Raw genomic sequence first — 110,617 nt, forward strand, 5'->3', positions numbered from 1 at the left:
CTGGGATCAAGAGGTTTCTTATCTGATTTTATGATGAAAAAGCTTGTGAGCTGAAAAGACAAAAAATATACATATCAGAAAAGGAAGGCAAGGCCGCAGGTGGAGGGTCGGGCCTCTTCTGGGTGTGGAGAGGGAGACAGGGAGGAGGAGAGGCAGGTGCGTGTGCATGGCTGGGGCAGGAGACCTGCTGAGTGAGGGGGTGCCAGGCCGCAAGGGCCCTGCGGAGGGAGAAGGCTCAGCACTTGGCTGAGGGATACAGGAAGCTTGCAGGGAGTGGGGGCTCCCAGCCCTCTCTCTGTCCCCAGACCTCCCTCCCTATCCCCAATGCACCCCAGCAGCTTCTGTCCTTCCGTTTCCTTCCCATCTCTCCCAGCGTCCCTCCTTCGGCCCATGGGTCTGTCCCTCCCCACAGCTGTCCTGCTGATCAATGCATGCTGTGTTCTCTCTGGCTCCCCTCCACGTGTCCCCGCCTCACAGGGCCATGGCCTCACCCCGGGGGTGCACAGGCCTGTGGTCAAAGCAATCTCCATCTGGCCGCAGGGAAGTTCCGCCTCCACATCTATGACAATATTTGAAATTCTTCAGAAGTTGCATTTTATGTTATCACACCCATTGGGTCCTGTCCACCTTTTGAAAACCCTCCAGGCACCCCCGACTGCTCAAAGAACAAAACCCAAACACTTTAAAGTGACCTCCAAGGCTCTGCATGCTTCAGCTTCTGAATTGCTATGTAGCAACTTTTGATCTTGAAATCATTTTAGATTTACAGAAGAGTTGCAAAGACAGTAGGAAAAATTCCAGGTTCCCCTGGTTCCCGTCATGTTAACATCTCACATCGCCATAGGACATTTATCAAAACTAGGAAATTAACTTCGGTACAATGATGTGCTACTTTTGTAGGAAATGAAAGTAATTATGGATTTCTTTTCATTTTTATTGTGGAACGTGGCATAGAGACAAAGAAATGGAATACTATTACCCCTGACACTCTCCGAACGCTCCTTCCCGAGCAAACCCCCATTTCTCAGTGATTGAAGCAGGGATGTTAATTTATGGGGGTAAATGATGACATACACAGAAAGAAGAATTCGTTACTCACAATTCCAGGACAAGGCAGCACACGATGCCACACGGCCACGGGGGCAGCACCGGGAAGCTGAGCAAATGCCAGCATCATGCTTCCTACACAGCCTGTGGAACGGACACCCTTGGGTGAGCAGGTGGAAGCAGGAGCAAAGAGAGCACCAGGCCGGAGGCTTTATCGGGGTTTCCATGGGCAAGGCAAGGCAGACTAAACGTCGTGCTCTCAGAACGGCGCACAATTTAAAACGGACGACTTGTTTATTTCTGGAACATTTCAGTTATTTTCGGACCGAGGTTGACCACGGGTAACTGAAACCACAGAAAGTGGAACCGCAGATAAGTGGGGCTGCTGTAGAGCATATGACCGTCTTCACGTTACAGTGTTTCTGTTTTCTGTTTCTTTTTCTTTTTCTTTTTTGAGACAGAGTCTCACTCTGTCACCCAGGCTGGAGTGCAGTGGTGCCATCTCAGCTCACTGCAGCCTCCGCCTCCCAGGTTCATGCAATTCTGCTGCCTCAGCCTCCCTAGTAGCTGGGATTACAGGCACCTGCCACCACACCTGGCTGATTTTTTTGTATTTTTAGTAGAGACAGAGTTTTACCATGTTGGCCAGGCTGGTCTCAAACTCCTGACCTCAGGTTATCTACCCACCTAATCTCATTTTGTTTAAACTTTCATTAAGGAATCTTGTCATAAAGTTGCTCTCCTATATTTTATTATTAGATTGTAAAGTTTGACCACTTATATTTAAATCCTTAATCCATCTGGAATGGATTAAGGATCCACTGGGATGAGATAAGGAATCATTTTTATTTTCTTCTGTATAAATAGTGAGTTATTCTGGAACCATTTCCTGGGAAGACCACCCTTTTCTCCTGGATTTACAGTGCAGGCTGTGTTGCTTGTCACCTTTTCATATACGCATGAGAAAAAAATGTTAAGAAAAAATCCAAGCGAAATAGAATGGCAGGCAACACTTTGTCCCAGCAAGTCCGCGTCTACCTGTTTATCCTAAAGAAATAACCGTAAATGCAAAAAACATTAATCTCAAAGGTGTGGTTTATAAAAGCCAAAATCAGAAAGCAATCTAACTGCATAGGCAACAAAAGGAATTGTTTAAATTTTTGTACATCTATACAATGGAACATTATGCAGTAATCTAAAAAGATATGGTAGATTTTAAGGTGGTGACATGGAAAGAGAAATTGAAAAGCACAGACTATGGGCCCACATAGAGATACAGTATAACCCTCACTATGTAATCTAGAGGTATGTTCTTATATGAATCACAAACAGGGAGGATATATACCAATGATTTGTCTGTATTGTCTGACTTTAAAAAAAATGTATCTTCTTCGCATCCCAGTATATTATATGAATTTTTATAGTGCTATCAGGCAATCATAAACAAAACATAGTTCACTTTCTCATGTTAAAAAAAAAGATGTTGTATACGCTTAGTATCATACCATAGGACCCAGCAACCCATTCCTAGGCATTTTCTTAAGAACCTAAGAAAATTCATGTTCACACGAAAGCCGGTATGTGAATGTTCATCATAGCTCCATTCACCCAAAACTGGAGGCAACCCAGATATCCTTCAGCCAGTGCATGGATAAACCAGCTGGGGTCCATCCACACAACGAAATATTACTCAGCAACAAAAAGAAACAGTATTGATGCAGGCGACGCCATAGATAAACCCCAGAGCACTGTGCTAAGTGAAAGAAGCCAGACCCAAAAGACGACGTGCACTATAATTCCATTTATACGACATTCTGGAAAAGGCACATTTATAGGAAAACAAAACATCAGGGGTTGCCAGGGGTGGGGATGGTGGGAGAGATTTACTATAAACGGGCACGGGGACGTCTCAGGGGTGAAGGAACTGCTCTGTATCTTGACTATGGTGATGATTACACGACTATGGGTTTATCAAAACTCATAAACTTATACACTAGAAGGGGTAAATTTTACAATATGTAAATCACACCTCAATAAAGAATCTCAAGCTATAAAAGCTGTCGCAGGTAATACCTTTGTAAATTAAAATAAACCAACAATGTGAAAGCTAAAGAAAAATATGTGTTATATAAGAACATTTAATGATATGGGAAAACATTCACAGTATTGTCCAATGAATATCCATGTTGCACAACGCTGTAATACACAAGTCTATGTACACAAAGCCACACATACATGCACACACCGGTAGGAAAAAAGAAACGCTGGAGAAACGCCACAAATGGTGTCCACAAGTGTCTCTGAATGGAGTAGTCACTGCTGGTCTTTATTTTCTTCTGCTCCCTGGGTTTACTGTTTTCCCACGACGTTTCCCACGATGTTTTCCCGCTGGAGTCCACGGCTGGCTCAGGGAAGCTGGGAGGAGGTGGCCACTCCACAGCTGGGAAAACCGCAGCCTCCAGATGAACCCTGGGCCCCGTCCTGTCTATGTTTAGTTTTCCTCCCTAGGCAGACAAGGCAGGAGACTGGAAGAAGGGAGCAGAAATTCAGACTCAGAAGCCTGCTCCAGAGGCCACAAGGCAGCCTGGCCCTCTCTGAACCAGTGGCTCGCACTTACCGGCCCCACCTTTCCACCTGGGCTCCTGTGGATGAGTGGAAGGCCAAGAGAGCGCCCTCTGGTGCCCATCAGATCGACTCCCAATTAATCACTCAACTGTGTGACCCTGGGCCAATTACTCATCCTCTCTGTGCCTTGGGTCCTCCTCTGAAGACGGGGATAAAGGCAGTGCTTGCCTCGTGGGGATGCTGGGTGTGTATACACGCATATACACATGTGCAAAGAGCTTAGAGCCACGCCTGGCACCATTTCCACGCTCAGTCAGTGTTTAGGAGGATTGTTGTAAAAACCCAGCAGACTGACATGTAAGCCTACGGTCCCATCTCAGGGCATGTGTGTGCCACAGGACTGTAGTCCTGACAGCCCAATAATAATGTTAAAATCACTCAAGGACTTCACCTGCGTTTCTGAGCGTCCTGAAGGAAACAGGCGCAGTCTACAGAACTGCTTCTTAGCGCTCCCCTCTGTTCAACTGTCCACTTCCTCAGCACAGTCGCTGTCATGTCTTTGTAGGTCCTCCTTCTCCAGACTTCCTTCATTCAGCCAACAAGCACTTAGTGAGCACCTGCTAAGTGCCAGCTGCTGTTCTAGGCTCTTAGAATAAATCAGAAAACAAAACAGATGAAAAATGCCCATTGTCCACATGTAGATTCCAGAGGTCTCCCCAGAGCAAAGCCAGGGGACCCTTGATCTTCCTCTGCCCTGCCCCTTTCTGCATTCTGCACCCAGAACCCAAGAAAACCCTGCAGCCCTTCCTGGGAGGGCGGGGGAGAGGAAAGGTCTGAGTTGGCCAAGCCAGGCTCTCCAGCAGGCAGGGCTCCAGCAGAGGCTGGGCACCTTGGGCCATCAGCGACTGTGTCCCATTACCCGTGGAAAGCACCAGCAAATGGTAGGAGTTCAGCAAGGGTGGCTTCGTTGTACAGTGCTTGTCTTGTGCCCAGTTGGATTGGCAGCAGCTTCTGGGCACAGAGCCCGGTGATTGTCCACTCCTCAGGGAGCTTGCAGCACAGGGCAAGACGCACAATAGGCTCTTGGTGGCCAGCAGGGCCCTCTGGGGTACCCTATGGGTGAATCTCTAGCTAAGTCCATGGAAGGCCCACGTCAGAATCCAGTAATGTGCTGGGGAGGCCAGCTGCGGTGGACTTGGAAGTGGTGTTCACCAGCCCAGCCAGGGTTCCTCTTAAAAGTCACAGTGCTCAAAGCCAGGTCAGTGCCTCACCCCTTCTTATGCCCTCGCCTGGCTCGTCTCCCATCCATTAGTACTCAAGGTACGTCTGTGAGTCCCATGGGACAGGTAGTGGGTGCAATGGGAGGAGATGAGGGTGTGGACTTGTCCTCATATCTACCTCTTACTACCTGTGAAGCATCAGCAACCATCCTGACCCTCTGTGTCTTCATCTGTAAAATGCAAATATCAGTCTCTTTCTTGGTGGAAAGGATTAAATGAGATGTTGCATATGGAGGCATTTGAGGGTTTTGTAAATGCTCATTCTCCCTTTTCCCTCAGGAAGAAAGCCTCCACCTTCAGACTATCAGCACCTGGGAACACACCCCAGGACACTGCCTTCTGTGGCTCTTACCACCTGTGGTCACCTCAGTTACTCAAGCCACACATGCATGTTCGTGTATCCCTCACATATACACAGAAACTCATGGGCATTACATCAACCAGGGTTCCTAGCTGCAAGCTACAGAAAGCAACAGTGACCGATTCAAGCAGAAAAAGAATTTCTCAAAAGGGTATTATTTGACTTACGGAATCACAGGGGATTCTCCAGCTCTCTACCTGGAAGGCAGAATGAACCTCATTAAAATTAGCTGAGAAGCACACTTAGCATTGTGCCTTGCACAAAGTAAGTGCTCAGTAAATGTTATCCAATAATAATGAAAGCACGTCTTATGGTGTGACACTTCTGCCCAAAATCTTTTCATAGATCCAATTGTCTACCATGGAAATCCTGGCCTCTGGGCTGTGGATACTCGTGATGGGGGAGGTGGTGCAGGCTCTGAATTCTTTCACGGGTCTGCAAACCCACAGAGCCATGAAGCATTGTCTGTAAGCCAGCACACATCCACCACCCCCTGCCTGCTTCTCTGCTCTCCTGGTTCCTTCTCCCTCCTCTAGGAATTCAGCATTGCTACTCTGATTGGCTGGACTTGGGGACATCGATTGAGCCTTGTTTTCTAGTGGGCAGGAGGCTCTGTGGCTTAAAGGCCACTGGCCCGGCTGCCAATGAATCAGTACTTTGTTTCCCCAGGTAGAGTGGTGGGGGGAGGGGGCAGGGAACTGGCAGGACAAGTTTGGGGCATTCTGTCCCAAGGTCCCTCTAGCCAAACATGATTAAATGTCATTCCACATGCCCCTGGCCCTCCTTGTCAGATGGCTGTAAACTGGGACTAAAAAACGCAAATGTGTTTAGAAGAGTTGCTAAATTTGCAGCGGCTTTTTCTCAATCAATGGTTTGCAAATCTAACTACTAGCGTGGGAGGACCTTTATACTTGAAAAACCTGGAGGGTCACGTGCCACCCAGAGCAAGACCAAAGCGTGCCTCTCAGTGCCTTTGCTTAAACGGTTCCCTCCACACGGCCTGCCCTTCCCCTATGCTCATCCTAGCGCATCACAGATGCCAGCTCAGAGGGGCAGTTCCTGCTGGCTGCACTGGTGTCCCACTTGGACTGTGCCACCAGCCTCCTCACACCCTCTAGCCTTCAGTGCTCCCTGCCTGACCCCACCCATACATGTAGCAGGCAGAGGGACAGGTCCACAAGTGCACATCTGGTCACCTTGCCTGCACTGAGCCCTGCCCTGCAGCCAGTTACCTGGGTTTTCCACCAGGCATCTATTTAGCTTAGTCACCTTCCTCCTGGACAGTGGCCGTTTGACGGTGACAGACCTACGCCCAGGTTTCCGGGAATCAGGAAGCTGAAGCAACAGAGAAAGCAGGTTGGGCCTTGCTTCCTTCCCCTTCCACAGGAGACTCCCGCCTGCCTGACAGAGGAGGTGTGAGACCTGCCGCCTCCTGGCCTGTGAGATGTCCCTCAAGGCTGGCACGATGGCTCACGCCTGTAATCTCAGCACTTTGGGAGGCCAAGGCAGGCGGATCACCTGAGGTCGGGAGTTTGAGACCAGCCTGACCAATATGATAAAACCCCATCTCTACCAAAAAGAAAAATAACACACACAAAAAAATACAAAAATTAGCCATGTGTAGTGGTGGGTGCCTGTGATCCGAGCTACTCAGGAGGCTGAGGTGGGAGAATCACTTGAACCCAAGAGGTGGACACTGCACTCCAGCCTGGGCAACAGAGGAAGATCCTGTCTCAAAAAAAAAAAAAAAAAAAAAATGCCCCTTTTTTCCTGAGTATATTCAGTCACCTGAGCCGCTGAGAGGCTCCCCCATGGCTCCAGTCAGTGGGAGGAACTGGAAGTCTCAGGAGAGAAGGAAAAGGGAACCCCAACCTTTGCAAACGATTACTCAGTGCCAGAACGGCTGCTAAGTACCTTGCACACATTTGATTACACTGACTCCTCCGGCGAGCCCTATATGCTGGCGTTAAAATCCCACTTTACAGATGAAGAAACTGAGATGGCGGAGGTAACCACCCTCTCATCCCACTCCCAGACATTTCTTCTGGGAGTGGGATCCAACTGAGCCACACAATCGGCATTTATCCCCGCGACAAAGAGTAGTAACTGCCCCCTTGGCCCAGGCCTGGCATGCCAAGGGCTGTACATTTTGTGTGGAATAAACATAAGATACCATGGGAGGGAGGGAGGGAGGTCAAGGAAGGCTTCCTGGAGAACGCGGTACTGCATACCAGGTGGAGAGAAATGCATCCTCAAAGGTGTGGAGGTGTGGCAAAGCTTTACGTGTTCAAGGTTATCTGTCTAAGTTAGTATTTCTTGAGAGGCGCTTCCCAACCCTGTCGCTTCCCTCTACTCAAGATCAAGGCACAGGGTTTACTTGTAGAAATCTGCACAGTCACATAGTTCTGGGTGGTTGTACTTCAAAGTGGCGGTGCGAGAACCCATGGGGTGGGATGTGGCGGGCCCAGTGAGCCTGTGAAGGAAGTGGGCGTTGTCCCTTGGCGACGTGAAGCAGAGGGGGATGGTGCTGCTGTGGGCTTCGGAGAGATCTCTTTGGCAGGTGTAGGTGAACAGCTTGGAGCCTGACCATCTGAGATAAGACGGGAGCGGCCCTTGGGAGGCCAGGCAGCAGGAATCAAGGTCTGGATTTCAAAGTGGTCAAGAGAATAAAAAGGAGAGAGAAAGAGAGAAGGAGGGCTTGAGGAGGGCTCCCTGGGTTCCGGCTTTATGGAGGAGGTGACGGGGGGCTGGGTTTGGAGAGCAGGTGGAACCAAGTGAGCAGGGCAGCCCTTGCACCCAGGCAGGTCAGGGCCCCTGCAGGCCCGTACCTCAGGATGCCCACAACATCGAGTCCCTTCCTCAGACCCTTTTAGGTCCCACTGGCACCTAGAACAGCCAGGGATGGCAGTGCCATCGGTGTGGGCACTCCAGACCCAGGGTCAGGCCCCAGTCTGCCATCTCATTCCTCATCTATTCCCTGTGGGGCACTTTCCAGCCCTGCACCCTGAGGATGGGTCTGCCAGGTGCACTGAGAGCTCTGGGACTCATCCTGTGAGGCGTCCTGGGGCCCTGGGGCCAAGTCCCAGTTTCAGGAGGGTGCCTGGAAAGCTGATCATACCTGCTGGCCAGCGCAGTGTGACTTTGGGGGGGTCATGTGGAAATGAGCTGCCAGAATGGCCCGACATGCTGATGTAGGGTGACTCCAAAATATTGCCCAGGGCTCTGGCTTCCCTAAGGACAGCGGTGGCTGCAGCCACACTTCCTGCCTGTTGGTACATAGACACTGCCCTGAGATCCCTGGGTGCCTTCCTGCTACCCTGGCCACTGCAGATGGGGCGACCCAGGTGAGGTCCTTGGGGAGGCCACCCTGGCACTCACTGGCCGGTGACTCCCACCTGCCGGCCCCTCCTCATGTATTACACCTCCACCTTAATCACACGGTCAACGTCAGTATCCGCAGCAACAGGACCATTTGATGTCGCATGATCTGATGCACTGAGAAGAACGCAGCGTTGCTTCTGTGATTTACCTGCTCAAAGGGCACGACCTGAATCCAGTCCCGGGGAAACAACAGACAAACCCAAACTGATAGACATTCTGCAAAGTAGCAAACCAGGCTCCAAAATGTTAAGTCATGAAAACACTGAGAAACTGTTCCAGCTTAAGAGAGACCAAGAGGGCTGGACGCAGTGGCTCACGCCTGTAATCCCAGCACTTTGGGAGGCTGAGGCGGGCGGATCACCTGAGGTCGGGAGTTCGAGACCAGCCTGACCAACATGAAGAAACCCGTCTCTACTAAAAATACAAAATTAGCCATGCGTGGTGGTGCATGCCTGTAATGCCATCTACTCAGGAGGTTGAGGCAGGAGAATCGTTTGAACCTGGGAGGTGGAGGTTGCAGTGAGCCGAGATCACGCCATTGTACCATTGCACTCCAGCCTGGGTGACAAGAGCGAAAGTCCATCTCAAAAAAAAAAAAGAAAGAAAGAAAGAAAAGAGACCAAGAGATGTGAGCAGGAACTGCAACCCGCAACAGGAGGTCCTGGATTGAACCCGAGATCCATTCACATCCTCATGGGTACCATTGGTGAAATGGGAATGGGGTCTGTGGATTAGCTGGTAATACTGTATTAATGTTTGTGCTGTGATTATGCAGGAAAGCGTCCTTGTTTTCAGGAAATACAAACTAAAATATTATGTGTCTACTTACACCCAAATAATTCTGAAAAAATATTTACATACATACATCTATACACATATGTATTCATGTATAGATATGTCTGTAAAGATAAGTTTAGCAAAATATTACTAACTTGGACAATCCGAGTGAAGTTTATGTAGAAATTTTTGTACTATTTTTGAAACTGTTCTGTAAGTTCTGTATTATTTCAAAATAAAAAATTGAAAGCAATTTTAGAGTCTTAACAACCACAATTTATAATAGACATGACTGCCATAAATGAGCATCTAGTATGAACTGTACTGCATTAGCTCATTTAATCTAACATTAGCGACACAAGGCAGATGTTATTTATTCCGTTTTACAGAAAAGGAAAGAGTCTCAGAGTGGTTACTGACTTTCCCGAGGTCACACAGCTTGAAAGCAACAGAGGCAGGAATTGAACCCAGGTCCAACAGGCTTAAGAACCCGTGCGCTCAACCTCTGAGAGATGGAGAAATGGGCAAGTAAACGGATGACAGTTACACAGGGTGGCAATTGTGGAGGCAGACTCTGAAGGGAGCCCAGAGAACCTGGAAGGCTCCATGTAGGAGGTGATATTTGAACTGGGCCTTGAAGCATGTATAGGAGTTTTCCAGTTGTAGAAAGAAAGTCTCCAGGTAGAAGAAATGGCATAGCCAAGGGCACAGAAGCTTGAAAGGACAGTGTAAGGCCGATTGCCTCGCCGGTAGCTCAGACGCACACCCCCCTGCCTTTTTTCCGAAAGCTCGGACATGCTCTAGTTGTTCCCTTTTCCCTTTCTCGCATAGCCTGGCTTTCCCTTAAAGAACCCAGTATGCAAGCAGGGTCTTGTGATTTTAGCCAATAGCAGCCGAGTCTTTCTAGCCAATAGCAGCCAATTCTTTCTAGCCAATAGCAGCCAAATAATTCTAACCAATAGCAGCCAAGTCCTGTATGCAAACAAAGGCTTGTAACCTTACCCAATAGTAGTCCTGCTCTCCCACAACCAATCGAGCTCCTTCACTCCCTATAAAACCCCACGTCTGAGAGGAGTCCGTGCGACTTCTCCGGCCCCTCCTGTTGGGCCGCAGAACCTCGCCCGGGAGGTTGAATAAATTCCTTCATATTGGATCTTCTTGTGTTGGCCTCAGTTTCTTCTCTTTAAGTTCGGCAAGAACGAACCTCACAGATAGGTCCCGGTCCCTATTTTTGGTGTTTTTCTGGGCCTCACCAACCTGTGGGTAGAAACGTGGTCACATTAAGGATCAATGGCTTTTTGTCATTGCCTACAGAATACCCCTCATGCTTCTCCAGGAGTCTGCAATCCACAGTCACCTTCATCACATAACACGACAGGAGGTGCCCGCTCTCCTCATTTTGAGGACTTCGACATCCCTTTGCCACTTTTCTGCTTGTGTGGCCTTAGGCAAGTTACCTAACTTCTCTGAGCCTCAATTTTCTGATCTGTGAAATGGAGCCAATGATATCTACTTGCAGGGTTAGATAAGGATTAAAAGAGAATGTCAGCCAAGGGCGTGGCTTGGTTTCTGACATGGATTAAGTCCTTCAAAGATAGTGGCTGCTCTTACGAATGAGAGAGGAGCAAAGACTAGTCCAGGTTCACACAGCCAAGCAGAGGCAAAACCAGGGCTCCACCCAGACCCTGGTCTCCACTAACCTCTCTCTAACTCCAGCCTGCTGATGTTCCCAGCTCGTGCTCTCCCCAGCACAGGGCAGAGCTGGACCTGGAGCAGCTCTCGACCAGCCCAAGTTCTCTCGGGGCTCAGCCTGCTGGGGCTTGGCTGGGCAAACGCGTATTTCCTAATGTGCCCGAGGGGAAATAGCCCCAAGTGTCAGAGGCCGTTGGACATTTGGCAACAGCCAACTGCCCATGTTGCTTTTCCTCCCATGATCCTCCCTCCAGCTGGAGGAGGCCAGGCCTGTGTGAGCCAACGTTGTGTCACAGGGGAAGCTCTCCAGTTTCCTGAGCAAAAGAAGCCAGAGAGGCACCCCCCACCCACACCCCTAGAGAGCGCTCAGTCTTGTTTTCCTTTCCCTCAGCCTTCAGCTCGTCCCAGACACTGCCCTCTGCGCAGGGCTCAGGCCTTCAGTCTGAGAAGCCACCCTCCTTCCATCAGCCCCCAGGCACCCAGGCAGACGCCTCCCCCTGGAAGCCTTGGGGGTTTGCCAGGCCAGACTGAGCTTGTCCTTCGTCTCCAAGCACTTATGGTCTGGAACTATGCTCTGACTCTTCTTTCAATGCATTCACTATTGAGTATATCTTGTTTCCCACTCTGGAACTGCTGATAATAATAATATTAGTATTGATAATAGTGAGGAAGATCAGCCCCCACCCTGCGTCCCTTGGAGGCTTGTATCCTTCTGACCAGATTACTCAAAGGGGCCCTTTTATGAGACATGAAGCTGGGAAGGAGACAGTGTTTTTTAGCATAACAAAGCGGGAAAGACACCCTCTCAAGAGTTTATGCCATAATACAAAATGTACAACATGTCTGATTGTCTTTTTTTTTTTTTGAGACAGAGTTTCACTCTGTCACCGAGGCTAGAGTGCAGATCACGGCTCACTGAAACCTCCACTATCCAGGCTCAAGTGATCCTCCCACCTTAACCTCCCAAGCAGCTGGGACTACAGGTGTGGGCCACCATGCCAGCTAATTTTTGTATTTTTTGTAGAGACAGGGTTTTGACGTGTTACCCAGGCTGATCTCAAACTCCTGGACTCAAGCGATCTGCCCACTTCAGGTTCCCACTGTGCTGGCCTGATTGTCTTTTCTATATTGTACCTTGAGGCCGGATCTCCAGGAGAGCCTGCTCCTCTCCTCCCCTTCCCCGTCCAGCATCTACCATGAGCCCCTCCTTCACCTGCATCCCCCACTCAGGATCAAAGAATGGCTGGTAGCATAGTCTGGAAGCTGGACACATGGAGGAAGGGGGACCCTGGTGGGTGAGGGAGGGAAAGGACTGGAGAATCAGCACTGCAGGGAGGGAGAGCTTTACGGGGCCTCAGGTGGCAGCGGGGGTGACTTCACGTTAAACCTGAGCATCTGGATCTAATGAAAGAACCGAAGGACCCGTGCCTGAGGAGGGAGTGTGGGGACAAGGAAACAGGTTCAGCAGCAAGCTCACATTCACACAGCAAGGAAGTGGCAGAGCTGGGATCTGGTCCCAGGTTTGTCAGGTTCCAAACCACGCCCTTAACAGCCTTGCTGCGCTGTTGGGCTCTCAGAAGGTCAGGAGTGACTGCTTCTCCTGGCAGCCCCTGGCAGAGTGGAAGGCTCACGGAGGCCAGGTAAGCCACAGATTCCTCTGTGTTTTCACCTATCCAGTCCAAACCCAGAGGCCAGAGGGCCGAGAGCTCAGTTTGAGGTGACCCTGTGTGTTTTCCTGGGGGCTCTAGGGCTCCCTGGCCAGCTAGTGATGAAGGTTGACTTGTGATTATTTACTGAGCATCTTCTCTGTGCGAATCGATTCACCCTCAGGATAACCCGACCACCCGTGATGAGCACTGTTTCCTCATCTTTAAATGAGGAACCCAAATTTTGGAAAGGTGGAGGAACCTGGCCAGGCTCACAGAGCAGGGTAGCATGGCTGGGACGATAAACCCAGGCCTGACTGGCTCTAAATCCGATTCACTTTCTTCTGGAAAAAGTCAACAGCCTAAGGACAGAGAGCAGGAAAATAGACAGACAGAACCAGCCCTTGAACTGACCAGCTCTTGATCCATCCCCATCTGTGAATTTCTACTGAGAATAATACATTTTCCCTATGACTTAAACTGTGTCAAATTGAAATAGCAGGAGAGAGTTCTGGGGGATGACAGGATTCTTCTATATCCTGACTGTGGTCCTGGTTACACACAGCTATACATGTATCAAAATTGCTAGAACTAAAAGAAACTCTAGGAAGCAAATACGGCATGATGCTGAGGTTTTATAAACCTAGGTGGTCTATTCTTGTCTATAGGTTTGAAATATTTTATAATGATTTTAGGAAAAAGAAAAAACAAAAAGCAGGAGGAGGAGGAAGAGGAAAGGATATTTGGGGAAGCATCTGTTTAGATGGGATGGCTGGAGCTGCTGCAGCCACCTTGCAACTATGAAAGAAGCCAGTGTGAGGGCAAATCTGAGACACAGGGATGGGAGAGCAGAGAGAGAGAGAGGTGATCATGTAGATGTCTGTCAGTTGCTGAATCAATCAGAAGCTCAAACCTGTCCTCCCTCTGGACTTCCTCTCTGCAATAATAGATTTGTTTATTGTTGAAGCAATGTGAGTTAGTAGTTTCTGATACTTGGGTTGAAGACACTGTCACTGATACAGGATGGAGGGTCAGATCTGGAGCAGAGGGCAGCTCCATGGTCACCAGCAGTGCCGAATAGGAAGCTGTGGAAAGTCACTGATGGGCTCATCTAGATTTGGCTGGGCATGAGACATCCGGCAGGCCATGAGACATCCGGCAGGCCAGTGGGGTTGCTTGTTTAGAAACCTGCCGGCTGGGTTTGTTTTTTTTTTTTGGGTGGGGGTAGTTGGGGAATAAGGTCTTGCTATATCACCCAGCCTGGAGTGCAGTGGCACGATCTCAACTTACTGCAACCTCTGCCTCCTCGGTTCAAGCGATCCTCGTGCCTTGGCCTTCTGAGTAGCTGGGATTACAGGTGCCCACCACCACACCTGACTAATTTTTGTATTTTTAGTAGAGAAGGGGTTTCACCATGTTGGCCTGGCTGGTCTCTAACTCTGGCCTCAAGTGATCCAGCTGCCTTGGCCTCCCAAAGTGCTGAGTTTACAGGCATGAGCCACCACACCTGGCCATCAGCTTGTTTTAAGATTCTAATTTTACTTTGCTAGGCCGAGGCAGGTGGATCACCTGAGGTCAGGAATTAGAGACCAGCCTGACCAACATGGAGAAACCCTATCTCTACTAAAAATACAAAATTAGCCAGGCGTGGTAGCACATGCCTGTAATCCCAGCTACTTGGGAGGCTGAGGCAGAAGAATTGCTTGAACCCTGGAGGCAGAGGTTGTGGTGAGCCAAGATCACGCCATTGCACTCCAGCCTGGGCAACAAGAGCAAAATTCTGTCTCAAAAAAAAAAAAATTCTAATTTTATAGCAAGGTAGGTCCTTGTCATGTGATTTCATCTTAATGTTCCTTTCCTAACTGACATCCTCACCAATACCACATCTACCTGGGCCTTGGGGAACTCAGAAACTTTGGGTAACTAAGAGCTGGAAGTGTTCAAAATGTGCAACACAATCCTTCAAAAATCTAATTTTGTGACAAGTCATCAATCTGTGTGTTCCGGCTGCTACTTAGAGCAATCTTCCTGGTGCAGAAGCAGACATCTGAGTCTGGGGCTCAGGTCACTTGGAAACAGGGAGAGCTGGGGCGAGGGCCTACAGTAATGAATCCTCCCGGCACCTGCTTCAGGGAAGGGAAAACATTTTCTCCACTAAAGGAGGATGGCCATGTCGGTGATGTGATTGCTGCGTCTCAGTTTTCTTTTCTCCAGAATGGGGAAGAGGCCAGGCGTGGTGTGGCTCAGCCTGTAATCCCAACACTTTGGGAGATGGAGGCAGGAGGATCACTTGAGCCCATGAGTTCAAGGCCAGCCTGGACAACATAGTGAGACCCCATCTCTATAGTAATCATAAAACAGACTGGGGAAGAATCAACCCTCTCTCAGGGTCGTTTTTTGGCTTGGAGATGATGCGTGTGTAGCATCTGGCACACAGTGGATGCTTCACACACGGCCACTGCTTTCATTCTGAATCCAGCCAGAAGAATTCTAGTTGCTGCATATGAAAGGAGGAGGGGAGACTCTTTTAGAACTGAAAGAAGAGAGGAAGAAAAAAACTTTTAAGAAAAAAAAAGAAGAAAACTTCAGAAGGTCTCATGTCCTCTGGGCTCAGCCGACTTCATTAGACTTTCATAAAATCCAAAGTCGGGGAGACAGGGCGCCAGGGGGCTGATGAGGACCCAGCGGGAGAGAAGCCGGCTGCCCCCTCTGCAGCCCCGCCCCTCCTCTCATCACCATGGAGATGGAGCAGGCTGCCCTGTGGGGTTCCTGCCCACCCAAGGCCTGAGGCTGCTGCAGAGGGAGGGGCAGGGGCTGAGCAGACAGGGACCTGTCTGGAAAGCTGGGTTGGCGGTGGGGAGTGTCTACATCCGCCCAACTCCCAAGGCGCTGAGGGATTCGGGCTGGTGTGGGATGCATCTGGAGGGCTGTGTTTTGATCCTCACTCTGCTAGCAGCTTGCTGAGTTACTGTGGGAAGAGCACTTCCCCTGGTGAAGCCTCAGGTTCTACATCTGCCAAAGGAAGAAGTAGAAATGTACAAAAACAGACACTTGGATAAGAAAGCTGTGGGGTGGGGAAGCAATGAAATATTTAATGCTGGAGAGGAACATTCGCTGCATGGTCCCTCCTTTACAGAACTGACCAGGTGATCCCTTGTTTGTTAACAGACAAACATGGACTCCCTACCTGTGCTGACCAAAACGAGAGGGAGAAAAGAAATACTCTAAAGTACACGTTGGCTTATCTCTGGAAGAGGGAATGATATGTAATTTGTATTCTCTTGTTTCTTTCTCAAATTTTAGCCAAGGAAGGGGGATTACTTTTGAAATCAGGGTAACATTAATAGCTAGCATTCGGATGCTTATTTTGCACAAGAACTGTGCTAAATGCTTTATGTGGTTTCAAGCTCATTTTATCTTCACCACAATCCAGAGAGGGAAGGTACTATACATTTCTCTTCTTTTACTATCAAAAATACAAAAAATCAAAAGTAGAAAGAAAAATATGAATCCTTATGTCCGTGCCACCCAGCTTCAAGGGAGTCCTTAGGTGGGGGGATTGGGTGAGGGCACAGAGCGGGGGATGGGGCGCTTAGGGAGGGGAACCAGTCTACACGCACACATACACACATGCATGCCCGTGCACACACATGCACGCCCACCTGCACATGCAAGCCTCCCAGGCTGCACTGCTCCCCGCCCGTGGGGCCCTAACCACGATGGGAAACCACAGCCGCCCTCCCTCTCTCCCACCCTCGCCAGGTTCCTTCCTCCTTTCCACATTCTACTGACTTGCATTTCCCCAGCCGACTCCTTTATAGCTCCCTGGTTCCGCTCCAAGGCCTTGAGGTTTTGGCAGCTCTGGAGGACAGGGGAGGACATGGCCAGGGGCCCTTGCAACGCGCCGAGATGGGCCTCCCTGCTGGTGCTGGTCGCCGTGGGCACAGCTGTGGCAGCAGCCATCAACCCTGGTGTCGTGGTCAGGATCTCCCAGAAGGGCCTGGACTACGGTAATTGGATACCTCCCTTCCCTCCTCTCCACCCCTGAGGAGCACTTATTGAGCATCTACTGTGTGCAGCCCTTTAGATCCAGTACCTGACATGCTCATAGCTGCTCAAGGCAGCTCCCCTTGCCCCCATTTTATATATGAAGAAACTGAGGCAAAGCGAGTTGCCTAAGATCGCAGGGCTGGGATGGCAGAGCTGGGATTGGAACTCTGGTCTAGAGGACTCCAAGTCCAGTGCTCAGACCCCTGAGGGTCCTCATGGTTCCCTTCTTCCCTCTATGCAGCCTCCATCTTGGACTTCTAAGCGTTTCTCTTCTTTCCAAAGCCAGTTCTCAGCCTTACCATTTGCCTCTCGATACTGAGGAGGCTGAGCAGGGTCGGGAGAGAGTGTGCGAGGACCGCCCCAACCTTGTGCTCTCCCCAGTTCAGGGGCTGGCGGCCATACTGTGCACAGAGCTCTGCTGGGTGACACAGAGAGGGTCCCTTCCCAGACCACTCACCCAGGCCCAGGCAGAGGAGAGAAAGGCATGAAACACCCCTGCTGACCTGCTCTAACCTGTGCCAAGCACTGAGCTAGGAACTTTACACACACAATCTCATTTGCCCTCACTTCGGCTTTGTGTAAGACAAACTGCTGCTATCAACATTTACAAGCCAGAAGTGGGCAGCCTGAATTTGAGCTCTGGTCTTGCCTGATGCCCCAGCATGGGGTTGCTCAATGCTGCCTCCTGGTGGCAGAGAGATGACCTGCAGAGCAGTGGGTGATACCCAGCCCCAGAGGAATCAGACCAAGGGGAAGGCAGAGCCTCACCAGCTGGTGGGAAACAGACAGGACTCAGGAGGACCTGGTATCCCATCCTTGAATTCCCACCCCACCCCACGCAGTTCATCTCTGAACCCTAGGGGGCAGACAGAAGACCACAGAAGACAGAAGAGCTAGGAAGAAGGAGTATGGTCCTGAAGGCTTTCTGGGAGCAGAGGCTCAGTCAGGGTCTTTAAGTTCAGAGGTCTTCATGCCCCATCATAGCAGCCTCAGTTTCCCCTTCTACCCAGGCCACATGTGACAATCAGAGTAAGTTTTCTGAAATGCAGCAACTCTGTTCATGTCCTCCCCTTGCTCACACTATCTGTGGCTCCCTACTGCCTTCAGAAGCTATCCTGATCCTTTGGCATGGCATTCGAGAGCCTTCAAGGCCTGGCCCCTGTCAACTTACAGATCCTGACCACCTCACGTTTTCCTTTCCCTCACACGGTGACCAGTTGCATGTCATTTACTTTTGAACTCCCAGAAAGCCTTCTCTAGGGCATGGGCTCAGGGACCAGAAGGGCTGCGTTCAAATTCTGCCCCTTGTCAGCTGTGTGGCCCCTAGCAAGTCGCCTCAGCTTCCTTACCTGTGAAATGGGGGTAGTGACAAGATCTACTTCCTAGGATTGTACAAGTTCATACATGGACAGAGCCTGGAACAGTGCTTGGCACAGAGTAAAGCTCGATACATTTCATTGGTATTATTATTTCCTAACTGGCTCTGAGAAAACACAACATCTGGGCTTCCTCATCTTAATACTTCCTCCTTTTCAGTTAATGTGTCTGCCTTTTAAATGGTTCTTTGATGCTATTAGCCACATCATAACTGATGGTAGAATTCCTGCCATTGGGGCATTATTTATTCATCTAACCTTTTTTTGTTTTGTTTTGAGACAGTCTCACTCTGTCACCCAGACTGCAGTGCAGTGGTACCATCGCAGCTCACTGCAACCTCCGCCTCCAGGGTTCAAGCGATTCTCCTGCCTCAGCCTCCCAAGTAGCTAGGATTACAGGTGCATGCCATCACGCCCAGCTAATTTTTTGTATTTTTAGTAAAGACAGGTTTTCACCATGCTGGCCAGGCTGGTCTGGAACTCTTGACCTAAAGTGATCCACCTGCCTTGGCCTTCCAAAGTGCGAGATTATAGGCGTGCACCATCATACCCAGCTAATTTTTTATATTTTTAATAGAGACAGGTTTTCACCATGCTGGCCAGGCTGGTCTGGAACTCTTGACCTAAAGTGATCCACCCACCTTGGTCTTCCAAAGTGCTGGGATTACAGGCGTGAGCCACCATGCCCGGCCTCATCTAACAAATCTTAAGTGCCTTGGAAGTGTCAGGCACAATGGTAATGTAAGGGGCACATTAGTAAATAAAACAGATTGCCGCTGACCTCAGAGGGCTTACATGCAGTAGGGGAGAGACATTAGTCAGAGTCAAGTGAATAAATGTATAATTACAAATGGTAACAGGGGCTCTGGAGAAACCGTCCACAGCATCATGAGAATAACACAGGATGTTGCTCTGATCTGCTGGGCCAGGGAGGGTTCCCAGAGGAAGTGATGAATGAGCTGACTAGAAGCTGACCAGGTGAAGATGGGAGGCAGAGCTTCCTAGAGAGCAGGAATAGCATGTGCAAAGGCCCTGGGGAGACAGTCCCAAACCCAGAGAGGTGGGGCATCTGTGGAGGTGCAGCACAGAGCAAATAACAATTAAGTATCCAACAAATACTAGTAGGGTGCATAACTGGGTGTTTCAGGGGTGATATTTTAGACCAGGGGTCAGCAAACTACAGCCCTCAGTTTTTGTATGCCCCATGAGCCAAGAAGGGGGCTTTTTTTTTTTGCCCACCTGCGACTGTCTTGATTGAGTTATAAAGAATGTTTTTAATATCTTTAAATGACAGGAAAAAATCAAAAGGGCCAGCCATGGTGGCTCATGTCTGTAACTCCAGCACTTTGGGAGGCTGAGGTGAGAGGATCACTTGAGCCCAGGAGTTCAAAACCAGCTGGGCAACATAGTGAAACTCCAGATCTCTGCAAAACCTTTTTTAAAAAAATTAGCCTAGTGTGGTGGCAAACACTTGTGATCCCAGCTGCTAGGGAGGCTGAGGTGAGTGAATCACCTGACCCCAGCGGGTCGAGGCTGCAGTGAGCCGTGATCGCGCCTCCGCACTCCAGCCTGGGCGACACAGAGAGACCCTCTCTCAAAACAACAACAAAAGAAATACTATCTCACAACATGTGAAAATGATATGAAATTCACATTTCAATGCCAACGAACAAAGTGTTATTGGAATGCAGGCACATGGCTGTATTGTATAGTAATGGCGAAGCTGAGAATTTGTGACAGAGGCAGTATGGTTCCCATAAAGGGTCAGTTTACTATCCGGCCTTTTCTAGGAAACCTTAATTGATCCCTGGTTTTGACCCTTCCAGTGCCACTCTCCATGCTATGAACGGGGGCCTAGGGTCCAGAGCCTGTCCCGCCCCTCTGTCCCCTGCTCCAGCCTGTGCCTCTGACTGTCACCCCTGCCTTCTCCCTTTAGCCACCCAGCAGGGGACAGCCGCGCTGCAGAAGGAGCTGGAGAGGATCAAGATTCCTGACTACTCAGGAAGCTTTAAGATCAAGCATCTTGGCAAAGGGCATTATAGCTTCTACAGGTGAGGCCTGTCCGAGCTCAATCCTCAATTTGCAGGACTTGTGGTGTCCTGGGGCCACCAGGAGCTAGAACATAGAGCCACAGACCCCTCAACTCACAGACTTTCTTATCCCAAAGCATGTGTTTACGTCATCCCAAAGGGAAGCAACCTCCAAGCTGAGCATGGAGGAAGCCACAGAAACCGTGACTTCTAGGAAATGTGTCACGAACCCCAAAACTCTGTGCCACATATCAATTAGAATTTGCAAGTTTTCAAGGACAGAAAATCTTATCCAAAATGGCTTAAGGAAGACTGTATTGGTTCACGTGGCCAGAGAGTCCTCGGAAGAGTCTGGCTTCAGGTTCAGCTTGAGACAGGCTCACATGTCACTGGGCCCCATTTCTCTCTTGCCACCTCTCAGCATCACTTCCTTAGACAGGCCTAATTTGCAGGCAGAGTGTCCCCTCTAGCGGCAAGACGGCCACCAGCAAATCTCTCTAGATCTCCTTGCAATTCAAAGGCCCTAAGACTCACTCTGACTGACCCACCTTAGGTTACGCACACAGCCCTGAGCCCAGGAGTTCGAAACCAGCTGGGCAACATAGTAAAACTCCAATCACTGTGGCCAGAGAATGAAATACAGTACTTGGCCAAGTCTAAGTCACAACCTTCACCCCCTAAAGATGGACGTGAGGTCAACTTTCTTTGGAGTGGCATGGAACAGATGTGGGGAGAGGCTCCCCCGAAGTAATCTAGCAGTTCTGTTATCACAGGAAGGGGGCTGTGTGCTGAGCAGAAAACCCATAAAAGTCCTCTACAAAGTTTTATACACCCATTTATTCCCAGGTATTTTGAACACCCACTGTATATCTGACACAGCAGGCTCTGGGGCGCAGGAATGAAACAAGACAGAGCTATGCAGAGCTCTCCTGTACAGAGCTTCCAGATAAAGGGCCTCCATTTTATCTTCACTGAGTGTCACACACCCTGCAAGATAGAGATCATTGTACCCATTTTACAGATGAGGAAACTGAGGCTTGGGGTAATTAAATGACATGCCCAGGTAACCCAATAGTATCTCAAAGAGCAGGATTTAAATGCAGGTTTTGTCTGATTTCAAAACCTAAGCCACTCCAGCTGCCTACACATTTGCCAAGGCTGCTGTCTCAGTTTTGGGCTTCTCCTGGAATGGATGGGCTGAAGGACTTGGTGGTGGGAGAAGAGTCTGCATGAATCATTAACCAAGTCCTCATGTGGGCACCTAGGATTGTATGAAATTATATGAAATTCACATTTCTCCTTTGCAGCATGGACATCCGTGAATTCCAGCTTCCCAGTTCCCAGATAAGAATGGTGCCCAACGTAGGCCTTAAGTTCTCCATCAGCAACGCCAATATCAAGATCAGTGGGAAGTGGAAGGCACGCAAAAGTTTCTTGTGCGTTTCTGTGCTTGTGGTTTGTTGGGTGCACTCTTGGTGATATTTGGACGGGATTAGAGAGTCGGGGTCTCTGGAATGCCCAATTTTTGCTTGCCCATCACCACCTGTTGCCACAGCATTCCTCAGGAAATTCTTCACATGAGAAGATTCGACATAACCCTTGGTTAATAGCTGAGCATGTATCCACATCTCATAGTGGCAAGGCTGAGTTGGTGCCTGTGGCTTAGGTGGAAAGCTAAGTGGAACCTTTAGTTTATTCTGTTCATCAGTTAGCCATTGCTGTGTAACAAACCGTCCCAACCTCTGTGGCTTGAAACAACAATCAGATACCATCACTTACGTATCTGTGTGTCGGCTGGGGCTCAGCTGAGCTGGGTTGGGCTTAGCAGAGGCGGCTTGCCTCCACCTGTGTCTCCTCCTCCTCCTCGGACCAGTGGGTTATGCAGAGCATATTCTTTGTGATAGTAGAGGTGCAAAAAGGGAAAGCAGGAACACACAGGTCCTCTTAAGGCCCAGGCTCAGAACTTTATACCACCGGCCAAATCATTTCACACTGCCAAGCCCAAAGTCAAGAGCAAGCAAAGGCACCGCCCCCCGAACCCTGCCATGATAGGCAATGGCAGGTGTACGGATGAAGGGGAGGGTGAAAAATGGGGGCAAATAATCCAAACGACAACTCCAAATCCAAATCCTGGGCTCTCCCCACAGCTACCCTGCCCACTGGCAATAGTGGTTCAGACTGACCATCGCTTTAGCAACGTCTCCTTTCTGGGGAATCTAGGGAGGAAAATGGAGGAGTAACCTCCCTGGCAAATGAAAGGGGCGTGAGTCTGTCCGCCCTTATAAGAACTGCTGGGTGTGTCTCCTCCCCACAGTAAGAATTGCTAAATTCTCTCCCTGGGCTCTTTTGCATCTATCTTTTCCCTTATTGATCAATCACACACAAAAATAACAGAATGTCCACTGTCTTATCCAAAACTCATTTTATCCCTGAAGGAGGAGTCCTTAACCTCATTACTGAATTAATGAGGTTTTAATTAATGAAAGCCATTAGCCCCAAATAGCCAGCTTTTTAGTAGCAAGGCTGAGACACACACCCTGGTGTCCAACTGCTGATCCAGGGTTTGAGGGAGGAAATGGAACCTCAGAGAGGTGAGAAGCATGCCCAAAGCCACCCGGCAGGGGTGGAGGCTGAGGCAATGATTAACAGCAGGTTTCTGCCAGGCAGACATGAGTTCAGAGTTCAGGTGGGAATCCTGACTCTCCCACTCGGCTGCTGTGTGACCTTGGGCAAGGTGCCTCTTCTCTCTGAACTCCACCTCCTCACCTGGAGTGGGGATCGTAGCAAAACCCGCCTTCCCGTGCTGCGGTAAAGTTTGAATGGCAGTGGGAAGAAAGGATGTGTCCCACGTTCCTCTTTGCTTTTCTTCAGAAAAACGAGCGGCAGGTTTGACCTGAGTGTAGAAGGCATGTCCATTTCGGCTGATCTGAAGCTGGGCGGTAACCTGACGTCAGGCAAGCCCACCGTCACCTGCTCCAGCTGCAGCAGCCACATCAGCAGCGTCCACGTGCACATCTCAAACAGCAAAGTGGGGTACGGACTCCCGGGGCTGCGGCTGGGAGGAGGGGCCTAAAGAAGAACTCTCTTAATCATCCCTGTGTGCCACCTGCATGCCAGGCCTTGCTTAGAGGCCTCCGGCATGGTATGGGAGCCCGAGGCGCACAGATGAAGCAGACACTGTGTCTTTCTCAAGGCTTCATTTGTTCATTCCATATTCATTCAGCAGACTTCACTGAGCACTTACTATGTCCCAGGCTCATACTAAGCACTTTACATATGCACTAAACCGTATCCTCATCACAAATCTGTAGGCATTTATCTATCCATCCACCAACAAATATCTAGCGAGAATCAGCTCTGCGCCAGGCTTGTGTAACATGGCCAGGAAACAGGAGTGACCAATGAAAACTTAGGAAGAGCTCATACTGGTCAGAGGCTGACCGTGCCAAGCACTGATTTGAGCACACTCATTATCTCATTCAAGCCACGCCGTGACTCCGTGAGGTCAGTCTATTATTACCCCATTTTCAGGCGAGAAAACCAAGGCACAGAGACGTAGATCATAACTTACGTTGCTACAGCTAACGAGTTTTCAAGTCCAGGTCTATTTGACCCAGACTCAGCTGCACAGTCCTGTTCTCTTAAAGTTTTCAGCCCAGTGGGGAAGACAAGCATTAACCAAGGCATTGCATGAATGGCTCATGCAGAGTTACAAAAGGAGATGAGAACTAAGAAAAAGAGGTACTAACTTCTATGAACGCATAGAACGGAAGACTCCCACCCCGTCAAGGGGCAGGCCAATTCTTCCTTGATGAAAGGACATTGGAGCTGATATGTAGGCGTCATTAGGGAGGTGTTGGGGATGGGGGTGTTTTAAGCAGAGGGAACAGTACATGCAAAGGGTCGGTGGTGGGAGGACGCACCGGACAGAGGTCATGGCAGGCCCGTATGGCTGGTGTGCAGCGAGGGAGGGGACTGGTGAGGAATGAGATGGTGGCAGGGGCCCAGCCACGCAGGGATTCAGGAGATAACCCCATCAACAGGTCACTAACTCGAGGAGAAGTGTCTGATGGAGTCTGTGCAGTTAGAGCTCAGGGGCAAGGGTGCCAATTTCTATTTCTAGAAAGGAAGAAAGCTTTTAAGATAAGGCAGCCTTTTGAATCCAACCGGAAAGCCTCATCTATGTCCCTTCTTGTCCATCTTTAGGTGGCTGATCCAACTCTTCCACAAAAAAATTGAGTCTGCGCTTCGAAACAAGTTGAACAGCCAGGTAGGAGGGGCTTGGAGCCCCATCAGCGATCAGAGGGGAAGAGCCCTCAGTAACCACACACCTCCCCTTCTACAAACACTCTGCTGTCACTCCAGACCCCTTGGCAGGCCTTAGAGCCCTTTGAAACCACAACCCCAGCTCTAAAAGCCAGTCGTGAGTGTTTTGCTGAAGAGTCCACCAGGAGATCACGAGACGATCACTTTCCACACTCCCAGCAAACGTTCCCCGTGCCTGCTTGGGCCACCTCTGCTTTTCCCCTACCTTCCTCCCTGCTCAGAAAATGCCAGTCTCTTCCTGCCTCCCTCTCTTCCCGTAGCCCTGCCAGCTCCTTCCTCCGCCCCACCCCACCCCAAGTCCCTTCCTTAGTGCTCCCCATCCAGAGCAAATGCCACTGATGAAGCTGCAATTCTGGGCTTTGGCCAAACCCTGGTCATAGCCCATTCCCTCAGGCTGGAACTAGTACAAGAGACAGGTGTCAGCCGGCACTCCCCCATCTGTGCCCACAGCCTAAACCCACAACCTGGGTACTTCAGCTAAGAGATAAGGCCATTCATTTGGCTGGTTTTCCATTAGCAAATTATTAGTTTCAAGAATCATCTGAGTCTGTCTCAAAAAGCAATGAGTTTTGGCTCTCTCCAGAGGGCAATGGGAGCCATTGAAGGTTTTAGGCAAGTGGTGACTTGATCAGATCTGTGCTTTAGAACAATTTCCCTGTCTGCTGTGGGAATGACTGGAGAGGCCAAGAGTAGGGGAAAGGAGACCACTGAGGGGGCTCGTGGGTCTTCCAAGTGGAAGACATTGGTTTCCTTGTTAAAGACACTGAAAACACAGGTAGGGGTGTAGCAATCAAGTGAGATTATCTATCTGAAGACACTGTGTCAAAAGTTTAAAAAGCAAAAAATCAATGCGTGTTTGTCAAAATGCATAACACAGTGGACTATAGAATGGATTTTAGAGTCGTATGGCAAGAGTGGAGCCAGTGGCACGGTTGGGATTAGATGGGACAGTTCCAATGAGCAGGACAATCCCCAGCCAAAGTCTCAGGGTAGCGTCTTGGTGTAGGTTTTAGCCCTGGCTCCAGGGCTTAACTAGCTGTGTAAACTTGAGAAAATTGCTTGACCTTCTTGAACCTCAGTTTTACCATCTGTAAAATGGGGACATGAATACCTTCTTCACCAAGGCACTGTAAGGATTCATGAGATGATGCAGAGAATGTGCCCACTCCCTCGGCTAGCTCACTCACAGTTCAGCTGTCTGTATAATCAAGTGACAGTCTGAGAGGAGTGTTGGGATATATTTAACATTTGGAACAATTAAAACGATTATTTCTTAGTACCACCTGAAAGTGGCCCCTCTATAGCAGCCAAGCTAGTAAGTGGTAATGCTGCTGCTGCTGTTAATGGTGGTGATGGTGATGATGGTGATGGTGAGGATGATGATGGTGATGGTGAGGATGATGATGGTGATGGTGATTATGAGGTTGATGATGGTGATAGTAACCATGGAGATGATGATGACTTGATGATGATGATGATGGTGGTGGTGAGGTTGATGGTGGTGATGGTGATGGTGATGGTGGGGATGATGGTGGTGGTGATGGTGATGGTGAGATTGATAATGGTGATTGTGGGATGATGATGGTGGTGGTGATGCCGGTAAGTATATGCCCATTTAGTAGGCATTTTCTTCCTCCAAGGCAGGAGCCCATCCTGGGCAGGTTCAATGGTGATGGTGAGGTTGATGATGGTGATGGTGATGGTGGGGATGGTGATGATGTTGGCCCATATGTACTGAGTGCTTACAGTGATCTAACCCTATGCTAAGAACTCTTTCCATGGATTCCAGCATTTAATCCACACATTCTCGCATTTAATCTCCTGTGAGATTCCACGATTATCCCCATAATAAACTGAGACACAGAAAGAGGAAGTAATAGTGCTTGGATTCAAATCCAGGCTACCCTACCTCAGAGATGAGCCTCACTCTTAATCATAAGATCCAATTTAGAAGCGAGTACTGGCCTGAATGAATAAATGAGATGTCATGATGCCAGAAGGGGCTGGAAATGGTGAGGAGTGAGTCGGGGAGTCTGCCCTCAGGGAGTACAGCGTGTGGGGTGGGTGTCTGAGGGCAGGAAGAGCCTGCATTGGTACAAAGTATGCATGGACGGAAGAGCAGGGAGGGAGCTGGGCTCCCACCAGGTTGGGATTTGCTGCTATCTGGAGCCATCTGTTGGCCCCAATGGGTGAGCAACACTGGTGACAATGCCTGAGGGGCAGCTCAGGAGTCCAGCGGGGCCACAGCTGCCAGCTGTGCTGCCCTCTGTTCCTGAGCCATTGGAGAAGAGGTGCGCGTGCCTCGGAGAATGCCAGGCGAGGTCCTCTTGAGACTTCATGAGCCTTACGTGGTAGAAACACACTCCAGGGAAACCAAATTTTCTCCTTCCCTCCTTCCCACGCCTGTCTTCCCTCCTTCCCACGCCTGTCTTCCCTCCTTCCTTCCTTCCTTCCTTCCCTTCTTTCCTTCCTCCCTTTCCTTCTTCCCACTCTCTGCCTTTCTTTTCTTTCTTTCTTTTTTTTTCTTTTTTTTGGTGATGGAGTCTCGCTCTGTCACCCAGTCTGGAGTGCAGTAGCACAATCTCAACTCGCTGCAACCTCCGCCTCCCAGGTTCAAGAGATTCTCCTGCTTCAGACTCCCAAGTAGCTGGAATTACAGGTATCTGCCATGACACCTGGCTAATTTTTGTATTTTTAATAGAGATGGGTTTCACCATGTTGGCCAGGCTGTTCTTCGACTCCTGACCTCTAGTGATCTACCTGCCTCAGCCTCCCAAAGTTCTGGGATTACAGGTGTGAGCCACCGCATCCGGCCCTTCCATTCAGTTCTTTCTTTCCTCCTTTCTTCCTTCCTTCCCTTTCTCCTTCTCTCCCTTTCTTTCTTCCTTCTTCCTTTATCTTCCCCTTTTCCCTCTTTCCCCTTTTCCTCCCTCCATCCCCCAGGAAAAAATAACTTGATTGGCAGTGTAGAAGGAGGGGAAGGGGAGGACGGGAGTGAACTCTAGGCAGATGGTGCAGCCAACCTTAAGGAGGAGTAAGAACCTGAGTCTGGTTTGGGATGTGCCAGCTTTGGAGACCAGTAGGACACCCAGGGACAGTTGTTCGTCAGGCAGCTGGGTCCCCAGGCTGGAGCTCAGAGGAGAAGCCTGGGCTGCAAAGTAAGGCCTGAGTATTGGCCACGTGTTGGGAGCAGTGGAGGTGACTTTGCTTGGGCTCCCAAACACAGATGCTGCTACAGGATTTGGGTGCAAGTCATTTATTGGGAGGGGTTCCCAGGCAGCGCGGTGAGGAGGTTGGGAGGCAGGGAAGGGGCTTTACTGAGGTGGTTGCTGCTACAGGCAACTGGGACTCTGCCCTGCTGGCAATTCTCAAAGGAATGGTGGGGAGCGCACCTCAGAACTGTTCCGGAACAGGAGGAAGGCTAGGGGATTTGTCTACCACCTCCCACCCTTCTTTCGTTGAAGACTGTTCTTAAGGACCTGACTTCTTGGCGCTTCTGAGTCCAGAGAGTGTGGGTGGGCACTGGAGCATCTGCCGCAGGGGCCGGGGGATGCCTGGAATGGTTCAAGAAGAGGGTCTAAGTGGAAGGGGCAGGGAGCCAGGAAGGAAGCCCGGTGGAGCTCCCACATCTCCAGTGAAGGAGGAAAAGCTTGCAAAGGAGCCCAGGGAACAGCCTGTAGGGGATAGGAGAGCAGAAGGCCTTGGAGTGCTTCTAGAAGAGAATGGGCAACCATGCCAGGAGCTACCCAGTAGCCAAGAAAAGCAGAGATTGAAGAGACTGTGCTGAATTACTGAGGGGAATCTCACTCGAGAGCAACATTGGGAGAGAGAAGAGAAGAGCTTGTCTGACCACCAGCCCCAGCACCAATCTCTTAGTTAGGGGAAGGCTATGGTTTTAATCCTATGTTCCAGCTCTCTATTGCTTGGAAACAAGCAACCCAAAATTTGGTATCATAAAGCAACCATCGCTGTTCATGGATTCTGTGCATCAGGAAATCAGCCAGGCATGACGGGGATGGCTGAGGTCTCTGCTCCATGAGGTCTGGGGCCTCATCTCGGAAGACTCAAAGGTTCCAGGTTAGAATCACCTGGAGGGTGCCTCTCTCCCATCTCCGGTGCCTGGGCTAGGAAGACTTGAAGGCTCAGCTCTGCTGGGACTATTGACCCAAACCACTAGCGTGGTCCCTCTGTGGCGCCTGGGCTTCTCACAGCATTGAGTGGGTTCTGCACAGCCTCATGTGACCTCACCTCTAAGCTACACAAAGGTGAGGCATGTTGTCTTCTGTTGCTTAGAGGCAAGTCGCCAAGCCCAGATTCTAGTGGCAAGTTCACAGACACCATCTCTTGGTGGGGTATGCCAAGGCCACATGACAGAAGAGCAGATGGCATGGAAAGTATAATTTGCCATGGTCCATTTTACAGATGGAGAAATAGAGGTCTAGATAAATGGAACAGCAGTGTCACAGTCAGTATGTGACCCAACACAGGTCTTCTCAGGCTAGTGTTTGTTCCACTGCGAGTCACGGGCTAGGGGACAGGGGAATTGGGGTGGGGTGGCGAAGGCAGGCAGGGAATGGCTTCTCTGGGCATACGTGGCAAATGTGAGAGTGCCCACCTAGACTTAAGCAGAAAGCCTGCCCATGCTCCCAAAGCCCAGATAAGGGAAAGCTGACCATTGACTACCTCGTGTTTGCTTACCACCTCATTCCACAAAGGATCTGAGACAGCAAAATCAAACAGAAAAAAGAAAATAAAACAAACTCACCTTATAAAATATTAAACATAAACACCCCTCAGGAAAGTTCCACACACCAGGGCAGGAAATAGAATGCAGATATGTAGGCCATACAGTCATATACAGTTACTATTTCAAAGCTGCATGTTCAACTCTGAGCTCCCTAGTGGCCAAAAAGAAAAGGGAAATTTGATTGGCTACATAATTTTCAAGAAAACATTCAAGGAAAGCAAGGCATATCTGGCTCATTATTGCCTGAGGAGATTTTTCACTACAGGAAGACCTTCCTGATTACTTGTTTGGTTCTCCCCAGGTCTGCAAGGAAGTGACCAGCTCTGTATCCTCTAAGCTGCAACCGTATTTCCAGACTCTGCCAGGTGAGGGCTGGACGAGGATCAAGGATAGAAAGGAACAGAAAGGGGAGGGGTGAGGAAGTCAGAGTGGATGTGATGGGCCCAGCAAGTTTTTCCCAGACAGGTCTGGGCCTGGTGGAAATGAGCAGAGTATAGATTATTTTCAAGTGGCAGCTAGCCATGGGTCAAGTCCTTGTGCGAGGTCCAGAAGTGAGGAGGACAAGCAGCCCATACCGCCTCATCCTCTCAGCTCTGCAAGGGCCAAACAGCCAAATACCCCCAGCTCTCTGAGGCCAGAGACACACGAATGGCCTGAGATCTGATATTGGTCACTTCTTTTTGGACCTCAGTTTCCATGTCCTTAAAATGGGGACAATAATCTTCACCCCCAAGTACTTGGTAAGCTGCAAAGAACTGCAGCAGGCTCTCAGGAAATTGTCCCCTCAGCCTCCCAGCATTCACCTGAGAGAGGCATTATTCTCCCCATTATACAAATGAGGACCCTAGACAGGCGCAGTGGCTCACACCTGTAATCCCAGCACTTTGGGAGGCTGAGGCAGGTGGAACACACCTGAGATCAGGAGTTCAAGACCAGCTTGGCCAACATGGTAAAACCCTGTCCCTACTAAAAACACCAAAATTACCCAGGTGTCATGCAGGTGCCTGTAATCCCAGCTACTCGGGAGGCTGAGGCAGGAGAATCGCTTGAAACCTGGGAGGCAGAGGTTTCAGTGAGCCAAGATCGCGCCACTGCACTCCAGCCTGAGTGACAGAACAAGACTCTGTCTCAAAAAAACAAACAAACAAAAACACATGAGGAACCTGAAGGTCAGAGAGTAGGTGAGACTGGTCCAGAGTCATGGAGCCGTCAAGACGCAGAAGCAAGACCAAATCTGGAGCCAAGGTTTCCTTCACTCCAGGGCCTGGGCTTTCCGCTGCCCTCAGGCCACCTTGCTGTGAAGCCTGACATGGCTGGCACATAGTATATGCCCATTTAAGAGGCATTTTTTTTTTTTGAGACGAAGTTTCACTCTTGTTGCCCAAACTGGAGTGCAATGGCACGATCTCAGCTCACTGCAACCTCCACCTTCCAGGTTCAAGCGATTGTCCCACCTGTCTCCCGAGTAGCTGGGATTACAGGTGCCCACCGCCACACCCAGCTAATTTTTTGTATTTTTAGTAGAGACAGGGTTTCACTATGTTAGCCAGGCTGTTCTCGAACTCCTGACCTCAGGAAATCCATCCACCTCGGCCTCTCAAAGTGCTGGGATTACAGGCATGAGCCTTAAGAGGCATTTTCTTCCTCCAGAATAGGAGCCCGTCCTGGGCAGGTTTGATGCAGCTGCAGTACCTGAGGTTTGACCTCATGAGGCAGGAAAACGATTTCAGTCTGAATCCCAGCTTCATCACTCACTTGGACAACTTGGATTTCTGAGCCTTGGTTTCTTCCCTGCTGACTTAGAAAAGGGATAAAGGAGGGGCTGATATTTATTTAATTCTCACTGATTACTGCTGGGAAACAGAGAAACTCTTCGGACTTGAGCCAGCCAGGACTCAGCCTGGGATATTATCAATGATCCTAACAATGATCCTCCCTGGCTTTTGAGCCTCTGCATGTACAGGGCATTGGGCATTCACCTTCTCACAAAACTCTCCCAGCATCTGTGAGGTCACTAGGATTATCTCTGTTCTACAAATGACAAAACGTGGCTCAGAGAAGTGCAAGGACTTGTCCAAGGTCATACAGAGTTTGGTTCAAGCCTAGGTCTCTCCGTGCCCTTCACCCTGTGTCTTAGCCACCCATCTCAGGGATGTTGGAAGAAGATGGTACGGTGGTGTCTGTGAATGTGGGGCGTGGGTTCATTTTCCCTTTAGGCAACCTCCTTTGAAGAGGCTCCCTGGAGGAGGTGGGAATGGAACTAACACTGCAGTTCTTGATCCAATTTTAGGGGATTCTGATCCTGCATTTCAGGTTCCAGGGATGCTACCATGGGAGCCAGCTCATGGTCTGTCTTCTTTCTCTCTAGTGATGACCAAAATAGATGCTGTGGCTGGAATCAACTATGGTCTGGTGGCACCTCCAATGACCACAGCTGAGACCCTGGACGTACAGATGAAGGTGAGGCTGACACCGAGAACCATACACCCTCACATCCGAGAACCCGTCTCAGACACTCCAGGGCTCCCCAGTCCTTGGAAACAAACTTTACAGTGTCCCCTGATTCCTGTCTGACTCACCACCACCCTCTCTACTCTCCCCAGTCTCCCTGCCCCAGTCACACTGGCCTCCCCACCATTCCCGAAACACACCATGCCTGCCCCTCCCCAAGACCTTTGCCCTTGCTCTTTCCTCTTCCCCAGGTTTCCACACAGCTCTCCCTTGCTTCCTTCAAGTCTGTGCTCAAACATTCCCTCTCTAGAGAGGTCTTCCCAGATCACTGTCACTGAAATAGCTCTCTCCTCTTCCCCCACATCCTGCTTTATTACCCGTACACACACACACACACACACACACACACACGCACGCACGCACAGTCTTAAGTCTATCTCCCTCACTATGATGAGAGAGAAGGGGCTGCGACTGCTTTGTTCACTACCATGTGCAGCACTTAAACCAATGCTTGGCCTATAGTGGGTGCTCAACAAATTATTTGTTGGATGGATGGATGGATGGATGGATGGATGGATGGATGGATGGGTAAGTGGGTGGGTGGGTGGGTGGATGGATGGGTGGGTGGGTAGATGGGTGGATGGGTAAGTGGGTGGGGGGTGGGCGTGTTGGTGGATGGATGGATGGATGAGTGGATGGGTGGATGGATATGTGGATGGATAAATGAATAGTTGGGTGGGCAGATGGGTTGGTAGGTAGGTGGATGAGTGAGTGGGTTCTATATCGTGGGTTTTGTGTGTCTTTGTTTTTATGCCTATATATGGATAGCATAAAATGGGTAGGTGGATGGATGGATGAATATATGGATACATGGGTAGGTGGGTAGTTGGGTGGATAAATAGATGGGCAGGTGGATAGATGGGTGGGTGGGTAGGTGGATAGGTGGGTGGGTGGGTGGATGGATGGATGGATGGATGGATGGATGGATGGATTGGTGAGTGGATGGATGGATGGATGGATGGATGGATGGGTAAGTGGGTAAGTGAATAAATGAGTGGCTGGGTGAGTGGATGGATGGATGGATGGATGGATGGGTAAGTGGGTAAGTGAATAAATGGGTGGGTGGGTGAGTGGATGGATGGATGGATGGGTAAGTGGGTAAGTGGATAAGTGAGTGGATGGATGGGTGGATGGATGGGTGGATAGATGAATGGATGGATGGATGGATGGGTGTGTAAGTGAATAAATGGGTGGGTGGATGAGTGGATGGATGGATGGATGGATGGATTGGTGAGTGGATGGATGGATGGATGGATGGATGGGTAAGTGTGTAAGTGAATAAATGGGTGGGTGGGTGAGTGGATGGATGGATGGATGGATGGATTGGTAAGTGGATGGATGGATGGATGGATGGGCAAATGGGTGAGTGAATAAATGGGTGGGTGGGTGAGTGGATGGATGGATGGATGGATTGGTGGATGGATGGATGAAGTTTCATTTCATGCTGCTCCCTCCCTCATTCACCATGCTCCAACCAGACACACTGGCCTTATACTTCCTCAAATAGGTGAAGCTTGCTCCCACCTCAGGGCCTTTGTCCTAGCTGTTCCCTCTGCCTGGTACTCCCTTCCCTCCCAATGCCCACCACCCCCTGCTGGCTTATTATAGTACTCCACGTGGCTGTCCACTCAGCTGTCACTCCCAGAGCAGCCTTCCCTACCACCCCAGCAAGAGTGCGTCCCACTCTGAAATTCATCCTGGATTTGCCTCCTTCAGTCCTTCCACACTGATGATTTGCTTGTTTACAGTTTATTTGCTTGTTTCAAAACAAATTCAATGTGAAAAAGAACATTTAGAAACTGCAGAGGAATACAGAAATAAATATAGGAAAGAAGGAAAAGAAAGAAAAAGAGAGAGAGGAATTACCCAAGTCTACAACCTAGAGATAAGCACTATCAATACACAGGTGTAGCTCCCTCCAGCCCTTGTCTTTGTAGAGACAGAGGAAGATAAACACACAAACACACGGAAACAAATGTACACATATATAGGCATAAAAACAAATACACACAAAACCCAAAATATGGAAATAGGAAAAAATGCACACACATGTATTCACATATAGACAGCAAAATACACACATACATATATTTGCATGTGTCATGTTATATATTCTGCTTTACAACTTTTAAAAATCAACACATATGATAGGAACATCTTTGCCATCCATGAAATGTCCTCCTGCAGCCCTTTACTGGCTGCTTGGTTTTTCAGAGGATAGCTTGGGATAAGGTACGAGGGCAGCGCCCCCTCCTGGGACACGTGGGATCTCCATTTTTTCCCACAAACGTAACCAAAGCTGCAGTGATCATCCTTGCAATTGTGCCTCTGTCCATCCTTGAGTATTTCCTAGAAGTGGGATAGCCAGACCAAATGGCATACTAAGAAAAAAAAATGAATACCCACACATATCTAAATGATACCACAGAGTAAAAGATTAAAGCAATACGTAATTACCCTTGGTGAATAAGAAAAGTCCTGTTTACCTCCTGGCCTCCTGCCCAGAGTTGACCACTGAGAACCATGGAGTGTGCTAACCTCCCAGGCCCCTGGTTCTAAGAATTCACATAAATGCACAAGAAAATCCATCTAGATTTTGCTGATGATCTACATGAATGGATACACACTATTCTTCTGCTCACTTTTCTCACTTAGCAATATGTATTAAAGATGATTTCTAGTCAGTGCATAGGTCCATCTTATTATTTGAGATGGAGTTTTGCTCTTGTTGCCCAGGCTGGAGTGCAGTGGCGCGATCTCAGCTCACCACAACCTCCACCTCCCAGGTTCAAGCGATTCTCCTGCCTCAGCCTCCTGAGTAGCTGGGATTACAGGCGCCCGCCACCATGCCCGGCTAATTTTTTGTATTTTTAGTAGAGACAGAGTTTCACCATGTTGTTCAGGCTGGTCTCAAATTCCTGACCTCAGGTGATTTGCCTGCCTCGGCCTCCCAAAGTGCTGGGATTACAGGCGGGAGACACCGCACCCAGCCCATCTTATTGTTATTAAGAACTGCATGTATTCCATAATATGGAGGTTATGTTTGTTAATTTTAAGCAATAAAATAATTCTAAGGTACAGAGAATGCTACACACTTCCAAGTACCCAACATGCAGATTTCAGAAATCTTACCGTTTGTCATATTTGCCTCTGATTTTTTAAAAAATAAAACATTGTAGAAATAACTAATGAGGCGCCCTTGGGTGCCTCTCCCTCCACCCCAGCCACGCTGATGATGGGTGTGTGGCCTTCTTGCCTGTGTTTTTGTGCTTTTTATGGACCTCTAAATTTTACGTAAGTGGTATCCTACCATATGTATCCAACTATAATTTGCTTTTTTAAGCTCAACATTTATTTGCTAAATAAATGATCCACTTTTACAGCATATTGCCAAACTGCTCTTCAGAAACGTAAAAAACAACCCTAGCAGCTTATGATTGCTCTCACCAAGCACCGGATAGCATCAGTTCAAAGCACACACAACACTCAAAACAATCTACCTCTTTTCCCATTTTACTAACGTCACAGGTGAAACCAACAGGATTTCACCGTTCTTTTCATAGGGTTTCTGTGCTTCTTAGCAAGGTTGAGGTTGAGACACTGGAGTGGTTAGGAAAATGTTCACGGGATGTTGGAAGCCTGGGTTCAATTCCTGGCTCTGCCACTTACCAGCTGTGTGACCTTGGGCAAGTCACTTCACCTCCCTGTGCCTCAGTGTCCTCTCCTGTACAATAAACATAATTATACCTGCCTTCCCAGGACTGGCATGAGGAGCACTCAGAAACCAGCTCCCGGGGGGCATTTGACGCTACTGTTAGCTTCCGGTCATTGCTGTTTCCTTTGCGAGTGTACAGCTGGTGTCCTCAGCCCACCCTTTCCTGAATGGAGATGTTGAACTATAATTCCTGAAGAATATCTGGGCTCACTCTGTTGCCTCTACCCCCAGGGGGAGTTTTACCGTCTGAACCACCACAATCCACCTCCCTTTGCTCCACCAGTGATGGAGTTTCCCGCTGCCCACGACCGCATGGTATACCTGGCCCTCTCTGACTATTTCTTCAACACAGCTGGGCTTGTATACCAAGAGGCTGGGGTCTTGAAGATGATCCTTACAGATGACATGGTAAGGCCGGGCTGTGTGGGGGCGTGGGAAGAACACTGGACTCAGAGTCCTGCAGACCTTCCAGACAAATCTGGAAAAAGCTTTTCTCACAGTGCGGGAGGTTAAGGCGTTGACTCCAGAGTCAGCTGGAGCTGAGTTCTAATATCAGCCCCACCCCTCTCCAGCTGGGTGACCCAGGTCAGTTACTCCACCTCTCAGAACCTGTTTGGTCATCTGTAAAACACCAATAACTGTTTTTCTCCAAAGAGTGTTGTGAAGATTAAATGAGGTATTAATGCCTGATTAAATGAGATATTAGTCTATGAGAGGACCAAGCACAAAGCTTGGAATGTAGGAAGTAATGAATAAGAAACATAAGGCTGGGCATGGTGGCTCACGCCTGTAACCCAGCACTTTGGGAGGCCAAGGAGGGCGGATCATGAGGTCAGGAGTTCGAGAACAGACTTGCCTCTACTGAAAATACAAAAATTAGCCGGGCGTGGTGGTGGGCACCTGTAATCCCAGCTACTCAGGAAACTGAGGCAGGAGAATCACTTGAACCCAGGAGGCAGAGGTTGCAGTGAGCTGAGATTGTGCCACTGCACTCCAGCCTGGGTGATAGAGTGAGACTCTGTCTCAAAAAAAAAAAAAAAAAAAGCGCTACATTGATTATTGACTGAGTAGTTGTTAGACCGTCAGCCAATCCTCAGACTGTCATCCCGTCCTAACATCACACTAAGGCAGAGACAGGCCTTGCTGGAAATGGGGCGTCCTGTGAGATTGGTTTGAAGGCAGATTGGGTTTTCTCAGGAGCAAAAAACAAGCAGGCATTCACTGACCAGCTCCTGACCATTCTGGACCAACTGCTGCAGAAGGTGTGGTTTGGCTTCGGGACTGGTTGCAGCAGAGGTTATGGGTCGGTTACTCTGTTGTCACATAGGGGCTGGCCACTGTGTGTACAGTCAGTCTCTCACCCCCATGCAGAACTCACCCCCTCCGCTCTGCCTATAACAGCATCCTCCAAGATCCTTTTCTCTTCTCTTGCTACAGATTCCAAAGGAGTCCAAATTTCGACTGACAACCAAATTCTTTGGAAGCTTCCTACCCGAGGTAAGGAAGACCTTGCTTTCCTTTAGTGAGCCTGGGGGCTTCTGGGGAGGACAGGGCTTTGCTGAGTGGATGATGAGACCCCTCACCAACATACACACACAAGATCCAGAGTCAACCCAGGATGAAGGGGTGGAAATAGCTTCATCCTCAGAACAGAGAAAGGCTCCAAGTGCCCAGTTGACCAAGTGTGGGAGTAGATGCGGGCAGAGGGTGGGGGTGGGGGGTCTTTCATGCAATAAATATTTACTGAATGCCCACCATGTGCCTGGGGCCCTATGTTGGGAACCCAACAAAATAGACCACCTCCCTGGCCTCCTGGAGCTCCCAGACCAGTGGAGAGAGAAAAATATTCAGATAGTCAAAACAATAACAAAAATAATGTGGAATGTGACCGGTAAAACCGACAGGTGGATGAGGTTACTTTAGACAAGGTGGTCAAGGAGTGCCTCTGTCTTTATCTGCTCAGTCTGCCCTAATAAAATGGCACAAACCAGGTGGCATAAACAACAGGGTTTACTTCTCATAGCTCTGGAGGCTGAAAGTCCAAGGTTAAGGTGTCAGCAGATTTGGTTTCTAGTGAGGGCTCTCTTCCTGGCTTGTAGACTGCCTCCTTGCTGCATTCTCACAGGGCCTTTTCTCAATGCATGTGTGGTGGGGGGCGGGGGAGAGCTCTCGGTGTCTCTTCTTATAAGGGCACTAATTCTATTGGATCAGGACCCTACACTTATGAACTCACTTAACCTCAGTTACTTCTTAGAGGCCCTTCTCCAAATACCGCCACACTGGGAATTAGGGCTTCAGCATACGAGTTTGTGGAGACACAAACATTCTGTTTATAGCAGCCTCTCTGGTGATAAAACCCCAGAAATTTCTATACAGAGAAGCTCTGTTGTGGGGAGAGGTGTGGCAGTAGTGGTATCCAGGGGTATTGTCTTGAAGCTTAATTTGCATAACAGTCACATTATTTTTACTCAGACTGTGGGTTTACCTGGGGAAGATCAGAGGCTAAGAGAGATGGGAAGAAGGTCACCAAGGCCCTCCTTAGTTCCCCCTGGAAGCCACTACTGCTCTCTGAGAAAGTGACATCTGCAGAGACCTGAAGGAAGGGAAAGAGCCAAGATAGAGAAGAACGTGAGGAAAAGCATTCAACAAGGAGGAACAGAGAGTGCAAAGGGTTTTAGGTGACAAGAGAGCTTGTTGGGTTTGAGGCACAGAAAGAGTTCCATTGGCTGGAGATGGAAGACAAGAGGCAGAGGCACAGGTGGTGAGGTTGGCAGGGTGCCAGCTGCCAGCCTCTGCCATCTTAGGATTTATTCTAAGAGCAATGGGAAGACACTGGAGGTGTTTAAGCAGGGCGGGGCAAGATAGGATTTAGAAACATTTCAACAGGAACTCCTCCTTTCGTTGGCTGTCTCCACTGGGGGCTGCAGGTGGCCAAGATGTTTCCCAACATGAAGATACAGATCCACATCTCAGCCTCCGCCCCACCACAACTGTCCGTGCAGCCCACCGGCCTCTCCTTCTTCCCTGCCGTGGACGTCCAGGCCTTTGCTGTCCTTGCCAACTCCTCCCTGGCTTCTCTCTTCCTGATTGGCATGGTAAGCTGTTCCCGGGTCTGGACAGATGAGGAGCCCAGGACAGTCCCAAAAGCACTGTCCTTGGAGTCAGGAGACCAAGTATGAATCCAGTCCGGGTTCACACCTGGACTGTGTCACTCCAGAGCCTGACACTGAGCCACTCAGGAGACCAAGGGTGAATCCCGTCCCAATTCACACCTGGGCTGTGCCACTCCAGAGCCTGACACTGAGCCACTCAGGAGACCAAGTGTGAATCCCGTCCCAATTCACACCTGGGCTGTGCCACTCCAGAGCCTGACACTGAGCCACTCAGGAGACCAAGTGTGAATCCCGTCCCAATTCACACCTGGGCTGTGCCACTCCAGAGCCTGACACTGAGCCACTCAGGAGAGCAAGTGTGAATCTCGTCCCAATTCACACCTGGGCTGTGCCACTCCAGAGCCTGACACTTAGCCACTTACTCAACTGTGCTGGCTCCTGCAGGCATTCATTCACCCAGCCACTCACTACTGCATTTGTTTACTTATTCATTCAATAATTCATCCACTCAATTTCTCATTCATTCAATTATTCATTCCATGTTGGCTTGAAATATGTGTACTATTTCCAATTCATTCACTTACATCTTTAGTAATTCAATTATGCATTTTTGTATTTGTTCATTCATTCAATTATTAATTCATTCCATTATTTATTAGATTGTTGACTTGAAATATGTCATACTTTTTCTGATTCCTACATGGATTCATTTATTCAATTATTCATTTACTTACACCTTTGTTCAATTGATCATTCATTTGTATATTTGTTCATTCATTCATCCATCATTTATTCATTCATGCATATCTTTGTTATTATTTCATTCATATATTTGTTTAATCGTCCATTTGCCTCAGTTTTCACTCCATTGTTGCCTTATGCATTCATCCCTTTGATAACTCTGTCACTCCACAGTCATTTGGTGGTGCCTATATGGCCACTGAGGGCGTGGTTCAGACGCTCTCCACACCAGAAAGCACTTAGAGGCCTTAGGCAGGTCCACTGGGTCTCCCAAGCTGCAACCTGTTACCCCACTTTGCAGACAGAATAGGTCCTGGGGGTCATCCAAGATCATACGGACTGCACAGAATAGCTGAGGTGGGAACCCGGGACTTCCTCCTCAATACGTATTTTTTGAGTGAATTAATGAATGAGGGATTGTGAGAACAGGGCTGGCCTGGACTGCTGCCCTGAGGTCTGCCTTATACAGCCCCTCCAAGAGTGGCCAAGAACTCCGAAATGGTCCTGGAAGTAGAGAGAGAAAATGGGAACTGGCTGAGAGTTTAGGACTCAGTAGCCACAAAGCCACGGGAAGTCTCCCCACTCCTCCAGCTGTGCGGCCTGACCCCGCAGGGGTGTGGATTGCCCTGCTAAGCTGTTGTGAAGCTCACTCTCCTTAGCTCGGAGGCCCTGCAGCACGGCGCCCGGGTCGGGGCACTTCACCCTGAGCTGTTGTTTTGGCAGAGCACGAGTGGTTCCCTGGAGGTCAGCGCCAGGTCTGACAGGCTTGTTGGAGAGCTCAAGGTGGATAGGTAAGGGGGCCTGTGAGGGGAGGAGGGGGCTGCCCATCCGTCCTTGGTGGCCATGGGATGGCAGTGGCCCTGTATGTGCAGAAGCACTGCATTGTCACTTTCCCGTTCGCTCATCACATTAAAGCCTCAGCAAGTGTGTGATGACCACAACACCCCCATTTTGCAGACCAGGAACCTGACGCTCACAGAAAAAGTGACTCACTCGAGGTCATACATTGTAGATGACCAACCATCTCAGTTTATCCATGAGTGTCCCAGTTCTTTTCTTTCTTTCTCTTTTTTTTTTTTTTTTTTTTTTTTTTTTGAGAGTCTCACTCCATCTCCCAGGCTGGAGTGCAGTGGTGCTAACTTGGCTCACTGCAACCTCTGCCTCCCAGGTTTAAGCGATTCTCCTGCCTCAGCCTCCCAAGTAGCTGGGATTACAGGCATGTGCCACCACACCCGGCTCATTTTTGTATTTTTAATAGAGACAATTTCACCATGTTGGCCAGGCTGGTCTGGAACTCCTGACCTCAGGTGATCCACCTGCCTTGGCCTCCCAAAGTGTTGGGATTACAGGCATGAGCCACTGTGACCAGCCGAGTGTCCCAGTTCTAGCAGTGACAGTCCTACGTTCCAGGACACTGCCAGTCCTCATGGCTGGGAGGCATCAGCTATGATCCCCACTGAACCACAGCAGCATCCAGCTGTCCCACGTCCTGGCTTTCCTTGACACTTGGAAATCCCACTTCAACTTCTTCTCGCTCCATCCTTGGGACTTTAACCACCAGCTCTGCTGGGAGACTCTAGAATCCACATGACCCTAATTCAAGTCCTGGCAGGGGGGTTTGTGGTTAGGAGTGTGGCCCCGACATGAGGCTGCCTGTCTTTGAAGTGCAGCTCACCTTGGCAAGCACCAAAACGCTGCCAACTTCAGTTCCCCGGCTATAAAATAAGCCCAGTAAGGTCACGTGCGGCGGCTCACAACTCTAATCCCAGCACTTTGGAAGGTCGAGGCAGGTGGATCACCTGAGGTCAGGAGTTTGAGCCGGTCTGTCCAACATGGTGAAATAAAAATTAGCCAGGCGTTGTGGTGGGCACCTATAATCCCAGCTATCTGAGAGGCTAAGGCAGGAGAATTGCTTCAACCCAGGAGGCAGAGGTTGCAGTGAGCCGAGATTGCCCCATTGAACTCCAACCTGGGCAACAGAGTGAGACTCCGTCTCAAAGAGTTAAAAAGAAGCCCAGCAATGACTTTGCCAACAGTATCATTGTGAGCTGAAATGAGGTATTAGTATGTGCTGAAGTGTTTAGAATGCTTCCAGGGATAGAATAAACACTCAATATGCAAGAGGGAAAGAGAAAGACAGAAATGCAGAAAGAGAAACACAGGGCCAGGAGTGGTGGCTCACATCTCTCTCCCAGCACTTTGGGAGGCCATGGTGGGAGGATTGCCTGAGCCTAAGAGTTCGAGACTAGCCTGGGCAACATAGTGAGACCTTGTCTCTACAAAAAAAAAAGTTTTTTTTAATTAGTCAGGCGCGGTAGTGCACGCCTGGGGTCCCAGCTACTCGAGAGGCTGAGGTGGGAGGATCACTTGAGCCTGGGAGGTCGAGGATACAGTGCATGTTCGAGCCACCACACTCCAGCCTGTACAACAGAGCAAGGCCCTGTCTCAAAATAAACAAATAGATTTTTTAAAGAAAAAGAAATACAGAAAGAGAGGGTGAGACATAGAGAAAGAGGCAGAGACACAGAGAGTGACACTCAGAGGCGACAGACACAAAGGAAGGGAGGAAGGGAGAATCTGTCTCCATCTCATGGCTCTGCTGTCTTCTGCGCTGACTTCATTCCCCAGCAGGCTGTCACCAAGTGGCAGCAAAATAGTCACCAGGAGCTTCCTTATTTTCCCAGAGAAAAGGGAGTACCTCATTCCCAATATTCCCAGCAGAAGTCCTTGGACCGACTTTCATGAGGCCAGCGTAGGTGACAGGTGCATCCTTGCAGCAACCACTGTGGCAGGAAAGGCTAAAAAGGAGATGTAGAAAAGGAAAGGCAGAGACAGAGGGAAACATTCAGAGAGACAGAGGGAGACACTCAGGGAGACAGAGAGAGACACTCAGGGAGACAGAGGGAAACACTCAGAGAGACAGAGGGAGACACTCAGGGAGACAGAGGGAGACACTCAGGGAGACAGAGGGAGGCACTCAGGGAGACAGAGGGAGACACTCAGGGAGACAGAGGGAGGCACTCAGGGAGACAGAGGGAGACACTCAGAGAGACAGAGGGAGACACTCAGAGAGACAGAGGGAGGCACTCAGGGAGACAGGGAGACACTCAGGGAGACAGAGGGAGACACTCAGAGAGACAGAGGGAGACACTCAGGGAGACAGAGGGAGGCACTCAGGGAGACAGAGGGAGGCACTCAGGGAGACAGAGGGAGACACTCAGAGAGACAGAGGGAGACACTCAGAGAGACAGAGGGAGGCACTCAGGGAGACAGAGGGAGACACTCAGAGAGACAGAGGGAGGCACTCAGGGAGACAGAGGGAGACACTCAGGGAGACAGGGAGACACTCAGGGAGACAGAGGGAGGCACTCAGGGAGACAGAGGGAGACACTCAGGGAGACAGAGGGAGGCACTCAGGGAGACAGAGGGAGGCACTCAGGGAGACAGAGGGAGACACTCAGAGAGACAAAGGGAGACACTCAGAGAGACAGAGGGAGGCACTCAGGGAGACAGGGAGACACTCAGGGAGACAGAGGGAGACACTCAGGGAGACAGAGGGAGACACTCAGAGAGACAGAGGGAGACACTCAGGGAGACAGAGAGAGGCACTCAGGGAGACAGAGGGAGACACTCAGGGAGACAGAGGGAGGCACTCAGGGAGACAGAGGGAGGCACTCAGGGAGACAGAGGGAGACACTCAGAGAGACAAAGGGAGACACTCAGAGAGACAGAGGGAGGCACTCAGGGAGACAGAGGGAGACACTCAGGGAGACAGAGGGAGGCACTCAGGGAGACAGAGGGAGACGCTCAGGGAGACGGAGGGAGACTCTCAGGGAGACGGAGGGAGACGCTCAGGGAGACGGAGGGAGACACTCAGAGAGACGGAGGGAGACGCTCAGAGAGACGGAGGGAGGCGCTCGGGGAGACGGAGGGAGACGCTCGGGGAGACAGAGGGAGACGCTCGGGGAGACAGAGGGAGACGCTCGGGGAGACGGAGGGAGACGCTCGGGGAGACGGAAGGAGACGCTCGGGGAGACAGAGGGAGACGCTCAGGGAGACAGAGGGAGACGCTCAGGGAGACGGAGGGAGACGCTCAGGGAGACGGAGGGAGACGCTCAGGGAGACGGAGGGAGACGCTCAGGGAGACGGAGGGAGGCGCTCAGGGAGACGGAGGGAGGCGCTCAGGGAGACGGAGGGAGACGCTCAGGGAGACGGAGGGAGACACTCAGGGAGACAGAGGGGGACACTCAGAGAGACAGAGGGAGGGAGTGTGGGGGCAGAGAGAAGGAGACGCCCTGAGTGAGCTGATGTGGCGGCCCCTGCAGTTGGACCTGGCACCCGCCTCTTTGGCTTGTTTGCACTGTTTTCCACAGCCTTGACCCACCTCCCTGCCCAGTCCCGCCTGGCATCAAGCCGTCCTTCTTAACCTTGAGTCGGGACTCAGAGGTTTACGTGCTGCTCATTTCTCCCGGTATCGCGTTGACAAGCATTACTGCTTCGGAAACATATGGATTTAATTTCTCTTGAAACACCCATGGGTGTCTCAAATAAAGGAGCTGCAGAGGATACAGCTGGGTGTGGGCTGAGCACAGACTGACTTTCTGGGATATGCAGGAGATGGGAGTCAGGTGTGAGAACTCATGGAGCAGAAACCCTGGGGCTACTGACTCTTCAGGAGCAAGGTCAAGTTTTCAAGCTTTGTACAGTGTTGGAGACAACCAGGGCTTTGCCTTCAAGGAGCCCTGTTTGAAACCCTGTTTTATTTTATTGTATTTATTTATTTATTTATTTATTTTAGAGAGAGTCTCACTCTGTCACCCAGGCTGGTGTGTAGTGGCACAATCTCAGCTCACTGCAACTCCGGCCTCCCAGGTTCAAGCGTTTCTCCTGCCTCAGCCCCCTGAGTAGCTGGGCCTACAGGCACATACCATCACACCGGGTTGATTTTTGTATTTTTAGTAGAGACGGGGTTTCCCAGTGTTGGCCAGGCTGATCTCAAACTCCTAGCGTCAGGTGATCTGCCCACCTTGGCCTTCCAAAATGCTGGGATTACAGGTGTGAGCTACCGTGCCTGGCCAAAAGCCTGGGCAACATAGTGAGACCCCCATCTCTACAAAAAAACCTCAAGAATTAGCTGGGCATGGCAGCACACACCTGTAATCCCAACTACTTGGGAGGCTGAGGTAGGAGGATCACTTGAGCCCAGGGAGGTTGAGGCTGCAGTGAGCCATGATTTTGCTTTGCAGTGCAGCCGTGACTGCACTCCAGCCTGAGCAGCAGAGTGAAACCCCATCTCAAAGAAGAAGAAGAAAAAAGAAACCCTGCTTTGCTAATGTTAGCTGTGTGACCTTGGACCATTGCTTGACCTCTGAGTGTCAGTTTCCTCATCTGTGAAAATGAGTGTAATGGCCCTTGCCTCTTGGAATGTTACTGGGATTCAGTGGGACAAAGCACCCGACACAGCTAATGAATGGTTAGGGTTCAATAAACAGCCATATGTTCCCTCCTTTCTCTGAGATCACTGTTAAAATATCACAAAGGCCATGAAGGGAGAATAGTCGATTGGCTCAGGAAACTGAAAAATCCAAGGTTTTCAGACAAGGAAAAGACCCAGGTGCTCAAATGATGTCCTTAGGAATCTGTCTCCATCTCTTGCTTCTGCTGTCCTCTACGCTGCCTTCGTTTCCCAGCAGGCTGTCAACAAGTGGCGGCAAAACAGTCACCAGGAGCTTCCTTATTTTCCCAGAGAAAAGAAAATACCTCATTCTTTAATATTCCCGGTGGAAGTCCTGGGACCGAATTTCATGGGGCCAGTGTAGGTCACAGGTGTATCCTTGCAGCAATGACTGTGGCAGGAGGGGTGGACAATGCCCTTTGGCCAGCACAGCCCAGAGCTCAGTGTGGGGTCAATGGCACTGACGATGCAGGGAATGTGTGAATTCTCCAGAGGAAACATCGGGGGTCTGTGACCGGTGGAAGGGGAGTGGACAGTGGGTGGGAAAACTGGGGAGTATCACCGGAGTGGGTCTCTCCTCTCTAGAGAGTGGTTCTCACAGTAGTCAAGCAATCGGTGATCTCAGTCCCCTCCTCACTCTCTCACAGGCTGCTCCTGGAACTGAAGCACTCCAATATTGGCCCCTTCCCGGTGAGTCTGAGGCCCCTGGTGGCTTCTTCCTTCTCCTGGCCTGGCGGGGTGGGGGGACATGTCACAGGCTCGTGGCATTATTTAGGCAGCTCCTGGTTCATTTGCATATCATTTGGTTGTGAACTGATGGTTTGAGGAGCTTGGTGGGCAGACGGATCTGAGTCAGAATCCCTGCTCCAGGCCTGCTAACTGTGGGGCCTTGGGCAAGTCACTTCCCTTTTCTGAACTCCAGGTCTTCTCCACCAGAGTGAGTGTAGTACAGTTTAAATGGGATTAAACATGCATGATCTGATAGAGAAAATCTGCTCAGCAAATATTTGTTGAGTGAACAAATGAATTACTTTATTGAGCACCTGTTAGGTGCCAAGTACTGCTCCAAGTATGGGATAGGCTGATGCACAAGACAGGGAAGTGATGCCTTCTCAGAGTCTTAGATGGCAGTGGAAAGACAGCACAAAAAGAAATGAAGGCGGCCGGGCGCGGTGGCTGAAGCCTGTAATCCCAGCACTTTGGGAGGCTGAGGCGGGTGGATCACGAGGTCAAGAGATCGAGACCATCCTGGTCAACATGGTGAAACCCTGTCTCTACTAATACAAAAAATAAGCTGGGCATGGTGGCGTGTGCCTGTAATCCCAGCTACTCAGGAGGCTGAGGCAGGAGAATTGCCTGAACCCAGGAGGCGGAGGTTGCGGTGAGCCGAGATCGCGCCATTGCACTCCAGCCTGGGTAACAAGAGTGAAACTCCGTCTCAAAAAAAAAAAAAAAAAAAGAAATGAAGGCACTGTGGCTCACGTCCATAATCCCAGCACTTTGGGAGGCCAAAGCAGGAGGATTGCTTGAGGCTAGGAGTTCAAGACCAGCCTGGGCACCATAGCAAGACGTCATCTCTTATAAAAAATAATGGTGGGTGTGTTGGCATGCACCTGTAGTCCCAGCTGCTTGGGAGTCTGAGGCAGGAGGATGGCTTCAGCCCGGGAGTTCCAAGTTACACGGGCTAAGATCATGCGACACTGCACCCCAGCCTGGGCAACAGAGTGAGACCCTGTCTCAAAAAAAAAGAAAGAAAGAGAAGATCATTTCAGTCACAATCAAAGCTATGAAAACCAAAGTTGGGATGGGTGGAAAGTGATTGGGGGAGAATGAAGCGTCAGAGGGTGTGGTCAGGGAAGGCCTCCCCGAGGAGGTGATGTTGGACTGAAGGATGAGAAGGAACCAGCAGAGGAAACAGCAGGGGCAAAGGCGCTGTGGTGGGAACAAGCTTGGCGCGTTTGGGGAATGGAAGGAGCCTGTGTGTCTGGAGCAGAGTGAGTAGGGGGCATCGGAGGAGATGTGGCCAGAGGGGCTGGCATGGACTGGCTCACCCAGGGCCTTTCGGGCTGGGCTAGAGGAGGGGACATGGTGTGTTCACAGGCAGTGAGCAGCAGTGCCCTGTTTCCTGCAGGGAGTGCTGTCAGCGGATTTATAACTTTGTAAAAGCTCCCCCTGGCTGGGGTGGGGGTGTGGATTACAGATGAGGGGAGGCTGGTGTGTTTGTCCATGGGAGATGCTGGGGGCTGGGACTCAGCCCAGGAGAAGAGAAAGATGGTGGATTGGAGACATATTTTGGAAGTCGATTTAGACAGAACCTAGGGAGAGATGTGAGCCTGTCATAAGGTGCATTTGAATATTTAATGAATATATGTCGCACAGCTCCTTTTGCACCCAGCATTGTACCAAGCACTGTGGGGCATAACGTGGGGTCAGTGTCTGCAGATTCAGACACAGCACAGAAGCCTCCCTCATGGCTGTGTGGGGAAGGAAAGGATTGTCCGGGTGAATTCTAGAGTTTTGGGGGAAGCAGTCGGATGAATGGCAGGGCCATGTGTGGACATGAGAAAGGTCTGGTAGAAGAGGGAGGAGCAGGGAGAACCCCAGCTCAAGTAGGCAGTTCCACTGCCCAGGACTCACTGCTCATCGTTAAGTAGATTTGCCCCTGCTGCCCTCACGAGGGGCGCTGATGACGAGTTGCCCTGTTACTGGGAAGTAGTCGTCATTGCTGTTCAACGCCAGCCACACAGAGCACCTGCCCGTGTGTAATCTCAGAAGCCGCAGTCGGCCGTCCAGGGTCTTGCTACATTGGCCTGAATCTCCTGGTGGGCTCTGGTTGAATCCCAGTTTCCGCTGCTCTGCAGAACATTTCCTTAAGATTCTTGAGATGACCCCACCAAGTGAGTGCCTCGTAAGGGCCCAAAGTCATACCGTCCCAATATCCCCTTCGAATCTGATATAAATCCAACCAGCCATTTCCGTCTGATGAGATTCCAAACGGAAGGACCAAATGCAACGTCACTGTGTTTTCATGGACTTACTGGTTCCAAGGCTGTTTTGGTGGCTTGACTAAGTCCATAACTAACTTCTACTTCTGCAGAAAATAGAAATTTAAAGTTCCCAGGATTCACAGGAAGGAGGGCACTGCATTTGGTGAGGCCGGGGAATAACAGGCCAGGGAAGGAGACTCAATTGTTCCAGAAACAAAAACATATACATTTACAAGTTGTAAATTTCACGACTACAGACAAGCATCTTGAGTGTTTTACACCATTTTAAAAATTTTTTATTATTGCCAAAGCAAAACATAGGTACTGTAGGGAAATCAGAACCTACAGATCTGCAAAAGAAAGAAAATAAATACCATGCAAATTTTCATCACTTAGTGAATAATTTGGAAAATATTCTTCCTGACTTTCTACTATGCCTATTTAATTAAAAAATGGAATGATGTGATTTCTACAACCTGCTTTTCCTCACTCAAAAATGTATCATGGTTATCTCTGTGTTGATACTTACATTTCTACAATATCATTCCTAACAGTTGCATGACATTTCCTTCTATTAAAGTATTACCATTTTCCACCAAGTGATTCCCCTATTGCTGGACGTGGAGGTTGCTTTTAATTTATTGTTTTGGATACATTTGTTGCTTTGGTCAACATCTTGCATCCAAATTTTTTCCTACACCCTACATTATTTCCTTAGGATAAATTCCTCGGAAGCATGTTTGCTAGCCCAAAGGCACATGGGCGTCTTGCTATGTTGCCCAGGCTGGTCTTGAACTCCTCCGGGTCTCAAGTGATCCCCTTGCCTCAGCCTCCCAAAGCACTGGGGTTGCAGTCATGAACCACCAAGCCCGACCAGGCACACACAGGCTTCTGATGAACATTGCTCCAAATAGCCCAAACGGTTGATTCAGTTTGCCCTCTAACTGCCATGTCTGAGAGGATACATTTTTAAGCCAAGCTTTTCCCATTTAAATACTCTCTGATGACCTTCCTCATCATTGTCGTGGGTGGTAAGGCCCTGCACCTTACAATAGAGAACATGCTTTACATCTGGAGCCATCGGAGCAAAACAAACCACTTCCGTGACCTTGACTGGGCTGCCAAGTTTTCACATGTCACTCGCATCCACCTCTCTGCAGTCCTCCCAGCTGTGCGGTTGCTGAGCAGCGCTAGGGGAAAGGAGGCTGACAGAGGGAGGGTGATGGAGGGCTGCCAGTCCCACAGGGCCCTGGTGACGCAGGGCCATCCTCCCATCCTCCCTCTGATTTCCAGGTTGAATTGCTGCAGGATATCATGAACTACATTGTACCCACTCTTGTGCTGCCCAGGGTTAATGGTAAGCAACTTTGGAGAAATGGTTTTTAGTCATGGGGGAAGAGGGTGGGGTTTATTACCTAGAGTCACCTAATACCTGGCCCCAGGTAGGAGGGCTGGGCAATGATGCTGTCAAGTGAAGCTCAAATGGCATCTAACCCAGGAACGGGACGGAACAAAAAGGGAGCTTACCTGGATTGACTTACTACACACGGGTTGATTCGTTATTGCCTCCAGCCCTTACAAAACCCCCATGAGATGAAGAATTATTAACATCTCCAACTTTTACGGGAGGAAGTAGAAGAACAAAATGGTTTAGTGACTTAGGTCACAGAGCAGGCAAGAGGTGGGGCGTGGATTTGATCCCATCTCTAAAGCCAAAGCCCAACTTTTTTTCCAACTCTGGTAGAAGGATAAGGGGGTCTCCTGATAACCCCACCCAGAGCTTAGATCACCACGCTGGTAAGAGCTTCAGGCAGGCCTGCCCTAACCTTTAAGAGCAAGGGGCAAAAGTACAAATAGAGGCCCACATAACCTGGGACTAGGATATTTAGAACTTCTCAATCAATCCAACAAATTATCGTATGAAATGTGATCCATCAGTCCTTGGATCTGTCCTCCTACCTTGAGAAATGTAGCTTTATAATGACCTGGGAGATCACGTTCTAATGTAGAGTTCTCTGAAGTTCCATGTGGTGGTATTTGGGGTGCTTGCCCTGGCCACTGTCCACCTCTGGCTTTATCCTAAACATTGAGGGGTTTCATGCACACATGCATAGATACCCCTAATTACACATCCATATCTGTCCACACCATTGCACGCAGCGGGTTGTGGTTTAGCGGATACCAGCTACGCTGCTCCCTCAGGCGGGCCATCATGGGGATGGAGCCCACGCAGGTCCTAGAAGTGGACTTGGGGCTGATGGACCACAGGTGGGAGGGACGGACTCCAGGGCAGCCTTCCTTGCAGGCATGTATGCCCATGCCAGTCCCTTCCTAGGCCCGGGCATGCAGATTCAGGGAGGCTGCCTACCAAGGTGCTCTGGCCTTCCCTCCTTCCCCGCCCTTCTCTTTCTCCTCTCCTGGTCCTTACCAGTGGTCTCCATCACAGAGAAGCTGCAGAAAGGCTTCCCCCTCCCGATGCCCGCCAGGGTCCAGCTCTACAACACGGTGCTTCAGTCTCACCAGGTGAGTCCCCGGGTCTCTTTTCCACAAATCTCCCCTAACAATAGTGACCAGTAGCAGCCCGTTGCTGCAATGCTTCCTGCATGCCCAGCCCTGCGTCAAGCGCTTTCTACCCTTACCACAACCCTGGGATGTGGGTGCTGTGAATAAACAAAGAAGAAAGATCAAAATTCAGAAAAGCCACACAGTGTCAAACGAAGTCCAGATTCAAAGCCAGGCTCCCAGCTTTGAACCATCACTGCCTCGTTCCCACACTACGGTCAGCAAAAATGAAATGCGTTTATGGGCCAAAGAGCCTCTTTTATAAGGTGCATTTAAATATTCAACAAATATATGCTGCACGCCTTTTGCACCAGCCTCATAGCAGGCACTATGGGGTGTAACATGTGGTCGACGTCTGGCAGACTTAGACATAGCACAGAAGCCTCCCTCGCGGCTTCGCCCAGCCTGATCTCCATCTGCATTCGCGCCTGACGCCTTTCCTGGACATGCTTCTTCTCTTAGTTTCCAGCATTCCCCTGGCTCCTGGTTGTGTGCCCACCTCACTCACCGGGCAGTTGCCATCTCCTCTGCTTGTTCTCTCGCCCCTTCTCTGCAAGCTGGAGATCCCCAGGGCCCCTCCCCGGACCTCTTCCCTTCCCCCATAATTGACTCGCCTTCCTCACACTCATCCACCTCCTGAGGCTTAGCTGCCACCTATGTGCTAACCGGTGTCCCAGCCATGCTCCCGGTCTTTTCATTTTTTTCCAAACTCTCCACTTGTGCATTCGCGGGCTCCCCCGATGTCTCCACCCTGAGGCCTCTTAAACCCAGCACGTCCCCACAAAGCTGTCACCTCTGCAGCAAAACCATCACCCAATGTTGCATTCCTTATCTAGGTCAAAGCTTTCCTGATATCTTGCCCTCATGGAAAGCCTCACATCACCCAGATCCCTGCCTCTCCCTTTCCCCCAATGTCCAGCCTATCAATCTCCAATTCTTTAGACCAGGGAGCTCATTAATGAGGCTGAGAGGCTGTAGAGAAATAGCCAAGAGTGCAGAGGAAGCACACACTGCATGTTCCCCACGTTTTACCAAGTTTGTGCTTTAAAAACAATGACCCATGGCACAATGTAATTTCTTCATTTCTAAAAATTCTGAGTGAGAGGCACAAAGGAGCAAAGAGAAGTGGTTTTGCAGCCTTGATTGGAACAAGTGCTCCCTTGAGCTGCCATGAGGCAGGGATGACAAATGAAGGCCTCTAAAACAGCCCAGGGGGCCTCTGAGTCTGAAAAGGAGGCAGCTTCCAGGGAAGCTGCTGACAGATTCGCGGGTGCTGGCAGCTGTTGATGAGCAGATCCGGGCTGCGAGACACTGAGTGGCCCCCACTGGCCCTGCCTTTCTCCTTCTCAACAGGCAGGCTCCCAAAATATCCTTCTTAAAACTCCAGCAGCTCCACACTCACAAACGGGGTGCGTCTTCAACTGGTGATGACATTCCCATCTCTCCCTAGAACTTCCTGCTGTTTGGTGCAGATGTTGTCTATAAATGAAGGCGCCAGGGGTGCTGGGGGCTGTCGTCTGCACCTGTTCCTGATGGGCCGTGGGGCACAAGCTGCCTTTCCCCAGGGAATCCTCTCCGGATCTTAACCAAGAGCCCCTTGCAAATTTCCTCGGTTTCAGAAATGATCTAAACATGAGGAAACTTCATTCACTGGAAAAGTGCGTGGTGTGTATTTTAGGGATTATGAGCTTCTTTCAAGGGCTAAGGCTGCACAGATATTTCCTCCAGGAATTCTGTTTCAATTATAACTAAGAAATTTCCATTTGTGCTTCATGAAAAAAAACTTCCGGCTTTTTTCCTGTGGATTCTGTGTGCTCGTATTGTTTCTTATTTTATGTTCATTTATTTATGATTCATTGGCTGTAACCAATGTGGCTGACTGTGCCAGTTTACAGCACAGATATAATCATCTGTTTTTAATTCTGTAATTAATCTCTTGAGTCCCCACAGCCTCCATTAACAGAAAGTCTCATTGTTCCAAGTGTCCTTGGAATTTTCTTAATCCAAATTCCTAATGTCACACAGAGTGTCTGGAGAGTGATCAGACCACTGTGCTGTTGTTCTTTCCACTGCCACATGGTGTCGCTGTTGACCAATCGCTCTGCACAGCCCGTTGTCCTGTGTAGTAGTCACCCATCCACTAGGACTGTTGCTCCCGTCACCACCACACGGTGTTGCTGTTGAACTGTTAGCCTGCTCAGCCCACCTTCCCTGCTCCACACTTGGGCTCCATGGTTATGACCCCCTTCATCCATGTTCTGTCCAGCCATTGTGCCCAAAAGCAGAACACTGCACCAGGTGACAGAGGCCACTAGGGCTTTCTGCTTCAGTCACAACTTTGAGTGCAATTAGCACTCATGACTCTCTGGGCCCTGGTGTGGAAGCCAGATCACCAGCCCAGACTGTCTTCAGAATCCTGAGGAGCTTTCTTGGGGGCTTTGGGCCATTTCCTCCCATGGGACATCAGATGGGGCTATCTCAGTCCATTAGATGCTGTTTTATGGATTGTATTTCAAATTGATTGAGGAGTCCTGGAAGGCCTTTCTATGCTGCTGACATTTGCTCTGAGACCAGAAGGATGAGCAACAACATACTGGAAGGGTTTGATGCAGACAGTGGAGTGGGGGATCGCACGACCAGATTTAGTTTTTAAAATGTTTTGTTGTGACTTCTGAAAGCAGCAGAAGGGCAAGAGTGAAAGGGGGTAGGCACAAATTAGGAATGTGTTATTATTCAAGCTTCAACCAGGTTGGTGATGGTAAAATTGGAGAGAAGCATTCGTAGTGAGCAAAAGCAGATAAAGGGTATTTATTTTATTTTTATTTATTTATTTTTTCTTTTTCTTTTTTTTTATTGTATTTTAGGTTTGGGGGTACATGTGGAGAACAAGCAAAGTTGTTGCATAGGTACACACATGGCAGTGTGATTTGCTGCCTTCCTCCCCTTCACCTATATCTGGCATTTCTCCCCATGCTATCTCTCCCCACCTGTTATTTTATTTTTAAAGAAAAATGTACACACTTCTGCTGACATCATTGATTCTCTGTTAAATGGAGGTAGAGGCTCTAGGGCCACACAACAAAGAAGCGCCATTGATCAAACACTCTCAGAAGCCAAGCGAAGGACATAAATAAATGATTTCATTTAATTCTGAGAGCATTCTTCATCACCCAAGATGGGAATTGCTCAAACTTTTTGTTTATTTGTTTTTGAGACACAGTCTTGCTCTATCGCCCAGGCTAGAGTGCAGTGATGTGATCTCAGCTCACTGCAACCTCCATCTCTCAGGTTCAAGCAATTCTCCTGCCTCAGCCTCCTAAGTAGCTGGGACTACAGGCATGTGCCATCATGCCTGGGTAATTTTTGTATTTTTAGTAGAGATGGGGTTTCATCATGTTGGCTGGGCTGATCTTGAACTCCTGACCTCAAATGATCCACCCACCTTGGCCTCCCAAAGTGCTAGGATTACAGGCATGAGCCACCGCATCCAGTCTTGGCCATTCTTTCTGTTCGTTTGTTTTTGCTTCTGTTTTTTGAAACAGAGTCTCACTCTATCGCCAGGCTGGAGTACAGTGGCACAATCTTCGCTCACTGCAACTTCTGCCTCCTGGGTTCAAGCAATTCTCCTGCCTCAACCTCCCGAGTAACTGGGACTACAGGCATGTGCCACCAGGCCCAGCTAATTTTGTATTTTTAGTAGAGATGAGGTTTCACCATGTTGGCCAGGATGATCTTGATCTCTTGACCTTTTCTTGTCCTTGCGATCCACCCACCTCAGCCTCCCAAAGTGCTGGGATTACAGGCATGAGCCAATGAACCAATGTGCTCGGCCTTTTTTTTTTTTTTTTTTTTTTTTTGACAGGGTCCTGCTCTGTCACCCAAGCTAGAGTGCAGTGGCTTGATCTCAGCTCACTGCAACCTCTGCCTCCCAGGTTCAGGCGATTCTCCTGCCTCAGCCTCCCTGAGATTACAGGCACACACCACTATGCCTGGCTAATTTTTGTATTTTTAGTAGAGATGGAGTTTTACTATGTTGGCCAGGCTGGTCTCAAAGTCCTGACCTCACGTGATCCACCTGCCTCAGTCTCCCAAAGTGCTGGGATTATAGGCATGAGCCACCATGCCCGGCCTGGCCATTACTTTTAGTGGCAAAAAACCCACATTTACTTTTGCATCAACCTAAATATTTCTTGGACCTGAAGATTGGTGCGTGGAACACATTGTGCCTGGAAACTTCTCTCCAATGACTGAGGAAAGGCTGTTGTTTGGGGTTAGGGTTTGAGCAGCGTTCCCCGACACACTCCAGCAGTTCTGCCAAGTTGGCTACAGAACCACTGTTGGAGCAGCTTCTCCCTTCAGGCTAAGCATTGTCTGCTGCAAATGACTGCTAATGTGTGCTCGGGGTTGCTTTGGGTGCTGTTGAAAATGCTCTAAAATTAAATTCTGGATTGTACGCTTTAAATGGGTGAATTTTACAGTCTGTGAAATAGATGTCAATAAAGTTGCAAAAAAAGCAATGAAAGAAAATTAAAAAAGGATTGTTCACTCCAAATTGCCTAAAAGCTCACTATGAGAGCAGTCTCCTTTCTGGGATAAGCATTGCCTTCTTGGGGTTCCATTTGGAAATGCTGACTTATTAAACAAATGTGAGGGTGGAGTACCCTATGCAAGGAGAGAAGCGGGGAGGGGCACAGGAAGACTAAGCGCTTTGTTCATCATTTTGCCATATACCTCTAGTGGCCGTGAGCAGCTCTGGCCCTGGGTCTATCTCTTCAGGCTTTTTATCCTATTTAATCCTCATGACAACCGCTAAAGGTAGACAAGGTGGCCTTCCGTTTTCAGATGAGGAGTCTCTAGAAAGGTTATGTGGCCTGCTAAGCTAAGTGTTCAGTGACTGGGCTCAGGAGTCACCTGGCGGTGATTTCAAACATGAATCCAGCCCCCCAAAGGGCTGTGTGACTTTGCAAATGTTACTTAACCTCTCTGGTCCCCTATTTCCTCCTTTGAAAAGGAGAGATAAAGCCTTGCCTTCTTCTTTGGCATGAGGTTATTGGGAAGAATCAGAGGTATGATTGATAGGGTCATGGCACAGGGGTTAAGAGTATGAGCTGTGATCCTAGACATCCTGGGTTTAAACCCCAGCTCTGCTGTTCACCAGCTGTGTGACTTTGGGCAGTATACTTAATTCTCAGGTTTTCAATTTCTCATCTATAAAGGGAATATCATAATACTACCTACCTCATAAAGTTGTTATGAGGATCAAATACATGTCAAATCTGCGGTACAGGGGTTGACAAGAGTAATCCAAGTTTGCTCTAATTTGAATAAACACAGTTCTTACTATACTGTAAAGACTATATCTGACCGGGTGCGGTGGCTCATGCCTGTAATCCTAGCACTTTGGAAGTCTGAGGCGGACGGATCACTTGAGCCCAGGAGTTTGAGAAAAGCCTAGGCAACATGGCAAAACCCTGTTTCCATGAAAAATAAAAAAATAGCATGCTGTGGTGGCACATCCCTGTAGTCAGCTACTTGGGAGGCTGAGGCATGAGTATCGCTTGAACCCAGGAGGTGGAGGTTGCAGTGAGTTGAGATCATGCCACTGCACTCCATCTAGCCTGGGTGATGGAGTGAGACTCTGCCTCAAAAACAAAAAACAAACTATATCTGTCTTGCCACAGTAGTATTCCCAATGCCTGCCATACAGTAGGTGATCAATAAGTATTTCTTTTAAAAATGGTCTGGGATTTCAACCCACATCTGCATGACCCAAAATCATTATGTCAGTGATTCTCAAAGTATAATCCAGGTCTGTCTGCCTGAATAGGCCTGACCCCAAGAATCAGAGGCCTTTGCTGGCCAGACATCTGGGTTTATCCTCTCCAGTTCAGCAATAGGCTCACAGTGTAACCTGGACCAGTTCTTCTCCCTCTCTAGGTCTCAGTTTCCCCATCTGTAAACACAAGGGCTCTCTGGGGTTTTGAGCTGTGTATTCACGGACAGCCCTGCTCCAGGGGGGCTCCTGGCATTTCAAGACATGCAACCTTCAAGCCACAAAGGATCGTCACTGACATTACCACTTTTATTTTGTCGGCTCACGTCTCAGGGTTCGTGTGTGTGTGTCTGTACGTATGTGTGCACACAGGCACACATTCAGATCTGCGGGTGATGTGGCTTGGGGAAAGGCTGCCATAAATATTAAACTCCCAACTCCAAAGTACCCTGCAGAGATTCAAAACTTCAGGAATGCATAACATCATTCTCTTTCAAGAGTCAGTGTTCTCAGGAGTGTGGGCACCGTCATAGAAAACTATGGAAAAGGAGAGTGAAAAGTTAGAGAACTGCTGAGCTTGGAGGGAATTCAGAGCTCATTTAATCTCTTGTTCCCAAAACTCGAAGCCGGATCCATGGTCAGCAGCGTCACCCTCACCAGGGAGCTTGTTAAAATGTAGAGGCTCAGCCCCCAGAAGAACAGGATGGAGGAAGATTTGCATTTAAACAAGATCCCTGGGGGATTTGCCTACACGTCTTTGTTTCTGAAAAGTTGTCCTAGTCCCCAGCCCTCATCTGCATTTGGGGGAACGTGAGGAACAGAAAGGGATGGAGTTTGTTCTAGTTCCCCCAGCCCATTAGGAGCAGGGCCTTGATAAAAACCTGTACAGACTTTGGAAAAAGATTCAAAGCTCTCTGCAAGAGGCAGGCATTTGCACGAAGGATGAATAAGTGCAGAAGAAATGCTCAGTGTTGCTAATTGTGTCCATCAGGGTTCAGGCAGAAAAGGAGACTCCAACTCCAATGGTTCCTGGGATTTGAATATAGAGGCTATTTCTAAGCTGGGGGACAAGCTGGAGAAAACCAACCAGGGAAAGCAGCAAAGTAAAGCATCTGGGTATCCCAGCCCAGGGAGAGAGTGGGAGTCATGGACAGGACTTATCGGGAATGACACAGCTACTGCCACACTTGTGACTGTTGTTAAGAACAAATAGTTCCTCTTCAAAGGGTTTTGGTTTCTGGTTCTTTGCTCTATCTAAAAAGTAATCTTACCCATTCATCTATCAGCCCTCCCTATCTCTGCTGTGACCAAACACACCCAAGCATCTCCCATCACTTATGTATGCGTCCTTCCAACCCGTCAAAAGCCAACCCTTGCCTCCTCTGATGAAGTCAACAATAGCCAATCAGAATTAGCCTAGATTGTGCGATCTGACCTCAGTCCATGGGGAGGACACAGGAACAGGGTCTGCATTAGGAATAAAAACTCCTGCCCTCCTTTGTTCTGAGCACTCTCCCTTGCCTCTGCCTTGCATGCAGGAGGCGCCCTTCCATAGAAGTAAATAATTGCTTTTGCTTGAGTGTTGGTTCCACTTTGCGGCACTGAGCATTTTACTTTTAACATGATCAAGAGAAGAAGACAGCAGGGAAACGTGCCATGACATCTGACCTCCTGCCGCCCCACCCTTTGGCTGAACCCAACTAAAGATGAGGAAACTGAGTCACAAAGTGCCCAAAGTCACCCCATGGGGGAGTCAGGATTCAAATCCAGGCCATCTAGCCCCAGAGTCCATAAAGAAAAACATAAGGTTTGTTTATTCCTTTGGCAATTATCTATTATTTGCCACTCAGTGATCTAGATACTACGGATTCCAAATTCTGGGTCTTTCAGAACCTTTTCGGTAACGCTCTTGTAGTCAGCATGTTATCTGCGGCAAGCCCGCAGCACCCCCAGCCCTTGTCTTCTCAGAGGAAGGAATTCAACTGAGACACAGAGGCAAGTTTTAAAGCAGAGGCAAAGGTTTATTGAAAGAAGCAAAGTACAATTGAGACACCAAGTGCCCCGCTCAGCCTTTGCCTCGGGATTTTTATACACTGGCTCGGTTCTGGGGTTTCTCTTCCTCCTTGATTCCTCCCTTGGGCGGGCTATTGCTCTATCCCTGCAAGCGCAATGGCCAGCCAGCACTTGGGAGGGGCCGCATGCGCAGTGTGCTTAACTGAGGTTGTGCACATGCTCACTTGGGACGATTTTCCCTTACTGGTCCGGCGCCCCAAGAGAAATGTCATACACAGGTCAAACGCCATTTGCCCCAACTGCCCATGCTTAAGACCTTAGCAGGAAAGTGCGTTGGCTCTAGATGATGTCTACTATCTGTTAGGGAACTCCTCTCCCTCTTGGCACCATTCATGGCCACTTACCATGTCAGAGGGAGTTTTATGATCGCCTGTCCATCATTCAATGCACTGCCATTTCTATGGGCCCTCTCCTGCTCAAGAACACAATAAGCATCCTGGTTAAAAAAGTGCCCTATTTCACTGCAATAGGACTGGGTGGTGGCCAAGTGGCAGCAGCTGTCGTTTTGTGGAATTGGACGAACAGCCTGGAAGGAGAAAGGCCCAGAGGTTCTAACCAGCACTGGGGTCACGCTGCTCCCTGAGGCCTCTGCTGGATCCTGAGCCATCAGCAGAGCCCTTAGCCAGGAGTGGGCACCTGTGGGGGTGGAGGGTGGTCCTGGGCCACGTGGCAGCTCTAAGGTCCAAAGGTTGCTGCAGTGGGAAATTCCCACCCCGGCAAATGGTCCCCAGCCAGGAACATCCTTAAACTGGTTTCAGAGGAAGAGTGACATCCATGTCCCCATAAGATCCCCATGCTCTAGAACGTCTTCTTCTACCCTCCTCCCGTCCTGGGCAGGTGGAGGTCCAGGAAGCAAAGGCCCCTAGGCACACTAGGGACGCCCCTGTGAGCCTTTTCCTGCTCCGAAGCCTCCCAAGGCCTATTCCTTACCCTGAGGCCCCTGCTCAACTTGTTGCCTGCCAAGAGAAGCCTGCCCTGACCAGTGTTTTGGAATGGCATCCCACAGACCTGGACTTAAATTCCTGCTGGGTGACTGCAGCCTACATCACTTCACCCCGCCAAACCTCAGTTTCTTCATCTCAAGACAAGACTAAAATATCCACCTGGAATTGCTGACGCAGGGATGAGAGGAGACGTGCAGCTTAACCAGCACAGTGCCTGCACATAGTAGGTGCTCAGTAAATATCAGTTTATTTCCAATTCCTGCTGGGTGTGACAAGGTTCTCAGGAAATGGAAGACTCAGCCCTGCCTGCAAGGAGCAATCAGACTGGTGGGGTGGAGACTGGGGGAGGGACCGACGAGGACCCCAACAAACAGCCCCAGTGACAGGAGCAATGAGGTACAGAGGAGCAGAGAGGCCCGGACTGTGGGGTTCCCTGTGCTTCACGTGGGACGTTCTGATCTTAACCTCAGTGCCTGCCAGTGCTGTTTGTGACCTATTGGGAGTCACCCAGTTAATCCCACCACATTCGATTGGCTGGGACCGTCACAAAGACCTGCTCAGTTTCAAGGGAAGGGGACAGAAACTCTACCTTTTGATGGAAGGAGTATCAAAGAATCTTTGGGTGTATTTTCTTTTTCTTTTTTAAGACGGATTCTCACTCTGTCACCAGGCTGAAGCGTAGTGGCACAATCTCGGCTCACTGCAACATCCACCTCCCAGGTTCAAGTGATTCTCCTGCCTTAGCCTTCCGAGTAGCTGGGACTACAGGCACTCGCCACCATGCCTAGCTAATTTTTTTTGTATTTTTAGTAGAGACAGGGTTTCACCATGTTGGCCAGGATGGTCTCAATCTCCTAATCTTGTGATCCACCTGCCTCAGCCTCCCAAAATGTTGGGATTACAGGCATGAGCCACTGCGCCCAGCCCTCATAGGCAGATTTTTAAAGGATCACAATTACCAAAAAAGCAGGGTGGGGCCGGGCGCGGTGGCTCAAGCCTGTAATCCCAGCACTTTGGGAGGCTGAGGCGGGTGGATCACAAGGTCAAGAGATCGAGACCATTCTGGTCAACATTGTGAAACCCCGTCTCTACTAATACAAAAAAATTAGCTGGGCATGGTGGCGCGTGCCTGTAATCCCAGCTACTCGGGAGACTGAGGCAGGAGAATTGCCTGAACCCAGGAGGCGGAGGTTGCGGTGAGCCGAGATCGCGCCATTGCACTCCAGCCTGGGTAACGAGAGCGAAACTCCGTCTCAAAAAAAAAAAAAAAAAAAAAAAAGCAGGGTGGTTAATGTTATGGTGGTGAAAGCACAAGGGGTTCTGGGACCTCAGAGGAGACCCTTTCTAGAATCCAGAGAAGCATGGGAGTGGTCAGGGAAGGCTTCCTGGGGGTGAGGGCAGAGCAGAACTCACAAATCTAAGCAGTGCTGGGGCAAAACTCTAAAAATTAAGCACAGTCCCTCCAAAAAATTTGCTTTCCAAAACAAAATTTTACTATCTTTACTTACTGCAAATACATGCCTAGGACCATGACTCAAAGGATATAAAAATTTTAGAGGCTGGGCATGGTGGCCCAAGTCTGTAATCCCACTATTTTGGAAGGCCAAAGCAGGAGGCTCACTTGAGCTCAGGAGTTCAACACTAGCCTGGGCAACATAGCAAGACCTTGTCTCTACTAAAATACAAAAAATTAGCTGAATGTGGTGGCTCACACCTGTAGTTCCAGCTACTTAGGGGGCTGTGGTGGGAGGTTCACTTGAGCCCAGGAGGTCGAGGTTGCAGCGAACAATGATCGTGCCACTGCACTCCTGCCTGAGCGAGAGTAGACTTTGTCTCAAAATAAATAAATAAATAAATAAAAATAAAAGCAGGCGAGGTGGTTCATGCCTGTAATCGCAGCACTTTGGGAGGCTGAGGTGGGTGGATCACAAGGTCAGGAGTTCAAGACCAGCCTGGCCAACATGGTGAAACCCTGTCTCTACTAAAAACACAAAAATTAGCTGGGCATGGTAGTGCCTTCCTGTAATCCCAGCTACTCTGGAGGCTGAGGCAAGAGAATTGCTTGAACTAGGACCCGGGAGGCAGAGGTTGCAGTGAGCAGAGATCTCACCACTGCACTCCAGCCTGGGCAACAGAGCAAGAGTCTATCTATCTCAAAAAAAACAGAGAAAGAAAGAAAAAAAATTTTACATGTCAACAAGAAAAAACTTTTTTTTAACACTTATAATTCTATCCGCCAACCAGAGACAATGGCTCAGAACTCCTTGCTAAATATTACCCAGATTGTTGAATATGGAAGCCTGTTTTGAAACCCCCAAAATAGAACCTTACTTTCTGGTGCCGCCGAAGACTGATGCCTCATGACACCCCTTTCCTTGCCAAGAAATACCTTTATTTTTGCAGCCTCACTTTAAAGGGCGTGTCATAATTCATTTAACCAATGCCCTTCTGTAGGATACATGAGGCTGGGTCTCGCTTCTCCTGTCCTGTTTCACACAGCATAGCAATGTATCTTAGAGCAGTGATTTGCTGGCACACTGACTTAATTATGTACTCAGCGGCAAGTCCCTGAAATTGAATTGCTGGGTCACAGGGCATGCAGCTGTTTAAACATTTACCAATTGCCTTCCAGAAAATTTTACCACTAGCAAGGTTTGAGAGAGGCTGTTTTCCCATGCGGGAAAATATTTATTTATTTAGAAGCTGGAATCTCCCTCTGTTACCCAAGCTGGAGTGCAGTGGCACAATCTTGGCTTACTGCAACTTCTACTTCCTGGGTTCAGGTGATTCTCCTGCCTCAGCCTCCTGAGTAGCTGGGACCATAGGCGCCCGCCGCCATGCTAATTTTTTGTATTTTAGTAGAGACGGGGTTTCACCACATTGGCCAGGCTGGTCTCAAACTCCTAAGCTCTGGCAATCTGGCCGCCTCGGCTTCCCAAATTTCTAGGATTACAGGTGTGAGCCACCGCACTGGCTGGGAAACATTTATTTTTTAAATAAACAGAGCAGGTATATTTAAAAAAGAGCGATTGGAGGAGGCTAGACGTGGCTTCACTCTCGACCCTGCCACCTGCTGGGCGTGAGATCTTGAGGAAGCTGTGTGGCCTCTTTGAGCCTCAGTTTCCTCATCTGCAAAACCAGGCCTTCCTAGCCGAGCTCTTAAGAGACTGGCTGAGATGAGGCAAGATGAATGGTGATGAATGTGGGGTCTTTCTGCGGCTAGGGTGGATAGGGATGATCACAGTGGCCAGGCTCCCTCATCCCCTGATCTGGGCAGTGAAAACTGGCTTCTAAATATGACCTTATGATCCCAGTGATGTCGCAAGCAGGTTCCAGTCCCTGTGCCTCCCATTCCCGCTCCCAGGAGCCCGCCCAGCCTCAGGAACTGCCCCCAGCCCTCCAGCCTTGGCTACTTAAGGGACCTGGATCCACCCCACAGCTGGGACAGTCCCGGCGCACTGCACTGGGGATCTAGGATGGGGGCCTTGGCCAGGGCCCTGCCATCCATTCTGCTGGCATTGCTGCTCACGTCCACCCCAGCGGCTCTGGGTGCCAACCCTGGCCTGGTCGCCAGGATCACCGACAAGGGCCTGGAATATGGTAAGAAGCCACAGTTGCTGGCTGGACTTGGCAAACCCGGGCCCCAGGCTGCTCTGGGTACAGTGGGGACAGGGAGAGGGGACACAGACTGGACCCTCTCCCTGGGGCAGTGCCATCTTCTGGGGGCTCTGGCTCCGATTCCAGCCTCACCGCCCACCAGCTGAGTGTCCTGGGCAGGTTACTTGTGGTAGTGAGGCCCTCCACCAGCCGAGAGAGCACAGCTTCACATGCAAGTAGTTGATCTGGGAAATTATCCCAGGAAACGCTATAGGGAAGCGGTGCTGAGATGAGGCAGAGAAGACAGCCAGGAGAAAGTGTGGGATTCAACGCGCCACCACCTCCGAGGACGGGAACCACTCCGCTGGGAAACACATGCCTCTGAACTAGAAGTCAGAACTGCGGTCACCTCTAGAGGCAGGCAGAGACCCTGAAGGGCACGAGGGAGCCTGCTGGGGTGCTGGAAGATGCTGTGTCTTGATTCAGGTGGTGGTCACATGGCTGTATAAACGTTAAAAATTATTTAGCAATACCTTTAAAATTTGTGCCTGTTAGGCACTTTATGTATATTATTCCTCAGTTTTAAAGAATAGGGAGGCCAGGCACAGTGGCTCATGCCTGTAAGCCCAGCACTTTGGGAGGCCAAGGTGGATGGATAGCTTGAGGCCAGGAGTTCGAGACCAGCCTGGCCGACTTGGTGAAACCTTGTCTCTACTAAAAATACAAAAATTAGCCGGGCATGGTGGCAGCCATCTGTAATCCTAGCTACTCAAGAGGCTGAGGCAGGAGAATCACTTGAACCCAGGAGACAGAGGTTGCAGTGAGCCGAGATTGTGCCACTGCATTGCAGCCTGAGCAATAGAAGGAGATTGTCTCAAAAAAATAAATAAATAAAAATAAAACAAAAAATGGGCAAAAGTAGGACTATTTCTTTAGTTGAAACAAAGCCCCCGAACTATCCAGGTGGCAAGGGAGCTGGGATATTTATACACCGCAGTGATTGATTGAGGGCTTCTAGGCAGGGGGATATCAACTCCCCAGCATTTCTGTCCTGTTGCATGTACCTGCTTTCTTTGTCTGAGGACAAAGAGCCTCAGACCCCACATTCATCACCATTCATCTTGCCTCATCTCAGCCAGTCTCTTAAGAGCTTGGCTAGGAAGGCCTGGTTTTGCAGATGAGGAAACTGAGGCTCAGGGAGGCAGACATTGGCAGCTGGGAGTCAACTGTCACTCACTGGAAAGACTCAAGGATATGGACAGGCACTGGCCACAGGCACTTCTCACATTCCTAGAGCCTGAATTGCCTTACCTGTGAAATGAGATAACAATATTCCCTTAGGGAGAGTTGTTGGGAGCCCAGACTGGCTTGAGGCAGGGAGAGGGAAATCAGGGAAGGCTTCCAGGATGAAGTAAGGTGGAAAAGACAGTGGGAATTACACAGGGACAAGGGGTAGCGTTCCAGGCAGAGGAACCCCAACATGTGCGTTTGCTAGAGGAAGAAGAGCAAATTGGAAAGAGGTGAAAGAGAAGGCCACTGGTCATCTGTGTACCATGCCTGCCTTGGAGGCAGAAACCCGGGTCCCTCAGATCTCGGAACAGTGGGACCTGGTAACTGTTACTTGCACTGAAACCCCATATCAGGAGGGTTTGTCTTCTGTTCCTTCGCGCTGTGCACGCACGCCATGTTTACGTAACCAGTCCTCTGAGGTTGGGCATTTCGGTCCTTGCCATATTTTTAGTAATATAAACCCTGTTTGCTGTTCCAGGCATTTACCGAGTGCCTGCTGTGTGCCAAGCACCAAGCTGGGGTGCTTGTTATCTTCCCAGCCCCCTTTGCTTTGCAGTTGCGATGCCACCCCGAGAGGAGAGTATTGTTGTCATTGCTATTTGACAGATAAACAAAGTGAAGGTTGGTTGGGGACTTTGTCAAAGTCACCCAGCTAGTAAGATGCTCCCTTTCTCTAGCCCTCAATCCTTCCAGTTTCTTCTACACAGGCCAGATGCCACGAAGGACCAGAAGGAGGACCACACGCTGAAGCGCACAGCACTTTTGCCCTCAGGGAGTTGTTGGCAAAGGCATTCCATTTCCTCGTCTGTAAACTGGACGTGAGCATAACGATGCCACAAGAAATGCAGGGACGCCTCTGAATGTCCCTCATCATACCTGGCTCGCAGAGGGTCTCATATCCTGTCATTGCACTTAATGCCAATAAGGATGTTGGGCTTTCTCCTCAAGGCAGGTGGGAGCCACAGTAGGGTTTAGAGCAGGGAAGGAGGCAGGTCGATCAAGCTGACTCCCAGCTGTTTCCTGTCCACAGCGGCCCAGGAGGGGCTATTGGTTCTGCAGAGTGAGCTGCTCAGGATCACGCTGCCTGACTTCACCGGGGACTTCAGGATCCCACACGTGGGCCGTGGACGCTATGAGTTCTACAGGTGGGGCTCTCCCTTCTGCTGGGGCTCCGAGGTGGCTGGAACTGACAGTCAGAGCGGATTGGAGAGTGAGGGAGGGAGAGCCTCAGGATTGGGCTGCGGGGGGACCTCTCTGGGGCAGACGGTGGGATAGTTCCCTGAGGTGTTGAGAAGGAAATTCTGAAAGGACAGTCAGGCCCGAAGCACACTGCACCCCTCCCCACCTGTTCCTATTGAGCGTTTCCTTCATTCCTGCCTTCTTTTATTCAGTCCATCAGCAAACATCTATTGAGCACCTACTATGTGCCAGGCAAATAAAACAGAACTTGACCGTTCTTGTCACACTGTTGACAACCTTGCTGACCCTTTTTGGGTCTTCTCTTAAGGCTGCCATCATCTTCCCTAAATCTGTTTCCCCTACCTGGATGTATTGAGAGAGGGGGCTGCAAACCCAAAGGGATGTGTCTATGAACCTCCTCAGGATGCTGCCTGGGGTCATTAGAGTCATGGGTTCCGATGCTGACTGTGAACCCGCAGGCAATTGCATCCCGTCCTTGAGGTTCGATTTCCCCCTCTGTGGAAAGGGAATAAGAACAGTGCTGACCCCCTCGGTGCAACCCAAATGGCATGAAGAATCAATGTGCTGAGCATGGTCACATGGTCGGTGCCTGGTACATAGCAGGTGCTCACCTGGAGCAGACCCTGCTGGTCTAGTCCCCACTGTGGAGCAGGAGGGGTGCAAAGGTGGGAGCTGGGTCCAGGTCCAGGGCTGACACCTCCTTCCATGTCTCTCCCTTCAGCTTGAACATCCACAGCTGTGAGCTGCGTCGCTCTGTGATGAGGCCCGTCCCTGGCCAGGGCCTGAGTCTCAGCATCTCCGACTCCTCTATCAGGGTCCAGGGCAGGTGGAAGGTGCGCAAGTCATTCTTGTAAGTTGACTCTGTTCCCAGGCCCTGGAGCTCTTGGCCTTGGCCTTCACCCCATCCTTCTTAGGTCCAAGGTGTTCCTAGCTCATCAGAAAGGCCAGGTGATGGACAGGTGGAGCCCAAGCCCAGAGGTGGCCTGGGGATAGAGTCCTGGCTCTGGGGTGAGTGTCTTTCCCTCTCTGAGTCTCTACTTCCTCATCTCCCAGAGAGCACAGGCCTGCTTCCTTGATAGAGTCATGGAAAGCTAAATGCAATAATATCAAGTCTCCTTGGTTTGCCTCCCACAGAAACAGATCTTAAGGCAAGAATCTCAGTGCAACACTTTATCTTGGAAGTGATCTGAGGAAATATCCACAGGGGAGCAGGGAAATGAGGAAGGGAAGGGAAGGAACTCAGCCTAGTGGGTGAGTGAGACTCAGTCTAACTGGGGAACTTGGGGACAGCATAGAACACGCCTCTGAGTTACTCCAGCCCCACCCGGTCGCCCCTTCCTCCTGCTTGCCTTTGGTCAAGGGCTGCTTCCAGGGGCTCTGGCTCTCAGGCACTTGGAACAGATCTCTGACCTCAGAGGCACTTAGATGGAAGGGTATTCATGTTCTAGGGCTGTCATAACAAGCATAGACTGGGTGGCTTAAGCAGAAATGTGTTTTCTCACCATTCTGGAGGCTGAAGGCCAAGGTCAAGGTTTTGGCAGGCCTAGTTTCTTCTGAGGCCACTCTCCTTGGTTTGTGGATGGCTACCTTTCGGCAATGTCCTCACGTGGTCTTTCCTCTGTGCTCAAGAAATCCTGTTTCTGAGGCCATGCACATTGGCTCACACCTGTAATCCCAGCACTTTGGGAGGCCGAGGCAGGCAGATCACTTGAGGTCAGGAGTTCAAGACCACCTTGGCCAACATAGCGAAACTCAGTCTTAATAAATAAAAAATTAGCCAGGTGTGGTGGTGGGCACCTGTAATCCCAACTACTTGGGAGGTAGAGACAGAAGAATCATTTGAACCCTGGAGGCAGAGGTTGCAGTGAGCTGAGATCATGCCACTGCACTCCATCCTGGGGGACAGAGTGAGATTTCATCTCTAAAGAAAAAAAAAAGAAAAACCCCATTTCTCACTGTATGTCCTAATCTCTTTTCATAAAGACACTAGTCAGATTGGATTAGGGCCCACTTTAATAGCCTCATTTTAATGTAATCACCTCTTCAAGGGACCTATCTCCAAATGCTGTCACATTCTCTGGTACTGGGAATCAGAGCTTCAACATTGAATTTGGGAAGCAGGTGGTGGCACAGTGCAGCCCATAACAGAAGGAACAGCCAATCTCTGCTGAGTGACATGACCATATTTATACTTCAGACCTGCACTGCCCAAAATAGTAGCCACCAGCCATGCCTTCACTGAGTACTTGAAAAGTACCTGGTACAAGCTGAGATCTACTCTAAATGTGCAATACTGGATTTGAAGATTTCGTATTTAAAAAAAACCCAGCTGCCGAGCACGATGGCTCACGCCTGTAATCTTAGCACTTTGGGAGGCCAAGGCAGGTGGATCATTTGAGGTCAAGAGTTTGAGACCAGCCTGGCCAACATGATGAAACCCCGTTTCTACTAAAAATACAAAAATAGCCAGGCCGTAGTGGCACACGCCTATAACCTCAGCTACTTGGGAGGCTGAGGCAGGAGAATCACTTGAGCCTGGGAGGTGGAGGTTGCAGTGAGCCAAGATCACACCACTGCATTCCAGTCTGGGCAAGAGAGTGAGACCCTGTCTCCAAAAGAAAAAAAAAACCATATATCTCATTAATAATTTTTGTATTGATTACATGTTGAAATGATATTATGTATTACTAAAATTAATTCCAGCTCTTTCTTTTTATCTTTTTAAATGTGTCTTCTGGGAAATTTAAAATTACATGTGTGGCTCACATTCTATTGATTTAGAAAGATGCCAGTTTATATGTCACCTACATATGCATATGTCACCTACATATTCATTCTAGTTCCATGAAAGGAATCGGCCATACTCTTCTACCCTGGCTTTTGTCACTGAAGTATCTTAAATATCTCTTTAGATGGTCATATGACAATCTAATCTCTTTTTTTTTTTTACTGTGCTTTTAAAAATCAATATGAAATTCACAGAACATAAAATTGATTATTTGAAAGTATACAATTCAGTGGCATTTAGTACACTCACAGTATTATGCAACCTCCACCCCTATCTAGTTCCAAAACATTTTCACCATCCCAAGAGAAAACTCCTTACTCATTAAACAATCATCCCCTGTAGGAAGTAGAAAAGTTCCTCTTCAAAGTTTCCTTTCTTGTTAAATAATAACTCATAAGCGTTAGAAATAATACTTTGTTTTAAAGACTTTCTTGAAAGCCGTCTTGCTTTTTGCTGGTAACTCTTTGTTAAGTGCTATCCTATGTAGCTATTAGATATAAAGGAATAAGTACACTCTATATTCTTGTGCTTTAACCAAGATATTTGTGCTAGACATGCTCACAGACACATAGTACATTCTATGTCCTTGAACTTTAACCAAGATATTTCTGTTGTTACTTTTCTAAGTCCTTTTGCAGGCAACTTCCTGTCCTTTCCTTATTTGGACTTCCTCTTTGCCTATTCAAGAAAGTTTTAAGTTATTAGCCAATAAGGTTTGGTTTTAGATTGCAAGGTCTGACTCCAGCCAACAGAGATCAGACAGAGCAGTAAGGATGACCCCAAACGCCTAAGGGATAAATATGTCTCCTTTTCCTTTGTTCATTGTACTCTCATGGCAAGACTGCTGGTGAGGGTACCCTTTCTGCAGGAAGTAAAGATTGCCTTGCTGAGAGATCCTTTGTCTCAGTGCTGACTTTTCTTTGTGGCACCAAGCATCTGTTCCCAACATTCCCCCTTCCCCTTCCCCCAGCTCCAGACAACCGCCATTGGGGTTGGAGACCCCTGGAATAGAGCACATTTTTGCCCCATTGTTTTCAAAGGCTGCATAACATAGGTGCCCACAACTTATTCAACCTGTCACTGCTTGTGGACATTCAGGTTGTCTCCTCAATTTTTTTTTTTGCTATTACCCATGATGCTTCAGTGAACTGCCGCACACCACACGTATATCTTGGTAGGTAGAGCTATAGGATAAAGGCTTAGAAGTTAAATTACTGGGCCAAAGAGTGTGTGTGCTAGAACAAGGAGAGATCCTGCTGATTTATGTTTCAGAAAGGTTGTGCCAATGTCACAACCTAGCCCCAGTGTCTGGGACTTCTGTTTACTCATACATTCAATAGCACTGGGTATTAAAACTTCAAAAGTTTTTTGAATCTGATAGGTGAGAACCGGTGTCATTGTTATTTTCATTTTTAATAACTTTTATATGCTTATTTTCTACTGCATTTCCTGGTCATACCTTTTTTTTCTTTTGAGTTGTTTTGTCTTTCCTTGTTAATTGATATTGGCTTGTTCTTTGTATATTAAGGAAATTAGCTCATATATTCAGGAAATTGGCTCTTTGGATGTCTCATAATGCAATTTGTTTTTTACTTTACATATGGCATTTTTTGTCCACTGAAGTTTTAATTTTCTATGCCTGCAAGTTTATCAAGTATTTCTTTTATATACTAATGAGACTCGGATCTCATAAATATACAAAGGATATGGCTTATGAAACTTGGATCTTGCCTAGAAATGCCTTCGTCCATCCCTGGACTGTAAATACTGGATCCGGGCTTTCTTTTAGATCTTGTATGGCTTTATTTGTTATTCTTAAATCTCTGCTTGGCTCCATTTATTTTGGGGTAAGAACTGAGCTTGCTATTCTCCCCACAAATGGTGGCAGACACTGATCTAGGAACCAACCGTGGCTTCTCGCATCTCCTCCAGGAAACTACAAGGCTCCTTTGATGTGAGTGTCAAGGGCATCAGCATTTCTGTCAACCTCCTATTGGGCAGCGAGTCCTCAGGGAGGCCCACAGTTACTGCCTCCAGATGCAGCAGCAACATCGGTGACGTGGAGGTGGACATGTCAGGAGACTTGGGGTAGGTCCCCATCGGGGCACTGCCAACTGGACTCCTGGTTGCAGCCCCCGGCCCATCCAGCGCTCAGCCTGGCCTCCAGTAATTGTAATGATCCAGGTGGATGGCACAGGCACTTGAAGGTTATTCTTTGGGGAACCCTGTTGAGATGAACAGATACAGACTTAAGCCAGGAATACTGGTGCATTATTTTCATTAAAAAAATAAGCTTCAGGTGAATGAAATCTGGCTATTGGAGGAACACAGAAGCTTTGGTCGAAGGAGAATTTGCAAAAAATATACAAGTCCTTGGATGAGTCATTTCATTGCTTCTGGTCTCAGTTTCCTTGATTAGAAAAGTCTGGCCAGGTGCAGTGGCTCACACCTGTGATCCCAGCAATTTGGGAGGCCAAGGCAGCAAATCGCTTGAGCTCAGGAGTTTGAGACCAGCCTGATCAACATGGTGAAAAGCTGTCTCTACAAAAAATACAAGCATCAGCCAGGCATGACTGGGTGCAGTGGCTCACGCCTGTAATCCCAACATTTTGGGAGGCCAAGGCAGGCAGAACACCTGAGGTCAAGAGTTCGAGACCAGCCTGGCCAACATGGTGAAATCCCGTCTCTACTAAAAATACAAAAAATTAGCTGAGTGTGGTGGCAGGCACCTGTAATCCCAGCTACTTAGGAGGCTGATGCAGGAGAATCGCTTGAGCCTGGGAGGTGGAGGTTTGCAGTGAGCCGAGACTGTGCCACAGCACTCCAGACTGAGCAACACAGTGAGACTCCATCTCAAAAAAAAAAAAAAAAAAATTAGCCAGGCGTGATGGCGCACGCCTGAGGCTGTAGTCTCAGCTACTTCAGGGGCTAAGGTGGGAGGATGGCTTGAGGCCAGGCGATAGACGTTGCAGTGAGCTGAGATTGTGCCACTGCACTCCAGCCTGGGTGACAGAGTGAGACCCTGTCTCAAAAAAAAAGTAAAGAAAAATGTGGATTCTCAAGCCCTTTCCCCAAATCTTCTGAATGTGATCATGCGACCAGGTGCCATAGGTGTTGAGAAGCCAAATGCTCGGAATCAGGCTGGGTGTGCTGGGACACAGCAGGGCGCCAGGAGGCGGTGGAAAGGGCTCCCTTTGTGGACTGGCCTGCCTGGGAACCAGGGCCTGGCTTTCTCAGACACCTGGCTGAGTTCAGTGGCAGACTGTGCTTCTCTCCCCAGGTGGCTGTTGAATCTCTTCCACAACCAGATCGAGTCCACGTTCCAGAAGGTATTGGAGAGCAAGGTAAGAAGGCCCAAGCCTCTGGCCTCCGCCGAGCTTGGTGAGGGCTGAATGGAAGACCTCACTGCCCACTGGCCCTGGACCAGCCATGGGGGCTGGTTTGAATGTACTCGGGCCCAAAGCCCAGGGAAGACAAATCGTTTGCCCAGGCCATGGGGCTGCTGTGGGGCAGGCTGGGGGCAAAACTCCAAGTCTGTTCAGTTGGGCAGAAAATGGTCAAGTGCTTGCCAAGGGTTAAACAGCAGGGGCTAAGCACAGACTCCAGCCTCTCCCTCTGTTCAGCCTTGCTCAGTGCCCCACACTGCCCCGCATTCCACCAAGGTCAGAAAGGAGATCATTCCTCAGGTGCCTGCAAGAGACCAGGCAGGAAACCTCAGCACGTGGGTGGGCCAGGTGGGAACCGGGCAAGCTCATGAGCATCAGCCCTGGATGGGGAGGCAGCAATGCTGTCAGATTTTCCTGTTAGAAAAGAATATGTGAAATCTTCAGATTTTGTCATCTTCGACTAAATCAAAAAGATTTCGTGTTAACTCTCAGTTCCTCTAAACAGTCATCACCCCAAAATCCCGTTTCTGAGATATTAGCCGAAGGGTGTGTAGCAATGACTGTGGGAAGGGAGAAAGTGATGAAGGAAGAAAGGGAAAAATACACACACCACACACACATCACCCACACACACTACACACACCCTACATATCCTACACACACACAAACACACCACACACATTCCCTACACTCACACACTACACACACCACACACACACACCACTCACACCCCCTACATGCACACACCACACCACACACACATACACACACACCTCACACACCACACCCCCACACTCCCCACACACATACCCCCCACACACACACACCCCACACGCATACCACATCCTCACAAACCCACCCCACATACCACACACAGCCTACCTACCCTACACACACCCCCATACACTCATCCCCTACAGATCCTACACACACACACAAACACACCACACACACCCCTACATGCACACACTACACACACCACACACACACACCACTCACACCCCCTACGTGCACACACCACACCACACACACACACTACACACATACACACACACCTCACACACCACACCCCCACACTCCCCACACACATACCCCCACACACACCCCACACGCATACCACATCCTCACAAACCCACCCCACATACCACACACAGCCTACCTACCCTACACACACCCCCATACACACATCCTCTACACACACATCCCCTACAGATCCTACACACACATACAAACACACCACACACAGCCCTACACGCACACACTACACACACCACACACACACACCACTCACACCCCTACATGCACACACCACACACACCCCACACCACACACACATGCACACACACACCCTGGTCTGTAGGGCCCATCTGTAGGTCCAGCCTCTGGTTTGTCTTTGAGTGCCCCCTCGTGGTTGAAGCAGGAAAGGCCGGCAGACCCCCACATTGTGGGTGTGGACAGCTGTGATGTTTCTTTTCTGGTTCTGGGGCCCTGGGATTAAGTGACCTTGAGAAACATGCCAACCTACTCAGGCACCCTGTTGCCATATTGCTGTGTATAACAATAGTAAGATAGTACAGTTATAATTATCATAGTAGTCACGGACCATGATAATTATTGTTTTGATAAATGAATATAATTAATGCTATACAGAATCTATTCTTGTGTAACTATTCTGATTTATAACAGAAAAGGCTGCTATTTCTTCAGCCTGTGGCTTGGCTAGGGATAGTGGGCTCAGTACTTCATGTGCACAGTCTCATTCGATCTTAACCTCGACCTTGGAAGGAGGCGCCATTTTCCACATGGACAGATCTGAGGGGTGGATTAGCTTGCCTAGTGTCACCTTGCTGGTGAGAGGCCGAGTCAGGATTGGAGCTTCCTAGGACGTGGAGCAGCTCATACCAAAAGCCTTCTAGGGCTGGGTGTCTCAGGACCTCTGATTCTTCTAGATCTTCCAATTCTCTTCCTTCCAGAAAAACTAAGAGCCTGGTGCAGGCCCTTTCCAGTTCTCCACTCAGGGTGGGATGTGTTACCTGGACCGGCAGGGTTAAGGAGAAGAATAAACACTCATGGAATGCTTCCTCTCTGGGTGATATATACTCACTGTCTCATGCCCCAGCTTCCCAAAATGTTACCAGAAAGGCGTCCTGATCCAGAACCTCAAGAGAGGGTTCTTGGATCTCACTTAAGAAAGAATTTGGGGTGAGTGAAGTGAAAGCAAGTTGATTAGAGAAGTAAGGCGGAAAAGCATGGCTACTGCGCAGGCAGAGCGGCAGCAGGGCTGCGCGGTCGAGTATACTTGTGGTTGTTTCTTGATTCTATGCTAAACAAAGGTGGGTTTTTTGTTGCTGTTGTTTTTTGTTTTTTTTGAGACAGAGTCTTGCTCTGGCACCAGGCTGGAGTGCAGTGGCGTGATCTCGGCTCACTGCAACCTCTGACTCCCAGGTTCAAGTGATTCTCCTACCTCAGCCTCCCAAGTAGCTGGGACTACAGGCCCCCACCACCACACCCGGCTAATTTTTTGTATTTTTGGTAGAGACGGGGTTTCACCGTGTTAGCCAGAATAGTCTAGATCTCCTGACCTCATGATCCGCCCACCTCGGCCTCCCAAAGTGCTGGGATTACAGGCGTGAGCCACTGCGCCTGGCTTTTTTTTTTTTTTTTTTTTTTTTTGAGATAGGGTCTTGCTCTGTCACCAGGCTGAAGTGCAGGGGTGTGATCTCGGCTCACTGCAACCTCTGCCTCCCGGGTTCAAGTGATTTTCCTGCCTCAGTCTCCCAAGAAGCTGGGACTACAGGTGCGCGTCACCACGCCTGGCTAATTTTTTGTATTTTAGTGGAGATGGGTTTTCGCCATGTTGGCCAGGATGGTCTCCATCTCCTGACCTTGTGATCCACCCACCTCGGCCTCCCAAAGTGCTGGGATTACAGGTGTGAGCCACCGCGCCCGGCCTGGGTGAATTATTCATGAGTTTTCCTGGAAAGGGGCCAGAACTTCCCAGGACTGAAGGTTCCTTTCCCTTGTAGACCATAAAGCGTAACACTGCCACGGCATTTGTAAACCGTCATTGCACTGGTGGGCATGACTTTTAACGTGTCATTGCATTATAATTAACGTATAATGAGCAGTGAGGGTGACCGAGGGCCCTTTGGTTGCCATCTTGGTTTTCGCCGGCTTCTTTCCTGCATCCTGTTTTTTTCCATAGGGTCTTTATGACCTGTATCCTGTAATCCCAGTCCTGCTGACGTCCTAGCTCATCTTGTGACTAAGAATGCCTAACCTCCTGGGAACTCAGCCCAGCAGGTCTTAGCCTCATTTTGCCCCTGTTCAAGATGGAGTCACTCCAGTTCGAACCCCACTGACAAAAACACCCTGGGAAACACTTGGCCTTGCCATTGTGTCTTCTGGGTGAGAATCAAAAAGTAGAGAGAGGTTCAGCAAAGGTCAAGCAGCCGTTGGGGACTGAGCAGGATTTGAACCCAAGTTTGCCTGACTTTCCTGCTGAGCCCCAACCACTACCCCAGCTGCCTCTCCAGGAGGCCCTGCTGTGTGGGGTCCCTAAAGCCTGGGGCATCCAGGCTCCAGGCTTTTGGGATGATCTGACGGGCTGTTGTCTGAAGGAAAGGCAAGAAAGGAGCACGGAGGTGGACAGAGTTTCTTGGTTCCCTTGCAAACAACCACGAATATTCCTCACCACGTTTGACCTTGCTTTCTGGCAGCTCCTTGCTGCTAAACTCCTCTCCCAGAAAGTAGAGCAGCTGGAAAGGGAGGTTAAGATAGACCCCTTTGCCTTCCCAGCCCCCAGCATCGCCCTTCCCCACAGCCCAATGCCTGATGGATGGTGCCTGCTAGCCCATTAGCACAGAAACCATCTGTGACCCCTGCACAGCCCTCTCCTTCACTACATATGTGGATTCTTTGCACAATAGGAGGTAGCTGGCTAACAAAAAGAGCTGTTTAAAGTGAAGACTTTCTCATCACACATGAACAGAGACAATACTGACATATGAACCCAATTTTTTTTTTTTTTTGAAATCGAGTTTCACTCTTGTTGCCCAGGCTGGAGTACGATGGCACAATCTTGGCTCACCGCAACCTCCGCCTCTTGGGTTCCAGCAATTCTCCTGCCTCAGCCTCCTGAGAAGCTGGGATTACAGGCATGCGCCACCACGCCTGGCTAATTTTTGTTTTTTTTTAGTAGAGACGGGGTTTCTCCAAGTTGGTCAGGCTGGTCTCAAACTCCAGACCTCAGGTGATCCACCCGCCTCAGCCTCCCAAAGTGCTGGCATTACAGGCATGAGCTACCTCGCACAGCTGAACCCAAATGTTTTAATGGTGGAGTTTCAGGCAGCGTCTTTAGCCAATGCTCGCTCATCGAGCTATGTCAGTGAATGCCCACAGTTATTCTTTGAAAATGGTCTCTTGATTGACATTGCCATGGTCTTTCCTGCATAAAACATTGACCTGCTACAAATTCCATCCTAGGTTTCTTTGACCTCAATGAGAATTTACAGACACTTGCAAAGTCATCCCAGTATAGAATCCTTCTAGAGTCTTATGATTTTTTTTCCTCGTAAGATTTTCTGTTGTCTGGTCCAAATTTAACTATGTTTTTAGAGGGTTTTTTTTTTTAAGCACCTTACCCTTCCAGAGTATTTATCTTAGGTTTTCATAGAAAGAACCCTTTTAGCTGGGGCCGGGCATGGTGGCTCACGCCTGTAATCCCAGAACTCTGGGAGGCCGAGAGGAGTGGATCATTTGAGGTCAGGAGTTTGAGATCAGCTTGGCCAATGTGGTGAGACCCCTGTCTCTATTAAAAATACAAAAATTAGCTGAGTGTGGTGGTGCATGCCTGTAATCCCAGCTACTCAGGAGGCGGAGGTAGGAGAATCACTTGAATCTGGGGGCCGGAAGTTGCAGTGAGCTGAGCTCATGCCATTGCACCTTGCATTCCAGCCTGGGTAACAGAGCAAGACTGTGTCTTAATAAAAATTTTAAAAAAAGACAAACAACTCTTTTCTCAATTATATTGCATTAGTTTACATAATAAATTATTCTAGTGCTTACAAAAGCACGTGCAGCAAACAGATTGTCAGGCTTTCATGTGGGCCCCAGCAGGGTCCAGTTAGACTTTTCAAAATCTATCCCAAGGCTGGATAATAAATAATTTGGGTAATTACAGTAGCAAGTACAGCAATCAAGTTTGGAAATGCACATTTCCTTCTCTTGAGAAGCTGGCCACGCAACTGGTGGCAATTGTGTGTGAGTAGCCTACAGACCCCAGATTCAGTCTTCCGGGCGTACTAGTGGGAGTGGGGAATACTCATCAATCCAGCCAACCTGTTCAGGATGATCATTAAGAACTATTTACACACCGAGTGCGGTGGCTCATGCCTGTCATCCCAGCATTTTGGGAGGCGGAGGCAGGTGGATTGTCTGAGGTCAGGAGTTCAAGACCAGCCTGGCCAACATGGTGAATGAAACCCTGTCTCTACTAAATTTACAACAATTAGCTGGCCGTGGTGGCGCACACCTGTAGTCCCAGTCACTCAGGAGGTTGAGGCAAGAGAATCGCTTGAACCCAGGAAGCAGAGGTTGCAGTGAGCTGAGATCGTGCCATTTCACTCCAACCTGGGCGACAAGAGTGAAACTCTGTCTCAGAAACAAACAAAAAAAAGAGCTACCTACATTAACTGTATGTTCATTTGTGTGATTATTTCTAGTTAGTGTCTAGTTCTGCTATTAAACCCTAAATTCTGAGAGGCCAGGACCTCCCAAAGGAAAACTTTGTCTGTAATGGTGAAGTTTCAGGCACTGTCTCCAGCCAGCACCCCTTCCTCTGGCTGTGTCAGTGACTCCCTAGCTCAGAAGTCCAGTCTTGGGACAGACTTTGAAAAGTCCAGTTGGACCCTAGTGGAGTCCACACGGGAGCCTACATGTTTTTATTGTTTCCATTTCCTTGGTACCTGGCTGATGGCAAGCACTTATAAATATTTGTAAATCAATGATCACATGGCATACATGTGAAATAATGTAGCTGCGGTCATCAGCACCACGCCAGACCAGAGCTGGGGAACTCACTCAGGCATTCTCTTCCCATTTTTTTCAGATCTGTGAAATGATCCAGAAATCAGTGTCCTCCAATCTACAGCCTTATCTCCAAACTCTGCCAGGTAGGACACCCCACCCACCCCGGGACACTTTATTTCTGTTAATTTCTATAACGTCATATGTGTACCTTATAAATTAGCAAATGGGACAGAAATATAGAAAGTGAAAATTAAGGGCTGGGTATGGTGGTTCGCACCTGCAGTCCCAGCACTTTGGGAGACCGAGGTGGGCGGATTACCTGAGGCCAGGAGTTCGAGACCAGCCTGACCAACATGGCAAAACCCCATCTCTACTACAAATACAAACTTAGCTGGGCATAGTGGCACATGCCTGTAACCCCAGCTACTCGGGAGGCTGAGGCAGGAGAATTGCTTGAACCTGGGAGGCAGAGGTTTCGGTGAGCCAAGATCACGTCATTGCAATTCACCCTAGGCAACAAAGAGCGAAACTCCGTCTCAAAAAAAAAAAAGTAAAAATTGGAAGTTGCTTTTTCTCCCCGACTTTTCTTCCAAGAAGTAACTTCTTGTTTGAATGTATCTTTTCAGATAATTTATTTGCATGTACAAATATAAATATATGTAAGCATATGAATAGACATTCACATATGTATTATTTTGTTCATGAATCTATGTGTATTTGCATAATTATAAATATGTATGTTCATATACATAGTATAGACATTGTTCTAGATTTCTTTTTTTTGAGACAGAGTCTCACTCTGTGGCCCAGGCTGGAGTGCAGTGGTGTGATCTCGGCTCACTGCAGCCTCAACTTCCTGAGCTCAAGTGATCCTCCTGCCTCAGCCACCTGAGTAGCTGGGACCACAGGTTCCTTGCCATCACACCCGGCTACTTTTTTGTGCTTTTTGTAGAGACAGGGTTTCTCTGTGTTGCCCAGGCTGGTCTCGAACTCCTGGGCTCAAGTGATCCACCCACCTCAGCCTCCCAAAGTACTGACAGGAGCGAGCCACCATGCCAGCCTGATTTGATTTTTCAAAACTTTTTATTGAAGTATATTTATAGAGAAAAGTCCTCAAATCTTAAGTCTATAGTTAAAGAGTTTTCACATGCATGTAACCAGCTCCCAACCAAGAAACAGAACATGGCTGGTTTTTCACTTATGCCTATAATCCCTGCATTTGGGAGGCCAAGGCGGGTGGATCATGAGGGCAGGAGTTCAAGACCAGCCTGACCAAGATGGTAAAACGCTGTCTCTACTAAAAATACAAAAATTAGCCAGGCGTGGTGGTGGGCACCTATAGTCTCAGCTACTTAGGAGGTTGACGTAGGGAATTGATTGAACCCAGGAGGTGGAGGTTGCAGTGAGCAGAGACTGCATCACTGCACTCCAGCCTGGGTGACAGAGAGAAACTCTGTCACAAAAATAATAATAATGATAAATAAAATAAAATATGAGATCAGGCCAAGAGTGGTGGTGCACACCTGTAATCCCAGCACTTTGAGAGGCCAATGAGGGAGGATCACTTGAGTTCAGGAGTTCAAGGCCAGCCTGGACAACATGGTGAAACCCTGTCTCTACAATAAATACAAAAATTAGCCAAGTGTAGTGGCATGCGCCTATAGTTCCAGCTACTTGGGAGGCCGAGGTGGGAGGATCACTTGAGCCCAGGAGGTCAAGGCAGTGGTGAGCTTAAATTGTGCCACTGCACTCCAGCCTGAGCCACAGAGTGAGACCCTATCTCAATAAAACTGAAATAAAATAAAACATGAGGTCAATGCATATTGTTGCATGCACCTGTACTGTAACCGGTTCGTTCTCCTTGCTGCATACTATGCCACCGTGTAGATGTTTCTCCATGTATTTGTCCATTCTATTATTGAAGGCTACCTGGGGGTGGTGTTCAGTTTTAGCCCATGTGCTGCTATGAATATCCTAGTACCTGTGGTCACATGTCTTTGGGTATATACCTGGGAGTGAAATTGCAGGCTCATGTGATATGCCCAGATTCAGTATTATCAGATTCTTGCAAAAAGTTTCCCAAAGTGGTTGTAACAAACCTTATTATGTTAACAGCTATGTAGCATTCCATCACATGGATGTGTCTTCGTTTATTTAATAAGCCCCCGCTGACAGACGTTTCGGTGTCTGCCTCTCCTTGCTGATGCTAACAGGGCTGCAGGGAGCCACCTACAAGTGGAGTCCCTGGATCCAGGGTGCACACATTCAGTGTGGAGGGGGAGACCCTGATCAATTATCTGAGGTGTTCGCTGATGCCTGGGCTCCCAAGCCCCCATGTGATTACTTGTTGACATTACCTTTACCAGAGGTCCAAGTCGGCAACCAAGTACTGGGACTTGGAACACTCGTTCATTCAAGGCTTTGGAGGGGAGTGTCTGGGCCCTCTGCACACTCCCTGCCTGACCTTCCTGGTAAAGGCATTGGTTCAGCATTAAGCTCCAGGTGTGGCTGGAGAGGTGAAGCCTGGACTCATGGTATGTGTGTGTGTGTGTGTGTGTGTGTGTGTGTGTTTGTGTGTATCTGGAAACTGAGCATAACACCCCCATCATTGTTAACTCCCCCAAGGGAACCCATGTAGTCTCTTTCTTGAAGAAGCAATTCTTTGCCTCCGGCCCAGCTGGTAGGGAGAGTCTGAAGAAAGTCACAGGGAATGTGAGTCAGCCAGCACCCTTGCCCCGCCCCCAGCAGCTGAAAGCGGCACCTGGCCCCTAATTCTGCCCTGTCCTGGTTCACAGTTACAAATGAGATTGACAGTTTCGCCAGCATTGATTACAGCTTAGTGGAAGCCCCTCGAGCAACAGCCCAGATGCTGGAGGTGATGTTTAAGGTGAGGGTCCTGGGGCCGGGCTGGCTGGGTGAGGCTTTCCCCCAGGGTCAGCCATTCCTTAGGCCACCTGTCCCCCTAACTTCAGATCTGTCCCTGTCTTCCCAGTGGTGTGTCGAGGGCCGGGCAATACAGAGTGGTGGGGAGATTTCCCGGAGCTAGGATTCCCCCACGGGTGCCTTACACCTCTCAGGTCTTAACGCTTCCCTCCTCCTTCTTCCCCTATTTTGCCTTGCCCATCATGCAGAAAAGGCCAATCAGAGCAGGGCCTAGGGGGTGTAGATGGGCCTAGGGCATATAGAGGGGTTGGCCAGGACATCCCATGGGTTAATATAGAAAAGCTTCTAGGGAGCTCTTCATTAAAAGACATAACACTGCTTTAATGGTGGAGTTTCAGGCAGTGCCCCAGCCAGCATCCTTTCATCAGACTGTGTAGGGGAACACCTAGCCCCAGCCCCGGGACAGGCTTTGAAAAGTCCAACTGGACCCTATTTCCCTCTCCAGGGTGAAATCTTCCATCGTAACCACCGTTCCCCAGTTGCCCTCCTTGCTCCCGTCGTGAGCCTTCCTGAGGAACACGACAAAATGGTCTACTTCGCTGTCTCGGATTATGTCTTCAACACGGCCAGCCTGGTTTACCACCAGGAAGGGCATCTGAACTTCTCCATCACAGATGACATGGTGAGGATGGTGGCAAATAGGTCCCTCAAACGAGCATGTGACCTACCGCTTCTTCCTTCTTTCCTTTTCACCCCTGTTGACATCAGTAAAATAGTAAGTTATAGCTAAGAGAAAAATCAAGACCAGGGAAAGTATGTTAGCACAATCTCCCTTTTTACTTTGGTGGCCAGGAAACTCAAAGCCAAAGTTCTTTCTCCCTTGGCCGGGCACAGTGGCTCACGCCTGTAATCCCAGCACTTTGGGAGCCTGAGGCGGGCAGATTGCTTGAGGTCAGGAGTTCGAGACCAGCCTGGCCAACATGGCCAAACCCTGTCTCTACTAAAAATACAAAAATTAGCCAGGTGTGATGGTGGTGCACACCTGTAATCTCAACTACTCAGGAGGCTGAGGTGGGAGAATCACTTGAACCCAGGAGGTGGAGGTTGCAGTGAGCCAAGATCGTGCTACTGTGCTCCAGCCTGGATGACAGAGTGAGACTCTGACTCAAAAAAAAAAAAGTTCTTCTGCCTTATAACAACCGTGGAAGACTTTGCAGCTTGCTTTTCTGTGTTTTACTTTTCTAGGCCTGTTTTCTAGTCTAGACTTGTTAGTCTAATTCATATTTCCTTTCATCCTGATGATTTTGGAGCTTTATTAAAAAATATTTTAGTGAATGAGGCCGGGCTCAGTGACTCACACCTGTAATCCTAACACTTTGGGAGGCCGAGGTGAGCAGATCACCTGAGGTCAGGAGTTTAAGACCATCCTGGCCAACATAGCAAAACCCTGTCTCTACTAAAAATACAAAAATTTGCAGGACATGGCAGCATATGCCTGTAATCCCAGCTACATGGGAGGCTGAGGCAGGAGAATCTCAACCCCAGGAGGTGGAGGAGGTTGCAATGAGCCAGGATCTCACATTGCACTGCAGCCTGGGCAACAGAGTGAGACTCTATCTCCAAAATATATGTGTGTGTGTGTGTGTGTGTGTGTGTGTGTGTGTGTGTATGTGTGTGTATTTCAGTGAATGAGGCAGGATAATACATGCACTGAATAAATGCATTTAGTTTCAGAGAAAAGGAAATAAAGACCAATTGAAAAATAAAACACAATTATGAAGACACTGAGTCCATAAATTAATTTCTTTAACATCTCAAACCTATCAGGGAGCTTCCTTGTAGCTAAAGCGAAAAGGATATATGATTTCATGATTCATACTGAAAAGGAGAGACAGTCTTTCTCACACCCCCAAAACAACTGTTTCCAATGTGGCTTTGTACAGGGAAGACTGAATGTTATAGCGGGTCATGCCTTTAATGGTTCTCCAGTTTATCTAATACTTCTGGGTTTCAAAAAGTTGTTTCTTGAAGCACTTCATCAAAGTTGAGGCCTCATGAACAACATCAGGAGAGTGAGAGCAACCGTGTGGCTGGGCTCGGACGGTGCAGCCTCCCCTGGCGTCGATCAGGGACTGTCTGGTAGATGGAGGGTCGTTTTGTCCTTCCAATGGCCTCCCACACCTGCACAGGCCTTGGCTGGTGGCATGGAGTTTGGTTTACCCATCCTACCTGCAGCACAGGCCTCTCTTTCCGTGAGATGATAACAGCTACGTTTCATGGGGCGCTCACCATATGCGGGGCCTTGTGCTAGATGTTCATTTAGCCCTCACAGTGACTTGAAGGTGGGGGCTATTATCCCCATTTTATGGATGAGGAAGTTGAGGTTCAGGGAGATGAAAGGGCTGGCCTGAGATCACAAAGTCAGGACACAAACCGAGGTCTGTGTGACTGCAAACTTCACCCTTGCAGACCCTCTGAGTGGCACCCGCACCTCAGCTCCACCCTGGGAGAGCAGGCAGGATGCTGGACACCCATGTGCTCTGCTTGGGTGAATGCAGGACAGGTGTATCAGCCCTGCCAGGGTAACCCAGGCCGTGGAAAAGCGACAGGCTTGCACACCCCCGCGCCTCCCCAGTCCTCTTTAGACCTTCAGCTCCAGCAGGAGCACCCTAACACTTCTTCGTGTCTCTTTGCTGCAGATACCACCCGACTCTAATATCCGACTGACCACCAAGTCCTTCCGACCCTTCGTCCCACGGGTAAGGGGTCCCTGAGTTCCCCATGAGTGCAGACTGAGCCCGTTAGATTCCAGAGGTTTCTCTTTAAAACCTCTGCATTTCTCTCAGCTTGGCCAAGAGTCAGAGGGCCAGGATGAGACTCCCACTGAAGGCTGGGGTACTGCTCCCTTTAAAGCCCAAATAACAGAGGCTGAGCCCGACATTTTGTGGAACCACAGCTTGTCTAACTTTTATTGGTGTTATCTAAGAATCCCAAGGAATGCTGGCATATTCCATAAAATGTACCCAGCACTTTTGGAGGTCAAGGCAGGTGGATCAGAAGGACAGGAGATCAAGACCATCCTGGCCAACATTGTGAAACCTTGTCTCTACTAAAATACACAAAATTAGCTGGGCGTGGTGACACGCGCCTGTAGTCCCAGCTAGTAGGGAGGCTGAGACAGGAGAATTGCTTGAACCTGGAAGGCAGAGGTTGCAGTGAGTCGAGATCATGCCACTGCACTCCAGCCTGGGTGAAAGAGTGAGACTCCATCTCAAAAAAAAAAAAAAAAAAGTACCCTTATGAATAAGAGCTAACAATTATAGAGGGCTTCCTAGGCTCCAGGCATGTTCTTGATGCTTTAAAAAATTACTTTTTGGCCAGGCATGGTGGCTCATGCCTGTAATCCCAGCACTGTGGGAGGCCAAGGTGGGTGGATTGCTTGAGCCCAGGAGTTGAAGATCAGCCTGAGCAACATAACAAAACCCCATCTCTACAAAAAATACAAAAATTAGCCCAGCGTCATGTCACACAGCTCAAGTCCCAGCCACCAGGGAGGCTGAGGTGGGAGGATCACCTGAGCCTGGGAGGTTGAGGCTGCAGTGAGCTGTGAATGCGCCACTGCACTCCAGCCTGGGCAACAGAATGAGACCCTGTCTCAAAAAAAATTATTAAAAATATTAGTTTTTGGGCTGGGCACAGTGGCTCATGCCTGTAATCCCAGCACTTTGAAAGTTGAGGCAGTTGGATCACGAGGTCAGGAGTTCAAGACCAGCCTGACCAATTTCAATACTGAAACCCTGTCTCTGCTAAAAATACAAAAATTAGCCAGGCATGGTGGTGGCACCAGCCTGTAGAGCCAGCTACTCGGGAGGCTGAAGAAGGAGAATTGTTTGAGCACAAGAGATGAAGGTAGCAGTGAACTGAGATCACACCACTGCACTCCAGCCTGGGGACAGAGCGAGACTTTGTCTCAAAAAAAAAAAAAAAAAAAAAAAAAAAAAAAAATATATATATATATATATATAGGATGGATAATAAATTCTCATGGTTCAACATTCAAAAGATCTAAAAGGTTATAGAGTAGAGTCTCACAGCCACTCCTGTCCCCTAACCACCCAGTTCCCATCTCAAGTTTGCCAATATTACCAGATTATGCATACCTTTCTGATGATATTCTGTGTATATACAGGTTCAGTATCTTATCCAAAATACTTGGAAAAGCAACTCTGCCCCCTGCTGGGTGAAGCAGTTTACCCCCTCAGCCTTCCAAATGTCTCCCTTCTAGAAGAGGATGTAGGTTTTAGGTTTACGTAACCAAAAGGCTCATGGGAGTATCATTTTCCCAACAATATCCTCCTAAAAAGGAAGAGTCTTGCCCCAAATAAAACTCTATACCTATCTCTAGTTACACAGAAGCTTAAGAGCACTTTTGAAATGGTGGGATCTAGGGCTGGCTGTGGTGGCTCACGCCTATAATCCTAGCACTCTGAGAGGCCAAAGCAGGAGGATTGCTTGAGGCCAGGAGTTCAAGAGCAACCTGGGCAGCATAGCAAGACCCTGTCTCTATTTTAGAAAGAAAGTTTAAAAAGAACACAGAGATGTTCTGTGGAATATCATATTAAAAGAATAATAAGAGAAAATTAAATATTTTTTAAAAGAAATGATGGAATCCAGCTGTGTCATATTTCAAAAATACTGGCTTCTGACCTCTGCATGCCCAATTAGCAGAGTGTGATGGGGGGATGGAGAACCAGCAGGGCTCCCCCACGGCCTCGGGAGAGGTAGGGAGGGAGAAAAAAATGGGCCCAACTTTTCGGGAGGACAATTTGGCAATACCTGCTGAAAGCTTTAAAAGCATTGCTGGCCAGGTGTGGTGGCTCATGCCTGTAATCCCAGCACTTTGGGAGGCCAAGGAGGGCAGATCACCTGAGGTCAGAAGTTCGAGGTCAGTCTGGCCAGCATGGTGAAACCCCGTCTCTACTTAAAATACAAAATTAGCCTGGTATGGTGGCACGTGCCTGTAATCCCAGCTACTTGGGAGGCTGAGGAAGGACAATCGCTTGAACCCAGGAGGCAGAGGTTGCAATGAGCCAAGATGGTGCCATTACACTCCAGCCTGGGTAACAAGAGCGAAACTCCATCTCAAAAAAAAAAAAAAATCATTGCTGCCCTTCAACTCAGCAATTCCTCCTCTAGGTATGTTTTCCTGAAAATAATAGCCAAGGGTGCTCACAAGGGGGTGGTCATTATTGTAAGGTATATTGCCGAGGTAAAATGAGGAAACTGAGGCCAGTGTGAGAAAATGAGAATCCAATTTATTCAGCTCCCGGGCGAGGTTCTGTGGTCCGGGAAGGGGCCAGAGAAGTTGCACTGGGCTTCTCAGGGTGTGGGGTTTTATAGGGAGTGGAGGTAATTGATTGGTCTTTAGGGAAACAAAGAACAGACAGTTTCATTGGTGAGGAGGGTTGATTGATTATTAGGGAAACAAAGAGCAGGCAGTTTCATTGGTGAGTTTCATTGGTGAGGGGGTCTGATTGATCACCAGGGAAACAGAGCAGACAGTTTCATTGGTGAGGGGAAGTCAAGGTGCCGATGGGACGAGCTGCTATTGGTTGCCAGGCGGGACTACTGGTGGGTTGACAGGCTGGGGAGGTCAATGTTAAGCTGCCGTTGGACAAATCTTTGGCGGGCTTTTTAAATTTTGAAGGGGTCGAGTGAGGAATGCAGGAGTGGGTGTGTGGAGCCTGCATAGAGAGATCAGATAGGAGTGGGTGTGGGGAGCCAGCATAGAGAGGCCGGCATGGGGAGAGATAAGTGTGTCAGCATGGAGAGTCCGGCACGGGGAGAGATAAGTGTGTCCATTTAGCTCCCAGCGAGGCAGCCAGCCTTACAATTATAATGGCAAAACCTTCGAGACAACTTGATGCCCAACAGAGTTTAATCCATCGCAGGACCCATATACAGTGGAATACAACGCAGCTATGAAACAGATGATGCAGACTCTGTGTCTGACGTGGAGAGAAGGCCAGTGTTACAGTTAAGAGAAAAAGGCACAGAGAATTTTGTGGGAAATAAAATTACCAAAAGCGATTCCCAGCTTGATCTGACTCCCACAGGCCTCTCCAGCCAACTTACATATTTTCTTCTCTTGATGTAATCTCCTAATTCTGCTCCCAGTTAGCCAGGCTCTACCCCAACATGGACTTGGAGCTCCAGGGATCAGTGACCTCTGCCCCGCTCCTGAATTTCAGCCCTGGGAATCTGTCCGTGGAGCCCTATATGGAGATAGATGCCTTTGTACTCCCACCCAGCTCCAGCAAGGAGCTTGTCTTCCGGCTCAGTGTGGTAAGGTTCAGAGCCTTTGCAAATGCTGTTCCCTTTTCCTCACATGCTTTTCTCCCCACTCACCACCTGGATAATTCCTCCAGTTCTCAACTTAAATTCCACTTCCCGAGAGATGCCTTTCTGGCTGGCTCTTACCCCTAATCTACATTACACCCCTTGCCACTTTTATCTTAACATTCCATTATCTTTTTTCTGAGTGTTTACTACAAAGGTACTTTGTAGCTGTCTGCAGGTGTATTTGTTTAACACAGGTATCTCTCACTACGTGAGTCTGGACTATTGTGGGGAGGAAGGTATACGGGTCTTTGTCGATTTGCCCTGTTCTTTGTCTATATTTGACCCTGGAAGACTACATTTCCCATGCTTCCTTGCACTCTGATTTCCACCCAGGTCAGCCAATGGGAGGTACTGTCAGGAGAATGGAGGTGGGGAGGAAAGATGAAGCCAGAGTATTTTTTCCTCTTTCTTTGCGGCTGGCAGAGGCTCAGGCTGTGACTATGTCTCCTCCATGGTGACTTCCATAACTCCAACTCCACTCTTTGTTCCTCTAGTCCTGGGGTGGATACAGCCTCCTGTCTCTGCTAATCTCCAGGCGGCCTCACCAATGCTTTACTAGCTTCTCAACAATTCCATCACTTGTATAACCAATTCCCTGTATTAAATTCCCTCTGCATTAAACATTGAGAGTGAGTTTTCCTTTTTCGATGGACTCTGTCTAATAGGGAAGGGATGCTGAGTCCTTTGGGGGCCCTGCTCGCTGGATGAAGAACTCTACTCTCTTGTTTCTTGACTTTTGAAATCAACAAGTCAAATCTGGCCAGGCTTGGTGGCTCACATCTGTAATCCCAGCACTTTGGGAGGCCGAGGCGGGTGGATCAATTGAGATCAGGAGTTCGAGACCGACCTGGCCAACATGGTGAAACCCCATCTCTACTAAAAATACAAAAAATTAGCTGGGTATGGTGGTGCATGCCTGTAATTCTAGCTACTGGGGAGGCTAAGGTAGGATAATTGCTTGAACCCATGAGGCAGAGGTTGCAGTGAGCTGAGATGGCACCATTGCACTCCAGCCTGGGCAACAAGAGTGAAACTCCATCTCAAAAAAGAAAAATTAAAAATTAAAAAAAAAAAGTCAAATCTCTGACAGGGTAATACTTCCTAAATGCTATATCTGCAATTTAATATTGTTATTGTTATCAAAAGTGTCTTTATTAATATATTTTAAATTAAAATATAATTTATCATCTGGGTGTGGTGGCTCACACCTACAATCTCAGCACTTTGGGAGGTCCAGGCAGGAGAATCGCATGAGGCCAGGAGTTTGAGACCAGCCTGGGCAACATAGCAAGACTCCATTGCTACAAGAAAAGAAAAAATATAGCTGGGCATAGTGTAATGTACCTGTAGCCCTAGCTACTTAGGAGGGTGACATGGGAGGATCACTTGAGCCCAGGAGTTCAAGGCTGCAGTGAGCCATGATTGCACTCACTTTTAGAGAGATTCTAAAATAATGATGATAATTTATTATTGTTGTTGTTACTAGGGCTGAATCTTGATCTGAGATAACTAGCAATGATCCTTTTTAGAGCTTTCAGGGGTAGGTACTCTATACCTTCTCTTAGTAGTCTGTTCCAAGTTTAACTGCTATCATGGACAACAATTTCAAATAAAAATGTTCAAGTCCAAGTTCAAATATTGATTGAGCACCTACAGTGAGCCTTCTGAGAGTCTATAGTCTAGTGGGCAAATTACCTGCTTTAGCTCACTGAGCTGTTTGTTGAGAGGAGACAGTTGGTCCCTCGTCATCACCCTTCCTATACATACAACCTCCATCACTTACACCTGCTTCCTTCTACCGGCATTTCCAGGCCACTAATGTGTCCGCCATCTTGACCTTCAACACCAGCAAGATCACTGGGTTCCTGAAGCCAGGAAAGTAAGTTGGCCTCCTGCCCACAATGGGGTGCCCAGCTGGGCTCCATCTATATACTGTAGCTGCTTCTCTGTAACTGGTGGCAGGGCGGTGAGGGGGACACCATTTGGAAAGGACACTTACATTTCACCCCAGTTGGCCCAATTCTTCTGCCCCACTGGTCCTGCCCCCACAAATTTCAAATTGTTAAAGAATTCACTAAGACTGTTACTTCTTAATCGATGAAATTTAGACGCCAGCTATATTAACTTCCTGAAATGATAGAGTGAGCTTTTTGACACTACCCCATCGCCCTCTGACAGTCTTCTCGATATCATCGAATTACTGTTTTTAGTTATTCAGTCATCTTTTCCACTCCTGCTCCCACCCGGCCTTTGGCCCTGTGCCTTCTCAAGCCCATCCTTTCCCACTTCTGGGGACCCCCATATTGCTTAGACTTGCATTACGCCCACACCTCTGAATCTTCTCTCATTCATTATAGGATAAAAGTGGAACTGAAAGAATCCAAAGCTGGAGTATTCAATGTAAGTTGTTGTTTTTATTGATGACACGATTAGAATGTTAATTAATTTGGGGTGTTTCCTAAGCAATTGCTATGTCACCTATAATAGGAAATACAAAGGAGAAGAGTTGATTTTCACCCTGGAGAAGTGTAGAAGGTCTTGAAAACACAAGACACAGGGCCAAAGAACAGTTATATCCTAATATAAAACAATATATAATTAAGTCATCTACTGGACAGAATTCTTTTAACTGCAAGAGACAGAAAGCCAATGGAAATCATCTTACACAAAGAGGAGAAATATATAGGATTATATAACTGAAAAGTAAAAATAAACAAAAAAAAACGAAGACCAGAGGTTTCAGGCATAGCTGGATCCAGGTGTTCAAATTAGTGCATCAAGAATCTCTCTCCATCTCTCTGTTCTGTTTTCATTTGTATTCATTTCATTCTCAGGCACCTCTTCCAATTGGTGGCAAGCCCCAGCGTTTCCTACAGTTTCGGTTTCTTTAAAAAAAAATTAACAAAATTAAAAAAAAAAATCCCTGTGCTAGCTCTCATTGGACTCATCTTAGGCACCCAGTCTTAAGCCAAGCACTGTGGCCAGAAGTTGGGCAAGGCCAATTAGCCCAGTGTGGATCTCATCTACACTCCAGGAGGCAGGATTCGTAGTCAGCTACATCCAAATCCTATGGACTAAGATTGGCGAGGAGGGTTGTTCCCTGGGGGGAAGTAGACTGTTATCAAAATAAGAAACATTGAGTGCTGGTAAAAGCAAGAAGTGATTTCCACAAGGTAGAAAAAGTGGTCAAGTAGATGACCCCATATAAAAGGAGGAAAGCAACCAGGTGGCTCACACCTGTAATCCCAGCACTTTGGGAGGCCAAGGTGGGCGGAACACAAAGTCAGGAGTTTGAGACCGAGACCAGCCTGGCCAACATAGTGAAACCCCATCTCTACTAAAAATCCAAAAAAATTAGCCGGGTGTGGTGGCAGGCACCTGTAATCCCAGCTACTCAGGAGGCTGAGCCAGGAGAATCGCTTGAACCCAGGAGGCAGAGATTGCAGTCAGCCAAGATCACGCCACTGCATTCCGGCCTTGGCAACAAGAAGGAAATTCTGTCTCAAAAAATTTTTTAATTAAATAAAGTAAAAGGAGGAAAGAGAATGTGAAGATCAGTGTGAGCTGAAGTGGTGGAGAAGAGCTTTCTGGTAAGAGGGAAGGAGGAGCCGGGTAGACTTTAATGTGCACCTCCACCCGTGCCCTGCCTCCCAGACTTTCCCGAAGCACTTATGAAATAGAAACAAATACAGAAGCTGTGGGGAGAGACACAGGGACACTGAGGATGACTCCTTTCACTGAGTGAACAATGGCGCACTCGTATTGTATCTGTGCATCTTTACTGCAAAGTAAAACATGCAAGTAAAAGTTTCACAAAAATCCATCCTATCGGGTTTTCAGAACATGAAATGTGAAAACAAGAACTATAGACTCAGATAAATTTACATTCAAGTCCTGAGGCTGTCGCCCAGTTTCTTGTAAGTCCCTTTCATTCTGTGGGCCTCAGTTTCCAGATATGTGAAATGGGGACATTAATATGAACTTTGAGGGGTTGTGGTGAAGATTGAATCAGACATACACATAAAGCTCTGAGTTCTCTGCCTGGCAGATAATGGGGGTTAAAAGTTGTGTTTCGTGATTTTGGTAGAAAAGCTTATTTTGTTTTTATTAAAATTTTTTAATTATACAAGTAGTTCAGGAAAAACATTCTCACTGTAAATAAAATTGAATACTAACGATAAGGCTAAGGACAAGTCAAATGTTGATGCTGTTTCTTTAGAGGAAAGACTGTTGGGTGTGTAACTTTCTAAACTTTTTCTATTTACTTGCATACTAAATGTTCATCTCAAAAGAGTTTTAGCTTACAAAATAGTAGCATGAGGTATTAATAGCTTGCTTTTTCCAAGCGTTTTGCTATGTTGGCACACACAGAGCCACCCCACCCCCAGGGTGGCCGCGTGGCGATGTGCAGTGTGCCTCTCCTGCTCTCCTCCAGGCAGAGCTGTTGGAAGCGATCCTCAACTACTACATCCTCAACAACCTCTACCCCAAGTTCAACGGTAAGAATCACTGTGGATTTTGCCAAGTCAAAAGCAGACATTGGAGGAAAGAATGTTGGACTTGGAAAACAGGGCTCTCCTGGGGGCTGTGTGACCACAGGCAAGTCACTTCTCTCTGAGCTTAGCAGCCTGCCTGTGACATGGAATCACTGAAGTTGGCCTCATCTCCCTCCAGGGCTTTAATGAGGGTTGGGGGCTGGGACAGCTCTTTGGGGCACGGGAAACCTCCTTATAAGCGGGAAAGAGGGACACATGGAAATGCCCCATATCCTGAAGAGGCAGGTGAAAGACTGAGGACCAAATTAATATAGAAGGCACAAGGCAGCCCCCTCCGATCTCACATCTCCCAGTCAACTGCCCAACTGCCTAGTCAGAGAAGAAAACAGAAGACTTAAACCCTGTGTCCATGAAGCTTTGCTTCTTTTGGCTGCAACAGAGAGCAGGACAGGGCAAAGGGCAGGGAGTGGATGCCCTGTTCCTTATCTTATCCTGAATGTGTGCTTTCTCCAGACAGCACCATGCCTGGCAGCTTAGGCTCCCAAGTCAGCCTCCCTGGGTTCAAATCCCAGTTCCGCCACTTCCTAACTGTGTGACCTAAAACAAGTTACTTGGCCACTCTGTGCCTCAATTTCCTTATCTGTAAAATGGAAAGAATAATCACACCTACCTCATAGTCTTGATAATCATTAAATGGGCATATACTGAATATAGAGTTTGCAGAGAACAACATTTTCAGTAAAAATCTGTGTCTAATTATTATGTATTCACCAATCTCTCTCAATGTTGTGTTTCAACCTCCAGATAAGTTGGCCGAAGGCTTCCCCCTCCCTCTGCTGAAGCAGGTTCAGCTCTACGACCTTGGGCTCCAGATCTATAAGGTCAGTGGGTTCAGGGGGCTCTGAGCATATGTCAGGGGGCAGGTGGTTCACATGCTAGCTTCAGAGGCTATGACTCATGGGTGACACCCAGCCCAGCCCTGCAGCTGAGAAAGTCTGGCCAGGGCAGGATGGATGCTCCTGGGCCTTGCCATATACCACAAAGTCATCCATGTGCCCTTCAGAAGTGGCCCCTCTGCCAGTGCAGGCGGCATTTGACACAGCCCTGTGCCACCACCACCTCTCACCCCCAACATGAGGGGCATGAGGAAAGCTCAAGACCTGCTCGTTTTGAACATACTGCAGCTTGGGAGCAGTGGCTCACGCCTGTAATCCCAGCACTTTTGGAGGCTGAGGAGGTGGATCACCCGAGATCAGGAGTTCAAGACCAGCCTGGCCAAACATGGTGAAACCTGTCTCTACTAAAAATACAAAAATTAGGCGTGGTGGTGGGCAACTGTAATCCCAGCTACTTGGGAGGCTGAAACAGGAGAATTGCTTAAATCTGGGAGGTGGAGGTTGCAGTGAGCTTAGATCGCACAATTGCACTCCAGCCTGGGCAACAGAGCGAGACTCCACCAAAAAGAAAATACCGTAAGTCCTAGACATAGCATTAGGTCAGGTTCTGAAAGCCATTCATAAGTTTTAAGTTTTTCTTCTCAATTTTTAGGTTGAAGACGTTATTATAAATATATGTTTGGCATGCCTCCCATTTAAACAAGTACTACTACCATATACACATTTTGTTTTTTTAGACAGAGTCTCGCTCTGTCACCCGGGCTGGAGTGCAGTGGCGCAATCTTGGCTCACTGAAACCTCTGCCTCTTGGGTTCAAGAGATTCTTGTGCTTGAGCCTCTGGATTAGCTGGAACTACAGGCTCCTGCCACCACTCCCAACTATTTTTTTTTTTTTTTTTTTTTTGGTATTTTTGGTAGAGATGAGGCTTCACAGTGCTGGCCAGGCTGGTCTCAAACTCCTGGCTTCAAGTGATCTGATTGCCTTGGCCTCCCAAAGTGCTGGGATTACAGGCATGAGCCACCGTGTCCAGACAACACTATATACATTTGAAAAAATTATTCATAGGCCAGGCACAGTGGCTCACGTCTGTAATCCCAGAACTTTGGGAGGCCAAGGCGGGTGGATCACAAGGTCAGGAGTTCAAGACCAGCCTGGCCAAGATGGTAAAACCCCATCTCTACTAAAAATACAAAAAAATTAGCTGGGCGTGGTGGCGCACGCCTGTAGTCCCAGCTACTCGGGAGGCTGAGACAGGAGAATTGCTTGAACCCGGGAGGTGGAGGTTGCAGTGAGCCGAGGTCGCGCCACTGCACTCCAGCCTGGCGCCTGGTGACGGAGTGAGACTCTGTCTCAAAAAAAAAAAAAAAAAAAAGGCCAGGCGCAGTGGCAGGTGCCTGTAATCCCAGCTACTCAGGAGGCTGAGGCAGGAGAATTGCTTAAACCTGGGCAGCAGAGATTGCAGCGAGCCAAGATCACACCACTGCACTCAAGCCTGGGCAATAGAGTGAGACTTCGTCTCCAAAAAATAAAAGAAAAAGTTATTCGTAAACCCATTGCTCCACTACAGCCACAGTGTGAATTTTGGTGTATTTCTAGTGCTTTTTGTTTTAAGGATTTTAAGTTTGTTTGTTTGTTTGCCCAGTTGCATTACTAGTGCTCATAACGGTTTTTTTCTTTCCCTTTTTTTAAATTTAAAAATTTTTTTAACTTAAGGTTCTTTTTTAAGCTTAACTTAAAAACCATTTTAATATCAAGAAATATGTCTGATTTTTCACTGCTCAAACTATTATTCTGACCAAGCGTTTTGTGACCTATCTGTGCTCCCGGTTTTCAGGTTATCTTTTGAGGTGAAATGAACGGGGTTGGCAGACTCGTTAGCAGGAAGGGGATGCTGCGCTGTGACTGGTACATCGTTAACATCAGAAAATAACAGGCATTAAAGGGAATGAAGGACAGGGGATGATTAGGAACCTAGAAACGTCACTGGGCTTTTGTGATGATTAAAGGGCAAGTGTGATCGCTTCTAGCTCAATGTTTGACACATGGAAAGTAATTAGATTTGTTATATATTATCATATTCATTAGAATTTTGAGGTCAACTCTGCCCAGGTGTCAAACCACCAAAAACTAAGGATGGATCACTGTGGGAAAGAACTGAACTTGGCCTTTGGTTCAGAATTCCTGCCCCTCTGGGTGATACAGACGTAAGATGAGCAGGAGCTTATACCCTAGCAGTTCACAATGTTTCGTTATTTGCTAAGAAGAGAAAATTTAGGTGACACAAAGGACACTGAGAGGCCTGTCAGGCAACAGCAGCTCGGGGAATGACAGATCAATCGCTGCCTTAGAGAAGGCAGTTGGGAAAAGCTGTGCTTTATGGAGACCTTGGGGACCGAGGCACACTCGCAATTTATGCACTGACCTGGATTCCGGCAGAGCTTGTGTTTCCCAAGATGTGGCTTCCCTTTCAATCGCAGATGCATCTTTTCGGAGTAGAGGATGCCCTTTACGATCCTGTCCTGTCCTGTTTTTCCTAGGACTTCCTGTTCTTGGGTGCCAACGTCCAGTACATGAGAGATTGAGGACAAGAAAGATGAAGCTTGGAGGCTACAGCTGGGTCTGCATGTTGCATTTCCACCTGTGCAGCACGTCTCGGAGATTTTGAAAAAGGAAGACATTTCTGTTCTCAGCTCTGGGGGTGAAGTCTGCCTGGCCTCTGCCTCCACCCTCCCCCTCTTCACCAGATGCATGCATGCCCTGTCTGAGTCTGGACTTTGCTTTTCCCTCCAGGAGGGACCACCCTCCCCACTGACCTGGGATATCTATACGAGCAGGCACTGTATTTTTTTATTTGCCATCTGATCTCCATGCCTAGCAGAGTGCTGGCACTTAGTAGGTCCTCAATAAATATTTATTAAATGATGAGATGAAGGAATCACCTGGTATTCTAGCTGAACCTCATCCCTGCCCGCCCTCTTCTGGCCTCAGTGGTCTTTGGATAGTCAGCCCCATCTGTGGTCTCCAAGGCCCCTTTCTCATCGCCGCTGCTATGGGAGCCTCAATGAGAAAACAAGGGATTCTGTACATCACTGAGCCCTGGACCTGGTGCTGATGCTCCGTCCCTAAGGCCCTTGTCCCGTCTCAGGCAGGGGCTCACTTCAGCATCTCTCCCTCCCTTATTTCTTGCCTGCCAGGGGAGCCAATGATCTCCCGGAGCAAAAACTCAGCCTCCCGCTGCTTTCCCCCATTGAAGCAGGTGTAAATTAGGAGGAAATGGATCTGTCTAGGTTTTTGGTCCAACCCCAATAAAAAGCTCATCCAACTGTTGTTTATGAGCCCCAAGCCTGGAGGGAGAGGCCATGATTTCTAATTACTGAACAATGAGCCTTTGATCAGACTTAATAAAGAGTTGTTTCCAAGTTATGCAGTTGGGCTCCCAGGGACTGGGAGTCAGAAGACTCCTTTGATAATTTTTTTTTATTGTGTTAATGAGCAGATGGATGGCGCTTCAGGCTAGCAGTTAATTCACAGGGAATAGTCCCATTTACCCTGTGTGTGACAGAGATGTGTTCCAAGATGGGACGATGTGTGTCGCCCAGCTGGTGGAAGGGGAAGCTATGGCCCCACCTCCTCTCTCCTCTGCTTTTGTTCATTTGTTTGCCACCTTTGTCCGTCCCTAAGGCAGACTGGCAAAGGGCTCAGGCTTCATCTGGTACTAGCTGTGTGGCCTTGGGCAGGTCACTTTCCCCCTGGGGTCCTCATCTATGAAATGATGATGACGATTGTAGTAGTCACTTCCTGGGGCTGCAGTGAACACTGATATACAAGCATCTGTTTGAGTCCCTGCTTTCAATTCTTTAGGGTTTATATCTAGGAATGGAATTGCTGGGTCACATGATAATTTTAGGTTTATGGTTTAGCCTTTTTTTTTTTCCCGAGACAGAGTTTTGCTCTTGTTGCCCAAGCTGGAGTACAATGGCCTGATCTCAGCTCACTGCAACCTCCACCTCCCGGGTTCAAGTGATTCTCCAGCCTCAGCCTCCCGAGTAGCTGGAATTACAGGCATCCACCACTACACCCATATAATTTTTGTATTTTTAGTAAAGACCAGGTTTTACCATGTTGGCCAGGCTGGTCTTGAACTCCTGACCTCAGGTGATCCACCCACCTTGGCCTCCCAAAGTGCTGGGATTATAGGCGTGAGCCACCTTGCTCCACCTGCATTTCTTCTTTCTAAGGAGCCCAAGAGGTAGCTTAGAAGAAAAGACGTTAGCATGCCAGGATAGTCCATACTGTCTGCAAGTGACGGCAGCATGGAGAAATCCTGGCAATGTAGGTAACAAGGTCAAGGTCAGCCACAGGTCTGAGTAGGTGGAAAGATGAGATTTGGGGTGTAGTATCAAGGGGTTCGGCAAACAATAGCATCAATAAGTCTGCATGTGTGGGAAGGGCAGGAGAAGAAAACAGAACAAACCCAAAACTAAGTATAGCGCTGGGCCCCAGCCGTCAGTCAGGCAGGGGCGAGCACAGCCAATGCACTTCGCTTTTTTCACTGGAAAAGTCCAAAAGATATTTCCCTGTTAGTACACAGAGATCTTCTGCATTTGATTTTTAAGATTTAACACAGCTACGTAATATTCCACATTTGTGTATGTACAAAAGATTTCTCATTCATGCATTTAAAGATGCATAGGATCTCCTGGTGAGATATACAATTTATTTAACCAATCTCTACTTACAAGTCTTCAGGTTGTTTTAAAACTTCTGCTTTTATAAATAATGTTTCAATGAATAGCTGTATTCATATGCCAATTCATGTATGTGCAGGTACATTTTAGGATAAATGCCCAGAAATCAAATCCAGTAACTCTGACTCTTCAGTTAATTTCGCAAACTGGCATTTGCTCACTTCCTCCTCTTTCTAGACTTTCCCCTTCTCCTGAGGTGGTACCTAGGCATACAGGGATGTTAAGGGGTCCACATGGCATCATGGCAGCGGAGTGAAGCAGGGCATAGTAAAGAATTTAACCTTGCTCAAAAAGAGACCTGGTTTTTGTCCGTGGCCCCTGGAAGGTAATCTCTAAATCCTTGGAATGCTTGCCTGGTGAGAGCGCCTTTGTTTACCTGGGGGCTTTAGTCCATGACAGATAGTCTAACGAGGGAAGCCATGGTAGGGCTTTTGGTCACATCATATCAGCTTAACCTCTGAAGATGCCACATGGACAGCCAACTAGGATGGCATGATCAAGCCCAGAAAGACTCTGGGGATTTCCAGATGATTCTCAGGGGAAATGACTGAGTTCAAAGAACAATAGCCTGGAAGGAAGTTCCTATGAGTGCTGCGGGAGATGGTGGGAGGGTGAGGGACAGAACTTCACGATGAACAAAGGTTGTCTTATTTATTATGCAGATGAAGTCCCCCAGCTAATCTCTGAGCTGCACTCAAAGGATAGATGGAGAAGTCTGGGTGCGGTGATTACTCCAAGTCTTTCCTCTGCTTAATCTTTCCTAGCTATTTGATGAGATTCCCAGGAAAGGGGTCTTAAGATAACTGCATTTGTTTTGGAAAGAAGCTTTGGCTGCATGCCCCCAGTTGGCAATACTTCATGCGTGTTGTCACACATCAATGCTAGAAAAATGATGCTGTCCACAACTCCAGGGTGAGAGGGCAGCTGGAAGCTCTGTGTTAGAACTTTCTTGGACTCTGCCCTGTGTTACTCTTCCCTTAGCTGATGTTTGTTTGTTTGTTTGTTTGTTTTGAGATGGAGTTTCACTCTTGTTGCCCAGGCTGGAGTGCAATGGCTCGATCTTGGCTCACCACAACCTTCGTCTTCCAGGTTCAAGTGATTCTCCTGCCTCGGCCTCCTGAGTAGCTGGGATTACGGGCATGGCACCACCACGCCCGACTAATTTTGTATTTTTAGTAGAGATGGGGGTTTCTCCATGTTGGTCAGGCTGGTCTCAAACTCCCAACCTCAGGTGATCCATCCGCCTCAGGCTCCCAAATGTTCGGATTACAGGCTTGAGCCACTGCACCCAGCCCCTTGGCTGATTTTAATTGGTATCTTTTTGCTGTAATAAAATAAAATCATGAGTATAACAGCTTTAAGTGAGTTCTGTGAATCTTTCTGGCAATTTTTCAAACTTAAGGGTGGTCTCGGCCACTCCTGAACTTGCAATTGCTGTAAGAAGTGCAAGTGGCCTTGTGGACAATGCTGCCTCTAACTTCACACAAGGAGTCTTCTCCTCCCCAGTTCCTTCACTCACTGAACATGCTGCTGGCCAGCGATGCTGCCTGAGAGTGAGGCCAGTGACACAGAGGCCTATTCACTGTGGCCTGGTCAGGGCCAGAAGGTCCCTCACCTCCTGTCCCCAGCTGCTTCATTCTCAGATCTGCTCTTGGTGCCACAAACCCTGATTGATCAGGCTTCCTACTTGCAAACTTCAGCATCCACTCTGGTTAGTATAGGCAGAAAGGGGGGTTGTTAAAAGACATTAGATTGTTCTCAAATGGTTGGGAGGATAAACAGAGTTGAGGCTGAGCTTCCAAACTGGTCACGGGGTTAATCAGATGCAGACCACACCAGGACATATAATCTCACTTTCTCATTAACCCCACTGATTTTTAAGGTATTCTATCATATACCAGGATCAACATATACTTATAAGATCCCCTTGTCTTAACTATCTAAGACTGCAACACTCAGTTAATGTTCAACTATCTGTTTGTGAAACACCTCTTAGCCCAGTGCTTCTCAAACTTTAATGTGCCTGTGAATCCCCTGAGCATCTTATTAAAATGCAGATTCTGATGCAGCAGGTCTGGGGAGGAGTTGAGAATCTAACCATCTCCCAGGTAATTCCAATGCTGCTGTTCCTTGAGTAGCAAGATCAAGTAAACTCTGTGGGAGTAAGAATTTTCTCACTGCCATGTAACCCCCTAGAACAGCACCTGGCACATTGTAGGTGCACAGTTAGACATTTGTCACACGAATGGATTTGGCCCATAGATCAAATGTGGCCCAGCTTCCCCCTCCATCTAGCACTATGTCAATTGTTGGTCCTCAGAATCTCCAGTGGTCAGGAGCCCAGAAGAGAAAACTGGAAATTTCTCAAAACCTAAGTCACGACAAAATGATTCAATCACTGACATAGTTTAGCTGTGTCCCCACCCAAATCTCATTTTGAATTGTAGTTCCCATAATCCCCACGTATTGTGGGTGAGACCCAGTGGGAGGTAATTAAATCATGGGGGTGGTTACCCTCATGCTGTTCTTGCAATAGTGAGTGAGTTCTCATGAGATTTGATGGGCTTTTTTTGTTTGTCTGTTTGTTTTGAGATGGAGTCTCGCTCTGTCGCCCAGGCTGGAATGCAGTGGTGCAGTCTTGGCTCACTGCAACCTCTGCCTCCCAGGCTTCAAGCAATTCTCTTGCCTCAGCCTCCCGGGTAGCTGGGATTACAGACATCTGCCACCATGCCCAGCTAACTGTTTGTATTTTTAATAGAGATGGGGTTTCACCATGTTGGTCAGGCTGCTCTTGAACTCCTGACCTCAAGTGATCCACTTGCCTCAGCCTCCCAAAGTGCTGGGATTACAGGCATGAGCCACCACACCCGGCCGAGATTTGACGGTTTCATAAGGGGCTTTTGCCCCTGTGCTCAGCACTTCTCCTTACTGCCACCCTGTGAAGAAGGTAACTTTCTTCTCCTTCTCCTTCTGTGATGATCGTGTTTCCTGAGGCCTTCACAGCCATGCCAAACTGTGAGTCACTTAAACCTATTTCATTTATAAATGACCCAGTCTTGGGTGTGTCTTCATAGCACTGTGAAAACAGCCTAATACAGTCACCTTGCTGAGGTCAAGTGGCCAATATTTGCAATATTGCTAGATCACGTGAGGTCTCAATGAAAATCTCCCTTGTAGGGAGAAGGCGCAAATTTCCCGTATAGAAAAATTCTAAGTAATGTATGTAAATACTGCCCTGCAAGAAATGAGGAGCACAACTTTCTACCCCTTAAGTATGGGCTTTGCTTCCAAAGAATAGAGTATGGAAGAGTGGTGGGGGAGTAGACTTATTGAGAAACCTGACAAACACTCCATTAGCCAGCGGATCAAGGTTAAAATCCTCAGTGATAAGTCATGTTGATAGTAGGCATCTCAGTTCAGGCCGCTTTAACAAATTACCATAGACTGAGGGACTTAAACCACAAACCTTTGCTCACAGTTCCAGAGGCTGGAAGTCTGGGATTGTGATGCCAGCATGGCCAGCGAGGGCCCTCCTCTGCGTAGCAGGCTGCTGACTTCCCACTGTCTCCTCACATGGGGGAGAGCAAAGAGAGGGAAGCAAACTCTCTCAGGTCTTGTCTTCTGATGGCACTGTTTCATCCAGGTTAGCCTAAAGCTGCCTCACATATTTTGAAGTTCAACCTAAAGATTCCTCTGTACATTGTGAACTATAACCCAAATGGAGTTGTAAACAGACTATACCCTACTCTTGTGCCAATCACCGAGTTCTGGCCAATCAAAGGTGGCCAACTGTTCAAACCGTTCAAATAAGGCAAACGTAGAGCTGTAACCAATCCGGCTGTTTCTGTACCTCACTTCCATTTTCTGTACATCACTTTCCTTTTTCTGTCCGTAAATCTTCTACCACCACATGGCTGCACTGGACTCTCTGAGTCTGCTGTGGCTCGGGAGGCTGCCAATTCGCTAATTGTTCTTGTTCAGTTAAACTCTTCTAAATTTAATTCCACTTAAATTTCTTCTTTTGGCTGGATGCCGTGGCTCATGCCTATAATCCCAGCACTCTGGAAGGCCAAGGCGGGCAGATCGCTTGAGGTCAGGAGTTGGAGATCAGCCTGGCCAACATGGCAAAACCTGGTCTCTATTAAAAATACAAAAATTAGCCGGGCATGGTGACGTGCCTCTGTAATCCCAGCTACTCAGGAGGCTGAGGCACGAGAATCACTTGAACTCAAGAGGCGGAGGTTGCAGTGAGAATGAGAAGAGATCACACCACTGCACTCCATTGGGCAACAGAACGAGACTCCAACTCAAAAAAATAAAATAAAATAAAAATAAAAGTAAATAAATAAATAAAATAAAGTTTTTATTTTAACAGTGCTAACTCTATTCTTGAGGGCTCCACCTTCATGACCTAATTACCTCCCACAGGCCCTACCTCCAGATGTTATCCTATTGAGGATATAGATATCAACATATGAATTTGGGCAGGACACAAATATTCAGTCCAGTAGGTGTCCCTGACGTGGTGAGATGAGAATGGCACTCGATGGTCTTCCTCCTACACTCAAAGTGAAAAACATCAGACAAACCCAAATGCAATGGCATTCTACAAAAACTCCGGGCCAGTTCCCCTCAAAACTGTCAAGGTCATCAAAGCAAGGACAGTGTGAGAAACTAGCACAGCCCAGGGAAGCCTCAGGAGACTCGAGGATTAAATTCAGTGTGGCATCCTGGGTGGAACCCTGGAAAATGAAATAGACATTAGGGAGAAAAATAATAAAATTTGGATAAAGTTACAGAGTTAATAAGAATATGTCAATCATTAGCTGCAATAAACGTCATATTACTATAAGATGCCAATAGTAGGAGAACCGGGGACAGGATACATGGGAATTCTCTTTATGATCTTTACAAATCTAAAATTATTTTTAAAATTTTTTTGTAAAGAAATCAAAAATTATGTTTTATTTATTTACTGAGAGAAGGTCTTGCTCTGTCACCCAGGCTGGAGTGCGATATTATGATCACAGCTCACTGCAACCTCCACCTCCCGGGCTCAAGTAATCCTCCCACCTCAGCCTCCTGAGTAGCTAGGACCACAGGTGCTTGCCACCACGCCCAGCTAGTTTTTGAGCTCTCTGCAGAGGCTGGGTTTCAGCATGTTGCTCAGGCTGGTCTCGAACTCCTGGCTCAAGCAATCCACATGCCTTGGCTTCCCAAAGTGCTGGTCCAGTTTCGTTTTTTAAATCTAAAACTATTAAATCGTTTTCTGTAAATCTAAAACTATTCCAAAACAAAAAGTTCATTTAAATTTTTTTTAGGCTGGGCATGGTGGCTCATGCCTGTAACCCCAGCACTTTGGGAGGCCAAGGTGAGTGGATCACCTAAGGTCAGGAGTTCGAGACCAGCCTGGCCAACACGGTGAAATCTTGTCTCTACTAAAAAAATACAAAAATTTGCTGGGTGTGGTGGTGGACACCTATAATCCCAGCTACTTGGGGAACTGAAGCAGGAGAAGCGCTTGAACCTGGGAGGCAGAGGTTGCAGTAAGCCAAGGTCACACCACTGCACTCCAGCCTGGGAGACAGAGGGAGATTCTGTCTCAAAAAAAAAAATTTCTTTTAAACTTAGAAAAAAATTTTCATCCATTGGCAGAATGTCGATGATCAGAAGTCACCAATTATCTACAGAGGAAATCGTGGGCCAGAAAGGTCATCAGCGCAGTCCTCCCGGATAGATGGCGATAGCAGTTGATTTATTGGTGGCTACTTTGAACTTGGGAGCCAACAGAATCTACATAACAGGGTTTCAAATGCCTTTCAGAACCGATCTTGTATCACAGATGCAGGAAGATGGTTTAGGTTTTCCTCTTCAGTGTGTCTTCTCTAGGAATGAAATCCCATTGTCTGACACTTTGGTGGGTGACTGGTATTTAATGAGCAGCCTCAGAATGCTGTCGTTGAAGAATTTAAATTCCCCATCAGGCCCAGGAGCAGTGGCTCACACCTATAATCCCAGCACTTTGGGAGGCTGAGGCAGGAGGATTGCTTGAGCCCAGGAGTTCAAGACCAGCCTGAGCAACACAGCAAAATCCGTCTCTTTAAAAAAAAAAAAAAAAATCCCCATCAGGGAAGCACATCCCCAGCTCAGACTCCTCACCCAATAAAAATAACACCAGGGCTGGTCCCCACAGTCCTCCAGCTATGCTTCCAAAGGCTGCTTCCTGGCTTCTTCCGGACATCTCTCTGCTCCTGACGCAGGGCTCTGTGAAGGTCTCTCAGGCTCAAACCTGGGCCCTCTTCTCTTTTTCTGCCATCTGGCTATTTTTTAAAAGGATGTATGTTCTCACATTCCTAGGGGATGTCAGCCTGCAAAACTTTGAAGACTATCCCTGATCGTCCTGTTTCCAGTCCAGCCTTCTCTCGTGAGATGCCAGCCTATCCCCTAACGGCAGGCTTGATGTCCCTATCAGGCTAACTGGATTTGGGGTGCTGCACCCAGCTGGTGTGCCAGGGAAAAGGTAGAGGCATCCTGGGGATTGCTCCTGGAGTCTGGTACATAAATTCGCCCACAGCATATCCACCTGGGCCTGCTTCTCCCAGCCCGCAGAGGAATGCTGGTAGTAAAACACAGCAGAACAGACAGCTGCTTTATGAGCCAGAAGAAAACAATTTTCCACCTGGGGCCACTATAGAATCTAGGGCTCAATTCTCTACTTTCCCTTAGAGAAGGCTTTCCTTCCGTCTCAAGTGATCTCATGGGGCCATTAATACAGACAGAGCAGAGAAATCCCAGGGCCAGGTGGGCTGTTTTTAAAAGAACGTTCTCACCATCTCACCTTGGGGTGGAGCGTTCGGCCCAGAGCAATCACCTGCATCCTCCAGACCCCATCGAGCCCAGCTTTCAGTCCCACTCTTCCGCCCCTCAACTAGCCTTCCAGGACCTTCAGTTCATTCAAAAGTAGTTCTCACCCGGGAGGCAGAGGTTGCAGTGCGCCGAGATTGCACCACTGCACTCCAGCCTGGGCGACAGAGCAAGACTCCATCTGAAAAACAAAAAGAAAAGAAAAAAAAAGGACTTCTCTAAGAACTGCCCCTGCATACTGCCCTGTTGAGAGTCAATATCAAACGGCTGAAATAAAAAACACAGATACAAAGTGTTGGCAAGAACATGGAATAAAGGGAAAACGTGTGCCCTGTTGGTGGGAGCGTGTCTCCATCAGTTTGGGCTGCTTATAACAAATTGCCATAGACTGGGTGGCTTAAACAACCAACATTTATTTCTGACAGTTCTAGAGGCTGGGAAGTTCAAGATCAAGGTGCTGGCAGACCTGGTGTGTGGTAAAGGCCATCTTTCTGATTTGCAAATGACCATCTTCTCATGGTATCTATACATGTCAGAGAGCAGAGAGAAAGGAAGCAAGTTCTCTTGTGTATCTTCTGATAAGGGCACTAATCTCATCATGAGTGCTCTATTCTCATGACTTCACTGCCTCCCAAAGGACACATCTCCATATACCATCACATAGGGGATTAGGGTTTCCACATCTGAATTTTGGCTATAGTCTCAACTACTCAGGAGGCTAAGGCAGTAGGATCATTTGAGCCCAGGTGTTCAAGTCCAACCTTGGCAACATAGTGAGACCTTGAATCAAAAAAAAAAAAAAAAAAAGCACTGCATAATGTTCCATTGGATGACTATTTCCCAGTTTGTTCAACTATCCCCCATTGATAGACATTCAGGTGGCTCCCAGTTCTTCACCACTACAAACATATGAATTGAAACATTAACATTCAGTCCACAGAATATTTATAAATTTGCATAGTAGAGTGCAAAGTGGTACAACCATTGGAAAACTGTTTGGCAAGATGTATCTGCTAAAGTTGAACATGCATGCTGAGCCCCTTGACCCAGGAACTCCACTTTTCAGTATAGACTCAACAGAAATGCCTACATACATTCAACAAAAGATGCATATAGGTATGTTCATAAAGCACTTTTCGTAATAGCCCCCAACTGGAAATCCCAAACATTCATCAACAGTAGATGGATAAATGGTGGCACATTCACATTTGTTTAATGGAATATTAAACAGCAATGAGCATGAATGAACTAAACCACACGCCACAACGTGGGTGAATCCCGCAAACAGATGCTAAGTGAAAGATGCCTGGCATAATTCCATTGATACAAAATTCAAAAGAAGGCAAAACTAATTCATGGAAGCAAAAGTTAGACTAGCGGTCAGCCTTCAAGGTGGGATGGGGGGATAGTAACTAGAAAAGGAAGTGAGGGGGCTTCTGGGGTTTTGGTTATGTTTTGCTTCTTGATCCATGTGCTGGTTACATTGGTGAGCTCACATTGAGAACATCTGTCTCTATATACTTGTCTGTATATATGTTATACTTCAAAATAAAAGTATCTATCAGAAGGGTATTCTGTATTTATGAGACTCCTTATAGTGTCTTTGATTACTCAGGCTCACAATAAACAAAGCACCATTTTTTAGATTTTTTCATCCGAATATATCAAGATATACATCATGGACAGCTGCTTACTTAGTGAGCATCGTTTGCATTGTTATAACAAAGTAATAACAAAACGAGAATGAAAGAAACCTCTGTGGTCCTTAATAGGATACTAGTAGTTAAATTATGGTATATAGTCATGCAAAGGAATACTATGCAGCCATTAAAAATAATGAAAGAATGAGGCCCATCTACATGTGCAGACATAGAAGAATGTGAAGAATTATTAGGTGGAAATAGGAGGCTGCAGAACAGCAGGTACAGTATTATCTTCTGTACTTTAAAAAGATATAGACACATGCATGCATGGTCCTTTCCAGCAGTGATGACCTACCCACGAGAACATGCCTCTCACAAAGGATCTCCTTCATCCCTCTCCAGAAGAGGAGAAGAGGAACACAAGAAGAAACGCCTGGTGCAGAGCCCCAGTTCCTACTTCCTGAACGTGAAATGCCCAGGATGCTATCACATCACCACGGTCTTCGGCCGTGCACAAACGGTAGTTTTGTGTGTTGGCTGCTCCACTGTCCTCTGCCAGCCTGCAGGAGGAAAAGCGAGGCTTACAGAAGGATGTTCTTTCAGGAGGAAGCAGCACTAAAAGCACTCTGAATCAAGATGAGTGGGAAACCATCTCAATAAACACATTTTGGATAAAAAAAAAAGATACAGACACATGCATGCATGCTTATATGGGTACAGGAAACCGCTAAGAGGTTACCTAAGATACTGAAAGAGAAGTTACCTCTGGAGAATGGGAATGAAGCATTGGTAAGGCTGGGAAATTTTTATTTTCCTTCTTGTATCATTGTGCATTATTTGGATATTTTAAGCAGGCAAATATTACTCCTTAAAAGTAACTTCTCTGGCCAAAAGCAGTGGCTCACACCCAGCATTTTGGGAGGCCAAATGGGAGGATTGCTTGAGGCTAGGAGTTTGAGACCGTCCTGGGCATAGGGAGACCTCGTCTCTACAAAAAAATAAAAATAAAAACAAATAAAATTTTAAAATGAATTTTTAAATGTATTAATTTCCTATTGCTGCTGTTACAAATTAGCCACAAACTGAGTAACTTTAATCCACATAAACTTATTATCTTTTAGTTTGGGAGGTCAAGAGGGCTGCATTCCTTCAGGAAGCTCTGGGGGAGAATATCTGTTCCCTTCTTTGTTCAGCTCCTAGAGGCTGCCTACATTCGTTGGCCTGTGGCCACTTCCCTCATTTTCAAAACCAGCAGCAGAGCATCTTCTCTCCTCTCTGACCTCTACTTCTAGCCTTACATCTTCTTTAACTCTGATCCTTCTGCTTTTCTCTCATAAGGACCCTTGTGATTGCACTGAGCCCACCCATAATGCATGCTAATCTCCCCATCTCAAAACCCTTAACTTAATCACACCTGCGAAGTCCATTCGCCATGCAAGGTAACATATTTATAGGTTCAGGGAATTAGGACATGGACGTCTTTGGTGAGGCCATTGTTCAACCTATCACAGATGTATACCAAAGCAATTTAGCCACACATTTTTAAAAAAATCAAATGTGCAAAAGGGCTTATCATAAGAAGCAGTGGTCTCAGAGGGACCACTTTTAATGCCTTAAATGTTTCTGGTTTTAGTTCTTTTGATGGATAGCTCAAGATCTCAAATAATGTTCCTACATCATTTTTTTCATTTACCAATTTTCTAAAAATTTGCTGAGTACATGAGGACTGACTTAGCTTGTTGCCCCATTTCCCTTTCCTCTCTCAAAATATCATGTAATATAATATTTTTTCTTTCTCTATTGGTATGTTTGTAATTTTAGATAATATATTCACGCATATTTTGTGCTCTATCAACTATACCTATGTGATTTCCCTTTACTCACTCTGTGACCTTGATGGGTCTCTCTGAGCCCGTTTTCATATCTTAAAAAGTCACACATGTGCAGTAGTCTCACTAGCTGGCTGTCCATCAAACTATTTCTCTTTCCACGAAGACACATGGTTGAACTGCATTTCCCAACACCCCTTGCAATTAATTGTCAGCTATGTGACTAAGTTCTGACAAAGCCATAAACATCACCTGTATGATCCCCCCTCCCCAGCCACCCCGGCTCCCCATTGACCAGCTGGATGTCAATATGTTGACACCTAAGGTGACTTGGGATAAATGTATTGAAGATGGCAGAGCCTCCAGCAGCAGCCTTGGTCCCTGAATGCTTGTATGGAGCAGAGCTTCTCCCATCCCCAACTCCGGCATTTGAACTTTACAAGAGCAGAAATAAACCTATCACAGTCACTAAGATTTGGGAATTTAAACATTAAACAGGAGCTAGTATTGGTTTTAATTGGCACAGAAAGTATAGCAACCCACAAGACTGTTGAATACATGTATGTAAGTATATTAAGGTTTGTAAGTTGCTGAATCTACAGTAAATGCTGGACAAATGGAAGCTATTAGTAGTAGTAACACACTCCCTGGACATCAGGCTTCTCCCCTGCTTTCCCTTCCAGAGCCTTTCTAGTTTACCCTGTTCGGTTAACTCTTCCTTTCCCTCAGCAAGAAAATATGTTCCTGTCTAACACCGTAAATAACCAAATAATCTCTCCTTGTTCAGAATTCAGCTCCGTAGTTCAATTGGCAACTGATCATGTGGTATTTTGAAGTGCCATTTAAATATTTTGCTATCTAACTTCTCCTAGTTTTATGTCTAACCTCCCTAAGTAGATTATAATTGCCTTGAAGGCAGGAAACAGATATTACATGTCTTTGTATCACCCACGGCTCAATGCAGTACTGAGTTGGGCACTTAATATGTATCCAGTGATTTGAAGTGTCTTGTCACTTAACCTAGTGCTCCAATCTTTTCCCCAGTTATGGGCCGCCCTAGGCCTTTATCATATAGCTCCTTCAATTTATAGCCAGCTGTTAATTATCTCCAGATCCTTGCTGCTGCGCTTCTGTGCATGCTCAGCTGTCCCCACGTTTCACTTTAACTTCTCCTGTTCAGATCGCAGAGCCGCCCGCAAAGGATGTCTCTCCCTGTTCTCACTGCTGATGGTTCTAAGCTGTCCACTGGGGCTTCGAAAGGTACTTGGGAGGTAAATGAGCCATGAAATGTTAACTCAAGAGGGCGGAAACACGGGGCAGCAGGAAGTAATAGCGGACCTTGAGGGTCTACATTTCACAGGGTGATCAAGGGCCAAAGGGAAGGGAGTCCCTGGCAGGTTGAGGTGACCTTTACTGTAGTTAACACTTTGGTGAGTTTCCCTAACAATTTCCCATTTCTGAAGAGCCTGGGCATGGTTGAGGTCTTGCAGAGAGCGAGTAGAGAGTGGGGTGGTTTCAACTGAAATAGTCCCTGTCGATCTAGCAGTCCAATATTTGTAATTATTTCTCGCTATGGATTCAGTTGTGGTACCCCCAAAAAGATATGCTGGCCAGGAGCAGTGGCTCATGCCTGTAATCCCAGCACTTTGGGAGGCCGAGGCAAGTGGATCACTTGAGGTCAGGAGTTTGAGACCAGCTAGTCAACATGGTGAAACCTCATTTCTTCTAAACATATAAAAATTAGCCAGGCATGGTGGTGGGTACCTGGAATCCAAGCTACTCCAGAGGCTGAGGCAGGAGAATCGCTTGAACCCGGGAGACGGAGGTTGCAGTGAGCCGAGATCACACCACTGCACTCCAGCCTGGGTGACAGAGCAAAACTCCATCTCAATAAACAAATAAACAAAAAAATGAATAAATAAAATAAAGCTGAAGCCTTAACCCCCAGGACTCAAAATGTGATCTTATTTGGAATAGGCTCTTGACAGAGGTAATCAAATTAAAATAAAATCATTAAGGTGTGCGCTAATCCAATATGACTTGTGTCCTTACGAAAAGGGAAAATGTGGACTTAGATAAGCTACACACAGAGGGGAGATGATGTGAAGACAGCTATGAGATGCTGGAGGCAGAGACTGGGCTGATGCAGCTTCCACCCCAGGGATGCGTGAGGCTGCTGGAAGCTAGGAGGAGGCAAGGAAGGATTCCACCCAGTCTCAAAGGGAGTATGGCCTGTGGGCACCTTGATTTCCAACTTCAACCTTCAGGACTGGGAGACCATCCATTTTTGTCGTTTTAAGTAACCCAGTTTGTGGGGATAGGGGCGCAGTTAAGAAAGGGTTTCACTCTGTCAATCAGCAGGCTGGAGTGCACTGGTGCAATCATGACTCACAGCAGCCTCAACCTCCTGGATTGAAGTGGTCCTCCCACCTCAGCCTCCCAAGTAGCTGGGACTACAAGCATGTGCCACCACATCCAGCTAATGTTTTAGTGTTTTGTAGAGATAGCATCTTCCTGTATTGCCCAGGCTGGTCTCAAACTCCTGAGCTCAAGCTATCCTCCTACCTCAGCCTCCCAAAGTGCCGGGATTACAGGCGTGAGCTACTGTGCCTGGTCTAGTTTGTGGTATTTTTTGTGGAAGCCCAAGAAAGTGAATACACTTACTTTCCCTTTATCCATGCTTCCTTTCCCATATTCACAAAGGGGCATCTAATGTCAACGTCTCAAGAGCGGGAGGGTTTTAGTTGAAATAAAGATTGAAGTTAGCCATGCAGAATTCAGCTTCTCACTGAGTTTCCAAAATAACTGCAGCTGTTCCAAGTATCCTTTTGAGGGGAAAACCTTTAAAAGTGTTCCCTGGGAGATTGGCTCCCAGGTTGCCAAGCCCTTTTCTTGAGGGAATGTTCCAGACTAAGCTCCCTTGGGACTTTTCCTGCGCCTGTATGAGTCTCGGATGTGCCGAAGCACAGAATCAGATGGTAGCAGCTGCTGATGTTTGGTGCCCAATGGTCTGGAGAAACTCTTTTTGTTTCCATTAGAACATTCAGTTTCCCCAATCTGTGTGCCCTTGGGGGTGCGAGAGAAAATCCATTCATTCCACAAATATTTATTGAGCCATCACTGTGTGCCAAGTACTGTCATTATGCTTGGGATTTATCAGTAAACAAAACAGACCCAAAAAATTCCCAGCTTTGTAAACCCTACATTCTAGTGTGGGAAGAGACAGGCAATAAATGAGAACAAAAGTTAATTAGATAGCAGGTTAAGAGATAATAATGATTATGGGAGAAAATAGAACAGGGTTATAATCCAATCTTCATCCATTTTGTTCCTCAAATAGTCCTAACTTTGTCATTAGAAATGACTTCAGAATGGCCCCTACATCCTTTGGTTATGTCCCTGTATTAGGCTG

At 48.2% G+C, this 110,617-nt stretch overlaps 2 protein-coding genes and 1 pseudogene across 6 annotated transcripts; all 3 read left to right on the forward strand.

Moving 5' to 3' along the window:
• The first annotated feature begins 12,666 nt into the window (after window positions 1-12,666).
• BPI (bactericidal permeability increasing protein) lies at window positions 12,667-52,165 on the forward strand. 5 transcript variants are annotated; one of them, XM_064382429.1, is made up of 16 exons: window positions 12,667-12,743; window positions 16,556-16,759; window positions 20,112-20,226; window positions 21,513-21,641; window positions 23,077-23,238; window positions 24,412-24,475; window positions 29,580-29,643; window positions 31,647-31,738; window positions 35,736-35,912; window positions 36,942-37,001; window positions 38,432-38,599; window positions 40,082-40,149; window positions 45,461-45,503; window positions 49,094-49,157; window positions 50,232-50,323; window positions 51,813-52,165. In XM_064382429.1, the coding sequence occupies exons 2-16, from the start codon at window positions 16,630-16,632 to the stop codon at window positions 51,849-51,851; spliced, it is 1,467 nt and encodes a 488-aa protein (XP_064238499.1). In that variant the 5' UTR covers window positions 12,667-12,743; window positions 16,556-16,629; the 3' UTR covers window positions 51,852-52,165. The 5 variants fall into 5 exon arrangements, with proteins under 5 accessions (XP_064238499.1, XP_064238500.1, XP_021521433.2 ...); XM_064382430.1 differs by having other exon boundaries at window positions 50,247-50,323; XM_021665758.2 differs by lacking the exon at window positions 51,813-52,165 and adding an exon at window positions 51,716-51,806.
• Window positions 52,166-62,593: 10,428 nt separating this feature from the next.
• On the forward strand, window positions 62,594-95,046 carry LBP (lipopolysaccharide binding protein). The gene is made up of 15 exons (XM_012455032.3): window positions 62,594-62,752; window positions 65,070-65,184; window positions 65,961-66,089; window positions 69,960-70,115; window positions 71,308-71,371; window positions 77,523-77,586; window positions 80,239-80,330; window positions 80,832-81,008; window positions 83,026-83,085; window positions 86,504-86,671; window positions 88,540-88,607; window positions 89,086-89,128; window positions 91,164-91,227; window positions 92,029-92,105; window positions 94,659-95,046. The coding sequence occupies exons 1-15, from the start codon at window positions 62,629-62,631 to the stop codon at window positions 94,701-94,703; spliced, it is 1,446 nt and encodes a 481-aa protein (XP_012310455.2). The 5' UTR covers window positions 62,594-62,628; the 3' UTR covers window positions 94,704-95,046.
• Window positions 95,047-105,741: 10,695 nt separating this feature from the next.
• Window positions 105,742-106,051, forward strand: LOC110567170 (small ribosomal subunit protein eS27-like; annotated as a pseudogene).
• The last annotated feature ends 4,566 nt before the right edge of the window (window positions 106,052-110,617 follow it).

This window comes from Aotus nancymaae, unplaced genomic scaffold (assembly GCF_030222135.1).
Source record: "Aotus nancymaae isolate 86718 unplaced genomic scaffold, 86718_ANA_hifiasm-v0.15.2.pri h1tg000029l, whole genome shotgun sequence".
NCBI classification, from domain to species: Eukaryota; Metazoa; Chordata; class Mammalia; order Primates; family Aotidae; genus Aotus; species Aotus nancymaae.

Coding starts and splice junctions, on each gene's coding strand:
- BPI (XM_021665758.2), top strand. CDS start 16,630: ATGGCCAGGGGCCCTTGCAACGCGCCGAGATGGGCCTCCCTGCTGGTG. Junction 31,739..35,735: donor CCCTGGACGTACAGATGAAG/GTGAGGCTGACA, acceptor CTCTACCCCCAG/GGGGAGTTTTACCGTCTGAA. Junction 37,002..38,431: donor TTGGAAGCTTCCTACCCGAG/GTAAGGAAGACC, acceptor TGGGGGCTGCAG/GTGGCCAAGATGTTTCCCAA.
- LBP (XM_012455032.3), top strand. CDS start 62,629: ATGGGGGCCTTGGCCAGGGCCCTGCCATCCATTCTGCTGGCATTGCTG. Junction 62,753..65,069: donor CGACAAGGGCCTGGAATATG/GTAAGAAGCCAC, acceptor TCCTGTCCACAG/CGGCCCAGGAGGGGCTATTG. Junction 71,372..77,522: donor AGAAGGTATTGGAGAGCAAG/GTAAGAAGGCCC, acceptor CATTTTTTTCAG/ATCTGTGAAATGATCCAGAA.